The 144,179-nt window shown below is 38.4% G+C and overlaps 1 protein-coding gene across 1 annotated transcript; it reads right to left on the reverse strand.

Moving 5' to 3' along the window:
• Nucleotides 1–5,703: 5,703 nt before the first annotated feature.
• On the reverse strand, nt 5,704–73,950 carry MLIP (muscular LMNA interacting protein). Its single transcript, XM_061989181.1, has 14 exons — nt 73,927–73,950; nt 71,797–71,955; nt 69,444–69,812; nt 62,197–63,825; nt 57,537–57,608; nt 49,989–50,054; nt 49,826–49,909; nt 49,671–49,730; nt 47,864–47,908; nt 42,994–43,038; nt 33,937–34,062; nt 16,388–16,441; nt 7,942–7,976; nt 5,704–5,957 (listed from the first exon to the last, which is right to left on the reverse strand). Exons 1-13 carry the CDS (start codon nt 73,948–73,950, stop codon nt 7,950–7,952), a joined length of 2,760 nt encoding a protein of 919 aa, XP_061845165.1. The 3' UTR covers nt 5,704–5,957; nt 7,942–7,949.
• Between the last annotated feature and the right edge of the window lie 70,229 nt (nt 73,951–144,179).

Below are 144,179 nucleotides of genomic sequence, written 5' to 3' on the forward strand. Positions count from 1 at the left end.
CCATCCCATCAGAAGACCATGGCACCATCCTTTCTCCTGTCTGCTGCAAACAGACTGGGGTCAAGCCTTGCACCCAGACTCAGAGGGAGATTCACACTACTGCTACCTTGTGACAGGAAAATGAAATTACTCTTGGTCAGTTTAAGAAGAAAACAGGATGCCAGATCTCAATTCAGTCATTTTCCAGTAAACACAACTCAATGCATCAGAAAACCCCTGATATTGGTTATTTCCAATTTAAACTCTGCAATGATATAGGCCATCCCTTTCTTTGAACTCAAACAGATATTTAACTGGTGACTTTTTGAACAAAATACATCACTGATTTGTAATAACTGCAATGGCTTGTACTTATTCCTTTTTACTGTTAATGGCTGCAATTCAGTGGAAGTTTTTAAAGCAAAACCACTTCACCAAAAGTGTTAGAACACGTCTCCTCTCTCCAAAGTGCTAACAGCAGAATATAATTCATCCTCCCAAGCTGTGAGTGGCTAGCTCTTAGGTGTGTTTATGCAGAGAAAAGCTGTGGATCAGATTTTCTTGCTGTCACTTTGCTTTCCACGTGCTTGAAGCAGGCACAGGAGTAGGGGTGCTTTCACTCTGGTTGGTAACAGTCTGACAGCTCACTGCTGTGCATTGTTGGTATGGTATCAAGCAGCTCCACATTTAATTCAAACATTTCAAGGCTGTCTACCTCATTTCTTAGGATGCTCATCAGGTTGTATGCAACTTAGAATAAGGGTGGTTTAGGTCTCAAGTTTCATCAGATGCCTGTAGAGTCCTGCCACGGTGCAATTTGCTATATACAGTCTCTCAGAGCAACACATCCAGTTCCTCAGATTTAAATTAACAGATTAAGGGTCAAAGTCAGAAGTAGAGGAAGAGAAACTTTGCCCATGCAAAGAAAGCACATTCCTCACACATACAAGTGCTCAAGAACTCAGAATCAACAACCACAGCTAAATGAAAATTACTTTATAGATATTACATTGTACTAAGTGGTTACTACAGCCTCATAACTCCTTCACCTATCCTACCCCAGCAATTCGCCACACATGCTTCCCACCCGAGCTACATCACTTAGTCAACACCAAGACAACAGGTGCCATCTCATTCTTCTTATTGTCAGCCATACTCCAGCGCTGCCATGAGGTCAGCCCACACCAGACTCAGTTAAGTAAATACATGTGAAGACTAGGGGAATGTGTGCATGACACAGCACAGTATGCATGCAGACACAGAGCTGCAATTGCCCTCTTTAAACAGTGTTTCACTAGGGCTTGCAAAACAATTAATAGCAGTCATTGTGGCTCATATGTGGATAGTAACCTCCCATGAGACACAAACAGGCATGGAAAACTTGACAGTGGTTTCAACATACCATGGGTCACACACCACCTTTGTTATGCTGTCAGTACAGATTATTGTGAACATATGAGCCTATGGGTGGCTGCACATAGCTTCAGAGAGCTTGCCAATTCAAAACTTCTCCAGTTAGAGGTTAAGTAAGAGGGAAACATATTCTACTTCACTGTCAGTAAGAGCTCTCAGAAAGTGGTGTGCTGGTGTTGCATGGCAGATGTACTGGTGCTAATCTTGAATGTGAGGCTCTATCTGATCCCACCAGTGAATGCTGGAACCCCAAGTCTAAACTCTTCTCTTGACCACAGATAGACTGACAAGACCAGAGGCAGAAACAGACTCTCGAATGCTAGAAACCTGAACAAGTTTTCCTTGTGCCTACCGTTAGTCCTACCATCAAGAAGGTTTAGAGGTGCTTCAGATACATATGAAGTCTGGCATTATTGTAATGTCACTAGACATTGTAACGTCACTTCTAGAGAAGCTAGCTTGCAGCAGGCTCTTCCCTTAACTCATAATCTACTTTGGGCCATTTTCTTTGGGATGTATGACTTGACTAGTGTAGAACTAACCTAGTTTATGGTTAGATACTAATCCTTGCATAAGTAAGAGCAGCCTTACAGAGAAATCATCAGCACATTTTTGTTCAGATATCTTTTACTATGTACAAAGAGAAGCTGCAAGAATGATATATACAACTATAGATTGTGAACTGATCTAGGTGACCCTGCTTTTGCAGGGGTTTTGGACTAGATGATCTGTAGAGGTCCTTTCCAACCCCTACCATTCTATGATTCTATTCTATGATTCTATAGTAGGTAGCCACTATTACCATGCTCACCAGCCCCAGCAAGGCAGGCAGTGAGCCTGTGCAGGGTGGGCAAGCATCGGTCAGGTGGGGAAGGACTGGGCTTCTAAATGCTCATAACAGGCTGATCCTCAGTGTTGCTGTTACCACTTTCTGATACTCTTTCTTTAAGAATTTTTTTTAACTTCAGGTATAAATGTTTTCCTTTTGCAACCTTGAGTTGCTACCACTACCTTTTTAACAAAATGTTTCTGTGTTTCGTTTTTCTCATTTTGCACAGCTTTAACTTGTGAACTTCCTGATATTTAAGCATTTTTCTCATTAAAACTGAGTGAAGACCACAAAGTTGTGCCCCAAAAGAGCAAGCTTTGGATCCCAGATAGCTGAGCCCTTGGGTCAAGGGCTGCCCTTAGTCTGATACATCAATTTTCTCAAGTAATGAGTTCTAATCCTTCTTCCCATGGCCCAATCTACGTCACAGATACATTCCTTGTGCTAAGCAAATCTCCTTTCTAATTGCTTGGGCCAACTTTAATGAGTGTTTTTTTGCCAGCCTGAGTTGTAATGTGTAGCAACAACAGAAACATTACAAGCATGCACAGAACAGGGTGAACATTGTGTATCAGACTGCAAGAGAAGATGAGCAAAAATGGGGCCCATAAGCCCCCACTAAACACAATCATTGTGATCCTGACCAGAGTGTACATTTTACCAGTAAAATAATGAATAAAGCATCAGAACATGGACAAAATATATTAAACTATTGAATATGCAGCATCCATTAATTTTATATACTACTGAAAAATCAATCAGTTTTTCATGTTGAGTTTTGTTTTTTGTAATCCCTCTGTAAAGAATATTTTTTCTCATAATATTTTTTCCATTGTTTTCTCAGGATACAAGTCCTAGACTGTAATTGCCAATATACTCTCATTTTTCATTCATAGACAAGCTTTTTGAACAGATAGTTGTGTTTTGGATTTAGTCCTTTTAAACAAAGGAGTTTTCAGTTTCAGAGAGGACATGCAGAAGAAGCTGGGAGGGATCACAAAATTCCAGAATCATAGAATCCCAAGGACTGGGAGGGATCTCAAAAGATCATCTAGTCAAATATCCCTGTCAGAGCAGGATCACCTAGAGGAGGTCACACAGGAACCCATCCAGGTGGGTTTTGAATGTCTCCAGAGAAGGAGACTCCACAACCCATCTGGGCAGCCTGTTCCAGTGCTCCCTCACCCTCACAGTGAAGAAATTCTTCCTTGCATTTTCTTTCCTCTTATATTCCGGCCTGTACCTGTTGCCCTTTGTCCTATCATGGGAAATCAATGAGAACAGTCTGGCTCCATCTTCTTGACATCTTCCCTTTACATATTTGTAGACATTAATAAGATCATCCCTCAGTCTCCTCTTCTCCAAGCTAAAGAGCCCCAGCTCCCTCAGCCTTTCATCATAAGGGAGATGCTCCACTCCACCATCTTTGAGGACCTGCACTGAACTCTCTCCAGCAGCTCCCTGTCCTCCTGCAACTGAGGGGCCCAGAACTGGACACAGTATTCCAGGATCATGGCTAGAACAGCTGACCTGAACTAGCCAAAGACATATTCCATATGATAGAGCATCATCCCCAGTATAAAAACTGGGAGGAGTTGACAGGAAGGGGTAGATTGCTGCTCTGGGATGAGCTGGACATTAGTCAGTTGGTGGTGAACAATTGCATTGTGTATCACTTGTCTTTTTTTAGGTTTTGTTTCCCTCTCTCTTTTTCTTATATTCTTTTTTCCTTACTATTATCATTTTTATTGTTATTATATTTCACTTTAGTTTTTACACTGTCCTCTCAATCCACAAATTGTACCTTTTCTTTTTCCCAATTCTTTCCTCCATCCTCCATGCATGGTGCTTAGTTTTGGCTGGGGTTAAACCGCAACACTCACAAACCCAGAGACCAATAAAACAATTCCTCTTTCACCCTTCTTATAATCCCATTAGTTCTTTCTTGTGCTTTCACCTATTGGCTGCAGTCTGTTACCTGGGCTAATTTAATCCTAAACTATATCATGTGAATAACTCTCTTGGTTAGACATGCTAGATGGGACTTGGGCTTTACAAAAATGAAATTCAAGGGAAAAATAAATTTGGGGTTGGAACAAATTCAGAACAAAACAAATGCTTTGAAAATTGTGCAGGAAAGCTTACTGAGGCTTTTGAGAATCACATAGATCACAACAGTTTAAAATAGGAATTTTTTCTACCTCAGTGCTTTACTAAAAACAAGAAATGTTGTTAGGTCCTTAGTGGATAGACCTATTACATCTTGTACAATATTTCTGACACTGTTGTAGTTATAAATGTGTTTATATGTATGAATTTATACTTATTTTAAAAGTTTTCAACACTTTCTGTTATATTTACCTATACATGTTGATTTCTATCCTCAGGTACTCTTTGGAACTCACTGAAATGTTGTTCTCAGTAGGTTTTTATTCGCTGTCTGGTTAATGGGTATGTTGATCATTAGATGTACACACTGCTAATATATTTTTCCATTCCATTAACAAAACCCCAAACCTTGGATGTCTATCAATGTGTCCATGACATTATAAAGGATGTGTGCGCTCCTATATAAAGGCAAAAATGTTATTTTACCTGTATAGAGAGACTCACTGATCACTGAACTTCCCCTCCAAAGTTCAACACTTTAAATACAGGCCAGATTGAAATTATGTCAGATCCAACAGTACAAGAGGCTGAGTAGCCTGAAGACTATTCCATTTAAAAAGGTTTTAATTCCAATGTTTTAACTGATGATAATGTTTCATAAATTAGTTCATTGCATACATTTTAACGAAAGCAGCAGCAATTCTCATTAAAATATTAATCTTAACCATGACACATAACGGTGTGTCAGGAGGTAACACACCAGGAGAGGACTGTAATGCAAAGGTCCTGAACATATACGTACCTGTGGAATGATTTGCATCAAAGGACCGGGGATCAAGGGATCAGGAAGAAGGCAGTTGATTCATGCGAGCATAGTCAATCAGCTTCTTTAGAGTTTTATAATGCATTTTGGAAGCAGATTGTTTAAGATCCAAATGCAGCCAACACTGTTTAGGAGTAGCACAGGGTCAAAAACCACCAGCATAAATGGAAGAGGAACATGGTGATTCTGCCTGCACTCAGCAGCTGGCATGGACACTGCCTGACTTGGGCTGCAAATATTGCATGTCAGGAAACAATCATTGTGCATGATGATTGCTGTGGGTTCTGACACAAACATGAATAATTCCTGGAGTATTTCACTAAACAGAAATGTCTGTGTGGTGGCAAAATGGGACCAAGGTTAAAAGTGTGGGAGCATTCATTTCCCAAAAATGTCATCATTATTTCCCAGCTATTTGAAATACATAGAGCTAGATTTACTGGAGTAAAAACAAGAATCACAGCAAACATTTCAAAACAAAAATACAGCTTTATTTAATTTCAACATTTATATTCTTTCTGAAGAAAATATGCCATGTTGTATCAGGCATCTCTTAAACCAGCAAGCACTTCAAGAAACAATATTTCAAAAGAGAACACTCTTGTGCATCTCTGGAGTTAATTATGCTAGCCCATAAGATTATTTTTTGAAAGATTATTTGTTATTACTGCTTTGCAATTAGCATACTGGAAGAATTTTTTTTTAAATGGTGTTTTAAATACCATTTTTGCTGTGGATTCCTTCTCAGTATAGAAACAGGCCTCAAAACAGTCTATGGTTTTAGCTCTTGATTCTAGTGCGGGGCTGCAAAAGAAGAGTTTTCACATGAACATAAATTGTTAGAAACACAGATTATTAAACTACATAACATGCACTGAGGTCACTTAATTGTCTTAATTTATCCAACCTGATGATCTATCTGACAAACATAACTCATAGTATCAGAGTAAAAAAGCCCTAAAGACATAGTCAGCCACTTTGTGCTGGAGTTGTGCGAGAAGGTAACAGAAGATAGCTTTGTGAAATACCTGCCTGTCTTTGCATCAGCCTGCAGTAAACTGATTTAGCACATAAATTTTCATGTAGCTGCAACTGTGAAAATTTTAACCTAAATCTCCCTGAAATTTAGGCCCATCTATTTTTCTTCTACTCTCAGAAAGGTTGGAGAATTGACTAATCTCTCTTTATAACAATTCATGATGAAGAAATATAAACATCTGTGCCTCTTCTCTGTCCTTATTTCTTCTAAAAACACTGAAATATTTACATCATTTCTAAATCTCTCATTTGTTTCCCACATGCAGTTCAACTGGTTCTTCACTGATAATAAACAGAGATGAGTATTTATGTTCATCATATTATAAGCATCTCCCTTAGCATGTCCCTGGAATGGCATTTTTCATAACAGGATCATCTCTTCAACTCAGATTCAGTTCATGATCCCCTGTAATCCTCAGGTTCTCTCCTGAAAAACCATTGTCATTCCTTTTCTATATGTACTTTTCGTTTTTCATTGTATTGTTCTTCAATTAATTTTATCAGATTGATTTCAAGCCATTCATCTAATGTAAGTGACCTTTGTTGAATTCCAAGCTGCTTGCAAGTCCACCCAAATAGGCATCATCTGTAAATTTGGTAAGCTTGCTGTCTGTGTGATGGAGTAAATAATTAATAGCAATGTTTTAGAGTGCTAAAGCTAGAAGACAGCATTATGGAAGCCTGTGTGAAAGGTTTTCCCACTTAAATGATTGTTCTCAGAGTCCATTTTTCTAATCAGTTGTCCATCTACCTTATGTGAATTTAATTTAATCTGTATCTGCTTTTCTTCCTTAGGAATATCATGTGGGACTCTGTCAAAGATATGCTGTATCAAACACATCCCCTATATCTGTTTGACGTCAAAGAAGAAAATGAGATCAATTTGATAGGATTTGTTTCTGATATGTCCCTGTGCAAGTCCTCTTATCTCCTTATTGTTCTCTAGGTGCCTACAAATGGATTGTTTAATACTTTCATCCAGTGTCTTGGAAGTGCTCTTAGGGCTGACTTTTCTGTAATTCTTTAGATTCTCCTTTCTCTCTTTGTTTGATATGACATCATATTTGTCTTTCTCCAGTTTTCTGGGAACTTATTCATGCTGCTAGTCACTGCTGTTTAAGAAACTATTTTGGTTAACTATCCTATTGGGCTGTGGGCCCCAAAATTTTAATAGCAACTGAAAGAAACTTTTAGTCATGATTAACCTTTGTGTGTGTGTGTGTTTGAAGACTGAAACAAATTAAAAAAAGGCATTGGACATTTCAGTCTTTTCTGTATCACCTATACACCAACCTCCCTTGTTAAGTACTTCATTATATCTGTTTTCAAATATAGTGCATTGTTCGCAATAGTATTGTTTAATTCTAGCAAATCATTCATTTTAACATCACTATGTGTCTATGCATTCAACTCTAAAGCAATATTCATCTTATTTTAAAGGCATTACTTCACAACATAATTTCAGACATTGCCTCAGTTTCTTCCAACTCTCGGATTACATCCCACTTAAAATTAACTCAATTTTGACTTCATTCTGTGACGCTAAGAAGTGAAATTATTCTGCATCAGCAAGTAAGAGAAAATCATTCACTAAACACAACCAGCTTATTATCCAAGCACTAAATCATGTAGTTAAAGTATCCTATCATCTTTTTAAACAAAAACATACAAATTTATTAAAGTTACATGAAAAAGTAGTTACATATTCAAAATGTAACTGTAATCAAGTAAAAAAATTACTAATACTCACTATCATAGCTAAACAGAACCCTTTTCATTGGCAACCTGTAGAAAAAAAGGGAAATAAAAGTGAAAACAAAGTTGAGAATAAAAACAGCAGTATATTAAGCAAAATATTCTGCAAACTGGTGGACAGTGTAATACAATGCCTTGTCTTCTAAAACATTGATTTTCTGCACTGTTAATTTATAACTATGCCTACTGAACTGAGGATGACTATTCATGCATTGACAAGTTTCAGGACGTGTACTCACATAGTAAATTTCAACAGACAAATCATCATCTTGGCTAAATGCACATTAGAGGACATTTCAGATTCATGTTAGTTTTCCATTTCTTTTTTGGCCACATCCTCTGACAGTAGAGAATGTAGCTAACATTGCTTTCACACGGCATGGATGTTCTTTTCCATCACCTTAGCAAGGCTTTCAACAGTCTTCTACAGTAACCTCCTACCCAAACTGAGGACCAGGGTAGACTGCAGAGTGGATGAATAACTGGCTGGACCACTGGTCTGAAAAGATAGTACTCAACAGTTCAAAGTCTCTGTTTCACGTGGCATTTCAGAGGGATCTGAGTGGTAGGAAGGCCCATATGTTACATGTTCAGGAAGTCAGTAAATGTTACTAACTTGGAAGGGAGGGAGAGACTGATATCATGAGGGTACAGGACAAGGGGTAATGGGATGAAGCTGGAATACAAAAAGTTCCATTTAAATATAAGAAAAAACTATTTTACTGAGAGGGTGATGGAGCAGTGGCACAGGCTGCCCAGGGAGGTTGTGGAGTCTCCTTCCTTGGAGATCTTCAAGACCCACTTGGACACATTCCTATGCAACCTGACTAGACCGTCTCTAAAGGTCCCTTCCAACTCCCATCATGCTACGATTCTGTGATTCTATGACTTTGCAAGAATGGAGGATGGGCTAGCAGGAGATTTGTGAACAAAGGCAAATAATACAAAATCCTGCACTAGTGAGGAGACAAGTGCAGAGGAAGAAGTGAACAACCCCAAGTAATCATATAGCCAGTGACTGGCTGGGTAGCAGTTCTGCAGAGAAGGATCTGCAGTCTGGTTGACACCAATCTGAGCATGAGTCAGTCGACACTTCTTGTGGTGAAGGATAACCTCACACACAGTTGCATTAATTAGAGCATAGCTAACAGGGTGAGGGAAGTTATTACTCTCCTCTGCTGGTTACTAATGAGGCTGTACCTGGAACACAGATTCCATTTTTTAACCTTCCCAATAGAAGAGAGCTGTCAAGAATACAAAAGCAGCCCAATGGAGGCTGTAAGCATTCCTTAAATCTGGGAAAGGCATATGGCATATGAGGGGAGGCTACAAGGCTTGTTTAACCTGAAGAGTAACTTAAGGGATGTCTTTATTGCCTCTCCAGCTATTTAAGTGGAGTTTATAGACAGTTCAGATTTGCATAGTGAAAGTGGGGAAATTTTAACTAGCCATAGTTTTATCATAAGAAAGGTCAAACACTGTAACTAATTTTTATCTGATTATGTGAATATAATTACTTATGCATTACTTAAGTATTGAATAATAAAAAAGTCATCTTCAAACTACAGCTGTGTTCTGACTACCTATTCAGGGCAAGTTCTTTTCCTCTGAAACTATTATGCAGTACTTCCACCATTATTTAAAGGGGAACAAATACAACAGCTGATTTTTAAAACTAAGTAGAATTAGATTAAAATAGTAGTCTAAATGACATAGTGAAATTTCACACTTTCTCTGTACCACATTTACATTACTACCCTACTACATTTACAGTTTTTCTCTTTATAGCATTCACTTTAGAAGTAAAGTCATATAACGTATAAAATGCTTTTTCCTTGTTAATTTCTTTGTTAATGCTTTTTCCATGGTGCTCTTATATGCCCTGTCATGTCACCAAGCTGTAACTGAAATGTTTTACTTAAAACAAGGATATATTACAGAAGCTAGCCAAAAGTATTGCCCAAATATCTGTTGAAAGAGTAAATTTCTTGCTTTACACACAAAGCATTAAAATCTAAAAACTTTAAGCACCGATAAAGCAGAAAGTTAATAGGAAGTATGTCTGCTGATATTTAAAGATTTTCTTTGACAATTTACAAATGTACATTGCTTGCAGCTACCTTCCTATTTGTAAATATCAGAAGACTGCTTAGTGGTCAGTCCTTTAGGAAGTTAAAGAATTTGTCACAGCTAACACCTGAAATTCCTATTCCTTTAGTAAAGTGGTAGTTATTTTTACTTTTAATGCTCATTTGTGGGTCATTAAATTTTAAGTTAAATGAATCTTTGTAATGATATGGAGAGAGCTTAGGGCTGCAGTCCTTGATTCAGTCAAAATAAACTTCAATGTGGTGAGACTATCACTTCAGAGAGGTACTGTTCAATTGGTGCCAAAATATTTTGGAAGATCACAATCAAGTCATAACAGTTCTCATTTTGGTGGTAAGAGACATTAGAAGATTTTCTAACTTGCATTGGAAAGGTTTTTTCGGTATGTTTCCTGTTGCTCTTTGTCTTATTATTATTTCCTGCCTTAATCTTTGTGCTTAGTATCAGTCTGTGCATCATTCCTTATGCGTTGCCTAATGCTCCCTGGTTCATTAGATGATTCATAAACCCTGCAAATCAGCAGTGCTGCAGAAACCACATTGACCTTGCATTCCAGGTGTGGGAAGAGAAGAGATCTTGACTGTGTCACAGGGTAATACATGCATGCCCTGTGGCCTGGCAAACTACAGAGCTGGCAGTGATGCTCTGCCATACTAGTGTATACCAATTCTCCACAGTCTAAAGGATGGGGCTGTAATTTTATGCAAACCTGAAAGTAAAAAATGAATAGAGGATCGGTGATGTGACAGGTGAAGAGCCCACTTTTATGTCTCCAAGGAAAGCACAAAGAACAACATAGTCTTTTGACCTGGAAGAAGGTGCTTGAACAAAGGAATTGACATTGAGTAAGAGCAGCTTCTGAGTAGTTCCCTCTAGTCTCATTATCATAGAATCATAGAATGGTAGGGGTTGGAAAGGACCTCTACAGATCATCTAGTCCAAACCCGCTGCAAAAGCAGGGTCACCTAGATCAGGTTGCACAGGAACATGTCCAGGTGGGTCTTGAAGACCTCCAAGGAAGGAGACTCCACAACCCCTCTGGGCAGCCTGTGCCACTGCTCCATCACCTGAACAGGGAAATAGTTTTTTCTTATATTTAAGTGGAACTTTTATTATATATCTACCATACGCCTGTTCTTGCCTTGACAGGGATCTTCTTACAAGTTGAAAAGATATTGAAAAGATACAAGAGAGCTGGATTGTTACAGAAGACTTCCCTCAGGATATCAGGATAACCTGCAGAAGGCGGCAGAGGGTATCCTGCCCTTGTACCTGCCCATCAGACACAGGGACAGACAGGCCCCTGCTATGAGCACAGACCACTCGCATCCATTCCCACTTCATTCTGATCATGATGTGAAGCAACTTTGAAGGGGGAATTAAAAACTCTGAGATTTTCTTTGTAAATCCAGGGTACAGTTATGGGGTTTTTAACTAGAAGAATATCATTCTGCTCTGATAATGCCATTTCAGTTGGAGCTATTGTCTAACATTAAATCCCTCTCATAAAGTCTTTAGTACAAGGACTCTTTCAATAATGAGTGTCTTTTCATCTTATATGTAGAATCTATCAATGAGTAATACTAATGTTGACCTCTGACCAGAACACTCCTTTAAATAAATAAAGATTAAGAGCAATGTATAACAGAACTTTGGATCTTATTGACATTTTAATAAAATTTCAAATTTCAAAAATTTCTGCTATTAAAGCTCTTTCAAGTGGAGCAGGGCAGATTAACTGTTCATTGTACTAAAACTCTCAGAAATTTGCACAAAAGACAGTCAGTCAAATCCTGAAGTCAACAGAATCAGCTTTTTCTTTTGGGTTTTTTTTTATGAATGTTGACCTTACATATGCTGTTATTATCTCAAATAATTATTTCAGATCTTTCCAGAATAACAAATAAATATGAGAGAAATAGCTGCAGCAAGAGATTCTCTGAATCTAAAGAAATTGTATAATGGACTTGAGATTTTGCAAGTTCATTCATTTATGAAAAAGGGAAATGATGAGTACATACTTTTAGCACCTGTGTGCACTTTCTTTTTGTGGCTATACAGGTGCATACGACCTCTGGTCTTTCTAATGATTCTGACTCACTACCATTCTGAGAACGACTATAACATCATTCACAAATCATAACCTGGGAAAACACTATATTTACTTGAAAGGAAGAAAGTAGTATTGGAAATTGCTAGTATATCTCTTGGTTAGGTTCTAAAGGAGAGTTCTTCAAATCTCCTCCAACTAAAAAGCACTGGTTGTAGAGGAGAATTTTGCAAGGACAATGTCCCTTGTTTGTTTTCCTGCTTTCACAGGGAAGTAATAGATCTGATTTGTTTCATATTGTTACAGAATAAAGATGAGGTTCCATGAAGATTAGAATGTAACTCTTCTGAATACAAAAGTTTGGGAGTTTTTTCCCCCTGTGAATATTTCACTTTGAAGAAAAAAATATTACTAAGCAGAAACTAGTATCACCTTCCTTTCTTCCCCATTCTCATTCTTTCCTAATGATCATTAGGACATTTCACAGAGCATCTGCCTGTCCATTCTTTTTGGAACTGCAGAAATCACATTGACTTTCTCTCACTGTTTCTCTCTCTCAATGTTTCTCTCACTCTTTCAGCTCTAAGAGGAACATTGTAGAAGAAGTGAAGTGTGAGCCTATGTGTAATTTTAGATTATATTGAGGGCAGAGACTATAGGAAAGAGATCTAAGGTTCTTACTCTAAGGTTCTTACTACAACAGTAAGAGTAATGTTTGGCTTACAATTTGACAGAATTATTCCTAATCAGTTCAGAACCAGGTCTTCGCTGATAAAAAAGACATTTTAGTGGAGACTTGTGGGTTATGTAAATTCATAAAGTGTAACTTCAGTAGAAATGGTTCCTAGAGTTAAGATAGGCTCACAAATAGGAAAACACAATACAGGTGTCTGAGAAGATTTTCAAAGCCTTGAAGGATTTAAAAAATCTTCAACCAAGGCCTACCTTGTTTTTTCCACTGCACTAATTGGGCAATCAATATAAAACACAGTTTTGATGAACCAACTGTATAAAAGAGAAAATACTGAAAAGTAGGTGGTTCTTCAGAAATAGTTCAATAGCACATCTCAAAGCCACCACCTTCAAGGCAGCTAAGAGAACGACCCAAATGTTTTAACCTGCTATTAGCTCTCTGTTGCTCTACTGTCTGTATCCAAGATAGCATAAATGTTGATATTCTGAGTATCAGTGCTGTATTCTTCCCATTCTAGAAACAGATCTCAAGGGGAATAGATGCCTTTATTCAGTCCTTCTTGATTGAGAATGAAGAAAGATCTGTATCTCCTCCATGCTCTAAACATAGAAAGACATTGCTCAATCTCAACATGGCCAGTATGGTGTCCCCTGATCACCTCCTCCTTCTAAAAATAAGATTAAAATTTGAGGACAAATATTCAATAACATGCCTTGTACAAGAACTTTGAAAAGTTAGATTTAGAGGACTTTATGTCATTTGTAATAGAGAAAAAAGAAAATGTGTCATCTCTTGACATGATTTCCTGACCAGTTTGTGCTAAGCCTGACAAAATTCTTCCTGCTTTATCTACATGTGGGCTAGAGTCCACCTGTATCGTCGTAGTTACAAAATACACGAGTGACAGGCCCCAGGGAAGCAGCACAAATACTCAGTTTGCTCAGCTGTACCAAATGGTATATGACACTTTTCTTCAACTTTAAAGCTATTTGCCTCAAGCTAATATTATTTTAAGTGCTGAATAACCATCACCCAGTAAGATGTTCATCAAGAGAAATACAAAGAGCACTGATAACAGCCCAGAAAAATCCTCATCTTTCCAATTCATTGTCTTTGGTCTTTATAATTGCAAACACAATTTATTCAGAGATCTTTATTCTACAGATTATGGTAAAAATGTTCCAGTTGTTGGACTACATTTAAGATTTTTAATAAATTGGCTGATAGAAATTCCATTCAGGTGTTTATTTAAAATGCAAGGGAACTTTTAGAAGATAGTGCTATTTATTTTTTCTGCCTTGGAACAGAACAAGTTGGCTTTTAACCAGAGGAATTTTGCACTTTCCTTGTCATTGTCAATTTGGAACATGCTACAACCTCTTGTTCTCAAAAATATCTCAGACATAGTCTGACTTCAATATGTCAGTACAAGATGCTTCATTTTCTGAACTAGTCTTAATAATGCATCAGTTAAATTATGTGTTTTGTTTCTTAAAAGAGTTCTCTTTGAATAGATCTGTCTTTCCATTAGATCTGCAAAGCTCTCAATATGTAAATTATAAAGAAGGATGAGATGGACATCTAGCTGTTTCCTTTCCTTTCTTTTCCTCTATTTTATTTTCAAATACAGGAAAATTAGCTGCATCATCAGAGGCTGCATATATTTTACATATATGCACACACACATATACTTGCATACATTATTATATACACAAACATTTATACAAATACACATCTATATATATATGTTTACATAGGTACATATAAATTATAGGGTGCCTGATACAATACAAACCTCTTTCAACAACAAATTCATCCTCTGAACTGCTCTGTACTTCTCTTCACTCTCTAATGAAATCTCTTTACTTTGTTAATATTTCAGAAACTTTACGGATGAGAGGGAAAAAACAGCCTGAGAAGCTCAGCAAGCTATTTGTTCTCTAACTTCATTTTGGCATCTTGGGGCTTCCTGTGGACAGAACCACAGCAGAAACCATAACATCCTCTTTTGAGACAACCAAGATGTGGCTCCTGGGAGGTAGAGGAAAGGAAATTGATGGTGTAATAACAAGGACAAAGGCCAAAGGCAAGAAAAAAGGAAGAAGGCTGGAAGGCTGTGATGAAGATAAAACCAGATATGAAGTAGCTCAAAGTCCCTGACTCCCTGCACAGAGAGGCTAGGAATGCACACAGAATAAGAGGCTACATTCACATCTCAAATACTCCTGGTGCAGAATAGCAGTCCATTGATCCACTCAGGTGAGATGTCTACCTTTTTTTAAAATTTTCCTCTATTTTTTAATCTTTTTCTTTTCATTGGAAACAAAGATAAACTATGAGGATGCATAGACAGGTTGTCAACAAACTCAGAATTCAGGCAAGCCCTCTTCTTCCAACGTGTGAAGTGCTTGACCTCAAAACTTCTTCAATATTTTTCAAAACAATAAGAAATCTAATCATTTGGTAGCAATTATTGGCAAACATCCATTTCATTTATTAAAATGCTCATTTTTGTGCTTTAAGCAAGCCTAGAATCTAATTCAACATATCAAATTAAAAATAAACTATGTTTTGTAACTGTGTTACGAAGATGTAATTATCATTCCTATCTGTATTGATAATCTCATCAAAAAACTTGTGAAATAATTACAAGCATATGCCTGGTAACCAAAAGTGATCTCAGTAGTAAAAATCTGTTCTTGTGTCAAAAATGTACACATACTGCTATTATTGGTAGTATGTTATGACTTCTTATGTGATTTTCTAAAATAACATTGAAAATAAACTTTAAATAAAGATGTTCTGTTACATTCTAGAGCCTACAGTAAATAATATGATAGTTACTTAAATCATATTTGTTTATTTCAACATTGAGGCTATAATTTAGCTTCATGTTCATGACCTTGTTGGAAAAAAATACTTACTTGTGTCAGCAGGACCTTTTTAAATTTTATATGCTCTGCCTCAAGAGCAAATTGGTTCTGTGTAGAAGATTGTTTCAGTTCCCACTGAATCAGTCATCTAGGGTGGTAACCATTATGATCCTGGAGTTTAGATATGCAAAAATAGTACAGAATGGCCCACTGAATTTAGACTTCAAGATTTGTGTCCTTCTTCTAAGTCAAGTAAAACTGGCTCAGAATTTTGATATTGGATAAACTTATGTTGTTTTGCATTTTCTTGACAGTCCTTTATGAAATTCTCAATAACTAATGATCCTAAATGCTTCTGGTAGTTGTTGTATCTGATATTTAAAACAGAACCTGTACCAATGACTACAAATTCTGGAATGCATTATTTCAGTGGAGCTAATTGCATAATTCAACAAATCCCACCTGCTATAATCCCAACAGAACCTATCAGGAACATGAAATGTAAATGTTAGTGTAACTTCAAATTCACATAAGAAACACAGTCTGTAAAACAATCCTTATTTTTTTCATCATTAATCGATAAGAGTAATTAATGCTTGTCTAGTCCATGCACTGGAAAAATGCAGATTTGAGAGGTCAGAATATGTTTACTTATCAACTAGACACAAGTTAAAAACTAGCATGCAAATGTTTAAACCCATTATCAACTGATTACCTCCTTAGAGCCGAGTGTTTCATTTTCTGGAATAGGCACTATGGGATGACTGGGCTGCCGAACCAAGATGTCACAGGTTGGAGAGAGCATGAGGTTAAAAACAGGAAAAGTAAATTCATTATCAGTTCAATTTCTCTATAAAATATCACTAAAGTTTAATAATGAAAGCCAGTCATGCAAAGGATAGCAATGTAATGATATCCCATTTGTGTTCAACAGGCTTCCTGTTGAACAGGCTCTCATTTGCTACTCCTCATCTGTATGAAAATCTATTTCAAGGCACTGTCTGTTTTCTATTATATCATATTCCGATAATTAAAAGGATGGGGAAGGGATAAATCACTTTCCAATTCGAAAGAGACATCTCAAGTAAGAATCACAGCAAGGGCACCTGCTTTATAAAGCATTTAATATAAGATGATACACATAAAGTTATTTAAAACTGCAACTCTGTGTGTCACTTTGAATATTTGTCTTCTCTAAAGCTCCTCCAAAAGAGCTCTCCTTAATCTTAAATTTTAGACATAAATCATCTAAAAAGTACTGTAATTAGTATGTGCAGAAAAGAGTTTTAGATCTCAGTAATTTTCCAGTGTTTTGAGTATTATATGAATTGCATCTGATGATGAACTTTGATGGATGTGACTCAAGTGAAGAACAGTACTGTTTTCAATATGACTGTAATTAGAACACAGGTAAATAGACAAGCTGGAACTTGTAAAAGCAATGTTAAGATCATAGGCTTGTGAGGTTTTCCTGTACAGTGACACAGAGACATCCTCTTTAAATTGCTGGAAGTATTGAAGTTTGAGTATTTCAGAACTGTATGAAAACAAGACTGGAAGAAGTCTGCTATTTTCAGTGTATCTAAAGCATTACTTTTTTTTTTAATACTTGGATCATAGTAAATAAACAAACGATGTATTGCTTAAAAAATGCTTGCTCTTGCCCTAAGAAAATTGATTTTGAAACTGCTTTTTGAGAAGCAAAACTGATGTGGTCCTATATACAAAGAAGAATGCTGAAGAGGAATATTCTGTAATTGTCTGCAATTACATTATGAAATTTTCATGCATTGAGCTCTCTCTTTGTAAATTTTCCCTGATTCATTTTCAAGGAAGCAGGAATCAACTCTAGAAATAATTGCAGTAGTTACAGAAGCTTTGAAACTTTTTCCCCACCCCCAAAACATTAAGACAAGAGAATAACTTTAGGAAAAATGTTTATTTATTTATTCATTCAGAAAATATAGACAAAGGAATCATTTTAGGCAAAGTAAGGTTAAGGAAGAGGTAAGGAGCCTAGCTCCTCTCCATGGCATCACTCCTTCTGCCTCACTTCAGACTGCACAGCTGCTAAGGCAGCCCCCTAGACCTTATGCCACCCCACTGCTGCAGCACAGCTCTTTACAGGAGACACAGGACTATGTTTAATGGCCTATATGGAAGACAGAAGTCCTTGCAAACTCAACACCCTGCCTCAACCAGGGGTGGGCAATCCTTGGTAATACACAGGTACAATGTTCTAGCAACACCTATGGTATCTTGGCAAGATTGTTGATTGAAATAGACTCTGGAGCTGAGTTGCCCATTGTCTTACCACAGTATCACATCTCTGTATCCAAGACAAAGAAGAGTTAGTCACAAAGAGAAGAGAGAAGGTGTTGATCATTTTCTAATTACTTTGTGATGTGTGAGTAAGCTCCCTGAGAAGAATTGTCCACCACTTGTGCAAGAAAAAATGCTTCCAAATCAGGTAGTGATCCAAGAGCATGAGCTCTCAAGTCCATCCTTAGACATGACAAAAGAAATGACCTTTCTTTTTTTGTCCAAGAAATATGTTTGTCTCCTTTATTTTCATAGTACCCACTTTTAAAACTAAAGAACTAATAGTCTCCATAGATAGGGTAAATTATCTGTATTTTATGGACAGATACTCTTAATATTGATTACTTTGGAGAGGCTTAATTGAAAGAAGACAAGTGAGAGCCAAACAAGGACTTCATTTTTTAAGGGAGGGAGGGGGGAGGGGAATAAAAGTTGATACAGATTCAAGACTTGGAGAAACAATGAACAATATAGAGTTTTCTCTGTTTTCACAAGGCTTCTCTGGCATAAAACCCCTGAAGTTTTGACCTGACATGAAGTATAGTCTTAAGGAGGTCACATATGGCTACACTGTAAAGAACTTTAAGTAGTACTTGTGAATATGGAGCACATAAGCCAAGTGCTGCTTGCTTTTTGCTGAAATAACAATCTTTCAGGTCCCTGAAAGAAGGGCATTGGTTTTTTTTCCCTGGAATTGTACAGGTGTACCTCTGCCAGCTGCAAAGGAGCTGGGTGCCTTGGCCTGGGTGACTTCATTCTAACAAGCTGGAGGTCTGTTCTCTGTATTACTCACATCAAGCATCAATTTAATCTGAAATGTGTCATCCTTACTGTGGAAAAGGTGCTGTATCTGTTCTCACAGAGTTTAACAAAGAATTTACCGAGTCTTGTTCTTTTTTCCTTACAGATATGATTTCTTGAATGCACACTGCACCAACCCCACAAGCAGAATGGATCTGGCTGTCCCAGTGCACTTGTTTTTGCAGTTCTATGGATAAGGACCAGGCTCTTGGAAGGGAGTTCAAATGTCTGCAGAGTTAGATGAGCACTGTAGTCAGGTCTCTCACTATCTGGGCGAGTACTAAAGGAGAGCATTGGCAACGTTGTGTTCTCTGCACAATAATCAGCCCTTGATGTTCAGCGAACACTTAACAGGACAGAGAGCATACCTGATTAAACTCAGCCTTGCACTTGAACTTAGAATTTACATCCATAAGCATAGGGGAAAGAATCTCAGAGTACGGTCTTCTCTCTGCAAAGGCAAGCTACCAACATCAGAGTACCAGATAGGCAACTTAAAAGTACCAGAATGCAAAGTAGGCACAATGAGCTGGGATTAACCCTTCCTTACTAGACATTGTATTATTATCATCCCTCAGAGTCATATAGAAATGTGCCCATGCAATTTGGACTATGTACTATTTACAGGTGTGTTGTCTTCATGTGACCTAATCAAATTCTGTCACCAGCAGTCTTTCACCTCCAGGCCAAAGCAGATGGCATGAAGCTCTGCTTTATTCTCCAGATGTAAGAGGATAACATCTGTTGATGGTGAAATAGGACAATATTGATTTTATGATTTTGATTATTATTTCCTTTTCCAATTACAAAATTCTGCATTACTCTTTCAAGGCTAATTAATAATTCTTAGTTTCTCCAGACGTTACTAAGTTTTCTGGTAATGTGGCATTTTCTATATTATTTCCAAGAACAGTGAAAGAGTAAACTAGACAATCTGCATTTCTGGCTGCAAAAATTGTAGTGAGGAGAGAAGAATATCTTGACAATATACATTTGCAGCATATAAGTTCAAAGGGAAATGACATACTTGGCCAAATTAACCTCATACAAACTCAGTCAAGGCTTAGAAAAGAGGTGATTACACAACATCTTAGTTAAACCTTTGTTCATTTACCTCTGTAGAGTAATCAGCAAGACATATTTGCCTTTAAAAGGTCAGTTAGTTTTTATTGCACTATGAATCACAGCTGTCTGAACTAATATAAAGCTTTCTGAGATGTTCTCAATGTAAGACCTTTTTTATAAATCTAAGTCACTCTCTAGAGGATCTGCAACCTTTGCTAATTGAAGCACAGGTTTAAAATTCTTTGGAACCAATGAGAGATAATGCATGTAAGAAATAAGAAGGTTTCAACTATAGTAATCAGAGAACAATCATGTATACACTATTTTTTCAAACAACTTTGTTAAGTCTTTAGTCCTGTTTGAAAATAAAGTAGGCACTCTACAGTCTTATGGAGAAGAGTTATTCCTTCACAATAGGAAAACTTACTAATTTCTCAGATACTGAAAATGTTGTTTTATACATGCATAATGAGTAAACTTTTTAATAACACAATTGTATAGATTACTCAGAAAATCACATTTTCTGAGAAGAACATGAGATCTGGAGTAGCAATAAATGGTAAAACACCCACAACAGCAGAACAAAGACTATCTTCAAATGAGGGGAGAGAATATATAGATATAATGTAAAGGATAAATTTACAATTACATCTATAGTCTCTCTGTAATGACACAGTATAAAATGAAATTCAAAGATTCAATCAGTTAAGTACTCATCTCTAGTGCACTTTTTGCCTCTATATAAAAGGAAATGTAATGTAAAAATGGTGATCACAAGGATTTATAATGTGCCTTCAGCCAAAAATGCAATAGATCATCCTGACTGACTTACAAACCATTTTTTAACACTACAATAGCTGTGCATTTTTAACTTGAAGACACACTCATAGAGTAAGGCAGTAGAGACACGCTTCCCTTATTCATGTGGATGAGATCTATGTGCTTTGAGTTAGTTCATATAACCCAGATGATGCATATTGATTTCTAGAGTGTTTCATTGGTTGTCTTTTTTTTCATATTTTCATCTGTATTGGAAAGAACATTTAAGAATTTCCAACACCACAAATGTTTGAAATTTCCCTCAGCATATTGCCTGTGAATTATTTATGGACTCACAGATATTGAGTCGTTCAGAAAAGATGATGCTTCCCTACTCCAGGAAGGGTCTCATTGCTCATTAGCTGCTAACAGATGAAAACTTTAACTGCTTACCAGGTGGAAGTGTGAAATGAAATGGATTTCCTTTTCTGACATGAACTTCCCTTCACAAAATTTCTTCCCGGATTAGATAGAAAAATGAATAAGCCTTGTATTCTGTGTAAGGTCTCATGAAACAGAGATCTTTGAAATTAGGTACTTTAAATTCAAACTAAAAACTTTGATTGGATTTTCAACAATATATGTGTGAAACTACCACCTACTATATTACATATTCTGTTTATCATGCAACTGCTGAAATGATAGCCACCATTTAATTAAGAAAAAGAGAAAACTAGTACTATAATTTATATTTTATCATATATAACCTCTTCATCAAAGTTTAGAATACTTTGCCAAAAAGGGAAAGAAAACACTCATGCCATGAAGTTCATAACATCTCTGTAACATAGGTAAATACTGGCTTCTTTAATTTGAGCTCCAAGTACATACTTGGAATTTCACCAAAAACAATTATGTTTTATACATTCTCCTAACATAACTGGAAGTGAAGTTAATTAAGTCTGTATTTCAAAGTACACATTTTATCAATACCTGCAATAAAAGTTAAACAAACTCTAATTTAGGCTCTTCTCAATGATGTCCAATGGTAGGACAAGAGGCAACAGGTACAACCTGGAACATAAGAGGTTCCAAAGAGACACTAGGGAAAACTTCTGCACTGTGAGGGTGATGAAGCACTCGAGCAGGCTGCCCAGATGGGTTGTGGAGTCTCTTTCTCTGGAGACATTCAAAACTCCCTGGACGAGTTCCTGTGTTACCTAAGAGGTCTTACTCTGGAAGAGGGGTAGACTAGATGATCTTTCAAGGTCCCTTCCAATCTTTAGGATTCTGTAATTCTGTTATTCTGTGACTCTAATTGTGCCAATTTGACCTTTTATATGTAGAATTTCTAAAGGATCATCAGTTCACTTTTCTTTAGTACCCTGAAAGAGTTTTTATTGCAATCTAAAATGCAGTAAGAAATTGTCTAGAAACATCTGTATTCCATGAGGGCTACCATATAAATCTCTCTATAGCTCTTGGTTTTTTTGGTATAGTTTCCATGGTTTTTTTTTTCCCTTCAGACTGTATTTTCTCACCATCTTCAATAAAATCTGTACATTTTTTTGTTTCTCTTACAGGTTACCTCCCCATTAAATCTTCTTTGATCTTTTTCATTCAATAGTATATTTCTGGTTTTGCTGTTAATAACAACCTTTACCTCTGAGTAGCTTCTTCTCTTTGCAATGTTGTTTTTGTTTTTATTGCTATGTTACAAGTAAAGGCATATCCCCAGGTTGCAGTTCCCATTTGACCAATCATTGATAGAGGGGGGTTTTTTTAACAGTCTTATTTTCTATAGTTTCAAATTCCCCTAGAAATTGAGTTGTTTCCAGTCTAAACCCAGCCATGGATCAGGATCCTTGCATCAGAAGCCACTTTCTAGCTATGACAAGCTTGCCCCCCACCACCATGGGGCATGTCATAGAATCCCCATCAAAAACTGACAGAGGTATTAGGAGCAGATAGTAGGAGTGTTGTAGTATTTGGATTGTTTTGTTTCCTTTTGTTTTTCTCCTAAGATATGTGTTCACATATAGTCCTGAAGATACAGAAGGCTAAGATAAAAACATCTCAGAAAGGAATTGTTAGCTAGGGTCAGGAATTCTATCATATTTGATACTGTTTTATGTACTAAAAATGTCTGCTTGAAATCCACTGTGCAGAAGACTAGATGCAATCATCCCAGAAAGCCAGACATAAGGCTTATTTAATGTAGAGGTTTCTAATAATGAAGGCAAATTATTTTAAAGCACTTTTTTGTGCTTGAGACTGGTTTAAACTATCCCAGCAGAGACAGTCTGTATAAATGAGAAGGCAGAAAGCAACAGAAGTGGCTGTACACATGTTCCAAGAGGAGAGCTGGACTTCTGTGCACAGCATTCACTGGGAAGCACATTCCAATGTGTAAGTATGGAAGGTACCTGCTGGGGTTTAATCCTACCACGTTCAAAGAAACTTTTGTGTGCATGTTTTCTAAATGAACAGAAGTACACCGAAGAAATACCATGGTCCTACCAACAACAGCTCTTCCTAGTTGAAATAAGACAGTAATGGTCTCAACTGTCTAGCTATCCAGGACAAATGGAGTGACAGTAATCAATTCCTTTTTCTTTTTTTTGTTTCCTTTAGAAGACCCGTGTTTTTCAGGAGAGGGTAGCAGAGTTCTTTCCAGGCAACGCTGGACTTAGAGCATCTCTGCATTAAGGGCCTGATGTTGTGTCTCCCGTTGAGACTAAGCTACCATCATGTTCTGTTGCTAACTGTTTCAAAGAAAGCTATTGATCACCAAGTGACAATCCTTCTAAAGTGCTTTAGGAGGAATGTCTTTCTTTAAAGATGAGCTGAGCAAGACCTCTAGAGGCATTTTCTGCAGGTATTATCAAACCAAGTCCAAAGCAATACAAATGTCATCTACATATGATATAATAGCTCACTAAGCCCAAGCAATAGCAGAAAAGAAGACATGAAGGAGATACAACAATATTAAGCATTAATGTTTTCCCAATGAGAAGGTCTCATTTGTAACACAGCACTAAAGCACTGGCTTCTTTGCCTCCGATTTCTTTTTCCACGCTAAAGGAGTTGTTCTTGATCACAGATAGTAGAAGGTTGATCAACCACCATACACCTACACAAGCACAGCATTTAAATATCAAAGTTCAAAAGAGAGAAACTCTCTTCTAGAAATAAAAGCAACTGGGATGATGTCTGGGAGAAAAGTACTTTTCCATGGCAACCTCAAAAGGCTGCTGCGTTCACAGAATGTCAGTTCCCACTGTGTTACTATTAATCAAATATAAACTCCAATGAGTAGGAGATTGGATGGCAAGGTAAACACCATTGATTTAATATAAAAAGTAATAAATATTCCCTTTAAATATTCTGCTTACCTATGAGCCTGTAGACCTGCAAGTGATTATGAATGGCTGACACTTCCAATGCAACTTTTAGTGAAATATTTGAAGAAAACAGTTTATATAGTGAAGCATTTCAAGAAACCAAACTCAATGACTAGAGTCCAAAGTTGGACATTAAAGAAAACTTGTCCTCTACAAGCTTGGATCCTTACCCTTATAAGTAATGTCTGATCAAGTACAGAAATGGCAATTTTTTAACATTTCTCAGATCTCTTGCAAAAAGACAGTTTCCTACAATCCATTTTCAAGGCTGTGCTGACAAATATTTTACTGACAGGGAGATTTTTAAAAGAGTGTATGTGAATTGTATGCTCAGTCCTTGCTGATGGAAAGAAAAGGCAGTCTTAAAGTCAATAGGGACTGAGAGGCAATCCTTAGCTAAGACTTAATACCTACTCATCCCCCAGCTCTTTACTTGGGCAGGTCCTTTCCTTCTCTCTCAAAATGACAGATCTGTGCTCTAACAGACATTTACATTGATTGTGCTTCCATATGAATCATAGAATCATAGAACAGCCCAGGTAGGAAGGGTCCATACTTTTGCAGGAAAGGCAGCCTAGATGAGATTTTCTAGTATCCTGTCCAAACACATCTTGAAAACCTCCAGTGATGGAGACTCCATCATGTCCTTGGGGAGGTTTATCCAGTGATTGTTCTCACTGTAAAAAAAATATATTGTATAACATGATGAAACCTCTCACATTGCAAGTTGTACTCATTGTCCCTTGTCTTCTCCATGTGGCTCTTTGTGAAGGGAGAGCCTCTGTCCTTCTTGTAGTCAACCTTTAAGGACTACATTACTGTGATATTACCCCCGAGCCTTTCCTTCTTCTGGGAGAAAAGACCCAACTCCTTCATTCTTTCCTCACAGGCAGGTTCTCCAGCCCGTTGTTTTTCTTCTTGCCCCTCATTTGTACTCTCACCAGTCTGTTCACTTTTTTTTTTGAATACGGGGACCAGAAGTGGACACAGTACTCCAGGTGCAGAGCTGTGCTTTTCCACTCTACATAGACCTCTGCTAAATGCTGAAGGGATTTCCAGCAGGAGCACCTTTGGAGTTAACCACAGAACTAAATGTTACCTCAGGCTCTTCATCACTGAAACAGTGGTGCTCAAGACTACTTTCAATGAGCTGAGGAATTTTTTTTATAGTCCTTGTAAATAAGATGAGCAGCACCTGGTGCCTGAGGGACAGAGTGGGGAAGGAGAGGACATGGGAGATGACAAGGCCAATGATAACAGAATTAGCTCACTTGAATGGGAAACATTTTTATTTCAGAAGCAGAGCATGCACAGAGAAAAGAAGAGCCCTCTCTACTCTTCTCCAAACAAGAAGTCAGACACAATACCTTCGTTCCCACTTTCTCGTCTCATCAAAGTTAAAACCACATTATGAAATTACTTGAGGCACAGTTTATGAATTTCAGCACTCTGAATAGTTATAACCTCCAAAACACGCCAAGTCTATCTTTCAACTTCATCTGTGTAATCCCACCAAACATGAAGGTTCAGGTACCTGCTGGAGTTTCAGACAAAAACAACCTGACACTGGGACCAGTCTGCTTAAACAGAACTACAGTGTCCTTCAATAAAATATTTCTGATATAAACAACTGTTATTTTCTTGTATGTCAAGCCAACAAATGAAATGTTACTGGTTTTAGAAGCTCATCATATCTAGTCTTCCTAATATAAGTTAATTCTGTTTTTTCCCATATCCCATGTCCCATTTCTGAGGGAACACTTCTTTGAGGTAATTTTTTAATGAAAGTGGGCATGAAGAGTAGCAACTCTATCCATCGGCACATCTTGTCCATTCTCAATAGTGTATTCACAACATATTTTAAATTATTGCAAGAATTTATGGTGGCAGGTTTGGCCCTCTAATGGAAGACAAAGCAAAATACAAGATACGGCTAGACACCATATAGATAGGGATTGACCACAAGGACGTCCACTATGTGTTTACCAAATGGCTGGAGAGACAGGAAGCAAGTCACAGTGCATATTATCTGTTATCTCAAGGAATGTGAAGTGGAGAGGGATAACTCCAGAGAGGGGTAATTTACAGAGATGATGGTCCAGATTTAGTAGAGAAGGGAAAGAAGTTTCCATGATGTCACAATGCTGTTTATGGAATAGGTCAGTTTAAAATTTCAACAGTTGCACTGTGTTTTCTGCTAGTTCAGTTCCTTATTACATGACAGTAAATTAAAATATTTGTTTTAAAAAATATTAATAGCTCAGGCTTTGGTTGGATCACACAGAAGACAGTGTAATAGGCAAATATCATCAGGTTTTTTATCAACATATATCGACTCAGATGTTAAATATTGATTCTGTGAGTAAGATCAAAACTAATCTGCCTTCGGTTATCAAGAATGTTAACACCATAGATCAAAACAGAAACATTTTAAAAATTGTTTTAAGTGGTTAATATTTACTTCTTGTGTAAATAAACGTCTGTTTGGATTAAACTAGACCAATATTGACATCTGATCATTGTTTCCCAAAGTATTGGGCCACACCTACCCAGAGACTGACATCAGTTCAGAAATACAGTATATTTTACTTAAGGTATTTACTGACACTAACACTAATGCTTTATAACCTTACATCACTCTAACAATTAGATTGCCTCATTTTACATCACCTTATCTTCATTGGCTGAGGCTCTAAAATTCTTGCAAGTACTTTTAAAATTAAAATTATTTTAAGCACTGCAAAAAAAAAAAAAATATAGTAAATTCAGTTATACTGAAAATTCTCCAAAGAGATCTGAAAAGTATATTCCTCTCAACAGTCTTTGTCATTCTCACTAATCTTGATTCAGAAGATCTAATTATCATATTTTTGTGCTAATTGTGGTTAACATCATAGATTCCCATGGATTTCCACTAAGTCCTATGAGATGGAAGAGATACTTTGCTACATTAACTTAAGTAAGGGATGTATTTGGAGAAATACAAGCATTATCATTGCACGGAGTCTTAAGCAAAGTCAGGAGCCTGTTTCACCCACATAACAAGAGAGATGGCAGTGAGAAGTCAACCACATGTCCAAATACATGGACATTTTTTGCTTAAATTGTCACAGCAGGTCAGTAGTAGGGCTTCACCTAAACACAGTCCTCACTATTAGCTCCTTGTGAACATAACTATCCAAAATGCTACTACAGAAGTATTTAAAATTAAATTAAATGATCATTGAAGCTTTTCTTTTATAGAATTCATCACTCTTCAAAGATTTCTGGGCTATGGATGATGTTTCTCAACCCTGGAAAGTTGCAGTCTTAATAGAGAAACAGCATTCAATATGAAAATAAGAATATATAAAATACACATAAAATAAGGAAAAAACACATAACATATAAAAATAAATTTTCCTCACTGATGTGTGAAGCTAACACCTTCATAATAATATCTTTGCTAAAAACTCACAGTAAAAAAGAACCCAAGTTGGAGATCAAATTTATGTTATACAGGAAAATGGATGAAAATAAAGACATGATGTAGCTCTCATATTTACATTGTACAGGAAGAACACGTTAACAGAGAGGTGTGACTGCATTTATCAGTTTGAAAAGCTCACAAAGGTTTCTTGGAATGACAAAAGTTCCTTGAGATAAGACTGTGGATGAAGAAGTCTTGTAATCATAAACATATTACGGGTGGAATGCAAATACACAGACTGGGCTGTCTAAGGATGTCTGCATTCAAGAGAAGAGTTTTGAGTGCAGAATGCTATGGGGGAAAAAAAAAGAGCAGCAACAAACCTTCCTTATTTTGCAACTATTCAGCAACAGTATCTCTGTTTGACAAAACAGCTAACATGATATAGGAAAAGATTACAGTATCTTAATCAAATTCAGACAACTTTGCCCTACCTTATTCATCTTACTATAAAATTTTTTTCATTTCTAGCTTTGCTCTCATTAGCAACACCAAATATCCATTTTCATTATAAAAGTTGGTTTCATCAGTTATATGAACATTTGTTTGTTCATGTGAATGCTCTGCTGTGAACCAGGAAACTTGTCAAAAAATACTTGATCATAAAATGATTGCTGCCTAAACAAACTTGTCAGTCCAGTTTAGTAAAAACTGAAATGGAACACCAGTCCAGTAGATGTAAAAAGATGTGTTTTTTCAGAATGCTTCAAAGACAGAATGGAAGGTTGGGTTTAGTTTTAGGTTTTGTTCATTCTAATAAAATGTAAAATGGTAAATTCTATAAATCCCACAGGACATAATGGCCAATTTCAAACACTATTGACATTGGCTACTAACCTAAAATTATGCTTGTCATCGAATCATGGAATTGTTTTGAAACACCTTTAAGATCATCAGGTCCAACCACTAAAATAATACTGCCAAGCCCACCTCTAAAATATGTCTCTCAGCACGTATGTTTCTAGTCAATGGGGAGAGAAATGTGTTTCCAGGCATTTTTCCACAGTCTGACAGCTGACCAACATACATTCTCTGCAGAGATAATACTTCTTTCCAAAGCAGTCTCAATTTCCAATGTCCCTGAAACTAGTAATTTGTATTCCACCCTGATGCTTCCCCTGATGAGCAAACCATTACATAGTCTAAAGAAACAGCATCTAATGCTTGCAGTTTAGCCTCTTGCATCCCAAATAAAGCACACTATACATCTCTGAGTGGGATTATCTGCTCTGGTATCCAGGTTTGAGCATTTAAAGACAGTTTCTGTATTAAGAGAGAAGGACATGGAAGGGATGCATCTAAGGGATTGAAATAGCATCTTCTATGGACTTCTACAACTGATGCTTTTCTAATATGAAACTGGACCTCTTGAGGTCATGAGAGTTGCTCATGACAGTTGCTCTTCAAAACGGCTTCAATCAAGACATAGGGCTCTGTTTTAACCTTACAAAGCTCATTAGTCAGTCTTGTCATCCACAGACCTTGGACCATAGTAATTTTGTCTAACTTCACTGCTGTTTCAAAGAAAACATAAATGTCCACAAGGATGTGATTCCCTTTGCATTGGTAAGACACAACTGCTTGTCAAGATGACAGATAAATACACTGGAAAATCCAGTATCTCTCTCAGATTACCCTCCCTTCCCTCAGTCCTCAAGAAAAAAAAGAAATAGTCCATTACTTTAATATGGATAAATGCTAAATGAGCATGAAAGAGGAAATAGATATTATTACTTCTTTAGAGAACAAATTGCTCGAATGAAGAGTGGTGGGAGTCCTGTCCTAGCAGGTCTAGAGGAAGCAAGCCCAAATGTTATCTGTGCCAGGAGAAGAAAAAGCAGTAACATCTCCACAGACAATGGAGACACAGGCTGATCTGAGATGCATCTCCCATGGCACCTGCTAGCACTGAATTCTAATTACTCTGATGAATTCTGCCTAGAAGTAAAAAGAATAAAAGCCTGACAAAGCTATTGAATCACACCATACTTGTTGCTCACCTTATTGTACAAAGAGTTGTGGCTGTAAAGGCTATAAGTATTCTCATGAACACCACATCTGATGGCAGATAAGTGGCTGAAAGGTCCAGGGCTAAGACAGTCAGCAAAGGAGACAGATGGAGGATGTAAAGGGGACTTAGTTGGAGTGATCAGTTTAGTTGGATATAAAGAGTGTAAGAGAGCAGTCTCCTATGAAAAAAAAAAAAAAAAAGAAAAGTGAACGGAAACAGATTAATGGATGCAAAAAAAAAAAGCATCTTTGGACAGAAAGCAAAGTGCTTTATCTTGCACCATTTTTACATTTCATGGCACTTGATGATTAACCAGGAAAGATTGCTCTACACTAAGCACTTTCATCAGCATGCGGAAATCTGTTGTAGATGTCCCATTAAACCAGTTATGCTTTGACTGGAGTCCAGTGCATCTCCCTTCAGTAGCTCAACTGATGCCTAAGTGACAGAAAAGGAGAGCCCAGAGGGATCTCGTGTCAGGACAAAATGGCCACATTTTGAGACATTTTTCTGAGAGGGTAGATTGGGAGGAAAATGAAAAATTGTCTGATTAGTACAAAAGAAAGTCTGCCTTATCTATGTACTAGCAGGAGCACTTCAGGCTTTTCAACAAGCCTTTTCAGCTATTTAAGAATTAATTCAGTGAAGGTACATGCAATATGTATTTCACCACTGCAGGTTGTCAGCAGTCATACAAACCAACACGTGTGCTTTTTTGCACATAAAGGATTAAATAAAAAACTTTTTTAAAAACAAGATTTTTTAAAATATTTGGGATAGATTCAAGTAGATATAACTAGCTTTTGGCACAAATCTCAGGCTTAAGTTTTGTCAGGGTTGTTGACGCAATACATCCTGAATTCTCACCTTTTCATCTGGCTGAGTCTAGACCAGAAACTCTCTTGTGCTCTGTGCCTTTTAGCTCAAGACCCAGAAAATTTGTGACAAGAGCTATGATTAGTTCCAGCAGAAGCTAATGACAAAAGACTGAGCCCAGCAGTAGAGAGAGCGGGTGGAAAGAGACAAGGAAGCAGCTGCTCACACCCACCTTGCCTCCAGCTGCTCCTCCTCAAACGCATCGGCCCTACTTCTATTAATGATAAACCTTGGCAAATGGGCATTATAGCTTCATGCCAAGTGTAACTAATAACTCTTTAGTTCATCCTTATCTTGCTCTTCGGTTGCCCAGAATAGTTTTATAATTTTAACAAAGAAGTCTATGTACATTTTTCTTTATAAATATTTGCAACCCTGTGAATTTTCTAACTTTTATAATTAATTCTTTTTAATATTACTATTTTACAAAATGCCCTGTTTTTTACCAGAAAAAACATTCTGTTTCATCAGTTTCAAATAAAAATTTTCATTAAGTCTTAGCATCAGCAATGCTTAAGAGACACACGTACTGCCAGTATGTTTTATGGTGCTTTCTTGAACAAATTGAACCACACTTGCTAAACACTGTCATATTGGAACCTCATAAATACTACACTCTGTCTGTAACAAGTGTTTTATGGAAGAATAGACAGTACTAAAAGTTGTATGTGCCCTCAGGGGAAAAAAAAATAAAAGAAGGCAACATAAACTGAGAAAAAGACAAAATAAAATGTTTTTTTCCCCTGCTTTATAAATTTTATTGGCACACCAGTGTCAATCTATGTACAACGTACCCAGAACACATAAAAAGAGCTATCTGTGAGCTGAGCTACATCCTTCCCAGATAGCAATTGTTGACAATGGTATTAGAAAAAAAAGGAAAAGAAAATGCAGAGAGAGGAAGAGAACAGAAGTATAAGAGTTGAACCTCCCAGCAGAACTGTGGAAAAACTCCAAAGGAAAACATGGAAAATTATTAACAGCATGAGCAGTTTTGCCCTCAGCCACAGTAGATTCCTGCTAAGTTCTTACTTGAGGACAAGTGGACTAGCAGCAACTCTTCCACAGAAAGCAGAAAGTCTAGCTGCTTTTCTCCTAATCTACAGCTCTCATACACCATGAAAGCAGTCAATTTACTGATTTGGGGGTAATATTGGTGGGAACACCTCCTACTTTTTAGAAGCCAGCCACTGTGCAGCTAAAAAATGCTAACTATTGAGAGCAGGTAAAGAAGGGGAATGAGTGTCCTTATAGGCTAACAACCCTGTGGTTAGAGATAACAACCACAATTTTCAAGCTGTTGCCTGGGCACTAAGCCCAGTCCCTCAGGCAGTGCAGCAGCTCTTATAGACACTAAAACCCCTCAGGAGAGTTTCATGGAGGCTGTGAACATTCTTGTGTGGGCATCCAAGTCTCTTCCACTCACAAGGAACTTATATCAGCACCATAAACCTATTCTGAGAGGCAAGAGCTGAAATCATAAACATCTTCAGCACTTTAGCATTTTCTCCAGGTATGGCTGTTATTGTACTACTAATTGATGTATTAGACCACCACCAGAATATTATAGCCGTTTCTCAAACAAACAAAGCTAGTTTCTGTTAAGTCAGTGAGTCCATCTGAGTATGGGTTCTAAGTACTCCCTTTTTCAGAACAAAGAGGTCTTAAGAGAAATCTCGTAAAACAGCAAGTATTTTACAGTAGCCTGAGGTATTTCTTAGGTTAGGATGAAAAATACCAGTTTTTCAGTATTTTAAAGCATATGGCACTGTTCTTTTAAATAAAGGAAACAAAACTGAACATATTCATTGTGAAATTAACTTTTCCATCTATCCAAACCAGTGCACTATTTGTTTAGTTTATTTTATTACATAGCTTTCATATAAAATGACCTTGGCTTTTGTTACAGCAACCACATTTACTCATGAGCTTATTATGTCCTTAATACTTTGATAATATGTACCATAAGTAATTTGTAAAGATGTATTAGTTTTCACAATTAGCTTCAACTGTCAGAAAGCTTCAGGCTATGGCAATAACCTCAGGTTCTTATTTGCCTGAAAATACAGACTTTAGTGATTGCATTGTTCCTTCCTCAGCAAAACTAGACATCAAAATCAGTGCCCAGCCCTGATAAAAGGGAGGATTGAGCTGCCACTGCCTTTGCAGCGAGGCCCTACTGAGGTAGCCTAGAGCTGAAGTTCTCTAGCAGCAGCCCCAGGTCAGCTGTCCTCTTCTTTCATCTCAGGTGAATGGCAGCACAGTGCTATGGTATTAGGAGGTTTTCAGTAAGCGAAAGCATGAAAAACTCACTCTGAAGTCACTTGTAGTTTCTAAAGTCAAATAACCACTGTCAACCTCAAAAGTTTGGAGGCAAATTGCAAATAATCTTTTTTAGTCATATTTTACAGAAACTCTATATTCTGTAGAAACTTACAGAATGAGAAACCTTCAGATGCCACCAGAATGTGTTGCTGGAACCCACTAATGCTACAAATAAATCTTTGTATCCCTGAGAAATGCTGGGATTGCCTTACAATAACTCAGAACTATGGAGAGGAATGGCAATAACTAAAATCTTAAAAAAACTCAGCTATAAAAGGAAGAATAGAGGACTGTCATTGCTAAATTCTCTCTTTAATGTGACTAGAGAGGCATAGAAGTAAAAGTAATTGAATTAGTAAGGTATTTTATTCACATCACGTCTGACGAGGACTATTGGTTTTATTTTACTGCCCTCCAGATGGCAGATTCCAAACATACCGGATAGGTTAATAATAAGCTCCTACAGGGACATTCAGATTATGTATCATAGTTAAGGTTTAATTCACAAAAATGCACACAAACACAGATACACAAGAAAAGGCTGACAGAACTATTTTTCTGGGTTTGTTCTGAGATAACACCTCACACAGGTCAGCAAAGTTCAAGATGTGTTTTTGCAAAATGATCCTACGGCTTTATGTCTGTGGGAAAAGAGCACTTTTGCTGCCCCATGGGCTGCCTGTTAATGCACCTTGTGTGTCTCTTCCACAGAAGAGCTGTCTCCTCGAGCTGTGGAGGGACAGGAATATGAACCTATGGAGCTATGCAGTGGGGAGTAACAGGAAAAATCTTTGGGGCTCCTCTCCAGTCTCCCTTGGAGAGGGAAGAGTGAACCTTGCCCAGCCCTTACTGTCCTCATTTCTCTTAAGACAGGGTTCAGGTCTGAGTCTCAAAAGGAGGAAGTGCTTTCTAGCAGATGTGATCCAGACACCTGCTTGACAGAGGAGAACAGGATTTCCACTTTCTATTGTACAGTGTCTCTTAAAGACATCATAAAAAGGCCCTCTCCTCAACATATAGGTTTTTAGATCAACAAAAAAAAAGGTTCCAGTAGAAAGACTAGCTGCCCATCTCCAGCCTGGAGACTTTTCCAGAAACCAGATGCCACTCAGGGAATCATCTAACCATGCAAAAAAAGAAGAAACCAGGACAAAAAAAAATCTAAGATTATCCCATCATCTTTAAGTAAAATAGCTGAGGCTGTAAAATCCTTCAGAGTGAGAGTTACTCACCTGCTCAATATCTTGATCACTGACTTCTTCAAGGTATTTTTTAAAAGGATTGGGTTGATATGGCTCCTCTTTTTGCTGTGCACTCTTTCCTTTCACCAGCACAGGACGAATGACACCAGGTTTTGTCTTGATCAGAAGAAAAGAGATGGAAGAAAAACACAATTAAATGTTTTATAATTTACAGAATATTGTTAGACAAGTCAATTCCAGTGGGGCTATACTGACTAGATTCTTTTCAATGCCATGAATAATGTATTTCAGCAGCAAAATTATTCAGGTGTCATGCTGCCTGGTCTACTTTTGATACAGGTTATGGATAAAAATGGCAAGAGCTGTTTTTATGCACAGAACTTCATCACTGGCATCTGTTTAGTACTGACATAAAAATAGATGCTGGGCTGTCAGACAATGTTTTGTGAGCTTTGCTGGCTGTTTTTCCTAGCTGTTTAGCTGCATCTTGATAAATCATCAAGTCACACTTCATGCACAGCCAAACATCTTCTTTCACACTGCAAATTCCTTTCTGAACTCTTCAAAACAGTAACTGTGAAACTTGAAAGTAGGGAGTGACTAGTTGGAGAGCAGCTCTGTGGAGAGGGACTCTGGGAGTCCTGGTTGACCACAAGTCAGCAATGTGTGCTCATGGCCAACAAGGCCAATGGCACCTTGGGATGCATTAAGAGTGTGGTCAGTAGGTTGAGGGAGGTTCTACTCCTCCTCTACTCTGCCCTGGAGAGGCCTCATCTGGAGTCCTGAGTCCAGTTCTGGGCTCCTCAGCTCAAGAGGGACAGAGAACTTCTGGAGAGTCCAGTGCAGGGCCACCAAGATGATCAGGGGACTGAAACATCTTTCATATGAGGAAAGGCTGCGGGAACTGGGATTGTTCAGCCTGGAGGAGACTGGGAAGGGGACTTGATTAATACTTACAAGTATTTAAAAGTTAGATGTCAAGATAGGGCAACACTTTTTTCTGCAGTGTCCAGTGACAGGACAAGGGGTAACGGACAAAAGCTGGAACACAAAAAGGTTCCATTTAAATATAAGGAAAAACTATTTCACTGTTCAGGTGAGGGAGCCCTGGCACAGGCTGCCCAGGGAGGGTGTGCAGTCTCCTTCTCTAGAGGTTTTCAAAACCTACCTGGACAAGTTTCTATGTGATCTGATCTAGGTGGACCTGCTTGAGCAGGGCAGTTGGACTAGATGATTTTTAGAGGTCACTTCCAACCCCTACCATTCTGCAATTCTGTGATTCTATGAACATGTGATGCTGTTAACTTACACTCAGGCAGCAATATATTAGAGGGTCTTTCTGGGAAATACCAGTGACTGCATGCTGAATTTTGATAGTACCTTTAAGAGTTCAGTTAGAAAACTACGATTTTAGAGAATTATTCAGTGTGGAAATGTGATATCCTTCATTTTAGACAAATTGGATTATTTAATCAAGAAAATATTCTTGGTTAGCCACCAGCCAATGAAAAAAAATTTATTACTAACCTGTCAATTTAGTACATCTGTGATTTTCAGAATTCTTATAGTAATATCTGACATGATGGATTGTGGCATAAACTCTAAATGGAAGCTAGGGGATAGTTTAAAAATAGACAAGTTGTTTGGTAAGCAAAGAAAAAGAAAAAAAAAAAAGTACATTCACACTGGGATTTGGTAATTCTGAAGTCCTGTAGGGATCTGTGATTGAATTTACACTTTTAAATAAGTCAATTATATTCTTCTTTGATATGGCTATCCCATAGAAAACAGGCGATCTTTGACACAACTGATATAGATTACAACAGGACTGCTACTCCTTCCATGGTTGCAGCCCAGAGGGGCAGCTTGACCAGCTGAGACTACGAAATAGGTACTGTGCAGTGCACTCAAAATGGTGCAGCTGAGATTGCTGGATGTATTATGTGAATTGAGTTATGAATCACCTTAAAATTAGATCGGCAGGCAGCCTGCAAGGACAGGGAAAGAGGGCTGTCCATTGGAATGGAGGGTACAGATGTCCTCACGTGCTTACGCATTTGCCCTGGAAAAGGATAGATCAGTTCCCAGGAGCTGAGTGGAAAGTGGCAGAGGCAGGAGGAGGACAATATGCCTGGGAGAAGCAAGGCCCAGGCAGCAAAATATTTTCCCTTAGCTTTGCTTTTGATTCCCTCTTTCCTTTCCACAGGTTGAAGCCTTTTCATACATCTCATCAAATAAGAAACATATTTTACTGAAAGTAAGAACTAGAATCATAGAATCACGGGATGGCAGGGGTTGGAAGTGACCTCTAAAGATCATATAGTCCAATTCTCCTGTCAAAGCAGGTCCACCTAGATCAAGTCACACAGGAATGCATCCAGATGGGTTTTGAAAACCTCCAGAGAAGGAGACTCCACACCCTCTCTGGGCAGCCTGTGCCAGGGCTCCCTCACTTGAACAGGAAAGAAGTTTTTCCTTGTGTTTAAATGGAATTTTTTGTGTTCCAGCTTCAACCCATTACCCCTTGTCGTGTTGCTAGTTACAACAGAAAAAAGTAATGCCTCAACCTCCTGACACCATGTAGATATTTGTAAATATTAATAAGATCTCCCTAGTCTCCTCCAGGCTGAACAGCCCCAGTTCCCACAGCCTTTCCTCATAAGGAAGATGTTTCAGTCTCCTGATCATATTGATGGCCCTGCACTGGACTCTCTCCAGAAGTTCTCTGTCCCTCTTGAGCTGAGGAGCCCAGAACTGGACACAGGACTGCAGATGAGGCCTCACCAGGAGAAGCAGAACCACTCTCGGCCTGCTGGCCACACTTTTCTCAATGCATCCCAAGATGTGATTGGCCTTGTGGGCCATGAGGGCACATTGCTGGCTCAGCAATGAGCCAACTAAGCCGTGATGTGATATTAACTCCTTTAAAAGAGTAATGACTGCATTAAAAACTTGAAGTTTTTCTTTAAGAAGGTCAACTTAGGGAAAGATACACTGCTTATTTACTGAACTTAGAATTCATGACTGTTGCTTTGTAGGATTCACCATAAAGTAATTATTTTCCTCTCCAGGATTTCTGATTAGAGTTTGTAAAAGTGAGATATTCCTGGCATTAAACACAGAGATAAATAAAAAAATAAAAAGAAATGTGCAGTTGTTATTATGTTATTGTTATGCAGACAGAGCATCTGTGGCCTTTTAACACTCCTCCACACCACGTAATCATGCAATTAAAAGCCCATTGAGGTACCCAAAATCATCAAGGGTAAGCTATTCTCCTTATGTAGGAAACCACTTCCAAAAGCACATTGTAGAAAGGCTGTTAAGGAAGTGTTTTCTAAACAACATCATACACTGAAGTACTGATTGAGTCATATGTTTATATCTGACTCTGCTGCCAGAGTGGCAGATATCAACCAATGATCAGAATTTGAAATACTTTATTAGTTCCCTAATAGACTATATAAGATCTTTGATCCAAAACCAAAATCCTGAATTTTTTCTTTGATAGCAGGTGGCACAAGCAATTCTGCTGAGATACAAGCTAAGAAAAGCATTGGTCTTCCTACCATGACACTGAAAAATGGTAAAGGCTGTTATGGTAGCAATGGACTGCTGTCATATGACTATAGCCCTATTATACAGGGCCAAGACACAGACTAGAGCTGATCCATAATTTATTGTTCTAATTCAGTGCCAGGGTGCTCCCTGACATTGTTTTGGCCCAGATCAGCAAGTACATAGAGAGAAATAGGAGGAAAGGCTGGGCCAAGGTGCCTCTTGATAGGGAGTATGGACATGGCCATCCTTGAGAGACAGAAGATATTTTGGCTGTGTGAATATGAGTCTTGTATGATATTTGCCTCAAAAGTCAAAAGACTTAACTTCTCATCAGCATGTGCATGGCCCATGTTCAGGATGTGCAACTCTCTCTCTTTTTTTTTCTCCAGGTTTATTATTGACAATGTGTCTCCCTGACCTCTTTTTGGAACCAGTGATCCCAGTTGCAACTCCATTCCTCTCAGCAGAAGTTTAAAGTCCTCCTGAGTTTATGCCTCTTTCTCCTATTGGAGTCATTATTACTTCCTCTTATCCAGAGTATTCAGAAATCCCCAAAGTATTTAGGGCCAGACACTTCCTTGATAATTAACAAGCACTGCAGTCACTCTTTGCTTTGTTTTGAGTCACTACACAGATATTAAGTCATTCTGGATACATGGACAGCTTTCCTGTAAGAATGTTGTCTCTTAATATTTCATAAGGAATTGTCTTTTTAATATGTTTTCAGTGCAGTGCTGTTTTGTTTAAGCCTGCCTCTGAGACAACCAGACAAATGATTAAAAGAAGCATGACATTGGCAGATAAAAATACACAATAAAACACGAGAGTTAGCCTTGGGATAAAAGAGTTAGCTGCCCTTTTCCTTTCCTTTCATTTCCTTTCTGCTCTGAGTCCATTAGACATCACTCGACAAATACCAAGCACCAAGTCTTGTGTTTGCCTGCATGGCCTTTATATCGAACCTTTCTGTACAAATAGTCTCTTGCAGTCTTTGAAGTCTTTTGCTTCAAATGGGATAACCAAAGGATTCTCTCATGGAGTGGAACCATTCCCAATCCTTCCCAACAAACTCATTAGTTTTGGGGAAACAGATCCTGAGGCAGATGGGAAACATATGCAATGCAGCAGACCCGAGCCAGTGCATTCATCTTCTGCCAACACTGAGAAGCCAAAATCACCTGAGGATATCTGAACTGTTTAAAACTCCTGCTTTCAAATAGTGAGGACCTGGCTCCCTTGTCATGAAGGAGTACTACAGTTTTCACTGTCACCAAAGAGATTTCTTTATCCTAACAATACAAACATAGATGGTTTGTCTAGTTGAACTGTGAAACACCTTAAAATATTCCCTTTCTATTTTTTCTGCTGTTAGTCTTCAAAAAGGGAAATATGTTATTGAACATATTTTTTTATTTTTATTTTCCCTTGTAGAAGCCTTACACTTGCCAAAATGTAATAAAACATTCCAGGCAGTGTATCAGTCTGACATGAATTTCTCCTTTAGTAGATTTGAAGGTGTGAAGGCATGTGGTTAAAGTTATTGCCCCTTCCTTCAGCTAAATAATAAATGGCTCACATCACTGAAAAGCTGAGGAAGGAAGGAAAATTATTTTCTCCACTTCCATGCTGAAGGAGCAGTAAGACTTGCATCAGAACACATAGAACAAGGTCAGTCACCTATTTGAAATTCAAGTCAATTTTATTTTTATTCATAACAAAATATTTGCATTTCAAGAAACAGATGCTTAATACTACACCATATTTTGATTTCCAGTGACTCTGTGCTAAGCTAAGTCAGAACTAAAATCAACAGATTTAGTCCTTTTCCATTCTGTTCACAGTACAGGGATGAGTCTTTTCCTCAACAGCTGGACCACAGTAAACATAGTGTGAAGAAGGCACTGATGCTCCTCTTCTGGGACCAGCAAAGGAACAAGCTTGGAAGTTTGGGACTGGAAAAGAGAACAGGTTTGCTCAGGTGCTGCTCTCTGTCCAGGTTGTTGCAGCATAAAGGCAAACCCTTAGCACTGATGCTGCTCACTGTTTCCCTCCGCTTCCTTCCCTTTCATTGGGAAACTCTTAGCACATTTAAGTTCCTTTCACTCACATTTTCCTTTGGTATATCACGAATTTCTGTTATTTCCTAATTTGTTGTGTGAGGGCTCTATGGACCACTCCTCAGTATAATTTGGCCTTTTCAAGCAATTGCTAGGGGACAGCCCATGAGACAGAGTACTAGAAGGTAAAGAGGTCCAAGATAGTTGTTTTATTTTCAGGGATCACTTTCTCCAAGCTCCAGGTAGGAAATCAAGCAAGCGAGCCAGGACACCCTCATGGTTAAACAGGGAACTCTTGGGCAAACTCAAGTGGAAGAAGAGAATCTATAGATCATGGAAGGAAGGGATGGCCACTTGGGATGAGTATAAGTATAAGAACGTTGTAAGAGGAAGCAACTAGGAAACTAAAGCATTGTTGGAGTTGTGTCTTGCAAGGGAGGTCAAGGACAATGAGAAGGGCATCTTCAAATACATTATGGACAAAAGTAACACTAGAGGCAATGCAGGCTCACTGATGAATGAGGCAGGTGTCCTAGTGACAGGATACAGAGAAGGCAGTTAATGAATGCCATCTTTGCCACTCTCTATACTAATGGAGACTGTCCTCAGGAGACCCAGATTCTAGAGGAAGTCAGGTTAAAGGAGGAATTTTGTTTAGTTGATGAGGACTGGGTTAAGGATCAATTGAGCAATCAGGATGTACAGAAATCCATGGGCCCCAATGGGATGCACCTGCTGATGCTGAGGGAGCTGGCAGAAGTCATTGCTAGACCACTCTCCATCATCTTCAGTAAGTCATAGAGAGCAGGAGAGGTGCCTGAGGGCTGGAGGAAAGCAAAGATCACTCCAGCCTTCAAAAAGGGCAAGAAGGAGGACCTGGGTAACTACACACTGGTCAGTCTCATCTCCATGCCTAGAAATACGATGGAACAACTTATCATGGGTGCTGTCTCCAGGCATTTAAAAGGCAAGAGAGTCATTAGGAGCAGTCAACATGGTTTTACCAAAGTGAAGCCATGTTTGATGAACCTGATAGCCTTCTATGAAGATATAAAAAAAAACAAAAACAAAAAAAGATACACGAAGAAGAGGAAACCATGGCTGAAAATTAGTTCTCTTTCAGCTTTCCTCAAAGTGACGGAGGTTCTCACACCGGCAAAGAAACAATTTGGAGGAACTATCCTGAGTACAATGACAATAAGATAGATTTGAGAACAAATCAATAAAATGAATAAATAAAGTGCAAGGAATAAATAAAGTTGTAAAGCAATTCCAGTGTGGAAATTGCCACACTATGAACTGTGGTATTTAACTTACTCATTGAGACATAACCAGCACCAGCAGAATGAAAAATGGCAACTATGAGGTAGGTTTTACTACAGGATCCTGAAGGGGATGAAGAATCATAAATCACTGCACATGGCATTTCAAACTGTGCAAAGTAGTAGGAACAAATTACACTAAAAAACAGAATTAGTATATATTTTGATAAATAAAAGGGAATGGCTTTTGAAAGGGCACTAACGCCTGATAATTTTTTTATGGTTATTTTAAAGAGCTGGTGATGCAGGAAAGCTGGCTGAAATGGTAGATGTAGGTTCTGAGAATCAACAGACCATCTTATGTGAGGCTCGGTATTTTGGTTTCATTCCCATCGAGTCCCTAAATGCACGAGCAAAGATAATGAAATGAGGCTGCATCACAGAGCAAAAAGTCCAGTGGAAGTGCAGTCATGCTGCAAGTAGACTTCCAAATGCTTTAGTGAAGGTCTTTCAGCAGAGCCTGCAAAGGAAATGAAACTGCTGTGAAGTAAAAGAGAATATTTCTATGGACCAGTTAAAAGATAAGAAGCAAAAGGCTGGAGTAAATGTTTAAATTTCACAGTGGAGAGAAGTCACAAATAGAGTTCCTCAGAGATGTGCTCTGGAATCTGGGCTTTGAATTATGGATGTACGTCGGCTAGAAAAGAGTGGCTACTGAGGTGACAAAGCATGCTGGTAACACTGAATTATTCAGAAGAGTAAAAACAAAATACCAGTGCAAAGAGCTGCAGAGAGATCTCACTATACTGAGTGAATGAATGACAAAAAGGTGGATGAAATTTAACTGAATTCAACATTGATACATTTTACAGGGGGAATCAGAACTATATTCTAAACTTACACATGCAGTTTAGAATGTTTAAACAGTGTTAGTTTAACTAGTTAGCTCAAAAACTAGTTCTTAAAATTCAGAAAACATGTTTTGGGTTTATTGTATACAGTTCTATGCAAACATTGGCACACTGCTCAAGAGAAATAAGATTAACTAAATAAATTACTAGGAATTGTTAACAAAGGAATAGAAATATTAGTAAAGAACCTTATCATGTCATCACATAAAAAATGAAACACTGTGTTTAGAGACAAAGAGTAGTTTGGGGGTTTAGTTTCCCATTGTCAAAAAAAAAATCAGAAAAATATATAGAAAAAGGCAACAAGGATCATCATAGATATGGGACAGTTTCTATACTTGTCAAAGTGTGACTAAGCAATTTTTACTTTTCTGTATGAAGAAGAGGTGACTGATGCAGTATTATGGTTAATACCTAGAAAAATCACTAGCGTAATTTAGAAAGTAAAAAAAGAAATTCTTTGATATTTCAGTTTAAAAAGTGAAGTCAAGCACTAGGTTTAACACAAATAAATAAAGTATTATTTCACACAACCCATAGTTAAGAAGTGAACTCTATTGCTACAGAGTGTTTTAGAGACCAAAGTATAAGAAGATTCAAAAAGTAACTGGAAAAAATATGAAAGAAGAAGTGGTCAAAGATTACTAAATAGAATAAATTCATTCACAATGTCCCTAAAATTCCCTTAGCTGAGATACAATCAGGAAAATGTCTCATTCACATCTCATTTTTTCTCTAAGCATTCATTACTGGTCACTGTCACTTGGACAAGTTTCGTGACCTTTCTTCTAATTCTTCTTCAGAAAGTTTGTCTCTAGCAGGACTAAATTGAGATCAAAGCAAAAATGAATAGCCAATGTATCGTCTCCCTTTATTTGTTTTTTCCCTTGCTTTTCACTAATTAAGCCACCTTTCATTTAAACGAGCATGTAATAAAAGAATAGATGTCAGAACATTGCTGGATATAAACAAAATTGTATAAGTGGAATATTTAAAAGAGTCCAAGAACCAGCAGAAGACCCTATAGTTGTTATACACCTCCAGATTCAGCAAGACTCTCTGGTTTGTGATTTGGTCCATGGGTTTACAAATAGCGTTGAGTTTTACAGTTAACTAAAACAGGTATGTGCTCAGTACAGAAGAAAGCAATGCAGTTCCATAGAAGCAATAGAGCTTTGTAGGAGAACATTGTTTGTAGCTTCTTTTAAAGGACAAAGAAAGTAAATAGTAATTACTTTAGATTTTGTGCTTGTGCAAATTTTGAAAAATAACATATCACAGCTGTGCAATACATACCAGCTGACTCTCTGTTACCATAGGTACAGATTTGTAAAGGTTGGCCTGCAAAAAAGGTAAATACACACAGTGTTACATACAATATCATAGTGACTATAGTAATGACAGATGTAAAAACCATGGACAACAGTATGTTTAGGTACAGATGTCAAAATACTGTCATTTTAAGTTTCTTTTTTGGTATAATAAAATATGATTGTTTGTTTTCAAAATTTTAGTGACACTTTTTTTCCTAAATGCAATGAAATTTTGTTTTTTCATCTCAATCTAATCCCAAAACATAAATTTTGACATTCCTTAGCCTGTTGGTTACTTTTCAGCATCAATGTCATTAACACTATCAATTGTACTGGGAGGTCAGTCCACTGTCTCATCCTTCTCACTTTACGTTATGAAAACCAGAACAATCCTACTCAAGCATTTCTCTTTTTTTCCTGACTATATCTTGAACAGTAGAAGCCTTGTTTTGCAGATCAAGAGTAAATGTGATGAATGCAAAATATTTTTGTATGTATGCGAAATAGTCATATGCCACATGTTTATTCGCCTGTGCTGTTGAGAAATTCAGAATTTCTGGTGCATTGATCTTTCAATCAATTCTTTGAAGCTCTGCATAAGTTCCAGAGGATAATACAGTGCTTCTGTACAGGTAATATGCCCTTCCTTGATGTAAGTGTGATCTGGAGGCCTTGAAACTCTAAAACATGAATATCTACAAGATATTTGAAAAACATGAATATCTACAAGATATTCATCTAAAACATGGTTATCTACAAGGAGTAGATAACCATGGCTAGATGTTATAGCTGCAGCAGCAAAGAAGTCAGTGCCCTTATAGATTACAGCCTTCTCTAGAAGGACCATTACAAAAGGATTTTTATCAACTTAACTATATATTACTCTCACCATTTCAAGCAGAAAAGCAATTCCAGTCCCATTGAAGAGGGAAGAACATGTTTTTCCTTTGCACCCCTGTGACAAAGACTATGCAGAGATTTGGCCACAAAACTCTGGGTATAGTCTCCCAAGTGCTAAATAGAGATGATTAATCATTTCCCAAACCTGTTGGCTCTACTTCTCCATTGACAGTGAAAACAACATCACCATGAGTCATGGCAGAGGATTGTGCTCCTCAATGAAAGCACTCATGTATCTAAACTCAGTCACTGGTGGAGGAAACCTTCCCACCCACACAGTGCCATTTGTGATTTAGCACTAAATCTACAAGAAGAGTATCTTCTGCCTTTGGCAGAGTAAACTAGAGTTTTTACTAGTGGTTACTTACATACTAGGGAGACTCTTTCTTGTCATTAACCAAATGCAATGACCAATATCATTCTGAGCTTAAAGACATCAAAGGACTTCAGAATGATCTACAGATACAAGTGGGCTGGAATTAAATTCTCTCACTTCAGTGGTACAAATTTAGAGTAAATCTCACTTCAAAGGGGTTACCTGAAATGTCTATAGTGTCTATAAGACCTGAAATATCTGTGTGCATTTTTAGCTGCTTCATATTCTCTCATTTTTTTACTTAAATGTCATGTCTACATCTATTATTTTTTTAATACAACTGTGAAGAAGAGATGCACTATTATAAAATGGTAATTGAGATCAAAGTCTATACAGTTGAAAAATATGTTATATGACAATTGCAGTATTTATTGCATGAGAAGACAAAAAGTAATTGAGGTCAAGGCAAATCTATGTCATATTAATTGTTAAATTGCAAGCTACTTCAACATTTTTGTATGATCTACTCCATACAACCTACTGAAGTAATTAGTAATGTTATCATGTGTGCATAGATATATACTTATATTTGTGTGTGTTTATAAATAATACTTGAATATGACTACATATTTTCCTATCCCTGACTCATAAATTAAAGCTTTTCATTTTGCTAAAAACACTCTCAAAGCAACATTTTGACAAGTGTCTCAATATCAGACGTCATGCATACAAAAAGATTTTTTTAATTGTATTGCTAAATTACCATTCTAATTCTCTCTGGTAAAATTAACTCAGTTGCACAAACAAAAAGCCTACTTCTAAAAGAAAAAAAAAATGAATTGCCAAAACAAAGGCTATCTGAAAATTGTTACTCTGAGACAGTTCTTCATGATACATCACACACCTCCTGGGGGAATTCACAAATTGGTATTATGATAACACCTGTACAACACCCAGCTCCTGGTTTCTACTGAATATTCTCTTAGATTGGCTCAAAATAGGCATTTTGTTTCAACTTAGACTTCTTGCATTAAGAAATGTTGCACCCTGGACTACATCTCCTCTAGTCCACAGAAGTCATCACACACACAACCTCAGGAAAAGGTCCTTTACAGTTAATAGTTAGCACACACCGTGCTTGGTCCACACCAACTACCACTCTTCCAGACATCACAGTCCAGCATGGAGTGTGCTGCTCTTCTTGGGGTCAAGAAAATCGCCTAACTTGGTCTTCGCCTTGAAGACCAGAGGATAAGCTTGCATCTGGATCAGGAGCTGGGACAGAAATAGCTTTTGCACGTCCTACCAAGGAGGCAGAGCAAGAGAGGAGAAAGAATTACGACTTACAAAATATGTAAAGGGCGAGTGTCAGAAGGATGGTCCCAGACTTTTCTCAATGATGTCCAATGATAGGACAAGGGGCAATGAGTACAAATTGGATTATAAGACGTTGCAAAGAAACATTGGGAAAAACTTCTTCACTGTGAGGGTGTGAGAGAGCACTGGAACAGGCTGCCCAGATGGGTTGTGGAGTTTCCTTCTCTGGGAACATTCAAAACTCATCAGGACTAGTTCCTGTGTGACCTACTCTAGGTCGTCCTGCTCTGGCCTGAAGGTGATCTTTCAAGGTCCTTTCCAACCCTTAAAATTCTGTGATTCTGTGATATGGGGGCTCTTAGGGACACATGGCCATTCCTTAGGAGGTTCTGCTGCTGAGTGATGTCATAGTCCAGGAGAAGATCTTGGTCTTTTAACATAGTTATCTGATCTGGTTTCTGATAAACACAAATTTCAGCATGCATGAACAATTTATAGGAAAGGTTAGCCTACCCATAGTATTTTGCATTATTCACAAACATATTTTTAATATTGATTTGTTTCAATTGTCTAGAAAATTCCAGAGGAGACTGAGAAGGAAGAGTTTGTTGGGTGATTTTTTTTTATGGCAGCAGAGAAAATCTAACAGTATCCCAAAGACTCTGTGGGGAGGTGGCGTAGAAGCAGAATGTGCCTGAAGTTCTGCTGTGATGGAAGAGACCTACACTGGAGGAGTTTGTGAGGAGCTTCAACCCTTGGGAAGGGCTCACACCAGAAAGGTTTGTTAGGGACTGTATCCTGTGGGAGGCACCTCATGTTGGAGCAGGGGAAGAATGTGAGGAGTCCTTCTCCTCTGAGGAGAAAGGAGCAGTAGAGAACATTTGTGAGGTACTGTCCACAACCCCCATTCCTTGTCCCTGTGCTGCTGGTGGAGGAGAAGGTAGAGATACTGGGAGCAGGGACCTGAGCCTGAGAAAAGCAGAGAGGTAAGGGAAGAAGATCTTAAAGGGCTGGTTGTATTTTCCTCATCATCCTGCTCTGGTTTTGGTGTTGGGGTTTCTTTTGTCTATTCTGTTTCTATTTGGTGGATTAAACTGACCTATTTTCTTCCTTAAGTCAAGTAGTTGAGCCTGTTTTGCCCAGAACCATAAGTGGTGAGCAAGCCCTCCCTGCTCCTGTCTTGATCCACAAGACCCTTGGTTACCTTTTCTCCTCCAATCTCACTGGAGCCACTACCTTCCCATCACAAGGAATGGGATGAATAAGGACATATGTAGTGTTCATTGCCAGCTGGCCTTAAATCATGACAGTACATAAGTTGGATGCCTGAAGTCAGCGGCAGATTTGGGAACTGGAGATCTGGAACGGGTTGGTATTAAATATGTTCTATTCTCACAGACTACCGCTGAAACACAGGAGTTCTTTTCATTAAAAAGATCTTTTCGAATATACTTTCTAATTAGTTTGAGCCAGCACAATCTGTCAAGTAAAAATCACAGTATGCAATAAAGTATGCATAACATCACATTCAAGAAGCAAAATGGAATTGATCCATCAAGCTTTGTGCTGGCATAAAACTTAGAAGCCTCTATTGCTTTGCCAGCACTGCTTTGACTTGAGGTTCAATAGAAATGCTGAATGATGAATAGCAAGCAGAGATTACTCACCACATGACTAGACAAGTTATAAGCAAAATATGGAACCTGCAGTAACTGTGTGAGTTAATAAGAATTAAAATGCTAATGGGGTTTAATGTTTCAATAATTTATTTGATGACTCAATACAGAGATTTTCTTTACATGTTGGAATGTGTGTATATGTGGCAAATCAGCTTCTATTCATCTAAGGCTAAACTGTAGCTTTTCAGATAGCTCCGTACCTTGGAAGGAAAAGTTTGGATCAACTTCAAATTCTGATAGATAAGAACCAAAGCAAGTCCCTCACAGTGCAGGCTGAGTCCAAACAAATAATCCCTTCAGGACCCATAACAGTCTGTTTGCCAAACAGCTGAGCTCTTGCAAACAATAACAAAGAAGCGTGTGCATAAATTAATTTTAACATCATATTCACGCAGATAAAATTATCGTTAGACACCACACTGAGGAGATTGTAACCATGTTGCATTCACAGCAGTGGGAAGACATTTCAAGTCTCAATTGATAGTGCTCTAATGTACCCGCTTCCCTGTACTAGAGACAGCTCCTCACGTCATGAGTAATGTCTGTGTCTACTACATACAGACTCATCTAGTACGGTAGCAAGATTAGACAAATTATACACTTCTGTATGCAAAATAAAGAGTAATTATAAAGGTACTTACATATCTCGTTTCTCGACCAGCTGCTCTCTGCAGTGTTGTTGACACCTTATACAAAATAAATAATTATCTTAAGAGCAAAGAGTTAATCTGAGGAGTAACTCAGAGATATTTTCATCATTGGGACAAGTTTTTTACCGCTCAAATTCAAGAAAGATTCATTTTTCCATAAATAGCCATGAGATATATGAGAGCACATATGTTAAAGTTTTCCTTTAGATGCCTATTGTGGAAAATATTTTATTTTTGCTGTTCAAAAACTTTGATCCCACTCTATTCCAGTTGGCCTTTCCATTATGTCTGAGAACTCCCATAACAAAATACTTGTTAGTAGATAGCCACAGGTGTGGTTGCTTCATGAAATTTAAGTTGCATTTGCTCACAAAAAAAACCCTGAAATACTATCTTTCCATGTTGTCATCTGCCAGAACTTGCTTTCCTTTGACTAATCCATTCTATATCTAAGGCATTTACTTATAACATATACTGCCTTTTCTTTCCTGTCTATGACTGTCTTTTACCCTCTTATTCTGAGGTCTCACAATGTTTATCTTGGTCTCTATGCTCAACCCTGTTAAACTCACCTTTTGCCTCATTTGGTTTCATGACTGATAACAGATGCCTTCCATTTGGTTAGGGCTCAGTTCTCAATTGCCCAAGGAAGCAGGTTTTGGATGCTATACTTCAAAAGTCTAACAGCATTGTAGAATTTTAACCACTTCAAATTCAGTGTAGACAATGGAAAACATTTCCTCATTTGTCTCTGATTGCTTTTTCAGATATTATTCTATTTCCACCTTTCAGATGCCTGAAGCCTGATTCACCACTGTGTGCTAGTTGACAGAAGTAATTTGAAAAATGAAAATTAAATTTGAAGTGTATATTGAATGTAGCTGTTCAGGAATGCTGTTTTTTACATGATGGACTGGACATTTTGCAGGATATTTTGAATGCATTAACTTTTTTATTTGCTCTTCTACCAAAAATCCTTCTCCTTCTGTTTCCAGCTGGATTTCTGACATTTTCACTTTCCTATAGCTAGTAATACCAACTTAAATTTACCTAGAACAAATTGAATACAGGACCTTCTTCCCTTGGTTATTCATTGTTCTGAACACAGAAAGCACAGCAATGTAATGTACTGTAATGTAATGTAATGTACTGTAACCAGAGGTTTAATACCAGTATAAAAAGTTACTCAATGTCTCATTACCTATTTCTGAGTTATCCAGGGTTACTGGATGTAGCAGACATTCCCCTCCTGTGAGGGGCCAGAGTCAAAAGAAAATCAATACTTAAGGAACAAGTCTACATATTCCTTTAATTACCCCATTTTTAAAAACCAATAACAAAAAAAATGTTTTCAGTCACTGAAGCTAGAAACATTGGCTCCTCTGTAGTAAGGACCCATAGATGGGATGAAATCTGGCAGATGGACAGAAACCCTGCAATATGGGAGGCAAAGTATGAAGGAATCCTTTCTTGTGAATCCTAGCCTCTGAAACATTAATAAACAGCTTCTCTTTTATGATATAACTCCTTCTGACTTCAGGAAAATATCTTGCAACAAAGTCTGCAGGGCTACAGTTCTGTCCTTCTATGTCTTTCAAATCATAGAATCATAGAATCACAGAATGGTAGAGGTTGGAATCATGTAGTCCAACCCCCTGCCAAAGCAGGTCCACCTAGATCAGGTCAGACGATTCTACTGATGTGTCCTACCCAAAGCTTTCTGTTACTTTACTGTTGTGACTTTTTTAATTATTATTTTTTGTCTACCTGGGAAGAGTATTTGGGCTTATTCACCTACCTTGCCAACATCTGACTCTGTACTCATCTGCAGGAAACTTGGAGAAGATTCACATCGGCGCTGGAAAATGATTTGCAACAGAGAACAGACTTATTAATGACAAGAGACAAAAGGAAAGGAAGACAAAAAGTCAATCCCACATACTGATGGGTTACCATAGTCAACGGGTCCTGAAGCACTTGATCAATGACAGCACACAGCTCTTCGGTTTGTTGCCTGAGCTGGGCAGGAGAGCACATCTGAAAAAGGAAAATACATCATTCATTTAATCTTTGGATTTTGTTTTCAATTACAGGTTTGAAAGAGATCTAACATTACCTCTGAATGAGTGTCCAAAGCAGTCCCTTCAGTCACACTAACAGTCCTGGTTGGCTCTTCTAATGCCTGCAATACAAAAGTTTTCAGTGTGATACTGAGTTCAGAATTTTTAAATCAAGCAAACATACTTTTTTTGCAATATTGTGTTTCCCGATGTGGCACTTTTCATTTTACCATGGAAAGGTGGAAAAAGAAGAAATTACAGGTTCTTCAGGTTAACAGCTTCTGATTCTGAATTGAGTGTGGAGGTAGAGATGCAGAGAACAAGAGAGATAGGTGAATTGTCTCTACTTTTAGCAGAAATTATCAGTTTAAATTGCCTTAGGGACCTGCAGGGTTTTTGGATTTTTTGTTTAGCACATTAGATTTTTCTGAAATTTTGTTTGCTAGTTTGTTGTAAAAAGTAAATGATAATTGAGGTGGGGGAAGAGTATTCCTGTAAAACACTTCCATGCACATGGGATTCTGTGAGAACAGACTGATCTCAGTGAGGTATCAGGGCTGCCAGTCACAGAAGATTTATATGAATCTGGCAGGAAAATGGCAGAATATTTTGAAAAAAAAAGAACATAAACACATACATAAGTAATTATTTTTTATTTAAATGTTGTTGAATATTGTATTTTTTTCTCTCTATGTACAGCTACTGGCTGCACACATCTATGTATGTAGAACTGAAAAGTTAATGACAACTTACTCTTAATATTATTTTAATACCATCTACAAATGATTCTGTACAAAAATACATTTACAGAACTCTCTGTCTTCTATCAGAGTACAGGGAGAAAAAATGAAGAGTAATCATTTTTTCCCTCCTCTCCTGCTTTAGACAAACCTATTAGCCTTATGCTAGAAAAAAAGCAAGAGAATTATTGGTTTTTTACGTACAGAAATCAGTGTAATCTTTACCCAAGACAGAAATTGACAAGATAAATAGTTTTTTTATCTCTGCTATCTCATCAATGTTATCCAGCTAAATTCTAAGATCAACAAACAATCCTGTAGAAGAGGAGGGCTCAGATAAAGAGGGCTCAGTATTACACTCAAGCACTGTGTCCTCGATCAGTTTCACTTAAGATCACATCCTCCTGGTAAACATAAAACGAAGTGATAAAATTAAGTAGACAAGCCATTCCAGTATCCACTGGGCCAGAAATGCAAAAGTAATCTGTTATAGAGAGGTGATGAGTCTGAATGCGAGTTAGGAAAAAACCAACAAATTTTAATCAGTCATGGATTCAGAACAGAAAAATTGCTAAGCTTCTCAAAAACACCCAAGAAATCAGTAAGATCATGAATATAGTAATGTAATTGTTAAGAAAAAAATACATGTTTCGGTTTTGTATTCATTTCACCAGAGCAGTGGGAGAGGGCAAACACAAGCAAGGACAAGAAACCAGTCAGAAGATACAGAGAACTCTGTCTAGAGGAACTACAGCCACATTCACAAGTGTCTGTTCAAGACAAGACTCAGGATAATTTAACTACTGAACATTCATCAGTTCTAGTAGAAATTGAGTACCCAAATATCTTTGTATTTTGAAGCCTTCATTGATTAAAGGTGAGCACCAAGGCCTGTACACTTCACAGTCCCCCTGAGATACAGCCATCATGCAGGTGCCATGCTGGAGAATGCTGCAATGATCTTCTCCCCTTCTGAACCTTTGGGAAAGGAAAATTTTAATCTTCAAAGTGATCCATCTAATCTCTTTCACTGGTGGGGTTCTTGGGGGGGTTGTTTTGTTGTTTTTTGGGTTTTTTTTAACAGCCCAAGTCTTCCAGAGGTGAGAAGAAACAAAGAGAACTAGATTTTAGGCAGGTGCCTCATCACTTCTACAAATAAAAAAAGTTCTGGTTAATCTGTTGCTAGCTTTTCAAAATGCAACTCAATTTTTTTCCCAGCAATTCCTTTTTTATATATATACATTATGTATGGAGAAAAATGTGAGATTAAAATAGTACAGCTAGCATTTCTGAACTTATTATTGGAGATATCATATGATAATATTATGATTAATTTAAAGCATTAGTGCTATCTGTTGATACTGTTGACTAGTACTATCAACAGTATTCAATCTTCACTTTCTATAATGATGGTTTAATAATATCAAAGGTGGAATATTCTCATTTAGGCCTTTAATTTTTATTAGATATGGAAAACAATAGTGAGATTACAATTTAAAAGGATAGTGCAGTTTAGAGAATGAAAAGGCAATTCTGACAGGATTGAAATGTCCAGACGAAATAACCAGTTGCTGAATCACTAATTTTTTCCCTGCAAAGGGCAGTTTTAGGGATGTGACACATATGTCCCATTGATATCAGTGATAGCTACAACCCTTCCCTCCTCTTTCCCCTAAGTTATTTGATTTTTAAAGCTGTATCAAAGCTGAAAGGATACTGGTAAACCATCTGAACAGCATCATCAATGTTTTGGTAGAAGAATGAAAGCTTTTGTCAAGACACAGAAAATATATAACATTGTTTCATCCATCAGTGAACCACATCAATAGCAGGAGAAAATAAGAAGATTGTAACTTGGATCTGACACAGCTTCCTTCTGACTGTAATGTGAAAACTCTGGCTGAGTAAAAGCCAAGAAGTTTCCTCTTTTATTTCTCTTGCATATTTTTCCTATCAATATATTTCTTTAAGTCTTTAGCATATGCAAAAAAAAAAAAAATCCTCTGTCACAGAATTTCACATAGAATGAATTTCTATAACTTATTCCTTAAAGATCCTTGCAGATGATACTGAGAAGACTTGACTACTTTTTATCTTATAAAATAATTAATACTAACGTCTCCAAGACCCTTGAAAGAAAGAGGGAGCTTATAGCCTTCCCCTGCATTGGCAGACTTGGTTATTATTACAGGTAAGCTAAATCCTTTATCACTCTATGAATGCAGAAATTATTTCCATTCTTTCTTTCCTGAAGTCTTGAGAAGCATTTTGACATGAACATATAATCTGAATGCAAGAAATTCACCTACTAAGTGCACACCAGAAGTATTTGGGGTAAACTAAAATCTTTTTTTTTTTAATCAAAATATGCTCAACAATGCATTGTTAGAAATGCTTTCTAGGACCAGAAATGTCCTGGCATGCTTGACAACAGCCAATTGTCCAACAGTTAGATCTACCATCTAAGAGTGGGAAAATAATGTCTTGTGACTTGATTCTTCATTTGCCGTGATTACTCACTATACCAATTGATGTCTGATAATACATCAGAAAAAAGTTCCCTCAAGGCAAGAATTTAAAGTTGGATCTCCAATACAGCAGATCACCGTCTTATTTCCTGACTTGCATTTCTTTATTTTAATTAAAAAAACCCACAATGAACCACTCTGGGTCTTTTCTTCTTTTTTCCCTCCACAGTAAGAATATATTACACTGCTGGCAGTCTGCTGTGTAGGTAAGGGGATGCAGGTACTAAGTCTTTGTAGTTTTCCTAGAAGTGTAATAAATGGGAAGACTGTTTCAGACTCTCTTGAATTTAGCCAAATTGTATTGTGACAAGAGAAAATATGAAGAACAGACATAAACAATAAAATCAATAATCTAAAATCTTTACTCTTTAAGACAGATTCTCCTTCCCATTCCACCAGACAACTTTGGGTGGGGAAGGGGGGAGGGCAGGGTGGGTGCAGGTGGCAGGGAGTGAGCAAGCAGCTGGCTGCAGTTAAATCCCAATAGGAATTTTAACCCAAATAGCATGCAGAAGAGATGTGTTTCTGGACAAACACAATAAATCCAAATTTTCCTGCATAGATCTTGCTGTAGACCAAAGACCACTGAATTGAGAAGGCTTTTTTTTGGTTTGTTATTCCAAGGCATCCAAAAGTTTCAAGGTTACACCTCAAATACTGCATAATTCTGAAGCTGAAGTAGGATCCGGTTTAAGAGACTGTTTATTTAAAATTAAGAATTGTTGTCATCACTATCTATTTTGACTAAAAGTTATTTTTGTAGGGATTTTAGATGCATTACTTTAAAACACTCTCAGCTTAGGGACTGAATTTTGAAATAGAATGTGGTCACATCTATATAACTGTAGAAATATACATGACTGAGGGTCAGTAGAGAGGTGACTCACCGACTCAACATTAATAAGGCCAGAAGAAACCACAGTGATCACCTAGTCTGACCTTTTCTTTAAACCACATAGCTGCCTGGAATTACAGTATGAAGTACCAGAAAAGTGTCTTGTCTTGATTTTTCAATTTCTGTGATAAAGAGCCCATTTCAGACTGTGTAATCCTTTTCTAATGGTTAATTAATTTTTTCTGTTAAACTTCTGTCTTACATCTGCATTAAACTTGCCCAGCTTCCTCTTCTAGCCAGTGGATCCTATAATCTGTGAGGCTGAAGAGCTCATTATCACAGTCTGTGGACCTGCCTCATTGCTAAGAATGTGTGGCTATGATGGCACCACTGACTGACCATAGTTACCACCACCTCACTATCGACATCTCTGCTTTCCTTACTCAGGCATTGCGAAGTTGTGCCCTTGCTTGCGAGGACACTATCTTGCCAGTCTTGCTGTCACTCAGCTCCTGGTTCACCTTCCCTGTAGCACAGCCCACTTTTGGTGGTCCCCAATACAGTCTGATCATTTTGAGTCCCTTAAAAATAAGTTTTTGCTCTTCTGGCTGTGATGGAAGTTACAACACAGTCTTCCAAGAGATATCCTGGAGTAAGGCTTTTTCTGAACAGAGTACAGGTGATGTGAGGAACACAAGTTTGCACAAACAGCTGGAAAGCATGCCAGTTATGAGATTTGATGAGATTAAACCACTTCTGGGGTTGCCAAAGTATACACATCATAGTCAATAAGCCATTCCTCTCTGCTAATGAGCACAGGTTCAAGTAACTTCATAAGAAGAAGTTGAAAAATACTGGCTGAAATCAAAGCATCCACACAGGTGTAAGAGTAAAAAAAGTTACCAGAGAAAGGAAGTTAGACACAGAAGACAATTTAGAGGCAGAGGAAGCATTGCACCTACTTCATTATCAAATATCAAGTATAATTCATACTACACATTAATTGTCACCCACATCACAGTTCTGACTAATTTTATTTTTCATAACCACTTCAATTAAGTAATATAATTACAGTAAAAAAAAAGAATGTGCATTTCCAGTTTAATCATTTATGAAACCACTTTTTTGGCACTTTAGGCAAATAATGTGTTCCTAATCATTCATAGAATCATAGAATCATAGAATGGTAGGGGTTGGAAGGGACCTTTAGAGATCATCTAGTCCAACCCCCCTGCCAGAGCAGAAGCAGGTTCACCTAGATCAGGTCGCATAGGAACATGTCCAGGTGGGTCTTGAAGATCTCCAAGGAAGGAGACTCCATAACCCCTCTGGGCAGCCTGTGCCAGGGCTCCCTCACCCTCACAGCGAAACAGTTTTTTCTTATGTTTAAGTGGAACTTTTTGTGTTCCAGCTTCATCCCATTACTCCTTGATTGTTACTATCTACTATAAGAAAAGAGGGATGTCCCAACCTCCTGACACCCACCCTTTAGATATTTACAAATGTTAATAAGATCAGCCCTCAATCTCCTCTTCTCCAGACTAAACAGCCCCAGTTCCCACAGTCTTTCCTTGTATGAAAGATGTTCCAGTCCCCTGATCATCGTGGTGGCCCTGTGCTGGACTCTCTCCAGCACTTCCCTGTCCCTCTTGAGCTGAGGAGCCCAGAACTGGACATGGGACTCCAGATGAGGCCTCACCAGGGCAGAGGGGTAGAAGAACCTCCCTCGACCTGCTGGCCACACTCTTCTTGATGCATCCCAGGATGCCATTGGCCAACTCAGTAACATTTGTGCCTTGCAGGTATTACATGCCTTCCTCCTTTGCTTAAAAAAAAAAAAACACTGGAAAACTTATTTTCCATATAGCCATTATCTTAATAAAACATCACTTATGTTGTTAAATACTTATTGTCTCAAATCTCTCTCTTCAATTCAGTGCATAAAGTTTATTCCCTATAAAGGAAGCAACGTAATTATTGTCATTGAGGTGCAATATCGCATGAGTTTCTTCCCAGTTCCCTCAATAATATTTTTGAGAATGCTTGAATATAGGTACTATAGGGCCTGTGTGTGGCATGTGATTCACATGACTCTTCATGCTTTATAAAAGAGCCATAATCCAAATGCATATCAGCTAACACAACAGGACTACCTTAGGAGCACTACAATTAGCCACTGGTATGGATCAATAGAGGATTATTGTCCACAATTCCCAAGATGAGAGAAAGTATGTTGTCAGGTCATGCTGAAAGATATTGTTTACAAAGTAAATCAGTCAAGAGCTGATCCTGAAGGCAAATCCTGTAGAAGAAAATTGATTCCTTATTAGTTTTACACGACTGTGCTTTCGCTATTAAAGGTTACTATAACGCAGCGGATAACCAAAAGTCTGTATTAAACACAGATATCTTTTGAATCGTTACTTTTCTACAGATACCAGCATTAGACTGTACAATTCAGTTTTATGTATTGGGAATAAGAAGCACATAGCTTGTGAGTCAATGCTCCAGAGAGCGTCAGCAATACCATCAAAAGAATTCCTTCTCTTCAGAAATAATGTGGTCAGATGACTGACATTAAACCACTAGTTCACATCAGGAACATGCTCTCAAAGAGATTACCCTGCTCAAAGTCACCTATCTGGCTTGATTTTAGAGTAGTGCAGTCTTAGAGTGCACAAACTGGGTGCCTTTTACATTAAGTCAACCTTGAAGTGACACTTCAGGAGTCCACCAAATTCTTCCAGCTGCGAATACGCAAACTGCACAAATACAGCTCTCGCAAAGTACATTCTGTAGTGATGTAGGATCCAATGCATCAGCTCTTCTCCTCCACAGAATCTTTTCTATTGGACCTCATTGCATGCTAGTGCAGACATAGCCCTTGTTAGTACATTCAAGATTTAAAGAATGAAAGAATCAGGTTTTATGCAAATAATCATCTTCCCTTACAGAAAAGGATTGTTATCCCAAACTATGTAATAGGAACAGATCCCCGTCCCATGCTAATTGCTGAAGTGCTCAGAGAAGTTGTTTGGGAGAATGGTAGTTAAGAGAGACCAGAGAAATGAGCCAGGACCATTCTCGCAGTTTAACAATATAGTCAAATTTGCATATCTTGGGATGTTAAATTTACTAGTATAAGCACAGATATTGAACAATCATTAATTGACCGAGACCTACTGATTAGTAGGCCCTAGAACAGTAGTGTTTCAGACATTTTCCAGTAACAAAACAAACTGAGATGTTGCCATAAATGGCAATTCCTTTAGGGCACTTTTTTTTACAGAAAATTTAGTTGCAGAAATTCAGATTCATGAAAGCTTTGATCTTCAATGGAAAGTGTTTGACCCTGAAAAATAGTTAGAATTATAATCCTGAGAAATTAGTCCCAGAGCTTATATATTACCATGTCCCCCACAGAAATGTCAGAATATGTACATAAAGTTGAATGATCTTAAACATACAATGCAATTCCCATGTCTTTGAGCAAACACTAACCTTCTGTTCCATAAGTAATGTGTTTGTAGGGATTGCTGCAAATGCCTTGTAGCTTGTCTTGATCTTGTATTGCTAAAAGGGCAAATCAGAAAGCAGGAAGAGAAATAAAACATGGAAGAGGGAGACGGAGAGAGAGAGAAGAGAGGGGAAAGGTATAACAGAATGAAAGATGATTCCAAATTGTCCTGCAGACAAGTTGCAACAATGCTGTGCTTAGGTATTACCTAGGAAAGCTATTTCTCAGAGAAAACCTGGTGCATCTGTTAAGATTTTAAAGGACTGCAATTCCTTTCCCTTTTTGAATTGAAGTAAGATGAAGTGAATTCCCTGTACCAGTTTATAACTTCCAAAGTGATTTGGACCATTCTTGAGACTGCTATCCTTAGATGAATATCAGGAGAGGCTGTGAGGCTATTTTTTCCAAGTCTGTCTGTGATTTTCTGTGATAATGCACAGCTACTTCCGCCAGTACATGCACCTCAACAACTGCTGCTGTGCTGTGTGATCCCAGACAACAGAGTCAGAGGGATTTCTGTGATTTGCTTTAATCAGACTGACTAGGATCCTTAAATGCTGAATTACTTGTGTGAGTGAATGGATCATTTAAGTTATGGCCACCGTTTTCCATCTCCTGAACAAGTAACTTTACCAGCAAAACAAGTATTTAAAAATAAGGACAGCAACTCTCACGCTCTAACAAAGCATACAGAACTGGCAATTTAAAACATACAAAATGCATGTGTTTAGGTACAAGAATTCTAAGATCAGATTAAAAAAAATCTTTTCAAATTGTTTCTATTTTACATTATAATAGTTTGCTCAGTTATTTTTAACTCTTTAGAAACCATACTTTCTACATTTTCTCTGTAATTATGGAGCTTGAATTCAGTAATTTTTAAGTGATATAGGAGATTCTTTTATACTTAGAAGAGTTTAAGACCTAGAATTCTTAATCATATGACTGCTGGAGTTTATTTTTTTAAAGAATTACATAGGAATTCACTACATTTTAAGTTATTGATTGATTATTTCTGTTATAGTCACCCGGAAATAAAGCTTCTTGTTAATCAGTTCAGGGTTTTTTAATGTACTGATATATGCAACCATACATACTGCTGACAATGAGATAACAGACTGAGCAGCACACTGTACTTTTTGTTATTCTTTTGTTACTTTTTTCTTTTCTTTCTATCTAATAAAAATCTTGATAAGAGGAGAGGGGCAAAATTTTCATTCAGATAAGAGAAACTTGTATCATTCTTGAATGTCTCTTGAAATATTGTAGGATACCACCTTTTGAATGAAGACTGACAGACATCCAATAAGTCAATAATCTAGGTGGACCTGCTTTGGCAAGGGGGTTGGACTAGATGATCTCTAAAGGTCCCTTCCAACCCCTACCATTCTGTGATTAATAATCATATTGAGTGAATAGTGTGACAGAACAGATGAATGCAATTGCCAAAACTGCCCTTTTTTAATTTTTATTTTTGTCAGAGGGTAGTAATTCATATCAGATTTAGTGATTTTAATTTGGATGCCTACCATTTAGGTACTTCAGTCAAAACTAATGCCTTTTTTAATTGTGGCATTTCTACAGGATAATTAATCTAATCCCAAAATAGATACCTAGAAAGGTAAAATAAAGTCATCCTGTAAATACATCATATTCTCCCCATCAGCTATAGTAGAATAGTCCAAACTGTGTTTGGATATCTTTCATTTCAAATGTCAAAAGTCACATGAGTTGAATCCTGTCCTTTGAACATTTAGACAGCAACACTCTACTATAAATGGCTGAAGGTTCATATATATATTTATGTATATACAAAATTGATATGCAGATAAGACATAAAATACTGCTTACTGAATTAAGATGGAAGACTAACATTCCAAATGTTAAAATGGGCATATCCACAAAATATATGCTTGTTTGCTTATAACTGATATTTAATCAAGAAAGTTAAATAATCGAACATGAAAATCAAGTGGAACATTTAATAGGCTTTTACCTATCATGAGATGGGCGTCATATATGAGAATACTCAGACCACTTTGAATTTAGTTGCGTGGTTATGTGAAATAAACAAAGACATACCAGACTATTGAAATGTGAAAGTTTCTATGTTGCTTTAATGTGCTTTATCACTTCCAGATACTACAGAACCTGTGAGCAATGTGCTGTTGTCACCAAGTCTGATATGAGTAGAAAGCCTTTAATTTGGTTTCTTTTCTATATGAATATGTTTCTAGACACATTAGTTCACATTACTTAAAATTGTTCTTCAATAATCTGGTTCATAGGAGTCTAGCAGTATTTTAAACAGCCCTAGACATTTAGGTCTGCTGGCCTGCATCATGGTCTAGTCAGAGGCAAAATAACTCCAATGCCAAACCTTGGGCAAGTATCAGCCTGGGGAGTTTTGGGAGTTATATGTCTATAGGCATAGACATATAAAAGCTCTCCATTAAAGTATACTTTTTCATAATTACTTTTCTATCATACTAATGAAAGTTTTAAGTGAATACTGGAAAGTGCATCTAATGTTGAAATTCTGATTTAGTAAGTGTTGCTTCAACAGTAGTTGAAGAAACATTAAGGTTGCAAAATTATACATGCCAAAGTCAGGCACTTCTAGATCCTGTGCTTTTCCCTTGATATTTACTTAGAGCATTCATACATGCAAAAATTTTGTCATGCATCAACAGTCTTCGGAAGGAGCAACTTGCTTTTTATGTAGAGCTGAAGTTGAGCTAATTGGTACTAAAGAGACCTAAATTCTGCTTAAAATGTCAATGTTGCCTCTCCTCAATCTCTTCCTTTTCTTCTCTGCAAATACACTGATATTTGAGGCTGGACAGTCTGGTACCATTAACACATCGGCAAAGGTCATTGAGCTATTCCATAAACTAGGTATGGAAATAAATGAGAGCAGAAGGAAATGGAGGTGTTGAATGCACACTATTATTAACTGTAAATGAAGTCTCAGACTCACACTTTAAACCCACAAGAGACCTTTCCTGCACTGAACACCCAGCTGCATTTGATTTAGAGATTTCAGATCTTTCACGTCCCCAGGGGAGCCAGTTTTGTCTGCATTATTAAAAATTGCACTAGACTAATGGTCCAAGTCTATTAAACTGGTGGACTCTCTCCTAATCTCCATGGGATGGTAAGGCAGTTTCAAAAGTCGCACCATATTGCATGATAAAGCACAATTAGCAGGAAAAAGGACAGTAGGGAAGACAGAAATAGTGTAATAATCTCTGTAAATGTAAACCCAGGTAATAGCTCTGTATGGCAAGCAGAAAATTTCCTTAGGGCCAGAGACTCTTACAATGCTCATTGCACTCACTAGAGGAAACTCCTGCAATCTGCAGGCTGAGTCGTGCCTTCCAGTTTTCTCTTGGAGGCTTTTTTTCATGGAATTTCTGCAATTTCATTTCTCTTTTTGTTTCATTAAGTAATATTGACAGGGTGTAAAGACACTGTACAGCTGTTCTTGCCACAATGATTCTTCTTGGGTTGTTTGATTTTTAAAAGAACCATGCATGACAATTACTAGTTTCTGCTGATTTAAACCTCTCAGTTTCAATTAACATTTTCCAAGCAGTGCAAGTCACCCCTGCCATGGACAAGCTGTTAGGAACACATCTGACACAACTTGATCTGGCAGACCAAGTTGTAATTTTGTGTTGTGAACAAATAAATCAATAAACTATGATAGCCTTTCAGTGATGGGCAGAGCTCAGATGTCAGCAAGCGGAGGCACATAGAAAACACAGAGTGCAGAGATAAGGTAAAAGAGGTCAGAAAGCCTTCTGCAACTCTGATGTCTTCTGCCAACTGCTGTTCCTTTTTTCGTAGCAGTTCCTTTTGCTTTTAATCTACCTGCTGCATGTTTTTCAATCACTTTTCCTTTAGTTCCCTTTCCCATTCTTTGGATTTAAGTCTAAAGTCCGACTGGTTCCCAAGCCCTCCTGCAGCAATCGCCATCATTCCTTATTTTCACTCTGCTGGGTCTCCCCTGTCTTTGGGTAGATGACAAACAGCAGGAGTGTGGCTGATCTGTTGAGTGTGAGACTTTCATATTTGCAGTAGCTCATGTTGTAGGAAGCTTGGCTTTCCCCTCCCCACCATCTTCTGTCTGACACAACAAGATCAGATAAGTACCAAATAAAGGGAAGAAGCAAGAGGTCATCCTTGTCTTTCCTTCTCTGGCTCTTGGCCACACAGACAATGTTCAGGCTGAGCTCAGACGCGCTCAGATTTACATTAGTATGGGACGTATAGAATATGTTTTATAATTGATTTTTGACACAACAATGTTCTAGGGGAGCTTCAAAAAGGAGTGCACCAACTGTGTCTTAGAGACTCGGGACACAAATCCATCTTCAATAGGATCTCCTCCCAGTTGTGACTAAAGTACTTTGTTTTTATGCTAAAAGACTCTTACAGCATCTTCCCCACGAAATAGAACATGTTGCTAGCAATTTGATATGATAGGATTTAGTCTTCACTATCAATATAAAAACCTGTTCCTTTAACCTTTTTTCCACAGCTCATTTATTTTACTGGCATTGTGCAACACAGATGTTGGGGTTTTTTTTCCCTACAGGGACAAAGAACTGTTAGAAAATAAGCATGCACCTAGAGTACCTTGGATTTGATGTTTTCACGTTCAGGAGGCAGGGAAAAGGACTGTGGTGAGGTCAGCTCTCTGGGTCTTGATGGGACTGTGCCTGGTAACTTGTCTGAGACTGGAGATCTGCACTTTAACACCGGTGAGGTGTCAGATTGCTCAGGTCTTGGAGAGGAGGAATTAGACCTATAATTTCTGTGCCGCAATGAAGAATAAAGCTGCAGTGGATGGGAATTAATACTACCAGTTTGTGGAACTGGTGGGATAGAATGAGGCCATGAGAGAGACCATTGCTTTGAGACATCTGGAGAGGTAGGAGAGGACACATTCATCTCTTGAACAGATATTTGAGATGAATCTGATTTAGATCTATAAGCTGAATGCAAAATACTTGGGGAAGGAGATGAGTGCTTTTCTCGGGTGAGGGGGGGTATGTCACTAAGATTAGTGGAAGAAAGCAGAGGATAGGATTGGCAGGTAAAGATAGGTGAGTAAGTGTGTACTCTCTGAGACTTCTGAGGTGGCTGGGACCTGGAGGCACCACACAAAAGCATTTCTGGAGAAGGAGACATAGGATGTGCAAGGGAAGAGGGTGCTGGGGCAGACAGAGGAGGCAGTGTAGACTGAAAACCTGAAGAGGCAACTGATTTTCTATGGGAGGAGACAGGGGGTGATAGAGGACTTTGGGAGTCTGGAGAAAGCATTCTGTCTGGAAGGTGTTTTTTCGGAGAAAGGGATCTCGCCCGAGGAGTGAGGTGAGGTTTGGAGTGTAAAGGCAGATGCCGAGAAGATCCTGAAAACCAAAATTCCTCTCTGCTGAGAGAATCTGGCCTTATAGGAGTGCTTGAAATGGATTTCTTGGGGGTTGAGGGAGTTGTTTGGGACTTTTGATCTATTGCAAGTGTTGAGGAACCAAGGGAACTAGGAGAAAATGTGGGACAAGAAGAAGGAGAAAGTGGTCTTCTCTGAGAAGAGCCTGATCTCAAAATAGCAGTTAAGAAGGTCAGTCTGGTTGGCAAAGGGGATTTGTCTCCTGACTTTGCTAAATTTCCTCGAGATGACATTTGTGTGCAAGGCTCATTCATACTACATATGGTTGAAGAGGAGCCATAATGAGAGGGTGGAGACAAAGGTTTAGGGCTAGGTGATAGTGAATGTGCTATTATATATACAGGGACAGGAGATAATGCATTCAATTTTTTGGAAGTACTGGAGGATAAAGACTGCTCTGAAGATCCTTGAATTTCAGCTGAACATGAAGGATTGGGTGAAGGACTTGAGCTCTTTGCTGGAACAGAAGTTTTGGTGAAGTCTCCTGTTTTGCAAACACAGCTAGGGGTATAGGGACTCAGTGTTTGCAAATTATCATGCAACCGAGGAGTGGAGTAACAACTGTCTGATGCAGAACAGGATATTTTAGACATAAGGTGAGGTGAAGTAGGGGGAGCAGACTGAAAGCAGAGAGATGAATCTTGCTTAGAAAACCCAGTTGCTGACTGCCAGTTGTTACGGGAGTCTTCCAGCGAAGAGGCTTGGTTCAGGTTAACCGTGGCATCACAGACTACTTTCTGATTAGTTGGAGAAATTAAGTGGTCAGCACGTGGTTTAGAGGAAAGATGATCAGAGATGGAAAGAGTAGAAAATAACTGGAGAAAAAAGAAAAACAGAAATGTTAGTACAGGTGGAAACTTTGGAATTGTTAAGCACCCCATACTTCAGTCCCGTGGTCATGCATATAGTCTTTCCATGAATACTGCTCTGTGGGTTAAAAGTATAGGGTTGACTTAAACTCAGCTTGAAAGATAAGGCTCTCAGGGGAGGTGACTGAGTGCAGACAAATTATGTGTTACCTTATGAGGCCTCAGTTTTGTTAACATAAACAAGGTTCCAGGTATTTTCATTTTAGGTAAAATCCAAGACAGTTGAGCCATCGGTGTCTAGAATTACATGATGCCATTCGCATTGTATAAACACAACAAAAAGTGAGAAAATTGCAATATTGTCCCATCTCACTTTACCAGTTCAGTGGAAAGCAGCCTTTCTGTAAATGAGATTCAAGTCAAGTACTCATTTTCTTATTCAGTAAACAACACCTTCTGCAGCACTGTGATATCAGGACAAGAAATTTGCTCAGAACTACTTAAATCAGACCTCCAGTTTGTTTTTCATTTTTCTCATCATTCACAGAGCAGTGCATTTGACAGTTTGCAGGCATATAAGAGTCCTTATCCGCTTCTCCATGGTCTTACAATACACTAATAGAACAGTAATGAGCTCTTTCATGAGTGCTTTTTTTCTTAGGTTATTCTAATTAGGATTTGTCGAAACTAATTAGAGCATACAAGTATATTATCAACCTTTTATACAGTTTTATGCTTCTATAGAAAGAAATTCTCTTGAAATCTTCCGAGTTATTATAACACTGAAATGAAAAACTGAGGTATATACAGTATGAATAAAACATATCAGTATGAAATAGTGAGCTAAGTGAACTGTTAAACCAAAAGGCTACAAATTATCACCTAAATTTTGACTGAGCAATTTGAAAGCAGCGAAATTGACTCTAATCCCTAAAAACTTCGTAAGAACACCTTTTTATCTGCTGTTTGATACCCTGGAAAGATTAGAATTCCATAAAAAACGATTGTACCATTCAGTTTCTACATACATGACTTGCACATGGCTATGGCTCAGTTTATGAATGATACTTTTATAACACAAATGTCTTCTCATAAAAGGACTTAGTATGATGATGCTTATGATTATTATCATGATGTAAAACAGTACTGACACATCACAAAACAAAAATAAAAAACAAATAGAACAATTTTCAAGTCAGAACACATGCTAGAAGAACTTGTGACAGAAGAGCAAGACTTAGAGGCTTTTAAGAGCTAAACTATACCTAAAATGCTAAATATGGGCTAAACATGCACTTCATAACAATATTAGCCCTTATATCATAAAATAAGTGAGCTCTTCCTGCTAAAAGATAACTTATAAATAGCAAGCCCTGTAAACGGAAAACATTTTCTGTTTAAGACACATTCAGAAAAGTCAGGAGAATGTCTTGAGTTACAGAAATAAACACCAACTGTCAGAATGCCTTTACAACCACTCTAACTTTCCCTTATTTTATATATGTTAATCTGCTACATTTTGAAGTGGGGAGACAATGGACATATACAAGACAAATATTAGAGTATAAAAATTAATATCTATCATATCATTTTACCATACATTCTATTGGATTAAGAAATTATGACTCTTGTTAAAAAGCTACTAATTAAGAATAAGAAAAAATACTAGAAATTAAGAATAATTTACCAATACTTAACCATTATGAAAGTTATATTAAATATGTGATGAAACATAAAATTATTTACCAACTTAAGAAGCAGCATGGTAATACATCTGATAATTTGGATCAGCCTCCTGAATTTAATAATGAGTTCTGAAAGTTGATCAACTATCAAAACAAAATGAAGTCTCTATATTTCAAAATAAAATAGATAAATTTCTCTTACAAAAACAATGGATTAATAGAAATGAGGAACAATTATGAAACTCCATAATGAAAGAGCAGGATGTGCAATGACTTCTAATTAGTTAAAAGTTGATAAGAAAGATTTATAAGCAGCTAGGAAAATGTTCATGGTAGCAGATGATAAATATGTTCCTGCAAGTATGATAAAGACATTTTGCAGTAGTTTTCCAGTTTGAGCACCACTTAACATTTATGTGCTGAGCTAATTAAGCCGTTACTCAAGTCTTCAGAAAAGATTTTGCTATTATATTACAGTGTTAACTATGTCTACAAATGATCACCCTTTTATTTACAGGATCAGAGAATCATAATTGGTTAGAAGTGACTTCTTGAGGTCATTCAAAACCTGCCTGGACAAGTTCCTGTGTGACCTGGTCTAAGTAGTCCTGCTCTGGCAGGGTTGTTGGACTGGATAATCCTTCGAAGTCCCTTCCAACTCTTAAGATTCTGGGATTCTGTGACCTAATCCAGCTTCCTATTCAAAACAGGGTTCCCACCAACACGAGTAGGTCAGTTGTGGCCGTGTTTCACCAAGTCTCTAAAGCCCTAACAGGGATGGCTCCAGTACCCCAGGCAACCTGTGTCTCTTGAATTTGGAGGTGAGTGACCAACAAACATGAGCATGGTTTCACAGATGTGGCCTCACCAGTGTCAGTAGGTAAGACATAGTAACTTCCCTCCATTAGTGGAATTTATTTTGCCTTTTTTATCTGTTCAGTTTCTCTACTGGTTTAAAATAATTCTGTAACTGTACTGGATTAGTGCAGAGGATGTCAGTGACCAAAGGAGATTTGTGTTCCTTTGGTCTGTGATTCAACTGCAAGCCTTTTTCTTTTCTCAGGAACACCTCAGATATGTATTTTCCAAAAATGTACAAAGTTGCAATAGGTGAAAAGGTTGCCTTAGCATAAAGGAAACAAGGAACTTGAAAGAGTTCTTGATGTCTCATAGATGAAGACCCCAGCAAATATCAAGGAGGTCATAGTCTTAGCATTGAGCCTTGCCCTGGAGACTTAAATGTCAGAGCTGAGCTGGACAGAAGGCAAATGTTCTTTCTGGTGAGATCATATTGTTTTAGGAGGGTACAAAAAAATGTTGTTACTTACACCAGCAAGGCCCTTAAAGATGTGCTGATCAGTAAGGGAAAGGGAGTGTGACAAACTAAGAGTCTAAAAGTCAAAAATCACATTTAAGAGAAGATATTGCTCCATGTAGACCTGGTCCTGAGGCCAGTTATCCATGCTTTGATCTCAGTAGAATTTTATTATTAGGAACAAATAAAATAAATTCCCTACCAAACCTGCACCCTGAGGACCATAAAGTCAGAGAGAAGCACTGGAGACTGTGGAAAGCTTGAAAAAATCTCTAGAGACAGCACAGTAAATCAGACTGTTAACTGAGACCGAATTAATATAGATGTAATTGAGAACAATTTGGTTTCTCCCAACAAGGAAGGTGCATTCTTTCTTGCCTCACCATGACAGGAATCTTGACTGATTTGTCTAGAAAATCCAAACTGGATGACATGCATTGGACAGAGGAATGTCATGTGATTCTAGCTAGAAAAGCCCTCTGGCTACTGATCTCTCCCAGTAAGTCAAGAAGTTTCTCCAAGCTGGCATTCAGGGGAGCAGATATCACCCTTATCCCAAAGGGTAGGAGTCAGTCTGTCTCTCTCTTACATGGCTAGATTCTACTAAACAAACAGCAAACTATCACCAAACTATCACCAAAACCTTCTAAATATGACCAGAAAAACAGATTTTTTTTTAAACTGATTATTTTTTCCATATTTTGAATGTAGTGTGGCATTTTCCAATGTCAATTACAGTCTTTGCACCTCAAAAATCAACAAAGGCTTCCTTTTTTATTTTCAAATGTTCTTCTGTTTTTCTTTGCTTTAAACAGTTAGAAATTAAACTTTAGCAGTCCTCTGGTTCAGTTAGACTGATTCCCTGCACAACACAATAGTCATCAATGCTAGTCCCTGTTTTTCTCACCTCTACTTATAATATTATGTTTATTTGAAAGCATATGTAATAATTCTTCAGTAGTACATGATACTAGTATTATAATCCAAAAACTGGCAAGGTAGCCCTTATATGGAATCCTTTGTACAAAGGAAATCTACCAACAGATAAATAATGCATCTATTTAATCTTTGCCTAGTTTTCCTTCATTTCTGAACTGGTGATACTTCATTAGATAGTAAGACAGAGCAATGCCTGAGGAAACTCCAAACATTCTCTTCTTACAAAACAATAGAGAAAGCTAGAGATATTTAGATAATGAAGACTGAGGAAGTACTTACAGTCTAAAAACTTGTGACTTCAGAATAATGATGAGACATGCCTTACATTACACTCTAACTCTCTCCATGTTCAGGTGAATAATTAGTAAAGCTAGATTTTCATTCTGTGCAATCTGTAATTTCTGTTACTTCACCAGGCAAATCCCTGTTTACCTGTAAAGTCATCAAGAGCTTAAGAAAGCTACACCACATGAATTTTCCTCTATAGTCTCACAAAAAATATACCTAATTTTTGTGGCAGCTTTTAAAGAAGCCACCAAAGTAAACCTGGCAGAATCTGCATACTGAACATTGCTAAAGTAAATTTCTATTTCCCTAGGACAATTATTCTTTTACAGGCTATCTCCTCTTCATAGATTTATCTATTCCTTTACACCTTTCTCAGGTAAAATTCTCACTGATTTCACTGGGAGTTTCTCAGAAGAAATGAATATTTCATAATGCTATGAATCCCACGCCAGAGTGGGTTTCTTAATCACAATTTCCTCAATCAAAAACAGACATTAAATTTTATGAAAAAATTAGTATCACAAGTATTTCAACACACGATAGGAAGTCCCATTCATTTTCAGAGACAAAATAGCATGATTCATTTTTATTTATGTTTTAAGTATTGATGAAGAATTGCCTTTCAACTGATGGAAACCCTGCTGAGTTCAAAGGAAATGTCCAAATTTATTCCATGTGAAAAGGATGTTGCTACTGGTAGTTTTCCACTGCATATACAGCCTCGAAAACTACCAGTGCTCTTTCCAAATGGGAGACATTAACGCTTCATGCAGTAAATCAGATGGATGCACTTTGAAAACTAAATTTTGCAAAGATCCTTTCTTGAATTCTCCCAGTAACAATTTACAATTTTAATAAATTGGTGAATGTGTCCTATTAAGATCAATGTAAGACAGACTGTTCATCTTCATTAATTCCTTACACCTGTACAAAGTCAGTGCAAACTAACAACCAAATAACAGTGTTTTTTATAACTTCTTTCTGTAGCATAAAGGGCTGCAGTAGGTACTGAGAAAAAAAGACACCTAGGCCTGGGAAGTCTGATGTTACTAATTCAAAGATCTACACACTCCATTGATTTCAGTGGCCTTAGCCAATTTAGACTAGCTAGAAATCTAACACCTTTTGATTAATTTGCTGTCATGATGAGCTGCTCTTAAAGGAAAGAACAATAGATCTGCACTACCTGCTCCATCTACTCACCATAGTCATAGAGAGAGACAGAAAGGCAGAAGGGATGAGACAAATCCTTAGAGTCCCAACATTACAGGAACAGCTAACAAAAATTCTGATTAAAGAAAAAAATTGCCTAAGCTACTTTATGAATTTATTCTGCGTTTATATCCTGAAAGCTTTGGAAAGCAAAAGCTAGCTCTAGAGTTTAAAGAGCAGGTTACCTGATGTTTTTGCAGATCAGCAGTGCTGTGGGAAAGCACAGCACCTGTACCATGCCCATCACCAGGAGCTTTCCCTGCCCCAGTGCCAGGGGAAACATGGGGCATAGCCAGCAGCTGAGCACTGATGGGACCATAGCCATTGGAAGGCCGATGAACGTTGTTAGAAGCAGTGGCCACTTCATCTTCATCACCCGAGTCCGTAATCAGGATAAACTCAGCCTTAAAAAGGTCATTCTCCTGCATTTCTCCTTTGCTTGAGTTACACCTCAGGGACTGGAAAGCCTTTTGTGTGCTGTCTGTATAGACAGTGGACACACAGTCTTGCCTGGCTTCTCTCTTTAAGGATAGCTCATCACAGGCGGTGTTAGACTGCAAAAGATACAAGGGAATTTATCTCAATTAGCTGCATTTTATCTGTGTTCCCAAAAAAGTGAAGGAATTTTGATCTGCAGCAGCAGCTAGCACTGTGCTACCAAAAGTGCAGAGGGCAAATGAAGAATTTGGATGTGGGATTTGCAGCAGAAGCCAGGTCCCAAAAGGCCCTCCCCAAACCAGCCCTCTGGCCCATGCTGCAGGGGCTGCCTTCCCAGCTACTGGCAGAGCAACAGGGGACTCAGAGCCTGGAGCTGGGGCTGTCAGGGGAACCTAGAAGGAGGGTGCAGTCAAGCCGAATGAGCTGTCAGACCAGACTATGCTAGCCACGATGGGAAGGCATCCCTATGGCGGGATCCACGGGAGCAGACAATGCTCCTCAGAGGAGTCGGATCAACAAATCTGGGACAAAACCTATACATATTAATGAAGAGACAAAGGCCTTTAAGACAAGGCTTTCTCTGAAGAGTGCAGACAAAGAATCTGAGGTCAGAGAGCTTTGCTGTATGTTCAAGCTTCTCAGCAAAGGCCACAATTGTTTGTGTTTTCTGCAATTTCCACTTCCAGTATGTAACTTCGCAGGCACTCTTCAGAGAAAGGGAATAGTGCAAGCTGGATGTACAACACACATATCACTGAATCATTCACTATTGGAACTACTATGATAAATCATATTTCTCTTGAAGGAGTAATCAGATAAAATAACAGAAATATTGTATAATGCAAGAGAAAGACAGTAGATGGGGCTCATATTTGAACCTAGCTTGAGGAATACAGTAATTACAAATTTCCACTTCACTTGCAGCTCCACGAGTTCCTGGATCTCAGTTCATTAAATAAAAAATTGGACCATAAAGGGAGATATCACCAGTATGAGTTTAGAGGTGTTATTTTCTCTACCTGACTTTGGTCAGTTTTTTTTAAATATTGTTCAAGTGCTACACATTTTAGAAAAGGGAATAATCACTGCTATAAAGGCCTTAGTACTGCATCATCTTCCAGGAAAATTTTCTCTGCCTACAGAGAAATACAAGGAGTCAGATGTCAAGAAGACCTGATTCCGCTTTACTCAGGATGTTACTTACAGCAGAACCAATATTGACTGGCTGTAAATGAGTTAAATATTCTGAGGATAATATTCCAGTGCATATCTCTCCAAATGTGTTCATCTTCTGCCCAGACCTAATGCTTTTTCAGATATATAGGGCAGTGAAAACGCTGGAGCATATTCAAGTCAGAGTGCTGTGAACTCCTGTGAAAAGCTTATTATGTAGAAGAGCACCTAGAGCTGCAGCCCCAGCAATGTCCCAGAGAAGGAGCTGTTACACAAGACCAGAATCATCATAAGCATTAATATTAACCTGAGGTTTGCAGTTGCCTTTCAGGCAGCATGGAATAAAATGAATGTCGTGGAATAGGAAAGGAAGAACAAAAACTGTGGACTGGCTAAAGGAAAGAGTACTAGGAACGTTGTGCTGCTGACTTCATCACAGGAAACCACGGGGACAAGCTTGCAGAAACAAAAGCAAGCTTCCACTTCAATGAGTTACTACACAGCTATGTAAAGAGATTGGCACGTTCACTGGAAACCACAGCACTGGCATTTTTCAGGATCCAGTGACCAACTCTTCATTGATTCCCACGTGATAACCTTTTTCACACACTACCCTTGCTCCTGTGAAGATCAGGGAGGAATCTCCCCTCGTCTGCCAAGACTATATCCTCGTATGACTGACAGGACAGTATCAAGATGTGCAAGTGTTTCCTTGCAATATAAATTCTGCCAAAGGCAAAACAGGCTGTGGAACAGACATCAACCTTCTCTTGCACAACACGTCTGCATCTCTGGTAGGCTTGCTAATTAAAACCAAGCACATGCCAAGAAACAGTTCAAGGGAAAGAGCTTCAGTTCAGTGATTCTCAGGATAAAATTTTCTATATCTTTCAAAAGAGTGGAAAAAATAGTGCAAAAAAATTCTACCTTATTTATAATTTCTTGATTGGTCAGATCCTTTGGTTCCTCTGGAATTGTTACTAGGAACTGAGAAACATCCACAACCTCAAAATGAGTTGGAAGTCGCCCAATAGATGGTACAAATGTGAAGGTCAATGGTTTGGTTCCAGATTCTTGAGAAATGACCTACAAAAAACATAGTTAGTTCAACTTTTTTATCCAAATACAGATTGTTTTCATCAGAGTTGAAATAACATGAATTAATTAAACTACATCATTTACAAGTCTTTTATTAACTATACCAGTCACTGGGGAGGTCATTGTGTATTAAGATCTTTTTAAACAAAATACTGTCTTGATTATACCCACCAATATCTCATATATTGTAGTGATGTGGTACAGTAGACAGGAGAAAATTTGTGTGATAACTTGTTATTCTTTCCATTTTCCATACCAGAATCAGACAACTGTATTCAATTCATTTCAAGGTAGTTTTCATCTTTGTTTAGCTCCAATTTAGTAGAACAACAATGTAATTATACCACTGTATCTGTACATATTATAGCCCCTACAGTATTTGCATAACAGCTTAAAACAAATTGGAAAATCCTTTGCTCTGAAAAAAAAAGCAAAACATGTTTATGTTTCCTAACACAAATGCAGAAAATTCTGAAGATCTGGGATAAATTCTGCTCCAAGAGAAGGATCTTTTCCCATTTTTTTTGAGCCATTCAGCCACATACACCAACTAATTGTATGCTTATTTTTCCCTCCGCACCTTGCATTCTCACTGGAATTGTGCATGTAGGGCCTGAAGGCACTAAAGAGAAGAGAGACTATGAGCTAAGTATTCAATTTTATCACAGTTCTCTCCCATCACTTCCATTTCTTTCACAGGAGATACTGGGCAGGAAACAGAAATCCACACAGCTGTAAAATTTTCAGTTGCTTTGCCAGATATAAGGGAGGGGAACTGCAAAGGCCTTGTCAGGGTAAACAGAGGGAACTGCATCCTAAACCATTCAACCTGATATGTCAACCTTTCCACTACTTGGTTATGTAAAAAGTCCTTCACTCTTCAATACTATGGAATGTACAGCGTTTCCCTTGGTTTATCATCTGATTTAAAGTTTACGACAGTTAATTGTGTTTTCAATTAATTCCAATATGCAGAGCCTTGAACTGTATTGAATCACATAGTAAAACAAGAATATTGCTTTGGCTCTCTTTTTTGGATTGCTTGTTTAAAGTGAAACAAATTGGAGAGTTATGGCTCTCATTATGCTTCTTCCTAATTTGCATCCATAAGCAAGTAACAATTACAGAACAGAGTGGAATTATGGAATACATTCACATGAGTCAATCTTTTCATGGCTGGAATATTAACAACAATAGACACAGAATTCCAGTTTATAAAAAATAAATATCTAAAAAATATTAGTTACTTCTATCGACAGCTCTCTTCTGGAGGGCTTGGACAAAATAGGAGCAGGTTATTATACAAACACTGCCAACTGCCTTTTTCTCTACAATTTAGGAGAACTCTGCTCTCTCAGACACCCAGAATAAATTTCTATGTGTACACCTTAAATTCTGAAAGAATAAGATGTTTTTATATTTGAAAGTAAAAAATCTGAATAAATGGTAGGCATCTCAGTTCTGAGATCAGGCCTTTATTTTCACAAACTCTCATGAGTAGGTCTCGTTACGCTTCAGGCTTGTTACCCAGTTAAGGTGTGCATTGCAAGGGTGCAAGGACAAAATGGTGTCCTGCTTTCCACCCATCTCCACTTCATACAAGTGGCCAAGCACCAGAGTAGATGATCCATGGCCTGAATCAGTAGCAAAAGATTGAGAAATGCTCCATGACACTAGGAGCTCTGGATGTTACATGAGGAAGAAACAACATAACTCTCATTCTTTCAAGCAGCCAGGCTACCTAAGTCGGATCATTGCTTCTCAGAAACATATTTTTAAAATATTAATAGGTGGCATATTAAACAGTCCTTGCTCCTGATACAAATCCAGAGAGTAACATCACTGCACAAGGACATACTCACTAGCAAGCAGCTGTCAGTCCTGACAGCGCAGACATGGATGGGGATTCCAGCTGAGCACCTGTTGCACACAAATGTGCTCTTCAAGGAGCAGGATTACCTGCAAACAGGCAGGAGCACCCATCACGATAGCAGTGATTTCTGTACAGCTCACACTATCCATTACAGTCTTACAGAGAACCTGAGTCTCCAATGAATTCTGCTGTAGATGGCCTTTGCTTTCCTGCAGATCAGTAGCTGTGCTTTCATTTTCTAGTTAGGAAATGCAGTTAGAGGCTCTGGCTACCTCAGTCACCCTTGTGACTAACATTTTCCCCTTGTACCTCACCCTCTTGTCATGTTCTTGTTTGACACTTCAGAGCAGCTGTTCTGTATGAGTGGGTTTATTGGAACATAAAATATTCCTTAAAGTGGGAAAAGGAAGAAAGATAAAAAGTATGCACAAGAAAAAGGAGGAAAGAGAAAAAGTGTGCGAATAGCAAGATCATATAGAATCATAGAATGGTAAGGGTTGGAAGATCCCTTCCAACCCCCTGCCAAAGCAGGTCCACCTAGATCAGGTCACACAGGAACGTGTCCAGATGGGTTTTGAAGACCTCATACAAACAGATTTCTAGAAAATTCCAATCAAGTATAGCAGCATTGCCAAACACATAGTACTCTTTCTGCATATTTGTAATGAGGGATTTTTTTAAAAAAAGTATTAAAAAACCCCACAACAAAAAAAGCACCAAGTTATGAAGCTCCAGACTATTGCCTAGTAATGTGGAGATCTTGTCAGCGCCTAATTCTGTACCATGTGTTGCTCTGCACTTCCAAACTCATTGCTTAAGTAGAAAAATTAAAGAATGAATGAAGAAAACTTTGTTATATTTAGCCTAAATACCTTGTAGAATTAACCAACAAAATTGCCTGAAACTTAAAACTAAGAGTGGAAAACACATATAAAGATGTGCAAGCTAGAACATTTTTTGGTGTTGAAGGTGCCATTAAAGTATGACATTATTTCTACTCCTCTAGCATATTTCGGTTTTCCTGGACTTTAGAAAATATAAACCACCAAATTAAATCAGTGTATTTCAGAATGTTTTAAGTTGCCAGATACATGTAAGACAGTGTTCAGGAATGTGCTCCTCTCAGATTCACTCATAGCAAGTGAGAAACATGAACTTCTAGTAGGCAAAACTGGCCATGAAACCTAGGTTACATCACAGAAACCTGGACAATGAGCAAGTATCACAAGACTGGTCAGAAAATACAAACATTTCCACTAGGGAAAACAAAAGAGGAAAAGCATTGCTTGAAAATATCATTTGAGTCATTGTTTTGTTTTACAGATTTCAAAAAATAAGTACAAATACTTTGACATTTTAAAATTGAAATTTTAATTGGACAAAGTGAAGCAAAGAGAACCATTGTTTACTTTTCCTTTGTTTTTTAAGGTGGATAAAATATATTTGCACCTTTTTCATATATTTACCTCGTTTACTATATCTCTTCTATCCTTGATCTATATCTGTTTCTATCCTTGAAGAACTGAAAGAAATTTACAGGCTCGGTTCTCAGCATCTAATTACATCCATTAATAGCCACTCTGACATGTAGAGGTAAATAATAAATAACCTTAAAATTCAAATACGTATAAAAGTATATATACAACTTTCTTGCAGGTTATCATCTTGTCTCCTTAAGCAGTAGTGACAGAAGAAGAAATTCTAGGCCATACATTCCCTGCTGCTTTAATTCATGGGACTTGACAGTTACAGAGGCAGAAAAATACCAGATGTGACATCTATTCAAGTTAATACTAATGAATTCTAGTCTATATAATTACCTTTATGCATAATGAAATAAATGATTGTTTTTAATTGCATCCCTTCATATTACTTGGTTCTTTGTAGAATATAAATTGTAGAGTTTAATATAAGTAACATTTGAGTATTCATTGGGAGCTATAGGTTGCTCCATAGAACATTGCAGAATAGCTTCAAAAGGAGAAAATTATTCTAGATTCCTTTCATGGCTTCCTATAACGTCAATTTACAAACAGGTTCATTGTATAATTAATACCATCAATTAACAACTGCCCAGGGCAGAGTAATATAAAAGGTATTAATTGTTGTTTTCATTACCACAGCTTCTGCAGTACTTACTTGTGGAGCACATTTTTATTGTCTTGGTTACCTTATGAGGACAAACGAACACTTCCATTTAATCTCTCACATGCTCTATATGCATTCAGCATGTCACCTATTTTGTAATTTAAATTGAGGCCCATTGTCAGTGATTGCTTCCCAGGATTTCCTTCTGGAATACCGATTGCTAAAATGAAATTGAATATGCTGGTTCACATTACCACTTCTTCCACTGATTTGCTAATACAGCTCATTTCTCTAATGAAACAACATGCTGATAAAACCTCACCTGTGGAATATCAAGTACTTCCTTTTGAGGCTGTTTATTTATTTGTTTAAAGGACATAAAAGGAAATATATGCATAAATTATAGCAAAATAGCAAGTGTGTGCATCATGACACATAAACATTTTGACTGAAGTACTGTTTTGGTCAGAGCACAAACTCACATGCCCACAATTCCTGTGTGATAAATATAGCTCTAACAGACAGAGAGAGCACAGCTAACACCACTCACCCAACTGGGGAGAGGGGCCATCTGAAAACAGCCCAGATTGTGTAACCTCTCTTTAAATTCCTTTTTACTGTTCAGACTAAAGTCAAACTATAAAGAGACATTGTCTCCTCTTTGAGCCAAAGGCTAGTCTACTACAGACTATCAGTCAATGAGATGTAAGAATCTTCAGCATGTCTTCATATCCTGACTTATTATAGCAATCACAGTAACCTAATACGGATTAGCTGATTATTGTGCAATATGAGCTCTGGCTTATCTAAAACCTTTTACAAACAGCAGCAGATGATCATCTGAACACCAACTATATGTTTGCAAAACTCGGGGGGAAAAGCTACATCCACTCAAAAAATCAAGGATGAAATTACAGCCCAGTGGAAGTTTGTGCCAAAATTCACACCAACGGCTGGGATCCAGGACCTTCCCCAAGTCCTGTGACATAGAAGCCCACTGTATCACCTTCACAAATCACTTCTGCTTCTTTCAACATATCAGCACATGCTAAAAGGCACACACAGACAAATAAATGTTGAAAATTAATGTGTGTAAAGCACTAGAAAGAGCAATTTAATAATAGTATAAAATGGTAATGCTATTCAAAATGCAAAAGCTCATTCAGCTGAAGTGTGTCTTTTCAATAATAATTTTAATTAGCTCTTCAGCCCAGCAGACTTTATACAACTGTAATTGCTCTTCTGTACTGGTCTACACATATGCAGCTAAGCATGGTGAAAAGTAAGTAAAGACAGCCTTTATTTTCCTCCTTTGCGAAGGGGGAATAAAATACCTTTCCCCATATGTTCAATTGATTTAATTAAATGCAGTTTGATTAAATGGTCATAAAACATTGGACTCTAAGGTGATCTGGGTTTCTAAATCATATTTTAGGGTCACTGACACCCTTAAAGCTTTTATTTGCCTAGGCTTCCTAGGAAGCATCATCTTCCAAGCTAAAAACACTTCATTTGTAACATCCCAAGCTGCTATAGTCTATCACTGATACAAAAACTGCCAGCTAGGCAGTCCTACCCCCGGATTGCATCCAACTATTCCCTCAATAGGTAATCACTATTTTCTTCTGTCTGTCCTGCATTCATTTTATCATGTTGATCAATTAGAAATGATCCAGGAATATTGCTGCTGATTTTGCACAGGTTTTTTTTGTAGTATGGCCAGTCTCATCATCTGGTCTTGCATAAAAGACAATCAAGGACTGGTAAAAGTAGACTGAAAAAATTGAAGGCTGAACATTTTTAAAAGCCCAAACTGGTATTGTCTAGCCTGCACAGAGTCTGCTTATCAAATACATTAGCAGTCAGAAGACTCCCTGGGAAACATGAGACTTAAGACCAAGTCCAAGGCTGGTAGATACATAAAAATACCTGCACCTAAACTTAGGTCCTTACAAAGTCATAAGACTTAAGAGTTTGTATGTAGAGTATCTGTGCTAGTGTCTACACAGAGACTTTTGCATGCACTGAAATACATAATATATGCTTATATAGTGTCATGATACTTCTGCCCAAAGTTAAAGCTGCAGATTGCTTAGTCACATTAGTATAACAGCAGCAAGGCACAATTGCTCTCAGTTTTCCAGTCCTTTTTTGAACATCTCCATCTCAATTATTCAGCCAAAAAAAAGAAAATTTTCCTATATTTATTCTTTTTCCTGTAAAAGTTTTTTGAGAGTTCAGCCCCGCCAGAGAGTCCCAGAATGCTGCTGTCTCATTAATGTCTATGACACAACTTCCCTCGTTTTCTTTTCTTAAAAGCTGCACTTATCCATAAGCAGGTGGTTTTCAGATCAAGCACTTGGAATAGAAATAAATGCATTTTTACATCCATTAGAGCTGAGAGATTGGTACTGTGGGATGAGGTAGCAAATGTTTTTTTGCTGTAACATGCACCAGCTGTTTGCTCTTTGTTTTTTTTGAATCTAAATGGTAAGGGTCAAAGGATTTTCAGCCAGACCAGCTGCCTCCCAAGGGAGTTGAGGCTCACCTGGTAAGGTTTCCCTAGCAAATCACTGACTACTGCCAGTCCTGCCCTCACCACTGCAGAAGGATCAAGCCCACATGGTACTGACACCACAGATGAGCACCTCATCAGTCCTTCTTTCAAAGATGCATTGCAAAGCAAGCTTAGCAACACACCAGTGACAGTGTTACAAGAAATACCTTTCTGGAGCAGGTCATGCCAGGTATCACACCTGTGACTATACATGTCTCTGTGTGTATCTTGTGATGAACCATTATTTTTGTACAGTGAACTAACTATTGAGAACTGCAGAAAAAGGATATGTATGTGCTAATAAACCATACATCATGTTATCAGGAAAGCAAATCTTGAAGGTTGTTGGAGAAACAAGGGGTTTTTAACAAATGCCTCCAAAAATATAAGCACAAGATAATAGCAGAAGTCTTGAAAGTGTAAGTACAGAATAAGGACCCTAGGGCTACAAGCACATATCATTAACAATCAATTATAACTCACTACAGGAATGCAATCATTGTGCTGATATTAAGGACAGCAGAGGAAGTGAAGAAACAGCATCTAACAAATGCAAAACATATCAAACATGGTAGAATTAATTATAACATAGAGTTTGCTGTCCAATGAAACAAGAACAAGTGAACTGTTAGCAAACACATAAAAGTAAACCGACTGCAGTTGGGTAGCTGTTAGTTTGTGCATGAGTGTATGAGAGACCTGCATGAGTAACTAAATGCATCATATGAAAAGTTATCCTCTGTTGATAAGAAAAGCCTCATTCTTTGAATCATAGAATCATAGAATGGTAGGGGTTGGAAGAGACCTTTAGAGACCACCTAGTCCAACCCCCCTGCAGAAGCACGTTCACCTAGATCAGGTCACATAGCAACATGTCCAGGCAGGTCTTGAAGACCTCCAAGGAAGGAGACAATAATGACAATAGCTTGTCTAATAAAAAGTGTTCTCATAAATATTGGTTGTGATGACTGCCTCCTACAATTTGAATCCCTGTTAGGAAAAAGGGAATTAACAACATTATAGCTCTGTGATTAGACTGTTAATATTTCATTTATATTACCTACAAAGTTTTGCAACTCTGTGTATGTTTCTGTAGCTCATCTGATTTGCACAAGGTATTTGCTCTTGTACACCATCCTTGAGTCATAGAGGTGATTTGGACACAGAAAATCAGGTCAAACATTTCCCACCCATGCAACTTTTCTGCTCATTTTTTAAGAACTGCCTTCCTGCTTTCTTTACAGACAACTGAAGGAGGACTGGTACAGCCTTATTTTAGCAGCTGAGTTTTGCAGGTGTGTTTAAGCCAGTCCGGTTGTGTATGAAATCCTTCGTGCACTCTGATGAGGATGTGTTGGATGTCAGGGCTCTCAGTGCTTTACTGCAAACCTACTGTCAGCAAGGGCATTTTAGCAATGTGTCAGCATATACAACAACACTGCCAGTATCTCCATGTTTCCTCAGGTATAACTAGCTCAGGTAAACATTTCAACATAGAGCATCCAACTCTCATCCAAGTTTGACAGCAAGAAATGAACAACCATGGCCCTTTATTCTACCATCACCTAGTATTGCAGTACTTAATCTAAAAAAATTATCTCCAAGTGTGAAAGACCACAGGTTCAGGCTCAAATTCATTATCACCTCCAGCACTTTCAGCAAGGAAAAACACTTCTTTTCAGGAGCGGTTACAGGACTATTTCAAACACTGGGAAGTCTCTCCCATCCTTTCATCTTCAGGTGACTTCAGCTATCTCTGAGTGGCTTAAATGTGCTTGTTCTTCCTGCCTCAGGTTAATAGTTCACATCATCCATCACCTGCTGCCTCGGGTACAAACAACCAGCTCCATCTGCTTTCACTGAAACCCCATAAAGCAAAGAGATGCTGTTACTCATGCACATCCTGTAGGTAGTGTATGTATATGCTCATCAATGACAACTGTCTCCTCATTCCTTTTGACTATTTCTGCTTCCCTAAAAATTTCCTTTTCCTCTAATTTGTCTGCTATCAGCTAAATAATGTTAAAAGTACATTTACAGATTTTAATCGCTTTTTAGGTTAGTTTTTAAAAAATATTGACCCAGCGTAGTTTAATGGAAAAGTAGCTTTTCATTTAAAAATAATTGATATGACAGGAGGAAAGAAAAGATTGATGAGATTTGCTCTTGGCACCGCAGATTTTATGAAGTTGTCTCCTGCATTTGGGTGATGATGATTATTATGATTAATAATTATTGTTATTATTTTGGGTTTATTTATTTTAAATCTCTGAAGTATGACATTTTCAACAGATACCTTCTTTCCCAAGCTGCTGCATCTTGTGTCTGGGTATTTTTCTTGCTAAGGATCTATATTTTTGAAGCAAGGATTCAAAGGTTACAGAGGAATAAATAGAGCTATACAGCTGCAGTTTTCAAAGGCTGTGCAACTGACACCTGCATATCAATGACAGATAATAGCACATCTTCCACATTTTCAAGATATCTCACTAATTGATCACAAATACTCTCAAATATTATTTTCAAGATCCAAAAAGCTATCTGGCACTGGGATTTATCAGGTTTTTTGATCAATTGGAAAAAAAGTATTAAAAACATGCTTTCATAGATTTAATGAAGTGGAAATTAAAACCTTAGACTTTATCAGCTCTTATATGACCAGACTGAATACTTCTAGTCTAGCTACTCTCATTTTTTTTCTAGTGATATTCCAGAAGACAGCAAAGAAAGTTCTATAATATTAGATAAACCAGATCCTTCAGCTCCTTTCCTTAAGGAAGAGAACAGAGGTACAATATTGATGGTACACTAGAGATACACAGAGTATTGTGGAGTTATCAGGCACTAGATTCTCAGCTTTTAAACCTACCATAGGAGACAGTTGGTATTCTAATCATTAAGAAATGGATTATTTCATCCTGTATAATCAGAAATAGCTTCCTATCAGAAGCCACACCATTCTTTACAATTAACTCTGTAAGAGATTTAACAAATAATCAATACAAGCCCGTCTACAAGCATTCTTACCTGTTCTCTGCTAATAAAACTCAGTCAGCTGACGATTCACATGCCTCTTTCCCCAGGCTTCTCTAGAGCACAGTTGGAATATATGTGAAAAATGAACATAAAAAAGCTGTGAAGAAATGTGTATGATAAAACTGAAGAAGAGGTCCTATTTTCCCCTTCTCAGCAAAGATTTTCAGATGGCCTTTTAATGAGCTATTTTCTGAGTAGGTCTGTGTGGGCCCAGAAGAATGCTGGCTACAAAGAGTAATTATTCTGGCACTCAGCTACTAACAAACAAAAAGGTAAAGCTGAATGGCTGTTGGCTGCTTCTGCACATTCACAGAAAAGCATGATAAACTTAGGATCTCATTTTCTTCTCTTGTGCTAATTATTAAAAAGCAGTTGTCTTTAAACATTTAACTTGAGATTTCCCAGATGTCAAAGATACTATGTGCTTAACAGTGCCAGGGTTATTTTCATGCAACTTTGTCTATTTGGAAGAACAGCTACACTTGTTTCAATTCAGTAATTTTCTTTTTTCCAACAAAAGCGTTTGTGTGAAGTATTGTCATTTTACAAACTTCACTTTGTCTCATGAAAAAAAATACATTTTGAGTTTTGCACTCTAGCATAATCATTCAGCCAAATACAGTCAAGTATCATTCTTCAGATATTTTAGAGTGTAGGAGAAAGAATAGGAGCAAATTTTCCACAGCAGACTGTACATTTAGTACCAAGAACAAGCATGATTTCTTTAGCCAACAAACCCGGGCCGCCTGCAAACTGAAATCTATACATTACCTCAGGCTTCCTGTGGAGCCCTGAGTGAGTACCTATAATCATGTCTATACTAAAACATTCTGACAGTCATGGGTAACTGCAACTTCTTCACCATATATTCCCAGATATCCTGCATCCACGTGATAGAATTTGACTAGTTTTGGTGCAGGTAACATGTGGAGTTAACACATCAGTCTTAACTTAGGACAATTCTCACCTCTCAAACTCCTGTACTTAGGGATGACGTATGGCATCTACCAAAGTTTCCATGAGAGTCCAGACGAGCAGCTCTTCATAACTAAGGCCATAACTAAGGCCATCCCGTTCACACAACCATCTTTACCTAAGTCAAGTTCTGGTTTTGCCCTGAAGGTAATATTCCTGTCAGAATAGAGATATAAATGATGTTGTTTACTTTAGCAATCAAGTTTTCCTTCTTGCTAGCCTTATGGTCCTGGTCTTATATTTCAGTGTCAATTAACACATTGACTGACCAGTGATTCTTTCCTTCCTCTTTCTGTGTTATCCTTACTAATCTCTTATCACCCATATTTCTCTTGGTCACTCTCCATTTCCTGTTTGCAATCTTCAACATCTGAAGCAGATTTCTATGAAAGTGAGAACACACAGTGTACTTAGGTTTGGCTTCATGACCAAGTATGCTACTTATGTCAGACTTCTTTGGAAGACTCTTCCAAATTTAAGCAAAACCCTGTTAATGTTACAAACAACACTTCAGACTTTCAGCTGAAAATGTGTAAGTAACACTATCTCTATAGATGCTATGAACTAACTGAAAGGATCATAGTATTAGAAAAAGAGCAGACAACTTAATTTTAACAAACAAAAATCTACCTGTTGCCATTTACTTCCTACCAAGATTTTTCTTCGGAAGTTCTCAGTGTAAAAATATGGGTGACAATGCAATGGAAAACATGTTTGCATATAGTAACAAAGAATGCAGATTCAGTATTTAATTCCTACGTACTTGTAATTTCACGTGTCATTTTCATTCTAAGCAATTGCAGGAAGGCATACATGTATAAACAGTAGATCTAAAGAAGCAAATGTGTTAGTATATTGCCAAAAGTACAATTTCAGAGATTTTATAAACATTTTTATCACCTTAAAATATTTCAAAGCCCCTATGTCCTGTAATAGCCTAAAAAAAGTTTGGTATAATGAAGCTTGACTTTGATAGTAATTCCAATATATTCCATATATATCTTTAAACCATGGAGAACTGGTTACCCTGAAGTTGTGCATTAAGTGACATAACCAATATAGAATCATAGAATGGTAGGGGTTGGAAGGGACCTTTAGAGATCATCTAGTCCAACACCCCTGCAGAAGCAGGTTCACCTAGATCAGGTCGCATAGGAACGTGTCCAGGTGGGTCTTGAAGACCTCCAAGGAAGGAGACTCCACAACCCCTCTGGGCAGCCTGTGCCAGGGCTCCCTCACCTGAACTGTGAAATAGTTTTTTCTTATATTTAAGTGGAACTTTTTGTGTTCCAGCTTCATCCCATTACCCCTTGTCCTGTTGCTAGCTACTGTAGAAAAAAGGGATGTCCCAACCTCCAGACACCCACCTTTTAAATATTTATAAATGTTAGTAAGATCTCCCCTCAATCTCCTTTTCTCCAGACTAAACAGCCCCAGTTCCCGCAGCCTTTCCTCCTATGAAAGATGCTCCAGTCCCCTGATCATCTTGGTGGTCCTGTGCTTGACTCTCCCCAGCAGTTCTCTGTCTCTCTGGAGCTGAGGAGCCCAGAACTGGACACAGGACTCCAGATGAGGCCTCACCAGAGCACAGTAGCGGGGGAGAAGAACCTCCCTTGACATGCTGGCCACACTCTTCTTGATGCATCCCAGGATGCCATTGGCCTTCTTGGCCACGAGGGCACATTGCTGTCTCATGTGCAGTTTATTATCAAGACTCCTAGGTCTCTCTCTGCAGAGCTGCTCTTCAGCAGTTAGACCCCCACCCTGTACTGGTGCATGGGGTTGTTCCTTCCCAGTTGCAGGACGCTGCACTTGTCCTTGTTGAATCTCATGAGGTTCCTCTCTGCCCAACTCTCAAGCTGGTCGAGATCCTGCTGAATGGCAGCACAGCCTCTGGGGTATCCCAGTTTGGTGTCATCAGCCAACTTGCTGAGGGTACACTTTGTCCCGTCATCCAGGTCGTTGATGAAGATGTTGAAGATAAGCCAAATTTACCTGTCCTCCTGACTGGTGGTTTAGCACTTGGATTCTCTTAAGAGTGTTCTTAAGTCAAGGTTATTTTGTGCTCTGTTTTTTATTAGCTGAAGCCATATACCCTCTGCTTCAAACTATACATTTTATGTCACACAATTCTATAGCCTTTCAAAAAGACCTTTGCTCCTTTTGCCTTAGTAGCAGATGACTCTGCAGTCTCCTAAGAGTAGAGCTACCAGATACAGGGAGAACATTGCTTGGTGACTGCAATGTTCTAAAATGTCTGGATTGAAGACAGTCCTGCAAGACTTCAGAAGAAACTTTAAACATTTTTCATTTCAGAAGAAACTTTTTAAAATCACTTTGGATCATTTTTTGCTGAAAGTTACTTGAAACAAGTCAGTTTTTACCTGAGAACTGGGAAAATGGATGCCATTTCTGAACTTGTTCTTAGCTTTGAAAAAGGAAGAAATTTATCTTGGATGTCAATTGAATCTTATTTATGTCATTGCTCGTAATAGAGCAGCACTATTTATCATCATGCTCTCCATTATAACAATACACATTATTCCAAATGAAACGCAATTCTGAGTTAGACTCAACTATAAAACTCTGAAAATAATATTATATATGCATAATTTGCTACCAACAGAGGTTGGTTTCTGTTTTTCATCCATCTCCTAAAAAACCTGTTTCAGGTGGAAATGACTACTGCAATTTAAATTATTTAAATTAAAACGTTAATATAAAAATAAAAATGTTAAGGTATTTCAATTATCAATTTGTTGTTTTGACATATTAGTTAAAGTTTTAAATTCCATGAGAAGGCATCATTAAATAAGACATCAAATATATATCCTTCTTTTAAATTCAACAGGAAAGATCCTAACATGCATAAGCTACATTTTCACACAGTGTTTTGACAAGTTAGAAGATTTATAGATAATAAACAGATTTGGACTTAATAAAACTCCTTCTTATACTTCAGCAAATAACTCAAGGATTCTTTATCCTAGAGATTTAAGTCCTATGAGCAATATTAGGAAATCGTAAGTATTTTTAATAAAGCACTCACAATTGCATTCATGTAATTTTATTTATGAGTGCATCATAGTAAAGCTTCAAGTTTATTTAAAACTATCTTAACAGTTTTTAAGAACAGGGCATTGCTCTACTATTTCTGTCAAATTCAGTCTTTTTCATGGTGTTAGATTTTACGTTCCTACTGACTAGAGCTGTTTCTAGTCAGCTCTAAATTATTAGGAGCTCAGTCTTGCCAACATTATCCAGCTGAGGTTTTGATTACAGCACTGACACAGGACAACAGGAGAGCTAGACACTCAAGAAAAGCACAAGGGAGATGTGCCCACAGGATCTGTCCTCTCTTCTGAAATGCTCATTCTCTGACTTAAAGGGAAGTGTAACAACACGCATCTTACAAAAGAAAAAAATATTTACCCCATTCAGGACATGTCTTACAGCCTCAGTCTCTGATTTTGCATCAGCCCTGCCTATTAGGCATTATTTGTTAATTAGCCAGAAGTTGGCATGGAGAAAAGAGTTTGAAAGTTAAGGAAATTTAACAAATTATTTTTTGAAGTGACTCAAAAGCCCTCTTGTACCAAGTACTTATTTTCCTTTGCTTCCCAGAAAAGATCCTTGTATGAAATTACCAGATATACTAGTAGCTGGTAAAATTTCATTCAGTTAAAAGATTGCCTTTGACTTCAATAGAAGTCAAACACTGTTTGTTGTATGTAGTATTGCCTCAGATTACCCTACATTGCCCTTATACAGAGGAAATCTCATCTCCTTCGCAGTTTTGAAGTGGACTAGTTTTTCATTTAAATATTTTCTTCCACATAAAAAAGTCAGTTTGCTTGAAACAAATCTTTTAACAGAATCTATTTGCTCTTACTCACTTTTCCTCTGGAAGGTTCCTTGAATTCACAATGGACTGTCCAGTGGAAACATCAGAAGAGAGAGAAAGAACAGCTTTTGAATATGCCTCTCTTTGAAGGACAAGATGGAAATTTAGCACTGATGAATGCCCTAGCTATCAGGCTATGTTCAGATGTCTCTTTCTCAGATGTGTTTTTCAGCATAAACTTGGAAAGATGTCTTCCTCCATTAACATCAGAAAATATACTGCCAAAAGTTGAAACTTTCCTTCAGACAAAGTTTTTCTTAGCTAGAAATGTCAAACCCAGTCATTGAATGGTGATATGACCTCTCAGGGTCATGGAAATAAAAAATCATGAAACTAAGGTCTTGAGTAGACGGTTTGAGGAGTGAGCAAGGAGCTTCAGGCTGCTTTAAAGTATGCTTTTTGTTCTGCGTCAATTGCTGGCACCTGCCTTCCACCAGTGAGCAGCCAAGACCCACTGTAGTACCTGAAACTCACAAACAAGCTAGTGGGCTGCAGATGAAGGGTCTAGACTGAAGGGTTGTCATCAGCCCTTATTCTTCTTCCAAAACAATACATTCGAAGAACACAGTCACAGATAGGTTTAAAGTAATTGGCAGGCATTTTTGTTTGGCTTCTTACTGATGACAAACACAAGATTTAAGGCTGCACTGTCTCGTAGCTGTTCTTTGCAGAATTCAACAGCAAAAAAAGCTTATATTGGAGATTTCTGCTACAAAAACAAAATCAGGTCTGCTTCAGAGCTCCCTATCTCCTGCATAGGGCACAAACTATTTTTTATTCATTACACTTTCCTTCTGGTTTAATAGAACCTCAAACATTCATTAGAGCATTCAAGTACAAGAGGCTTTTGGCATCCTTTCTGCAGAAAATATGTGTCTGTCTCTGTGTGTGTGTGTGTGTGTCTGTAAAATGAAAAACAGGAGAATGCTAAGTGGGTGGAGATGTGTCAAATATTTGGGATTTGCTTTTGCAAATAGCAGTGTCAGCAGACTATATACTTGTCGTCATAAAATAGAATAGGCCATTCTCACATGAAACTCTAGAGTTTGTAATGGTTACCTGGGAAAAAAATAGGTTTTGAGACAATTTTTATGAAGTTTTTGAGAGCATGTAAAAAAAAAAGTACCACGATACATTTGCACCTGCCTACTTAAAAATATATTTCATTCCATGAAGAGCAATTAAAGGCATGATCCCACAAGAATTATGCTGTATAGCATAAAAGATCAAATTCTAGATGATCAACTTTTTCCAGCCCCCATAATTACCCAAGTGGCACACTTCAGAAGTTGCTTTCTCATCCAGCCTCGGCTTATCTCTCCTAAACCATGTGTGCATAACTGTGGGTCTATTTTAAAATGTTATCATCTGTCAGTGGAGGTACAGATAGTGAACCAATCACCTATGGGCTGTAGTTGCTGTAACTGCAAAACAAAAATATGTGGGGCTTATTTAACTAGCCTACTATTACTTCTTCCCTGGGCAGTGTGAGAATGAGTCTCCACTTCCAAGGGATAACTCCTTTGAATGTATTAATCTATCACTTGCATTTGTGTGACTTCTCATATCTGGTAAAACAAGCCTGAAACATCATGGAAAACCCTTTTGCAGGATTTCTCAGCAGCATTGAATTCTGCATTACTTGTAATATATTTATCTTGTTTTTGCTGTTTGGCATCACTTTAAAAAGATCAGTATACATATACACACTTAGAAAGTGTATTTGGGATAAGAATTTTTATGCACTGTATCCCTCATAGCAACTGGTTTGCAAAATAAACTCTCTCATTCTACTTATGTAGTAGCAAAGAGCCACCAAATGTCAGTGTCTTGTTAGTTTTTGCCATCCAATATAAAAGATTTTCAAGAACTCAAGTAAATTCTGTTCAGAATTGAGAATGTTTTCTTATATTCTTAGAATTTTCTGAGGAAACTGAGTCATTTAAGAAAAGGGAGGAAAAAAAGCCTGTAATAAAGACACTTAGGAAAAAAAACATGTTAAAATACCAACAAAAACTAATTTAGAATGAAGTTGAATGGATGAATTCATTTAAAAATACACTGAAATTCTTAAAAAACATCCATGCAAATAATTTGTATTTAAGACAATGTAGAATGAGATAAGGACTAGCTGATCATCAGGACACAGGAATGAAAGGACAATTTAAATCCCCTACTGTGGCCCTGTGAATATTCAATTTGTTAAACAACATGAAAGACTTCCAGTAGGAAAAACTCATTCACATACTCTATGCCTAATGATAAGATATTGTAGTTCTCCTGCAAGTGAAGACATCTGAGTTCAACTCATAATGCTTGCTCCTTTCTCTTTTTTTTTTTTGGTTAAAGCTACCAGCCACAGCCTGAGACAGGACACTGGACAAGATGGGACTCTGGCTGATCCAGCATGGTATCTTCAATAATTTAATTCTCATAAGAAACTGATACCTAGTTTAGAGGCCTAAATCTGGAAAGAGTCACAGCTGAGAATGCTGAACAAGGCAAGCTGCTTCCCTGTGGCCCATCAGACATTTACCACTTTTAAGGGCCATGGATTTAGACCCTTTTCTACAGCTGGCTTTTCCTGATGGCTCTCTGAGGCAGCTCCCTAACATGACTTTGGGATGACAACTTTCTTGGGTCATTATCACAGATAGTTCCCAGTGATCCCTTCTCAAACTTCTGAGCGTCAGAGACCTGAGCCAGTCTGGGTCAGCAGCCATGCAAAGCTGAAGCTAATTGTGTAACACTTCATTTAATTTAATAAGTACAGCACAGTTCCATTGTAACCAAATGACTCACCCTCAACACCAAAGTGGTTCCCATACAGATGGCACAAAGCACAGTGGGAGGCATTTGCACCTTTTCCTTTAAACATGGCACCACAAGCTATCAAGCTTGCAGCACTACCTAGGGATAACAAGAGACCCCAAGGCACCTGAAGTTTAATACTGCAAAGGTAACACTAGACTAAGAGCCATTGTAGTTCCAGCTCACAGGTCCAAGCAAACATCATTCACTTTTCACAAAATATCTTTTCTGTTCAAATTTCTTACACACATTGACTGTTTATGCTTACTTTATCTTACTTTATGGATCCATAGTATCCACATAGTGCAAATAAGATTAAAATCTATGGCCCAGTGTATTCCACTGAGATCTAAAGTGGTAAGTCATCATGGACTCGTGAAAGCTAAACTTTCACAGCTCAGTTTCCCACCATTTGCTCTGAGTCCATGTCAGTTATATTACCTTCAAATTTCTGTAGTTTGGAAGGCTATGTAGTTTGCCAAGTAGGATTTTTCAGAATATCCCTGTTAAATCAGCCTATTATTTTCATACCAGTCATATACATTCAGTGAATCACTGAATCACAGAATCTCAAGGGTTGGAAGGGACCTCGAAAGGTCATCTAGTCCAACCCCCCTGCCAGAGCAGGACCACCAAGAGTAGGTCACACAAGAACTCATCCAGGTCAGTTTTGAGTGTCCCCAGAGAAGGAGACTCCACAACCCATCTGAGCAGCCTGTGCCAGTACCCCATCACCCTCAGAGTGAAGAAATTCTTCCTTGTATTTCTTTGGAACCTCTTATGTTATAGCTTATACCCATTGCCAGTCGTCCTATCACTGGATATCACAGAGAAGAGCCTGGCTCCATCCTCCTGACACCCACCCTTTACATATTTGTAAATGTTAATGAGGTCACCCCTCAGTCTCCTCTTCTCCAAGCTAAAGAGCCCCAGCTCCCTCAGCCTTTCATCATAAGGGAGATGCTCCACTCCCTTAATCATCTTAGCAACCTCCAGTTAGTTTTAAATTGCAATGGAATGATTAGCACATTTAAAACATATATCAGTCATTACACAATAATAACACAATCCCATTTTCAATCGAAAATGTATATTTTTCCAGATATTTGTTTTTTATGGAAACAAAATGGGTTTGTACCCTTTGAAAGAGAAATAAACCTTGGATGACATTGAATCTCTTTCCAGCATCTTGAGTTGCTGGCAATGAAATTAATTGTATACCAGTCTCTTGCACTAAAATGTTGCCTATAGGTATTTCACATCCAAACCAATAAATACTATTTCTACCATAAAAAAATTAAAAGGAAAAAAAAAAACAGATTATTGCCTTGTGAAGGAGATGTTAAGGGCAATGCTAACAAGTTAACTGAAGCAATATACAATAATCATAGGCTTGTCAAGGCATATGTCATGAAGAAGTCAAAGTGATATGTATGTTAATACCTACCACATTTATTATAGCATCAAGTCAGAGTCCTAGTTCAATGTTTTGAGTAGTTGATGATAAAAGCAATGCTAGTAATAGCAGTATCACTTATCAAGATGTGTTAATGTCAGCTTACTTCTGTCACTGTCAACAGCTAAAATGTATAGTGATAATGCACTACATATGCTATCCACCTCTCTGCCAGCATCAGCCTAACATGTCAAATCTTTCTAGAAAACACTAATCAGCATGCACTGCTACAGAAAGCTGAGATACCAAGGCTAACTTAAGAAGCTGATGAATAAATAATAAACCTTCAAGCACTACAACCAAAAAAAAAGATTCCTTCAAATGTAGATGTTATGGAAGAGTGACAAGTACTGTAGTTAGAGATTCAAATTGATTTCACATTAGGAAAATACTTCAGCTTTGTGGTACCACATATAGCACCTATTAATATGATAATTGTAGTATAATAACAATATTAGATTATCTACACAAAACCTTGAAATCATTTATAATAATTAAAGAAGTCCAGAAGAAACATGCAAGAGACATATTGGACTTTGTCAATAAAGAAGACAAAACCTCCTCCTTTCATACCATCATTTTAGCCTAACTCCTGTTTCCCAGAGGTGATATCTTTCATAACATAAAATATCACTTAAAGAAAACCTTCATATGGATGACAGCAGCTTTTCTGTGCCAAAGTATTACTTCAGAAAAGACCAGTCCCTAAATCTCTAACAACTTGGAAGCAGTCCTTGGTATCTCATCTCTACTTAAACAAGCTCCAGTGACCATTGCCTACAATGGTGGTAGTAGATGCTCACATCATAGTCACTAACCAGCATGTTCCTGTGTCACTCAGAGAGAAGACTGTCAATGTAGCAACAATCTGAGGTGGAGAGATGTGGGATAGATATGCTGGAAACAGAGGTGTTGCTGAGATTTTTGCTACTGATTTCAGTGAAGAAAGAATATGTCCTTGAATTTTGTCCAAAGTACTTTAATGTGAGTATTTATGCAAGGCCAAATAGACATCTTTTGTTCTTGCTTTCTCTGAAAGAAAGCATAGGGTGCATTTGGGTTGTGTTCTGTCCTATGACTTCTCCCTACTTAGTTACTAGTTTTCCTATTAAATTATTGTGGGATCTTCTAATGGAAACCTAGTCAAATCCTGGTCAAGATCCTCACATCGTGAGACAGAAGATTACTCTGTAAACAAGGCTAGACATTATTACTGTGCTAATTTCAGAAATACATGTAAAATATGTGTTATAGCCTGTTCTTTACACAAGTCTCCAGAAAAACAACCTTCTTTAACTATTATTTTTGGCATGAATATCCATCTCCTTAAGTAAGGACATATGATAGGTCCTAAAATATATGAAGAATCACTGATAAAGATGTTAACAGTGCTCCATCACTCTCATAGTGAAGAAGATTTTCCTTACATTTCTTTGGAACTTCTTATGTTCTAGTTTGTATTCATTGCCCCTTGTCCTATCATTGGACACCATAGAGAGAAACCTGACTCCATCCTCCTGACACCCACCCTTAAACATTAATGAGATCACCCCTCAATCTCCTCTTCTCCAAGCTGAAGAGCCCCAGCTCCCTCAGCTTTTCATCATAAGGGAGATGCTCCACTTCCTTCTTCATCTTGGTGGCCCTGCACTGGACTCTCTCCAGCAGTTCACTGTCATTCTTGAACTGAGAGGTCCAGAACTGGACACAATATTCCAGATTCTCACAAGGGCAGAGTAGAGGGGGAGGAGAGTAGGTGTCTCAACCTACTGCCCACAGCCCTTCTAATACACCCCAGGATGCCATTGGCCTTCTTGGCCACGAGGGCACACTGCTAGCTTATGCTTATCCTGCTTCCACCATGACCCCCAGGTCCCTTTCTCCTGCACTACTAAGGGTTCATTCCCCAACCTGTACTGGTACATGGGGTTATTCTTTCCCAGATGCAAGACTCTACACTTGCTCTTGTTGAATTTGATTAGATTTCTCCCTCCCCAACTCTCCAGCCTGTCCAGGTCTCTTTGCATGGCAGCACAGCCTCTGGTGTGTCAGCCACTCCCCGCAGTTTAGTATCATCAGCAAACTTGCTGACAGTGCCCTCTGTTTCTTCATCAAGGTCATTAACTTGATAAAGTTGATAAAGTTGATGCTTTAAAGAGATGAAATGCAGCCAACTTGCAAGATACTTTCTCCGTGCTGTCTGAAATCAGAAGCAGCATGTCTTGTCGTGACTGGAAGTGCACTATAAATATTATAGATTGGCAGATGTATTGATTTGTCAAATTCTAGAATGGCTACTTAACCACTAAAAAAACTAACTTACTAAGTTTGTATTAATAAATTACATCATTAGTCTTTGTGTTAAGTACCATCTAAGATCAGGTTTTATATTTACAATGATTAGCATAAGGTTAATCTCCCTCAGTCAACTGTAACTTTATTAAAATACACTGAGAGCCTTTGAGCTTACTGTATGCAATACTGAAAAAGCAACTGCATTTTTCTGCCTATTACAGAAGTAAAGTTTTTTTTATTACAGTCAGACAAGTTAATTCCTAGTGATACAGAATACCAACAACATAAAGGCAATAACCTCAGGGATCTGTCTATCCATTGTCTACAACCAGAATAAATTTCACTTATATATATATGTAAATAGAGATGAATAGAGATCTACACCTTGTTGAAACCTTAAATCTCTGAAAAAATTTCCAGAAATCTTGATCCATGCAATAATTGGAGTAATGAAATAAAACCTGAAATTAAACTAAATAGCCTAAAAAACTGACAAATGACATGACACTGAGAAAAGGAATGCTAATAATATTGTGCTTTTTTATTCAGTCCCCGTGATTTGTAAGCAAATCCTAAACTATACACCTACCATGACAAAAATGTAAGCAGCTAAAATTGTGCAGCTGGACAAAATGACTCCTATGGCTTCAGGAAATATCTGAAGAGGAATTCATGAAAAAAGGTAAAACTCATCTAAGGGAAGATTAAGAGTCTGTGGGCTGTTTCTTCGGCTGGTGTGAACTGGTAACACTTCTTGTATCACCCTGTGGCTTCACAGGTCTACACCAGAGAACCAGTGAAAAGACAAAAAAGAAACCCAACAAAAAAAAAAACAGAGCAGGAAATTATTTCAGCTGGATATCAGGAAACATTTCCCAGTGACATCTAATAGTCTATGAAAGAATCCCCCAGGACAGTAAAGCAAATTCTGTGCCAGACTTCAGAGATTAGGCTCAAAAAGGTATTTCTTATCTCAAGTATTAATCAATTTATAGTAAGGACTATTATTTATTTCTTACAATGCTTTACTTCACCAGATACTATATTTTTAAATACCTTCTTTATTTAGCATCCAATTCATATCCTCCATAAGGTATTTATAATTTGTTTGATTTGACAAGTATTTGCGATGCTCAAGTATTCTTTCCGTTACACCAGGGATGAGGAAAGCAATATAGAGATGGTTACAGTACTAAACATGAAGGCAAGTGTTAATAAAGGCAGTTGTTTTTCCTTTTAAAATAAGCTTTGTGAATGAAGTCAGCCTGAAGAAACTTAAACCCATGTATTGCCCAAAGCAAGAGGCCATTCTTACAAGGAGTAATGCTGTTCCCTCTTCTAGATGCTTTATATTCAGAAAATATTTAGCATTTATGATTGCTTTTTGTCCATGGACAGTTAGGACACATTCTTAATATAGGGTGGGATTTGTGTTTGTGGGATGCATTTTAAAATGTGTTGAAACAAATTGTTCAACGACTGGGTCTCCAGGATGCTGTAGTCCCTGCACCCACCAGTCCCACTCCAATAGGTTGTCTTCTGAAAGGAGACAATGACTTTTCCTTTCCCTTCCCCAGTTAAAAAGAAATGGCCACCCTGTGCATAGTGGGCTTAGATAAAACCCATAGGATCAGAGGACTTGTCAAAATAGCTCCTGCTTTCTGAATTGGTGATAGGGCTATGGTTTCAGACAGGTATCAAAATAGCCAAAGTCATTGAAGCTGAAATTGGTGTGCTTGCAAAATTTTATTATGTTTATAGTTGCCCCCGACTTGAAGGGAACTAAAAATGAAGCTGTCTCAGTTAAAGGTTTTGTCAGTTAGAAAATAAGATAAATGCTAGTACGTCCTTACCCTAACCCAGCTATTCTCAGCACTCTACAGAGCAAGGTACCAAGTAGCAGAAAGCCTACCCTGCCAGCCCAAGCTATACAGTAGCACTTGGTGTCATTTTCATTTTATCTCTCTCTGAAAGCATTCCCAGGAGATTTTGTACGCCTATGAATCTCCTCTCAAAATATGATGGCCAAGTTCATTAGTCTATGTGTCTGTCTACAGAAGAAATTCTCAAACACAGCCACCAAAGACCATATGGGCAGCTGTCCTTTTCTCTTACAGGCTGGCTTTAACTCTTAAAACTGATATGGCTGTGGATTTACTGCTGTGGTTTGTGTCCTCTCCTTTCCTAAGTATTTTTTAATGCTTACGTGACTCTTGCCTCCACTCATTTAATGTGGAAATTAGTTTGATCACCAGAGGCAAGGATTTGAATGCAGAGGCTCTGCCTGGGAGAGACCACGTTGGGAAGACCTTCAGCACTCTGAGAAGTCATGTACCCCAACAGTGCCTTTGACATCTCTGCAGGGCACAGGGTTGTCTACCACTGACATTAGGAAAGCTTTGAGACTTTAATCCCAACTGTCCCTTTAGTTTGCCAGTAGTGCACATCATACTAAGCCATATGTTCATACAGGATCAGACTGAGAAGGCAGACGAAAATGAAGATATCCTTCCAACATTTCCCTTTAGGTCTGTGGATTGAGTAAATGTGGATATCTTTTTACAAAGGCAGAGTAGGGGTAAGGGGAAGAAGAAGACAGCCAGTTTCATGGTCTCATGCACATCTGGGGCCAAGTGGCAATACAGAACTTTCTAGAGAGCCTGTAATAACTCCCTATCAGCTTTCAGTAAACATTTCTACCTCAATCTACTTAACTTCAGGCAACTGCTCAGTTGAACCAGCTTATAGAATTATAGAACCATTTTGGCTGGAAAAGACTTTTAAGATCATCAAGTCCAACCACTAACTCAGCACTGCCAAGCCCATCACTAAACCGTGTCCCTCAACATCTCATCTACACGTCTTTTAAATATCTCCAGCAACAGTGATCCTAGCACATCCCTGGGTAACCTTTTTAACAACTCTGGTAGTGAAAAAATTCTTCCTAACATCCAGACTAAACCTCCCTTGGCAGAACTTCGGCCCCTTTTCTCTTGTCTTACCATCCATTACTTGGGAGAAGAGACTGACCCCACCTCGCTACAACCTCCTTTCAGGTAGTTGTAGACAGGGGTCATGTCTTCCTTCAGTCTATTCTTGTCCAAGCTAGGCAACCCCAGTTCCTCAGCCACTCCTCATAAGATTTGTTCTCCAGATCCTTCACCAGCTTCACTGTCTGTCTCTGGACATACTCCAGCACTTCAATGTCCTTCTTGCAGTGAGGGGCCCAGAACTGGACACAGTATTCAAGATGCAGCCTCACCAGTGCTGAATACAGGAGCACAACCACTTCCCTGGTCCTGCTGGCCACACTATTTCTAATATGAGCCAGGATGCCATTGGCTTTCTTGGCCATGTGGGCCTACTGCTGGCTCATGTTCAGATGGTTGTCAATTAATGCCTCCAGGTCTTTTTCCAAAAGACAGCTTTCCAGCCACTCTTGCTCAAGCCTGTAGTATTGCAAAGGTTTGTTGTGGCCCAAGTGCAGGATCCAGCACTTGGCCTTATTGAACCTCATACCATTGGCCTCAGCCCATCTCTCCAGCCTGTCCAGGTCCCTCTGAAGATCGTTCCTGTCCTCAAGCAGATCTACACTCCCAACCAGCTTTGTATCATCTCCAGACTTACTGAGGGTGCACTCAGTCCTCTCATCTAGATCATTGATAAAGATGTTAAACAGACAGACCCTAGCACTGAGCCCTGGGGAACACCACTGCTGACTGGCTGCCAAATGGATTTAACTCCCTCCACCATGACTCTTTGGGCCTGGCCATCAAGGCAGTTTTCCAACCAACAAAGAGTACACCTGTCCAAGCCATGGGCAGACGGTTTCTCCAGGAGAATGTTGTGGGAAACAGTGTCAAACTTGATTTGCAGAGCCTGTAGTCCACCAGGCAACACGACTGAGAGAAGCAGCAGCTCCTTTCCTAAAACTCTCCTGCCCTTCTCATTGAACTTGCAGGCACAGCTCTCCTCCAGACTGAGTCCTTGTCTGTAGGTGATGTGTTTTGTCTCCTTAGTGCAACTGTCCAGCTTTTTGCCCTTTCTCATGAAACGCAGATTTTTCCCCAAAAAATTGTTTCATCTGCATGAAACAGTCTACCAAAACAAAAATACTGCAAATTAATCCTGATTTCATCCCAATACGTATAAATCACAAAATCAGATGAATTCTAGTCCAGGTCCAACGAAGCAGAGTACCTGGTTAAGTTACACAACTACTAAATTTGTACTATGGATGATATTTTTTATAAATCTCATGGATTTTATTCCTGTCTCTGTCTCCATGTGGTCTTAGGCAAGTGGCACTTCAGCCACTTTGGTGATGCAGGACAACATGGCTATGTGCATCAATAAAGTCCATCAGATGAAATGTAACTCAGTTCCTCTCCTTTCCTACAAAGGAATGTCCTTGGTTCTTTATTTGTAGATGGTGTCCTTTGTGAAGTTATTTTTGTTTAAATGAGAAAAGCTACTCTCTGTAAAGACTTTATGTTGAAAGACACTTTTTTCTAGATCTTAGTTGTTCTGCATTATGATTTTCTAACAGAGATAGAAAACCAAATGAGAAAAATCAACTGCCTCCTCTGTTTCTGCAGTTCCAGTAATTGCAAGAATCATGCTAAGTTCCTACATAATTTTACTGCTTCAATTAATATTCAACAGAGTATATATACTATGAAGCTAAGCAAAATGCAAGCAATAAGAGTAGAACATTTCCACATATTTCTGTCCCTCAATTTCATGAGAAAGGAGAAAAGTTGTCTGCAGCCCAAGTGAAGCTTTCACTGATTCTTTGAATGAAGGTGGACTGACTGATACATCTGTTCAACATCAAAAACAACTGAGCAATGAATTAAATAATGTGGAAGGCAATACAATAGTATCACAATAATCCAAAAAGCAAAAGTTACTTAAATTACAGTTTCATGTACAAATAGTTTAGGAAGTGTAAGTACTTACCACATCTACATTTGAGTTTGTTCAAGGCTCCATTATTATCCTGCACCTAGGGAGGAACAACTCCATGCACCAGTACAGGCTGGGGATTGGCCTGCTGAAGAGCAGCTCTGAAGAGAGAGACCTGGGAGAGCTGGTTAATAATAAACTAACCATGAGCCAGCAATGTGCCCTCATGGCCAAGAAGGCCAATGGCATCCTGGGATGCATCAAGAAGAGTGCGGCCAGCAGGTCTAGGGAGGTTGTTCCCCCCCTCTATTCTGCCCTGGTGAGGCCTCATCTGGAGTACTGTGTCCAGTTCTGGGCACCTCAAGAGGGACAGAGAACTTCTGGACACAGTCCAGCACAGGGCCACCAAGATGATCAGGGGACTGGAACATCTTTCATATGAGGAAAGGCTGTGGGAACTGGGGCTGTTTAGTCTATAGAAGAGGAGACTGAGGGGGAAACTCATTTATATTTACAAGTATATAAATGGTGGGTGTCAGTTGGTTGGGGCATCCCTTTTTTCTGTCTTACCTAGCAACTGGACAAGGGGTAATGAAAGAAGCTGGAACACAAAAAGTTCCATCTAAACATAAGAAAAAACTATTTTACTGTTCAGATGAGGGAGCCCTGGCACACGCTGCCCAGAGGTGTTGTGGAGTCTCCTTCCTTGGTGTTCTTCAAGACCCACCTGGACACGTTCCTATGCGACCTGATCTAGGTGGAGCTGCTTCTGCAGGAGAGTTGGACTAGATGATCTCTAAAGGTCCCTTCCAACCCCTACCATTCTATGATTCTATGAAATGCAACTGTCTGAACTCAGGAGAGATGAACTGCAATCTATTCACTTGCCACATTAACTAAAAGAAGAATTTCTAAATTTTAGGGAAGATCAGGTAACTAAAACAAGATCAAACTAAATTAGTATGAGAAAAAGAATTGTGACTTGGTGCTGACTCTCATCTCTTGGATTACTCCTGAAGACTATTAAGTAGAACATTGAGATCTACTGTTGGTCTCAAACACCTAGAGCTTGACTTCCACATCTAAAGTTCATAGCATAAGTCTTAAATAAACTTCAAATGGTAGTTTGAAACTCTGATAGTTTCTTTATTATTTCTGTATTGAATTCTCATACTGGCACCTGAAAGTTCTGTGGGAAGGAATGCTGAAATGTCAGAACGGCCAAGAAATGGGCATGAATGTCTTTTTTGTTTGCTCTGAAGAAAGGGTAGCACGAGAATGCCAGAAAGCACCACCAGAAACTAAATGTCATTTTTTGTTAGTTACAGAAACTGCCAAAACAGGATAAATCAAGTGATAGAGGTTCTCAAATGCTTACTTATTCAGTCAAGCATGGTTTGTGTCCTTGGATCAATTTTTTCCTCCTATCGTTTCACTTGAAAACAGTTCAAATACAATTTCCAATTACACACTGGAATCAAGCACTATGGATTTGGCATCAGGATCAGGAAAGACTTTACATCAAAAGGGCAACATCAATAGCTAGGCAGTATGTTTGTGACAATGTGTGGTATGGCAGCAACAGATTCCTAAGCCGCCAGGGAGATCAAATTTTTGGAATGGATTTGAGATGGCAAGCTCTCAGCTAAAGGCACACCACACAGGCACTTGAAAGCTGCGGCTCGCTATCTCCTGGGTGCAGGGGCCAACTCTCCTCTTCCCCCAGCCCTGGGATCATCTGTTATTCTCCAGTCCACTTCATATCCACACCAGGTGCTTGTGAGGATAACATTTACCCGTCACTTTGCTTTAGGTAAAGAACCAAAGTGGTTTTTTCACTTTGTCTTGCTTTTTAGTGTTCTCTTTTCCTCTCTTTTGCTAGCTGCCAAACATAAACAAGACAACATTAATCAAAATGTTCTAGGTGACCTTTTAAGAGACACTGTGATGGGAACCCTCTTTACAGTCCAAATTAAACGCTTACATCACCCCAGGAATGGACTCTCTTGAGATTGTAGGCAATTTCACAAAAAAAATTATGGACACAGTATGATGTCAGGAATTGAAGAAAAAAAAAGTTTTAAGAATAGTTAATTGGATGAAATTTCCTTGCCATTTCTTTCTCTGCTGCAGAAGCACCTTAGCTGGTGTCCAAAGGGTCTAGCTATCACCTGCCCAAAGGGTGTCCAAGGAAGGACAGCAAGTAAAATACACTTTTTCAGCTTATTCTCTGGTTTATGACTTCCTAAAGCACAACTGTTTCCCAGGGTTATGCATATTCTTTCTTTCCTAGTGAATGACCTCACTAAGAGATACTTATCTGACCAAATGCAAAGATATCCAGAACAGAAATCTACATCTGAGTTGTGCTCCCTGTAAATGCAATGGAGAGAAATTGATAATTCTGAGACACAGTTCATCCTACTCAAAGGTAAATTTCTAATATGGATCAGATTGATCATGTTCTACAGTTCCTGTGGGGTTTTTTATTTTTTAATTGACTGTAAAAGAAACTCAGATGGGTTTCTCACTCAGATGTACATTATGGACATCTAAAGGAGAGGATATGAATCCTGTTTAAGCAGGATTTATTGAACCATTCATGCACTAGGTTCCCTGTAAATATGAGCCAGTGGTAACTAGGGCAAGACTTTGCTTCCTGCAATATTGTACAGAAAAGCACGTATGTACAAAGGTCAGTTTTCACTACAATATCATGGATTCTTGGTGCAAAACTCAAATTGCCATTAGGCACCACATGAGTTTACTACACAATCAAAACTGATTGGTTTTCATATAACGTGTACTTACATTATTAAACTCACTGCCTCAGGAATTTCCCAACTCCAAAGAGAAAAACAGTTCAAAAACCAGGAAAATACATCCATGGTGAACAGATCTATCCATTTACACTAAAACCAGGATGACTAGGAAGATGCAGGAATACCTGTCTTTTTCCCCACACCTTTTTTCCTTAGGCATGAACTGCAAGCAACAGTCAGGGGCAGGAGATCAGGACAGATGGACTTCCAATTAAGTCAGTATGTCCACTCCTAGTTTCTGACCTACAATTGTCAATAATTTTCTTATGGTGGTGAGACAAGTAAGCACTACTATAACCCTGCTTCAGACACACCATTTTTTCCTAGGATTAACAAATTCAGGTTAAGACTCAGTTTTACACAAGGAAACACACCCAAAGCACAAGCCACCACTCATTTGCTCTTGCAATCCTACTTTGAAACATTTGTGCTTGGTTCTGTTCTCTATTCCTGATATATTACTTCAGTACAGCTATTCACTGGTGAAAACAGTTAGTGTAGGAGCCAAACACCTACTTGACATTATCCATTCTGCTTGTCATCAGTATGACTCATCAGCAGTAGTCTCATCTTCCATCTTTTTGGGAAGGTTGAAAAATTGCTAAGAATAGCAGCAGAACTTGACTGTAGAGTCTTTTTTTCTGGGGAAATCAAATCTTAGATTATGACTAATACTGCTAATGAAATTTTTTCCTCCATCATGTTATGGGAGAACACAAATGATAAGAGAGATAAGGCTGCTTTATGTAATGCTTCTTTCTACTGCATTGTACCTGTCTCTTCATTTCAAGGTAGTGAAATACCAAACCATTACACAAAACCATCTCCTGAAGACCTTGAAACAATTTTTCCAAAGAATCAGACACATGGTGATTTCCGAATAATAATCTGGGGCTAAGTGGTGAGATATCATTCAAATACGAAATAGCACATAAAACATGACCTGTTTGTTGAATATATTGTTAAAAATATTTGTTCCCCATCACATTCCACATGCCACACCCCCTTTTCTTTTAAATTAACCATGAGGTTAACTACTGTATTTCAGCAGTGACTTGCTATGCATAACCAAATCTGAACTCATATGACAGGCTGAAATGGACACATTCAGATCTGGAGAAAAAAAAAATAAAAAAGAAAATAAAAATAATAGAATCATAGAATGTAGGGTTGGAAGGGACCTTTAGAGATCATCTAGTCCAACTCCCTGCAGAAGCAGGTTAGTACAAGAACCCTAAAAATATTTTTCACCAGCTATTTATAATTCCATTCATCCCATACTAATCCAGAAAGGAATGAATTACTATTATCTTCCAGTACACTCAGTGTAAATTAATTACTTCAAAACTAGGTGAAGTAGACCCCTCAAAAAAGGGAATGTTCAAATGCTGCTAAAACCAGGAAACAGTTACAGTACCTTAGAAGAAAAACCTTTCAAAAAACCCTAGAGTTCCCAGTTTGGGTTTGGGGTGTTTTTGCCCAAAATTTTGCCTGTGTGTACTGCAGCCAAGCCTGTGTAGCGAGCACTAGGAGCAGGGTCTATTTCAATATGCAAGCTGGCAAGGGGCGAACCTGTGTTCAGTAGTGGTAAGCTTCAAAACAGTGCGAGCACTTTTTCTAATGGCAAATACAGTCAACACTCACGTTCATCTCTGCATTAGCAGCCAATCACACAGTGCTCATGACAATCATTGCCATGGAGTTATCAAATTTTTCAACTGCAAACTCTGATCCCTAAGGAGATTAAATCGCAGAAGCAATCCAAACAAAATCAGCAGAGTACTTCTAATGAAGTGTGTGCACAGACCCGCACAAAGTCATAGCCCCAAGTACTTATCAGACAGGAATTGAGATGGCAACCAGATGCCAAAAAAACAAGCAATATGTCAGAAATGAAAGACTAACACCAATCAGTCTGTTGTTGCCATTAGTGACGGAAGACCATTGAAAGGAAAACAAAGGAACCAATATCTAACTTTGTGAGATCCCCAAACAACCAGGGCAATTGAACAATGTTATTTATGTTATCTGAAATTACTCCAGGCTTCTTGACACTGAAAAAGCAAAGTTATCTCTAGACTCAGATAAAATACCAACCACAGGACTGAAGAGCACTAAAAAGCTGTGAAAGGACAGTTCTTGTTATTATGTCTAAAGCTCCCGTCAGGTTGGAGCACAGCAGCTGCCTCACGTGCCTGTCATGCAGAGAACTGGAGTGACATAAATCCTGTAAACACTTCAGAAGACATGGGAGAACAAGAGGTCAGCAAAAAATGTCACATACTGCCTAGTGCTGATGGGTGAGAAAGCAACCACAGCACTGAAAGAACGGCAGCAAAGAAGGATTGTCTGGGGATGCTAGAGAGATATTAACCATGGAAAAAATAATAGCAACATAAACCAAGCAAAGAGCTGAAGCATTCTCACTTGAAGATATGATGGAAAGTATCACTCCTAGATTCCTAAGTAGAACTATATCTTCTAGTTATATGGCCATCCTGGGATATGAAAGGCTTCTTTGTACATTTGATCCATTTATATGGATCAACATAAGATCATTTGTGTAAGACTGAGTAACAAGTGCAGTCAAGTGTTTTATATAAAAGTGCTGGAGGGAAAGGAGGGTAACCATGTTTAGAGTTTAGCTAGGCTTAGGTATAAAATTCAATGGCAAAACTTGTTTGTATAGAAAGAAAAGTTATCTCTGATATCTGTATCAACCCACATGGAAAGCTGTACTAATCAAGCCAGCTAGCAAATGCAACAGCAAGGTGGTTTTGGTCTCCTCACTGAATTCCTTTATCCTGTAATATATGAAAAAGAGCATAACTAAAGGTTTTCTTGGAAGTTTTATAAGTCTTTAATAGGGAATTAACAGATGTTGGGATAGTCACTTCATCAATGTGAAAGGTTGTTATAAACACATTAGCAGAAGGGTTTTCTCCTGTTAAGTCATGCTTATAAGCTACTTACAGGTGTTATGGCAAGTGATCTGTGAATTCTACATAATTATTTGCCAAAAGTGTGAGGAAACTTAATATTAGGTGTAAATGATGAAGTATTAGATGGATCAATAAAATGCACCTATTCACTTCACACATACCCATTAATAAAAGAACAGGCTGCAAAATGTTCAGCCCATCACATCTGCTATTTTTTGTTCTCTTTCCCTGTTCCCACATTTCTTGAACTTTTTTTGTTCACACTTATCTATTTAATTCTCACTCCCATTATTTTGTGGTGGTTTTACTTCGTTTTTCAATACCAATTATATTTTTTTTTTCCCTTTTCTATCATTTCTCCCATTTCTGACTCCTCTTACTTTTTTCCCATCTCATGATTTTCATGACTCCCTACCCTCTCCTGTTTTACTATCAGCTTTCTTCCAAAGTCTTTGATGTGCTCATCACAACTACATCTGAAACCTGCAGTGCAGTACTAGAAAAACTTTGTGGTGCACAATACTTTCCTTGGGAGTTCAAATGGATTAACTGAGCTACTAACACTGCAATTTTCACATTTTGCAGCAGCACTGATGAATGCAAAAGGCCCCCCAGGCTCATCCCACTTTTTGCTTTACCAGTACTTTTCCCTACAGCCTTGATTTCACTGACCTATGCAGTGAAGCAGCAAAATTATTTAAGTCTCATTGCTTCTGGAAATAACTAAGTGCTGAAGCTTCCACCAAAACCAATTTAACAATTCAAAGCAGCACTTATGCCTCAAAAGTGATTCTACATTCAAGTTTTCAATCCCTACTCCTCCTATTTCGATCTCCAGCCCTTTTCAGCATCTGCAAACCACATTTGCCTGACTTTGGGGACTAAAATGTCCTTAGGTACCCATACTATTATTGGTACTTGTCCAAAGGTGCTACTGCCTTGGCTCAGCTCAACATCAAGGTGATCACACCCACTTATTATGAATCAGGTATCACAGAACCATGTCTCCTGATAGGCAACATGGACTGTTCAGCAAAAAGAGAGATGCCATGCTCTGAAAGCAGGCACCATGGAGCAAACCCAGCCACCAGAGGCATTTCTGAGGGTGCAGCACGGCTGCTCAGCTGGAGGAGGGCAGAGCAGGTTGAAACATTGCACTGAGGGACCAAAAATGTAAACTTTATAGGTGAGAATATAATGAAACAAATTTAAAAAGTAACAAGCTATTCCAAATAACTTTAACAGAGAAGTAAAGGGTTGCTCTGGGTCTATTTTTAAATGCTAAAAAGTAACTTTCCATTTTGGGGGGTTAATAGCTCCAAATACCCCGAGTACTCACCATGCCACATAGTATCTAGCTAGTCACTTCAGTCATTTACTAAATGACTGATATTAACACACAGTTAACGGATATAGATGTTCTTTCTGATGGTTTATCTCTAGGCCAGATGTGTTCATTCTTTGCAGTAAAGGCAACAGCAAAGAAAACATTTTAAAATTATGATACAATTACAGCTTTAAGATTTCATTAAAACGGCTTTAAAATGTACCTTATTTTCCAGTGCAAAAATACACAAATTGTAATTTATGGCAATTAACTTTCTGTTTAGGAAATTTACATATTTAAAATTACACACATTTAGAGAACTATTTATGGAATTCAAGAATATAAAAAGAACTTAAGATGTTTAGTCATGACTTAAAGGGAGGAAAATGAGCTGTTTACAGTCTTCTGAAAATTGTTTCAAGATCATATGAAATAGTTCTTTCCCATATATTCAATAGCATTTTAGAATTAACATCTGAACACGACTTGAAAGATATTTACAAATCATTCCAGTGAAGAATTTCGTGTGCCATAGCATGTGCAGTGTGTTCCGGAGAAAGAGTAGTCATCGGTTATGTGTTTATTTCTCACCTTGAGCTAAGAGGCTCTAATGTAGATTATTCATGGATGAAATTGCAACATACATCACATAAAATTACAATATTACTAATACTAATGGAGACACAAAGATTATTAATACTTAGTAAATGATTTAGAGCCTCCAAAACAACCATTTCGAATCCTGAATATTATCTGACTCATCTTTATTAAGCTAGAGCGCTATGGTCACTCTCTCAGTTTCCATCACCCCCGTCCTCACCGCCTACCCCCACCCTACCTTCCCAAGAGGAAAAAAAAATGGCTGGAACAGATCACAGAATGGCAGGATTCTTTCAGAGGAAGGCAAAGCCATACTCCAAACATGACTGAATCTCTTCTTTTGAGAGTAAATGCTGGTGCACTGAACTCAGGAACACCTATTAATGCCTAAAAATGCCTTTAGGTTTTGCGTCAAAAGTGAAAGTTAGTTTACGAAACAACTTATCAGGTCCCTTCAAAGTTTCTGCTGCAAACACTGTCCCATACCTGCACAGTCAAATGCAAAAATACTGTTCTTCATGATTTAGCATATGTTCTGCTGTAGATCAGTATTTCAGATATGTCATACAGAGTACCACTTTACCTAACACAGTCTGTATGTAAGAAGACATACATACGTAAGTAATAACAGATTTACTAGAAAAATACCATCTGCTCACACAGACATTGATTAAAATGGTTTATCTGGTTTTGAAGGGACTCAATATTTTGAGTGTCAATGACTAGCCCTCTAAATCACTTATATGTAGTGAATATTTGATAAATCTGGGACTACATATATAAGCTGCTGGATACCCATTTAGAAAATGTATCCTTTCACCTTAAAGATACAATAGCTACAATATAAGAATATATCTCTGCACTTACAAAGGAAGACAAGCAACTATCAAACTGAATTCCTACTATCCTGACATAGCTCAGTGAGATATCGGTAACTATTTATATTTTATGCAAAAGCCATTATTTCAAAGATAATTCCACTACAGGTACAAATTGTTCTTGTTTAAGAAGTCTGAAAGAAGACAACTGAAATATTTAAACCTTCTCTTGTATCATTAATGAACATCTAAACCTGTATGATTTCATATGAGAAACAGCAATAAAAACAGAACCCAGGAACAAATGGCAATGTGATAGTGTACAATTTCATAGTCAGATAATGTTTTACAAAATGTCTACAGTACATAACAGAAATAAGAGGATACAAGTAATTTTGGTTTAAGAGTATTTCCTATCAAGAAAGTTATGCACAAAACCAGAAAGAGATTCTTTCAGAATACTAGGGCCAATGTTTCAAATGAATTTTCAAAAGTATGTAATATTGTTGTATCATAGTAAATTCTGAAAATCAATACCAGTACATGTCGAAGCACATCCTGATACTGCAATGCTTCATCTCACACCCCTCTGAAGCCTGCAGAAATCATGCAAAAAAAAGTTCCATTGGAAAAAGAGGGATGAAATACTAGGGTTTATTTTTATTGTATTGTATCATTGTGCGTAACTGCTCCTTTGTTCTGATCAAATCATATTGTACACATACATTGCACATCATATTGTACATCATATTGATCACATATATTGCATGTAGGGAAATGGTCTAGAGGTCAATAGGGATGGGACAAAGGTTGGACTCAACAATCTTAAAGGTCTCTTCCAGCCAGAACGGTTCTGTGATTCTATGATTGTATATTTTGATGTAGCTGAAGGTGGCGATTCCTAAGCATAAATACCATTTGTAAAGAAGGAAATAACCCATGATCCTGTTTTTGACATTTATATCATAATATGAATATAATATGCTCAGATAATCCTAATTTCCAAACTTTAAAGGACTTTTTTCAGATGTAGATTCTTAGAAGTCATAAATATTGGAGACCGTGAAAACGCCAGGCAATCCATCACATGACGCAGCACTGCGTCATCACAAGTCAGTGACAAGGTTAGCAACCTTGGAGCCCCTCAGCTCTGACTTTTGCTTCTGGGGAGGAACTGAAGACTGATTTCATTACAAGACAAATTAATGGTTGTAATCCCTCAACACATACACTTTATTTCACAGAAAAAACCCACCAAAACCACAACACTATAAACCAGAATATCTTGCTGTTAAAAGAAAAACCAAACCATTCTTGTCAGATTTGTCTACTCTTCTGACAAATAAACCACTAACAGTTTCTTGAGAACTTTTTTTAATATGCAAGTATCAGTGCCAGTTCATCTAATAGGTTATAAATAACAACTATAATGAAAGCTGCTGTTTGACATTAGTGAAACCATTATCCACTAAAGAAAAACGGAGAGAGAGACAAGTCATGTCCTTTTCTCTGATGGTTTTCCAAATGCAAATACTTTGGTTTTCTATTGGTGTCTCAGACTGAAAGAGAGACCACAGTTTTGGCTCAGGAACTTTGCTAAGAATTACCATCTCTTTGATTATCACTCAGTTCACAGAATGACACAGAATCATAGAATCTTAAGGTTTCAGTTGATATTTGACTTTTACTTGGGTGTATTTCAAGATGTTTTTACCAAAGGATATTAACTGACTTAATTCTTGCCTGAGGCTGAAAAATTTAATGATTTTTTTTCTAGCATGTTTGTTATATAAAATTGTCACCAATAGCTGCATTTGTAAGAAGTAGTAAAACAGTGATAAATGTGCTGCCAGTAACTTTCTAAGAGATGTATGAAACCACTATGAAAACAATTTAAAACCTATGCAATGGGGAATAAAATGTTGATGGCTCTTTCAAAAATCTTCAATTTTAAGTGGTCCAAGTGAATTCAATTGATTTATTTCACAGAATTTAAAAGCACAGTATTTAAAAAATACCTATAATTTTCCCATGTTTGATTTCCAAATTTTCTTCATGCTCAAGATAAGAAACATGAGACAGTAAAGACAGAATGGTAATGATTCCATTTCTATCTTGTAGAGACAAATGTGAAATTGTTTTTTGGATTTCTGTAAATATATCTGTTCTGAAGTATGAATACATTAATTTGTGTACAATTCAGGATACTTAAAAGCTTTGGCCTGTGGCTTTCCACTTTTTGGAATCCTTAGCAAACTAAAAGATCTCGAGGAAAAGTAATTTTTCAACTAAATTCAGTAAATCTGCTTTTTCCTCAAAAAATTCATCTTCATTGGATCAGTCTACATTTAATAATATTTTTAAGCTTATAAACATAGTAAAAATTCCACTATTTGGCAGCATGTCCTACACATCATCATCAGTCCTTTGGAAAAAGTTAGCAGTTAACTCTCAACTATGAAGTATTTAATGCAGAAATGTGTGACCATCACATTCAATTAAGATCAATCTCATCTTAAAACAACATCACCAAGTCGATAATCCTGCTGACAGGATGACCACTGCCAAAATATAAGACATATTTTTTGCTATTGGATGAGACATTGATAGTTCAGTTACCTATTTCATAATAAACATTGAGAAAATCAGGTGTGAAGAAAAATTTCTGGTGAAAACACAGAACCATTGTGGATAGCTGCAGGGATGCATTACAGTAACTGCCCTGCCTTTGCACACAAGAATGTGCTCTCTGATGTCTTTCCATTTGGACTGTCACAGCATTTGACTCTTAGAAGGGCAGGGAATGCTGCAGAGTACCTACTACAGTACTTAACTGTTTATGTAGTGAGTTGACAAGCCAGCACACTTCTATGCTGCCATAGATAGAAGACTCTCTGCAGAGTTGCAGCTCTGCTCCCTTGATACAACAGAATTTAGTCAATTAGTATAGTGCTCACCTCTAAAGGCAAAACAACAGGAATCAAAGGGTTTGGATGATCCTAGAAACATTAAGGAGTACCAGGCATTGCTCTGTTTTCCACCCTGTTAGGAAGATGGTAGGTACCCCCCAGCATCTCATTGCTTGCCTGCAGTACAAACCAATTCCACATAGTTTTGTTCTTTCAACCCACCTTTGCTAATGTCAGGGCAGCAGGCTACTTATTTTAGAAGTTAATATAAGCCAGCCTGCTCTCCCTTCTTCTCATCCAATGGAATCTTCTAGTCAAGGAGGTGAAAAAAACTCAAACATCACTGTACAGAGACTTTATGTGCAATTTAGAGTTCCTTTAATACTCAACAGCACATTATATGCCTATGTTTTCTATAAAAAGAGTCAGAAAAAGTAACCACTGCCTTCCTTGGGAGAGATTTTTATAAAATGCCCTGATAAAATGAATACATTTGCGTTTTGGAGAAATATCAATGAAGTTGTCACACCACTGTTGCCACAAAACCAGTCTTGTTTCAAAGTCAAGCAGATAAACAGATGCTATTTCAATCGTTATCCTCTGAAAGCCTTTGTTTTTTTTCTGGATGTTAGTGCTTAAGGTGTTTAGACTCAATGTCTAAAATGCATTTAGGAAATTTATTTTGCAAAGTAATCATTAATTATCATTCATTTAAATAGAAGCTAATGGTATATCCAGGGACAGCAATACAGGCAAAACATATTGAAATGTTATGTACTTTGTTATTGATATAAAGCAAACATGTTATTGCTGGTCTGTCTGTTGCCCTCAAAGTCTAAGTCCGTTTAATGTCCACTTTCTCTTTTTCATTAATGATTTCTTTACTTGCATTCTGTTCATTGTCAAGAAGCTCTCTTTCCAAGAATTAATATCAAAGTGACATATTTAATATCACTGCTGTATTATTGAGTGCTTTTGGAATTCAAAGAATAGTGAATTGAAAGCAGTAGGTTTATAATGCAAGAATGAGGTCTGAATGACAAGCATAGTCTCACTGTGTATCCGTGTTAAATGTCTTGCAGATAGAAAAAGCTGTTAGCGTGTTTTGTAGCAAACATAGTGATCAAAGAATGAAAATCAAAACACTAAAATCAAAGAATGAAAGAATGTTGTTTGGAAGAAACCTTCAGAGGTCATCTACTCCAGAATTCAGCTCAATGTAAGAATATTGCCAAAGAAAGGTAAAGTCAGACATGGCTTCATATAGTTGAACTCTTAAAATTTCCCAGGATGGATAGTCCATAAATTCCCTGGTTGTTCCAGTGTTGCCCTAAACTTCTAACAAAGAACTTTTCATAGTGTCTGACATGAATTTCAGTGTTAGCAGCAATGGGCAGTGAACCTCTTCCCAAGTATCACTCGTAACTCACTCCCACATTCCTGAGGAAGACCTTTTCAAAATGCATCATTTTTCTCAGTAATGGTCTCTATATCCAGCCTTATTTCTAGAACTGGTCTCTTGCCCATTCTACCTCTCAAACTACATGTGAGCATCACTCACATAAGTATTGAACCAATCCCGCACTACAGATCAATCTTTCAATTTAACTGAATTCAAGACAGTTCTGGTGCCAAGAAACATTTTGCATAACTGTTTAAATTAATCAGCAGGGGTTGTCTCTCCATGATAATACTCCTTTCTTTGCTACCTCCCCCTAAAATCATTTGAATTACCCTGCATGACTTTGTTGCAGCAGTTGCTCCAGCTGACACAGGGGCTCTTATCTTTCATCACCTCAAAAAGTTAAAATATGCAATTGCTACTTGTTCCTTAAAAGCCTCTTAACCATCACATTCAAGTCCCTGCAGGAATCTGCTGCCCTACTTTTCTGAACCTCCACATGAGATTGCATGTTAATGTTCCATGTAACCCCCGGTCAAAACTACACTAATGACATCTGTCCAAGATAGTTCTTTTCCCACTGATGTAACCAAAACCTGCCTCAAGCATTCCAGCAGCACCTCAATTTGACTGGTGTTAGGTTAAAGAAAAGGTGAGGCTTTAACAAAAGCTTTGACAAAAGCTCTCTCAGTAAGGTGAGAGCTAAGTGACAGGATTAGAAAGGAGGGCAGAGCAGGATTCAGCACTTCCCGCTTGCTTTGGTCCTGTTTAATGTCACATCAACAGCACTAAAAATATGCCTGCTACTTGTAGCCTCCAAGTTTATTCCTTGCTCCTCATGATGACTTGCTGGAGTAATCCATGCCTCCACATAGCTAGGCAGGAATGCCTCAACTCTAGGTACACAAGAGGAAATATTGATTGTCTAGCTGGGGTGCTGTTTCAGTCATCTTCTTATACCTGCACAGCAAGATGTGATTGCCTTCATGCTAGGATCTTACCAGATTCTTGTTGTAGCCTCTACGTAGCCTCAGCTCTGATCTTCAGGTCTCAGGGACATTTAAACGTGTCTCCTATGACCAACCCTTTTAGTCGAGGCTGCTGTAATTTGCAACAGTAGCACGAAATGCCTTAAGTGTGACATTACGGTTGCATGTCATGCAGTTGAACTTAGCTGCATGACAGAAGCTCCCAGAGGAGCTCACAGGCAACCTCCAGAGCAAGAAACAAAGCTTTCCTCTTAGATAAACACAAATCATTCAAATGCATACACACATAAAACCTTCCCTGACTCTACAGAATGTATGTGTGCTTATCTAGTGTCTTATGCTATGCTAAGGGTGAGCATGATGCTCATACTCCAGTACTGAATTATCAAACTGAGGAACGGATTCAGGCAGATAATGTATTTTTAGGAGTTTCTTTTCTGGGTAGATATGTTCTTACAGAAGATAGAAATAGAAAAGTCAAGGTGTACAGTAAACCAGTTAAGAAAGATTTAAACAACAAAATCTCTTTTTACTTCTCACCTTTATTCTCTCGACTGCACCACATAAGTCACCAGCCTAGCAGCCACCAGTCTTTTCTCTATTAGGGGTGAGAAGAGGCAAAAAGGATGAGGGGTTTGTACCTGGAAAATATACTCCATATATGTGCCACTGACATTCTCACAGAGCATAACCTGCTGAATATCCTGCACTCTGGGCCATAGGCTGGACACCTACAAGCACCCAGGCCCTGTGCTGTACATGCACCAGATGCCTTCTGCACCAGGAAATGACCAACCTGCTCCTCTTGCTGACTCCAATGCAAGTTGCTTTGCTTGAGCAGCAAGCATGTCCCTCTCATTTCAACCTTTCCAGCCCTCTTCCCACACCTTCTGCATTGGATCGGGGAGGGCATTTGCTTGCGGACAGTAAGAGGGGAGGCTCACAGGCTGGTGTCTCACACAGGCACACACATGAGTCCTCACCAACACCATGGGCAGACACAGCTCTTCTGTTGTTACTCAGCCACAGAGATTTCTGTGGTTGCCATTTCTTGTGGTTGTCGAGGTGTTTGGTGGTACTGCAGCCACCAATGTTGACTCAGTTGCCTGCTCTGAGTACCACAGCTGCTACCGGTGGCAAACTTCAAGAAACGGTCTATCTTCTCCAAGAAGTCTTTGCTTCCCACACTTCCTAGCAAGAGGACCTGATCTTGACAGGATTCTTTCTGATGCTCCCAGTGTACAAAGAGTAATTTCTGTTTCACTTGGGCGGGCTTGATCCAAACTGCCTCACTCTGTATGAGATGTGTCTATGTATTGTTTGTGAAAAGCAAATGGTAATCCTCTGAATGAAGTGCTGCAGCTCATTTTTATGGAGTCCATTCTCACATCCAGAAAATAACCTTAGTGCTATTTCAAACAGTGCACAGCATTCTTTCTGGTTCATATATGCATTTGGTTTCATTTATTTTCTCTATATGAATGTTCTTTTTATTAATGTAACAAGAAAGTGCAAACTAAAGTATGAAGATGGAGTGTTCCCTGTTAAACATACCAATGTAAATGTTCTTTTAAATGTAATACTTCATGTGCTGTATTTTCATGGGGAGAGAAGAGGTCAAATAGGAAAGAGACAGGCATGAAATCTAATTAAAATCATTCCAAATAATAGAGGCAATACGCATTAATGGAGGAAGGATTCAAAATGTAAACAGACTATTACAAGCTGAGCCATCATTTCAATAGGGAAACTCTAGAATTACTCTGTCCTTCTGAGCTATGCTAAAATCAAAACTACGAAAAGGAAAATTGGCTCCATCTGCTTAGCCCAATCTATTTTATAGTGACTCATTCTATTTTCCTATTACAAAATGCGCCCTCCATTATCTTCCATTTCCACAGCCAGCTCCACACAAAGATTCTCTTCAGGATTCTATCTTCCTCCAGGAAGCAAGGATGAGAATTCTTTAGTAATAAATTTCATAAATATTAAGTGGAATAGCCTGAAGTGGTAGAGAAGTTCATAGTATTTATCTCATCCACAGTAACCAGTGAACATAAAGGTCCAGTTCCACTGAATAAAACTGTCTGTGAGGTTGTCCTCTACACAGATTATACTTTGAGCATGGATTGGTCTCTATTTAATTGACACATTGCAATCAGAGTATTTTGTGGATGATAAAGACTTTGTCTTTTGGAAAATAGGTAGAAATAATTGTAACTAAGTATACAAAACCAAGACATGTCTTACTCACAAGATCATAGAACTATGACTCTGTAGAAATAACCAAGAAGTGGTGGGATAACTCACATGGCTATAATGTTGTAATGGATAGACACAGGCTCTTCAGAAAGCCAGTTAAGGAAGACAAGGAGCAGAGGATCTCTCTGTGTGAAGCAGGAGCTCGAATGTGGGGAGGTTGGACAACAGGGCTGGGTGAGTGCTTATGGGTTGGCATCAGAGGGGTCAGTGAGGGTGACATCATGGTGTGATTGGGCTACAGACAGCTACAGGCATCATACTTGGGGTGAGGAAGTGGGCAACGCTCCTCACAACAATTTTTTTAAACAACTTAAGGAAGGACCTGGATCATAGGCACTGTTCTTGTGGGAGGTTTTAGCTTCCCTGACACCTGCTGGAGAAAAAAATAGCAGGACACAAGCAATTCAGAGGATTTCTGGAGGGTGTCAAGGACATTTTCTTGATATATACAGTTGAGGGGCTAATCAGCTTGTTCTAGTATTCAGAAATAAGGAAGAAGTGGCTGGCAATGTGATATTTGGAGGCAGACTTGTTTGTAGTGACAAGGAAAGAGTGAAGTTTAAGATCTGGGTGAGGGACTGAGAAAGAGCACAGGCCCTGGGCTTTCAGAGAGCTGACTTCGGCTTATCCAGGAACTTGGAAGCAGCTCAGCAACACCAGCAGCTTGGCAAAGGCTATCGTGTCTGTGAAAATAACCCATTCAACATGCAAGACTGTCCATGCTGATATTCAGGAAGACAAACAGACTTATCAGGATATAAGCATGGCTAAACAAGGAGCTTGTAACTGAGCTGCAGCTCAAAGAGGCAGCATAGAGGGTGGAAACAGTTATTGGATAAGGCTGGAGTGACTCAGTGATGTCTTTGCCTCAGCCTTCACAAACAAAGTCTTCCACAACTCTGTGCTTAGCAGAGGTCAGGGAGGAAGAGAGCAACAAGCAGCAGATGAGGATCAGGGCAGGGAGGAGTTAACTAAATGTATACCTGTCTGTGTGAAGATGACTGGGGACAGTGCCTGGATTTAACAAGGGGGAAATCATACCTGACCAACCGGATTGTCTTCTATGATAAAGTAAGTGGATTTGTGAATGAGAGTAAGGGACATCATTTACCCTGACTTGCCTCCAATACTGTCTCCCACAATATTTTTATATCTGTGCTAGGACATGACGGCCCAGGTGACAGACAAGTATATGACTAAAATGATAGCTGGACAACTAGGCCCAGATGCTCATAGTTAATGCTTTGTACTCTTCTTGGAGGACAGCATCAAGTGGAGAGCTGCAAGGCTCTGTCCTGAGACCTGTGCTGTTTAACATCCTTATCAGTGATCCAGAGGAGGTGATGCAGGGCATGCATCAGGTTTGCAGATAACTGTGGGGAAGAGTCCTGCCCAGGAAAGGGCTGCCATTCAGAGGGGCTAAAATGAGCTAAAGAAATGTGCTAAAGGAAGCATTATGGACCTGGGAAGGGAGGGACCTCATCCAGGTCAGGGCCTGACTGCCTGGGGAACAGGTCTGCTGAGGAGGCCCTGGGGGTCCCAGCATGCAACAAGTTCAGCCTGAGGCAGCAGTGAGCCCTGGCAGTCAGGATGGCCAAAAGCATCCTTGCAGTGGAGCATGACCAGTGGAATAAGGGAAGGAATTATCCTTCTTTACTCAGCACTCACTAGATTACATCTAGAATAGAGCATCGCATTTTGGGCCCTCTGTCAGAACATTTTGAAAGGTTGAAACAAGTTTAGTGGAAATCATCAAGATGGTCAGAGCTGGAGCAATTGTTCTGTGAGGAGAGGCTAGGAGAGCTGGGCTTATTCCATCTGCAGAAGAGATAGCTCCAGGGCATCCTAATAGCAGCACCAGTCCATATGGGAAGTTACTGAAGAGCTGGAGATAGGTCTTTATAAAGAAAGGCATGGCAAAAGGAAAGAAAAATGAACAAAAATAAAACCAAGAGACTTTTACTTGATAAGAGGAGAAACATTTTGCCCCATGAAGAGATCCCAGAAGTGATGGAGGTTGCCTAGAAGCTGTGCAGTCTCCATCCTTGCAGGTTTTCAAGATCAAATTGGCTAAAGTCCTGAGAAGCCTGGTCTGCACACACAGTCACTATAAGCAGGAAGTTGGACTACAGACCTCCTGGGCTGCCTTTGTACCCGAGTATTCCTATGCTCCTATGAAATATACAGTAAAAAATAAAGTATCATCCAGTTATACATAGAAAAGGATAGGATGATATGTTTAGGTTTATAGGATATAATATTGAAAATGGATGCCTTGTGGTGCCTATAATATGACATTGTTTATGTATTTGTCATACTGAAGTTAAATATGTGAACAGACATCACCAATAACATGTACAAACAGTATTTGTAGCACAGATTGACACTGCTCCCATGCAGTGGTTGAATATTGACCTGACCTGCATGTAACAAAGTGAAAAGGGCAGAATCAATAGAGGCCCAGGAGGTACAAAACTAGGGAAAAAATGTGGGAGCAAAGTGAAATCCATCTAGCAATCAGAAAGAAGGGCATTAAGACTAAACAGGCAGAGACAGAGACAGGTGGGATGCAAAGGAGGTTAGGGCTCAGCTGGAAGGGAATAGGGAAAGGGGTGGGAGGATGGGCATGGGGACACAGCATTCCTCCACCGTCAGCAAAGCATTGTGAAACCCACCAAGCCAGGGTCTCCTCTCTGCCCCTTGCTGAGCACCTGCAGGGATGTGACCTGCTGCTGCTAACGGGGACTCTCTTGGCTTCATGTCTTAGGAGGATTCAGTTTTGAAAGCATTGATCAGCAGGTGACCTGGTGCAGGTGTTAATGTGGCTTCCATCAGTGGAGTCCCTGTTTGCTCCACTTTGTCATTCTTAAAACTAGTAAACAATGCACACAAAGAAAATCTTCAGAAGATCATGGAGCAAATGAAGCATTCTGCATTTTGGAAAAGTCTCACTTATGGTTGCCTGCTCAATACTTAGTGCATCAGGATGCAGTCTGCAATTAGATAATCAGTATTTCTTATTACATTGCTACATATGCTTTTCATTTTGAAGAGTTTTCCTTATATGTTATGTATTAACCACAAATTCAAATTGAGGTCATTGACTAAAGTATTAATCCATTAATGAGAAAATAAACAAGTCAAACACTAGATAATATTCATATTATAACTCTCTACTGAAGCTTTAGCAATGCTCTTTTGGATATTACTCTTTAGATAAACATTTCTTTTTGTAAAAAAATACAAGGTACTTTGGGGACAGGTTATTAAGTCCAGTTTCAGCATTTCCCCTGTTTCGTACCCAAAGCGCCTTGCCTCAGTGTAGCTGTATTTTAAACTATTAACACACAAGCTTGCCAAGTCTCACTTAACTGAAGCTAGTAGAGGCAAACACGAATAAACACTGGTAAACATTGGCCCACCATGAAACCAAACCAACGCACCACCACTCCTATTTAAGGTAAGTGCTGAAAGGATTCAGTGCTAATTTGTTTCTCAACAGAAGTGGTGGTCACCTTTCCTCATAGCTTTGGAAAGCCACGAATACATTGCTCTTTTTGTGATATCAAGAAAGTAACCCTGTTAATGCAGGGCAGATTATAAATTGCATTTCAAACCTACACTAATGAGGAATAAGCTGTGTTTTGACTGGCTTATCTTTCTCTCAATAATTTGTTTTGATCACACCTCCTTTTCAGTAAGCTCCAGACAAACTCCAGGCAAACTATTTCTTCTGCCATTTACTTATCTAAAGTTACAGAAAATAATGTACAAAGACATGAAACAGTCCCTCAAGAAAAATCCAAGAAAACCACAGACTATTAGCTATCAGTCTGGGTTACAATAGCAAACCAACGTTGGACTAGATTTCAGTTTTTGCAGTTCACATGCACACAAAACATATTTATATATTTCCATAATTTCCACAGAAATGTACCATCACTATTTAAGATACATGAATGAAGTTTTCATCTTAAGGTCAATGCTTAAAGGAAGCTGGGAAATACTCCTACGAAGTACAACAGATGGTTTGCCTTTCTTATCATTAAATTAAAAAAAATAAAATCAACATTTCTCAACACGTCTTACCGTTTGCTTTTCCTCTAAAGCCTCTCGTCCTGAGACTTTTCTTTCACGTTTTCCTAGCTCCATTTCCCTGGGAAAAAAACCCTCAAACACCCTAGTATCCTGAGTAGAAGTGATTTAACCTGGCTACATGTTAGATATCCCTGTACTTCAGGGAGAGAGAAATATCAGGCAGTGCTGTGGTGATTTCTGGTCAGCGCGTGTTTCCATTTATAGTCGTCGAAAATCCACAAATAGAAGCGTGAAGAGAGGGCAGGCAGCTGCCTTTGATAACAATAAACGCTAGTTTAGTATCACAGCAAATTTTTCAGGAGGGACTTTGGTTACTGGCCCCATTCACTTCACTCTACTCCAAAAGCTAAGTCTAAAAAATTCCTTAAAAATGAATATCTATGTCTCAGCAGCACTAACTTCTGTTCAAAGAGACTGTTAAGCAAGTAAAGTGACAAATTTGATTAGTTGGGATCACATGTTGTTATATAGCAGCAGAAAGCATATAGAACAGTATTTTTAAATGGTGCTTTGGCATGACTTTAGATCTTTCTTTGTTCAGTGTTTGGAACTGACTTATCCCGATACCTACTCATGCACAGTGTATTCTCCTTTTCTAATATCAGAACACGACATCTTGGATTTTTGAAATGTAGAAAGAATTGCAAAACCTTCAGCAGGCACTGTGAGCACCCCTAAATGCAAGAAGTGACTGGTGAGCGTCTAAAATGGAGCTAATACCCATCCAGAGAGTGATTGGGAGTCTGTTAGTTGAGTGTAGAAGAGTAACCTGACTCTGGTTCAGAGCGATAAAGTCAGGAGGCCAATATTAGAAACTGCAGTACTGGGGGAACCTCTCGGCCACTCTGTTGCAGATGCCAAGGTTTATAACACACCCTCTGGTTGCCACATCAACTGGTCTCACATGTTATCTCAAAAGTGATTCACACACAAGGCTGGTTCTGTATGTACCAGCAAGGGAAGGGGAAGCACGACGACAGTGTCACACAGAAAATGTTTGCTACTGCTAAACAAGAATGTGCTCTCAGGTCAATCTGTGGTTCATTAATAAATGCATAGCCCTTTGTAAAGCAAACAGTTCAAGTATCTCACTAAATCCCTAGTAAGGAAAGCACACACACTTTCCCCCTCATCTTCTCAACACATTGGCAAAAGAAAACTCTTCTAAGATAGATAGATAGATAGATAGATAGAGAAAGAGAGAGAGAGACAAAGAGACTGAGAGATAGATAGATAGATAGATAGATAGAGATAACTATGAAATCCTTTTTCATATATCATTTTTCAATTGTCTTTGTGGAAATGACAGCCAAAACTAGGCATACTCCTTTCTACTCTGCTTGTTTCTTGATTGATGCCATACTTGCATGACCTTTAGAACCTTGGATAGGAAGAAAAGGCAGACAAAAAGTAGTTCTCACACAACAGTCTATATAGTTTAGATAAGTGAAGCTGACAAAAACGAAAACCCCTTAGAGTGTTCCTATTACAAAACATTCTTCAGGATAAAGAAGTTGCTCCAGTGAAAATTATTTTTCTTTATTTCCCCTTTTACCTTTGTTTTCAGAAGTGCAAGGCAGCCAGCAAATGTGTCAAGGCAAACACAAAGAACCAATCAAATCTCACAAGGGCTGCTGTAGTAGAGGAAATAAACCCAAGCTTGATGTTACAAGGAACAAGATTAAGCAACATAATATCCCAGCTGAAAGTTGTAGTTCTCCACTCTTCAGTAGGAAGGCAAAAAGTATTAAGTTCATATCTCTAAAATCCTTTCTGTGAAGCTGAAACTTATCCCTGTGGTAAGGAACTTGGATAAGGCCTTTGCATCACTTAATGTCCTCAAAGGTGGTCTTCAGTGGGATCCAAATAGCAGCTTAAACTACATTGCTGCTTACATTACCCACCACTCCTGCAGCCCAGGTGAAAGACATGAAGCATCTCCACTCCCATTAACCCGTCCATCTGCAGTGGTTTCAAACCACAGACGAGGACTGGAGTATCTCGGGTGAGCTTGTCTGGCTGCATGTGCTCAGTGCTCCCCCCAGCTCCCCCTAATTGGTGTCTGGGATTATCCTGACTGCCAGTAGGCTCCTGGGTGGCAACTCCCAGGGGCGCCACTCTGTCCTCGTGCAGGGGAATGGATACTTGTGTGGGTCAAAGAGCAGGCTGCCAGTGCTGCAGCAAATCAGCAATATAGGACTCGAGAAATATCTAAGTCCACACAGCCTTACACCAGCATTAGCAGATTTTGTCTGGTGTCTGTGCTGTGTCTAACACAGCATTCAAACTAACACTAAAAAATAATTCTTCATAGTTATGCTCTCTACTTCCAGAGTCTTATGTTTTCATGTGTCAGTTCAACCATGTGAAAGTCAAAGGCAATCACTACAGTAAGACTCAAGGAAGTATGACACGACTTTACTCATAATAATTCCAGCAAAAGGTGCTGATGAGAGCATGCAGTTTTACAAGTGGGTTTCCCATTAACATTCTTGTAAAGGTGTCAAATAGCAGTCACAAGGAAAGAAATAACTATCCCCCTTCCACTGTGTGGCTGCTACACACTGAACAGGAGATTCCATTTAAACAGAAAAAAAAAAGTGAAAATTAAAATACTAGGATAGGTAAGGACCTAATTGCTCCATTTCTTGTGAAAGGGAGTTTGTATTCTGGTGCATCATCCTGCTGACTGTACAAGTGCTTGCTAAGGAGTTGGAGCAGACTGCATTGGAGATGGGAAGAGGGGCAAAAAGCCGAGAACGCAACAGAATACGACACCAACCTTCAGGCCATTACATTGAAAGTGGGGAGCACAAGAAAAACTGGATGCAAGACTCTTCTGTAGCCTGAATGATAACATATAAGGATCCTGGAGATGGCGTAGAAAGGCTGACATCACCTTGTTAGCTACCACACCTTGGTCAGCATGACATTTCAACACTAAATCTGAGGAAAGGCCATGACCCTAATCGTATGAGAATTTGGTTTCTTATTATTACAGGAGTACGTTTCTTACTTCTACATGGAAATAACGGTTGTTCTAGGGCAAAGAGTTTCTAAAACACTGTTAGTAACCGTATATTTCCTGTTTTACTTTGCAAGGGAAAACTTTGTAAACAGATGCTAAGTAAAAAGCGTGTTCTAGACATTGCCTGAATTACTGTGCTATTTTCAATTACTTCTTTGTATTATAGTCACTGCTCTCTTGACACCTGTTTTTCTTCTCAGAGCAGGACCTAACAAGAGGCCAAGAGACAAAGTTGATAGGGGAGGGAGGGATTGGGTTTTTTTGTATGAGGCAAGCCCTGAATATCAAAACAGCAGTATTGTGTAAACAAGCCATTTTAAGCAGATGTATTTTCTGTGCTCACTTGATCTGCAGTTCGTGGAGAAGGAAGCATTTGATTACCATGACGTTTGTGTGCCTTTCGCAGCCTGTGTTTTCACTCATGCAGCTACAGCAGTTCTTTTACTTTGAACATTTTCATTTTCAGCTTGACTAGGCTGTCAGTCAGGGCCACGAGCCAATGACTTTATCACACATCACACATCTGCACCACTTTTTTTTTTAAACTAGTTGGTTTTATTTGCTCAGCATCAGACACATCATAAGCACTCAACAGCCAGAACTATTCATTCCGTCCCCGATGTGCTCGATCATATTATACTCAGTTGAAAGCCACCTGCTTAAGCCACATATACCAGTTAAAAAACTCAAGACTAATACAGAAATCACAGCTACAGTGACTTTTACAGGTCTGACGTGGAGTTTCTGTCCCATACTTAAAACAAGTCAAAAAGAAAAAAACAAGCACAAAACTCAGTAGGCTCCCTCACTACTTATCCCTTACCAATCTAGCAGAAGCCACAAGCTAAGTTTTCCACATGATTTCTGATGCCCACCCTTTTCTCAGCCCCAGCACGTTACTCCAGCACATCCAGCCAAGGTCACATACACATGCCTGAAAACATCAGGACCTCATCAGCCTTCCTAGATGGTATTTCATGGCATGTTCCCTCCAGAAATGAAGAGCACAATGGAGCTGCCGGGACTCTATATGGAACAGGCTTACCTTCTGGGCAGCTGGGAGCCAAGGGCGGGAAGCTGATCCTTAGGGGAGTTGGGTACACATTCCTGCCGTGGCACCCAGCAGCTGCTGCCGTCGCTCCCTGGTCCACCCTGCCGGCTCTGCAAACACTCACAGGAGGCAGCAGGCGTGGAAAAGGAGAAACATCACAGGCACGGTGAGGCTCTGCTTTGCATGTGTGAGGAAGCAGATCCCTACAGGGAGCAGGAGGCTGCTTGACAAATTTTCACCAAAGGGGCAAGTTTGAATGCGTCTGAGGATAAAAGCAAGGAAGGTTATTTCAACTTTACAATAAATCGATTCTGAAGGCTTTGAGCCTTCTCTGACACAGCAGTCCATGGAAGCTGTAAGCGCTTTCTTCTCTTCATGGATCTTTTTAAGTCAGTTGTCTTAAAGTGGACTATGCTTGTGTTGGCAAGGTCCTACATCCTCTGTCCTCCAGGAGTACAGAGGTGAAACAATTGACCTCTTTTCTGCTGGACATCCATTGTTTCAGCTATACACACATGATGTGCCTGAGTATTACTGCTATATCCCAGCAAACCAAATAATTTGGGGCTGTAAAATATATTTCAATAGATGCATTATAAAAAAAGAAATCTTCTCATATTCAGTGGTACTGTTTGCCTTGCCTTCCTCCACAATGATGGATGTGGCAAAGATGAGATGTGGCTAATGAAATACATTAGAAAGGAATCAACTACATTCTTTTTAGAAAAAAGTCAAATAATCAATTTCTTTTTTAGAAAAGAATCAAGTAATCCTTTTGGGTGACAGAGCACTGGAATGGGCTGCCCTTTGGAGACTTTCAAAACCTACCTGGATGAGTTTCTGTGTGACCTACTGTAGGTGGTCCTGCTCTGGCAGGGGAGTTGGACTGGATGATCTTTCGAGGTCCCTTCTAACACTTCAGATTCTGTGATTCTTTGCTGTCTTTAACTGATGCAGCAGCTGAGAACAGGGAGAAGCCAGCTCCTCACAGAAGACAAGCCACCGCTCTGTAGTCAGGCAGCAGACTTTTTCTAGCCACCTCCCAGGTCAGCAGGAAGCCAAAGCACAGGATATGAGCTGTCATTAATACACCAACTCCCATCAAGTCTTCAGTCTCTGCCCACTCTTATCAAACACCAAACCTCAAAAGAGACATTACTCAGTGCTGATAAGAACACAAGCATCTGGCCTCTACCTCCACCTCTCTTTTTCAGGACAAAAGTGAAACGTAATCACCTGCTCCAGCATAGTTTTGCTTAACTGATGCCTGAATAAATGCGTAGCAGATACTTTGATTAATATAATGTGTACAGTTGCATGTCCATTTATGAAACTATTTGGGTTCATTAGTCAAAGTCTGTTCAATTTTTTCCATAGTGTTACCACTCTAAGCTTATATCCACAGCAAAATTCTCTGCACTGCAATATGAAATTTGCCTTGAAAACAAGTTCAATTGGAAAGAGCCAAGTGTTTAATAGTTATCTGAATGCTGACAGCATTTGGTTAAGAGCATATAATTTTGATAGCAAATGTTTTGACTTCCAAGAGGTAATGACGAATCTAAAATACACACCTGTGCATGAGGAGGAAAAAGAATGAAAATACAGAGTTCTTAATAGAACTTTATTTCACTAGCTCTCAACTACATCTTCTTCTGGTGCGCAGGGATGGTTTATAAGAGCAGACTGAGTTTACTTTTTCTGCAGTCTAGTAAGAGATAATAAGCCAACAACGAACCATATGTTACTAGCTGGGTTGCCAAAGTTGCTGACTTCTGAGTTTGATCACAGTTTTGCGATAAGTGTTAATTAAACATTAAGTCACAGTGGAAGAATGCTATTTATTTTGGAGGAAGAACAGGGATAGGAAGAAAATATTGGTAAATATCATTTCATTTTTTGATATCAATGAAGCTAATTCAAATTGCAATGTTTATACACATAATATGGCCATGGCAGATTGTAAAGTAATGTTAATTTTGCAAATGAATGAAAAATTGTTTAATATTCCTGTTGCTGATAAATCATCTGCAGTTAAAATGCTGATGTACAAGATAACAAAAAAAAGCACAGCAGATGCAGCTGAGAGTCAAGAGAAATCTTCATATCATAGTGTTATTGCAAATGTATTTTTTTCAACATAAAATATCCCTTTCATTGGTAGGAGATACTGTTCTAACTGTGAAAGACACACTCTCCTGGGAACTGCCTAATTCCCGAAAAGCCAGCTACCAGCTTTCATTCAAGCAATATCCGAATAATCACCTGAGAAATCTTTCAGAATGGGAATGAAAGATGAGGATTTACTAGGTCAGTGAGTTGTGCTATATTATATTTACAGGAAAAGAAACTGCATAAAAAACCATGATCCCAGTCTAGCTTAGTTAAGGCAGCACCATGGAACCCCAAATAAAGATCAATCCCCAAATGTTCTTCCTAAGTACCTCAAAATGCATTATAAGCCTGAATAGCAGTAAAAAGAATTAAGGGATTGAACAGTGTTGTAAAAGAACATTTGCTCTTAAATGCTTACCTCAAATACACATATAGAGAAACATATATATACACGCATAAAACACTGGCATATTGCAGTAAGGTAAATTTAAGGTGTCCTGCCTACATGCAAGTCAAAAGAAGAAATAAAAAGAGACTCAGACAGTTCCTCAAGTGTAATAAATTACTTCTCAGTTCACTCTCAGATGTATAATCACCTAAGATGCCTCCCGCATAAGATGCCTCTTGTATTTAGATTTAATAAAATGTAACTCACTGGTCCTGTTCAAATCTGATATACATTTGCATTACTCATATCTGGAGAAACTATTATACTAGAATGAGGTATAGAATTCCAATGGAAGTAACATTTCTCTGTGGGGAAAAACACAGAACAATTTAAAAGACAGAAAAGGATGTTTTTATTAACATAGAAAACAATATTAAAGGGACAATTCAAAGGAACCTGGGGGTAGACAAAAGGGTGAGCTATATAGACAAAACATGGACACAGGATTTTTTTAAAAACCCCAAATTGTACAATTGCTTCCAGTGTGTTTCCAAATGGGTAAAGTACCTTCTGAATAAAAACCACCTGCTCTTTTCACCATTGCATTCAGGTCCCACGCCTGTGCAAGTGGCTATTGAAACACATGGTGACATTCACATAACCTCACTCAGTGCATTTTGTTTCAAGTGCACGAGTTCTGGCCAAAGGAAAGTTCAAGGCAAATAAATACAAACACAGCTTCAGCTCCCTCAGCAAAAATCCACCCTCTGTGTAATGGTTTTCCCTACAAATAAGGCATAGCGGTTCAAGTACTACATAAAACTTAATAGAACAATGGGAAAGAAAACCACCCGTGAAGTCCTTCCAGAAATGTACTTTATTAGGGAGGATAGAAAGCACTGTTGAGGCAGTCCGAATAGGCATGGCCTTCTGCGCTGTCGGGCTCCTCGGGCTCAAAGTCATCTGGGTCTGGGGGCAATTGGTCGGTATCTTCATCGGAAGTGGAAGGGCGCGTGAGGATTATCCGAGGTATCTTCAGCAAGGTGCGAAAGATTTCAGAGAAAAAGAGTCAGATCAAGAGAAGGAAAGTGTTTAAAAGTGAGACTTTATAGGTACAGGGGAAGCAAGTGGTGAGAAAAACATACGAGAGATGTAACACTGCAGGGCTCACTGACAGATCAACTGTTCTATGCCAAAAATTGCACTGATAATTAAAGCACAATTGAGGTTAATTGCCTTTTCCTCTCATCAGCTCATTTCAACAAAATCTTCCATAGGAAAAAAGGTAAAAACATCTTTAAAAGATAAAGACAATATGAAAAGTACACATGTACTTTTATTTAACTTTGTTATTCTTTAGATTCATGCATCTAGAAGCAGAAAAGGATGAAAGACCATAAGGCATATTATTAGTTTTTGGAAAAAAAAAAAGTATATTTTGGCTTTTTTACTGTCAAAATATATTTAAGGGAAACTGTAAGACAAAATATCAACATGTAAATGTGTTAACAAATATGCAAACATGGATTCGATCACATTGGCTTTTTGGCTAAGAACTTTGTGTTGTTTGAGAACCGTATTGTAACGTTTTAACGTTAATTTACATGCTGTAACTGAGAAAAGAGAAGAATGTCAGATGCTTCTGTAGAGCCAAAGAATGTATCAGTAATGGATTGGATGAATGAATGGATTATTACAAATTTAAATCAAAGTAATCCTACTTTTTCCTAGTTTTCAAAAAGAAGTTTAACGTAATGAAAACAGATACAACAGTGATATAACAGTAAGTTGATATCTCTAATGAGAAGGTCATATCGTAACACACAATTAATAAAACATCCATCGTATCAGTAGCCTGAAAATTTTTTAAGAAAGGTAGTATTTCTTATCAGTTGCTTTCTTGCATTCCTTCACACCTTAAAAGACTGTTTCATATTGAAAACACACAATTCAATCACTTATATATATATGACCTACTTTAAGTGGTCCTGCTCTGGCAGGGGGGTTGGACTAGATGATCTTTCGAGGTCCCTTCCAACCCTCAAGATTCCATGATTTCCTTCCTGTACATCGTTTGACTTAGAAAATGACACGAGCACACAGATGCTCTGAGGCTGCTCAAGCTAGTCAGCCAGAAGGTTTCTGCATTGAACTAAAATTAATTACTCCTCCTCCTCCACCAACATTAGTTTCAGCTCCACTGAGTACTGGGGGGCCTGGCACTGCCCTGGCTCACAGGTAGGCCACTACCCGTACATACCAAAAAGTAGGTGTCAGTGCAGAGTTGAATTTCACCCATGATAGCTAATTTTAAAGCCAGATATAAATTTTGTTACGTTCCCTGGAGTACTGAATGCCCAATTATCTCCTTTTTTTTTTTTTTCTCCTCCCTTTTTCATAGCCTAACGACATATTTCTGGAAGCTTTAAATAGCCTATATAGATTCTAAGTACCAGCCAAGCTAACAGCTCCTGGGAAGATTTGCTTCCATCATGCACACCTGACAAGCATCTATAAGCTTTCAACACACTGGATGTTTCTCTTGGCTTTGGTCACTGCTGAAAGATGTTTCTTTCTTAACAATAGTCAGCTGCTTTGTGCTACAGCAAATGCACATCCTATATGCACAAATGGAATGCCACATCATAAATCCAGATTCTGCCACCTCAAACACTAGTGTGGAGGTCTCTGCCCCATCTGAAGTTATCTGCAAAAATATCCAGGACCAGGCTTTGCATTTCATTTCAAGGTCCCTTCCAAACCTTACGATTCTGTGATTGGATTGAGCTGTTTGTTCAAAGCTCAGTGAAGACCTTTATGTACTGTGCCACACAAAAATGGACATGTGGCCATTTCCCCAAGAGCAACCATGCAAGTATGAAGGAAGAGTTGTCTGTACTTCCCTTTCCTTTTGAAGAGCAGTCCTTGGCCATTTTGAATATCAGTTATTGAAATGTTCTTTTATCAGCATGGTTTCTACTTTCTAGTAATCCCAATTCCAGCAAGGAATCGAAACAAATTCTCTAAAAATGCTTTCTTCAAATGACTTCATGACTTTGGAGCCTGATTCTTGTACACTATCTTTCAAATATTATGATGTGACTGGATCATACTATGACAAAGTGAATTTTATTTATGAAACAGAAAATAGAAAAAAATTATTCTAGCTGTTTGTGAGGCATAAACATTTAAACTAACAACATGAAGTTCTTGTAGGGGATTCCACTTCACCACCACCCCCAAATACACACATACGGAGTCTTGATTTGACATACAGGTCCTTTGCAGATTTTTTTATCTCCTTAATTTGGAGACTATTATTAATTTAAATTGCCACAAAAAAATTGGTCCTTCTTTTTTTCCTTTTAAAAATAATTGTCTACATCTAAAAGAAACATAAATCTGAGGTTGTAACAGTATTGCCAGAGGAACAAATCCCACGGGATGCTCAGGTAAAGATATGATTAATCATTTGAAACAGGTTATTATTTTCCTTTACTCCCCATAAATTATATTTTTTGTAAACTTCATAAAGGACATGTCCTGTACCAAAGCTATCGTGGAATTTTTTTTCACTACCTTGTTTACACCTTTCTTACACTTTCTCCACATAAAGACTTCAGACCTTAAAGTAATTCACTAAAGAAATCATTTTTGTTTAAAGCAGATATAAATCAGGCACTCTGATTTAATGGAATTGCCATCCTCCATTGAAGGTTGGAGTCCTTCAACTGAAGCACAGACTCCAGCTGCCTGTGCACTGCAAGAAGCAGTAAAACAAACCCATCTAAATAACCTGGGGCAATTCAGCTGCGGTGTTGGTTGCAAAAAGTCTTTCATATTGAAATAGGAGAGGAATATACTCCCAAAGAGCTATGATGCTTCAGCTGAAAGGATCTTCATAAAGCATGATAAATGAGACATCCTGTCAATAGGTTAACAACCAATAATTTTTAATTTCCAGTTGTGCACGTGTGCTTTCCTTTTCCACTTCTAATAAAAATATTTGTCCAAAAGGTTGCAGAACAGTCCAGAGGACAGTCCATTATGTCCTTTTATAACCTTTTCAAAACCAAAATCAAACAGAACAAACCCCATCATCTTTTTTCTCTTTTGCAAGCCTTCCCCTGACCTCTCCCCTCACACATCCTTACTCCACACTCCAATCTTAGCAGAAGAAGAAAGCTCTTAAGGCAAGAGTCATGGCTAAAGCCAGAGCTTCACACGAAAGGCATAACCGTCAGTGACAGGGCAAAGCATGGCTGAGAGCAAGGCCAGCTGTCAGGGAGAAAGGCTACTAACCAGAAGGTAGTATGACACGTGAAAAACCCAAGTTTGAAAGAATAGGGGGCAGGGGAAAAGGATTTTGATTGGCCTTTTGGAAGAAAAACAGACATGCTTTTAACTCTAGTTCATACAGATCACTTTCTAAAGAAAACATTCTCCAGCTAGAAAATACCTCTAATAGGGAAGCCTGCCTAGTTCAACTCTGTATATCTAAGTCGTGTATATATTTTTGAAGTTTGACTTCACTGTTGATCTTCACTGACATCAGTGCTAAGGCTGGTACCCTTCAGCTGGTGGAAAGAGGAAGATAATCTACCCAGCTAGGAGCATTTCCAAGAGTTTGCAAAAACCTCATGAATACTGTTAGGATTCCATGCTTAATTTCCCTTTTTTTGTCACCACTGGTGATGATGGTAAGTACTTCAGACTTGAACAACAGGAAATTCAGACTTCTCACTAAAGAACGAAAGCATGCCTTTGCTAGATGCAAAAGGCTGCATTTGATAATGACTGTGTTCACAGAAGAAACTAAATCAAATTTAAAATGAAGAAGGACATTTAGTCACGTCTAAAAGAAAATGTTACACAGCAAGATTTTTAAACAGTATTTTTTAAAAGAAGATGACAAAAAGCAATCAACAAAAACAGCAGAGAAAGGGCTGATCAGCTGCTGCACGGTTCAAACCAGCACAGGCTGACTTTTTAAATCAAAGCGATGTGATGTTTTGCTCCCAAGGTCAGAAAAAATGGATAAAAGCAATCTTGTCCCCAAAAGAAAATGTACAAGAAATACAAGTTAAAGAGAGAGAAAGAGATCTAATTGATTGCTTGTGAATGTATTACCCACAAGTAAACTTTCTATTAGGCAGAAGCGAGTAAGGCAGCCAGGGTGCCACGGGGAAGTCGGCTGGGGAAAAGGGGGAACGACAAAAACACTTCAAGCACAGATGTATGAAACCCTATGAATTTGCAAACCCTGTCTCAATATTCAACACAGCTTGCATTTTATAGAATGTGATCAGAAACATTTTAACTGGTACTTGTTTTATGATGCACCCTCAACACTGCTGATCTTGGAAATCCCTGGCTGCATCCCTTTCCCTGGCACAGAATCACAGAATAGTTGGGGTTGGAAAGGACCTCTAGAGATTCTCTAGTCTAGCCCCCCCTGCTAAAGCATCAGGTCACACAGGAATGTGTCCAGGTGGGTTTTGAAAACTTTTAGAGAAAGAGACTCCACATTCTCCCTGGGCAGCATGGGACAGAGCTCCCTCACCCTCATAGGAAAGAAGTTTCTACTCATGTTCAAGGGAAATTTCTTGTGTTCCAAATTGTGCCTGCTATCCCTTGACCTGTCACCCGGCACCACAGGAGAAAGACTGACCCCATCAGGTCCCACTTCAGTCTTCTCCAGCCTAAAGAGCCCCAGGTCTCCCAGCCTTTCCTCATCAGAGAGATGTTCCAGTTCCCTAATCCCATTACAGTGCTACTTCACTGCCTGCAGCCAAACTCCAGGAACTGTGAAGTCAGACGGAGAAAGAGGTGTAAATCTCTCCCACACCCTGGGGAAGATAAATCTCTGGTCAGGTGTGGGTGAAGCATCTCATTACACTGGGCAACAAAAGACCTCTGCAGAAGGAAAGCTGGGTGGCCCATGTTGCTGCCCTCAGGAAGCATTCAGCTTGCAACAGCACCAATTGTAGCTTGAGGTTAGGAGAAGGCAGCACATGATCCAGGCTTGGTGCAGCCACACTGCACTTGAGCACTGTCAAAGACTTGTGCCTGAGCTTTGACACCATGTTTTTGAATGTGCTGCCTTGGTTTTGCATGCAGCAGACCAGTGAGAGCTCTGAGTATGTGCTATCCCACCAGCCTGCCCCTCTTCCCTGAGCTTGTCGCTCTTCCCACACTGTGCCTGGTGATCTAATTCAGAGTGTGATTTCCTGGAAACTCGACACACCAGACATGTACCACTCCAGAGTCTTTCTCCTAAAATTTCCTTTGTGGGAATTTTTTAGAAATTGGTATCTTTTAGAGGCCGGGTTTAAAATTGTGTGTTTTCTCTACTTCTTACTAGGATAGAAAGAAAACATCCTTAATGTTTTTATCAAGAGGAAGTGGGCTTAAGTTGTGCCAGGGGAGGTTTAGAGTGGAGAGGAAAACTCTTTCACAGAATGGGCTATTAAACACTGGCACAGGCTGCCCAGGGCTGTGATGGAGTCACCATCCCTGGAGATATATAAAATGACACACGGATGAGGTGCTGAGGGACATGGTTTAGTGACGGGCTGGGCAGCGTAAGGTTAGTGGTCAGACTTGATGATCTTAAAGGTCTTTTCCAACTGAAATGATTCTATGATTCTACAACTGGTCACAAAAGGCTTTTATATGATCCAAATTACTTATGAAAATTGTTCTTGCTCTATTTCTTTCATCTTCTAATGTACCACTGGATATTGACTTCCCTGACACTGGAACCTGATACATAGATTTTCATTTAAGTGCTCTTTGTGTAGTCACTTGGGGCCTGATGCTACAGAAACAATGAAGAAAATGTATTGCTTTGATCACATCAGGAGACTGAAAAGGTACTGTCCTCCTAAGCAGGGCTACCCACAGCCCAAGTAACCATTCCTTTGACTCTGAAAAAAGCTTATGACCACTGTAAAAGGCAGGAATTGTACCTGAACATCTGTAGAAATTCAGTACAGCCTCTTCCACTGCTAAATTCCACAGAGTACATGAGAACACCCTTTACAGGGGGAGATATTGATCACTTGTGTGTTTGTTCAAATATTTATCCTCTTTTATTCTCAACTAGTAGACTACATACTACAGCACGGTTCCAGATGCCTTGCTTGAGCCTACTTGTCTCTTTCATATATTTTTGCTAATATTGTCTGCAGGGCTTACATTGTATACCATATGATAGGTTTAATTTGTAGATTTTTTTCTTTGACTTTGAGGTATTTGAATATGGTATCTTGAAAGATGAATTCATGACTTTTCTTTTTTAAAGGTTCTTCCTACTTACCATTGTTAATTACATGCTCTGAAAAATCCAAGAATTTAAAGTTTGAAGTGAGTCAATTCTGACCAAGTCCTGTGAGAAAACTACTTAAAAGGAAGAGATGAAAAAGGAAATGCTGTGCAAGCAGAAGCATTTGTTTGGAGCAGGAACTTAATCCCAAATTCACAAAACAAGTTCCCTATCCGCTCCACTATAGAGGTAAATACAGTGTCTATACCACATGCCTTTTATCTTTCACCCTGACTCAGAAATACTCAGTTACTATGATAAAAGAGGAATCAAACTAGCAGATGAAATGGAGAAGGAGATCACATGGCAGACGGGTGCTTACACTCTGCTGAAGCTGAGAGGATCAGCATAGGGCTAGCTAAGCTGACAGGGCTTCATGTGGGCTGCTGCGCAAGCCTGTACAATCCTGCACAAGAGGCAAGGCAGTGAGGAGTCAGAGTCCTGGCTTACTTTCTCAGAATACAAAAAAATTAACAATATAAAAAACACCAACACCCTTACCTGGTAAGATTAAGAGTCAGGAAAAAGTTTTGGAGAAGAGATAAAGCTGCTCTTCATAATAAACTTGAAGACTGAAATATTAGGTCATATGGTGTTACGGGAACTGGTCAATCAAACACTGTGAGCAAAGTCTTTACTGTTTGAAAGAAGCTTCAGAAGAAATTGGTCTTTGATGGTGATAGGGACATGCTGAATCCCACTAGTTGTCTTCCCTGGTTTTGCTTTTAAAATTGAAAAATAAGACAATGACTACAGAAACAAGAACTAGGTTTGACACTTAGGATTTCTGATGATTTGTAACTGGTATAAGTACATCAAAACCATTTCCCGAAAAGTCTGTATCACCTGGAAATGAAGATCTGCTGTGATTCTCATCTTTGTAAGATTTTCTCTACATTTATATGTCTCTGTGTATATGTATCACAGAATAGTAGGGTTGGAAGGGACCTTTAGAGATTATCTAGTCCAGCTCCCATGATGTTTCTCACAACTTCCATCTAAACAATGTCGTGGAAAACCACATATTGTGGGAGATAGAGAATCTACATATTGTGGGAGCACAGCATATGCTTATTCACTTTCTGCAGGCAAAGGAGCATTTCACTTTGATATACATTACAGATTCTAGTACTCCAAAGTTGTTCATTTTCTCACAAATATTTAGGAATATTTTGGAAACCCTGTATTTTAATAGAACAATCAAAACATCTGGCTTTTTTAGCTTCAATAAGTTTATCAGATTTTCCTAATACTGTAACTTTTTTTACACAATTCCTTTTAATTGATAACTCTTACTTTAAATTTCCTTGAAAATCTTGATATAAGTGTATTTGTATACTTGGCCAAAGGCGTACAAAGATACACAAGGAAAGAAAATAATATGGTAAGAATTAAAGTGAAATATTGGATTAAAATACTTAGGATATTTTATATTAACCACAAAGCATCTAATATCCTTATGATGTTGATTCCAAAATCAGATCAAAGATGACATGATAATGCACATCATGAAGTGAGAGGAGATGCTGAAACCTGTCAACATTCTCCATTTAGACACACAAAATTCATTTAGAATTTCAGTCAGAGCTTGAATGAAAATATTTTCAATAGAGAAAGATTGTGCAGAATTAGTTCTGTGTTTGAGAAGATGACTAGGAAATAAGGGCAAAAAGCAGAAAAATAAAGAACTGGAAAAAAAGACTCCAGAATCCAAGTTAAAGTTCTTTCTGTTAAAGTCAACATGGGGCAGTATTGGAATGTTTGTATCCCTAGCTTTTTTTTTTCTCCCTCCTTGTAGTTAGACAAGTATTATTGTATACACAGCCTGCATCTAGATAGCTGTATCAGCTGTGGTTCTAATCTGTTATATTTTGATGCACATCTTTACATAGATTACCATTTTAAAATCTGAAGATGCAGTTTAAGTTCAATTAAAATATTTTCATTTTGACATATACACATTGAAGTAAAATAAACAATTTCCCTATTTTAGGTGCAATTAGCATAACTGAGACAAGCCTATAAAATACTATATCTAAAAAAGTAATTGTAATTGAAGTTTTGGGGCTTCTACATTTCAAAAAAAATACTCAATCATAATTAAAACCAAGTGCAACTCTCATTTTTCCTTTGCAAAACAATGACTCAGACTGAAATAACTTTTTGTTGTTTATTAAACTAGTTACTGGTCATTCACACTCTCAGAAAATCTTCACCCTGGGACAAAGGGTTTTAAATTCATTTTGGCTGAATGAGTTCACAATTCAAATGAGCCTTTTAGAAGAAGTTAAGAGCAACCAGGCAGATGGAGAACAGAGAGGAAACCTGAATCTGGCAGGAGCCTCTCCCTTTGTAATGTCAGGGCATCAGGCTGAGTGACAGCAAGAGATGGCCAGAAGGATTTGGCTAGCAAGTAAGAGACAAATACTGTAACAGATAGCATATGCAAAGAGGATGTTTATTAAAATGCAAGAAAAATAAATAGATGAAGACAGTCTCTGCTGGAGGGAAGGAAGCAGTGATGACATGGAAGAGAGGCAGAATGAAGACAAGTACCATCCAACAGATAATTCAGCTTTTGCAGGAAGAATAATAGAAGTCTTTGACTTCTTTTGCCACCAAGTTTCTCTCCTTCCCTCCCTTAATGTAGATGTACACATTTTAGCTTGAAACCTAGACAGAAATACAGAGGAAACAAACCTTCCCAGATTCCTAGCAAAGATTCTGCATTAAGGTCCTACTGCCATCTGCTTACCTGAACATGCAAAGCACGTCCTCCACAAGAATCCAGATTGTAAATATTTTTCAGATAAGACAGTTACTGAGGAACAAGAGGAACTTCACAGTAAACCCAAAGTGAGAGAAGATGAAATCTTGACTATGATGACTAGGATGAAATCCTGAGTCATCAAGATACTCCTCAAAAGCCAATAATCCCTAAGACTGATGAGCTGCAGTGGGTTAAAGGCAATAACATATACAACTTGCTACAGCACAAAGATTTTATTTAAAAAAAGAAACAAAACCAGAAATACAAATGTTTCTTCATGAAAGAATCTGAACATTGGCTATTTTTGAAACTTGAAACATATTCAGCCAGTTAATTCCTTCTAGGTACCATGCTCTAAGGTAAGTGTTTTGGTCTAATCTGCTTCTTCTGTCCCTTGCAACTGAAGAACTTTAAAGGGAGGCACTATTTTTCCAAGAGATAACTTAAAAAAAGATCATTCCCTCTTTTTAGCTGAAAACACTAAAAGTCAGACACTACTGCAACAGATCCAGGCCACTAGCAATGGATGAATTAACATTTACAACAGTGGTTCCTCTAACAGGAAGCCTCGAGCTTCCTGTGGGTTAAGACCATAAGAAATAGCTACCAAGTAGAGCTGGACAAACAAAAAACCGATGGAAATATTTCCAAATGGAAAATAAAACTGATTTCACAAGATGATGTTGGAGACCAGAGGCCTCAAAATGAGTTTCTTTAAGCAGATGAATAGAAAACCTTTGTTAGTCCATAGGCAAAAGCTGCAGTTCAATCCTTCTTAAATAGTAATCCTCATAGGAAACCAGAGGAAATCAGATTTGCGTGGCCTTTTAGCTTATTTTTCAGTCAACTAATAGATCATGTTATTTTTTTAAAATGTGAATGGTTAATAAAAACTGAATAGAGTCTTTGATTATAGTCTCTTATGCAAATGATGAACTTTCTTTTTTTGCCATTAGCTGGGTTGTGAATGGTATTTCTAGGAAAAGATTTAAAAAAGGCTGTAAGAAGAGGAATCAAACAAATTATTCCTCTGGCATTTGCTGTAGGAGAAACAGTTGCTGCTTCCTGGTATTTTAGGCTTAATACAAGTAGGATGTTTTTTGACCTTAATTGTTCAGCTACCTTGATCTTTTTGCATCTTCCTAATAAAGCAATCATTTCAGGCATGCAAGCAGATGACTGTAATTGGGGTAGGTCTTCAAGGAGTTGAATTTTTGGTAAAGTTGACAAAAGTGGATCAGATTCCTCAAAGCCACCCTGCAGGCTCAGTCAGTCCTTCTGTGTCATGTGTGGTAGGCTTAATCTCATCTGACATCAGTCACCTAAAATATGGGCATGCAGTCTTAGCCTGTCACACAAGTTCCCCCTCAAGTCAAAAGATAAAAACTGGTCACATCCAGGTAGTAGCTCAACCTCTCTCCTCCTGAAAGAGGCACCCTGGATATGCTGTTCCTTCCTTTAGCTAGAGAGGGAGTCCAAACAACAGAGTAAACACTTAAGATGGAGGGAAGAGACATCACCCTTAAAGCCTCCCAAACAGAGTGCTTCAAAAGCTCTGGTCTGCTGTTGCTTATCCAGAAAACACATACCGGTTGCAGACACAGCCAAGTAAAAGCATGGTGAGGTCACTGATCTTTGGTATGTGTTCTCCTCTTACACAGCCAGTCACAAGTTCTGTGCCAGTCTTTACCATCTTTACTAGCATTACTGACAGACAACATAAAGTACTTAGCTAAGAATGATTTAGCTCCGAGGCCATCTTACTTACTGTTATGATGTGATTTACTGTTGGGAAGGGGCTGCCCTTGGATGAAGCTTCAGTAGGACTAGCATCAAGGGCATCTGGTTGTGAAACGTGGGATGCCTTTAAAAACAAAGCAGCAGAAACAAATATTTTTATTCTGAACACTGTTCAAGAAGGGCATTTCCCTTCCTCTCAGGTTCATTTACAAGTGCTTGGCTCTATCATTACATATGGTTGTACAACAGAAGAAAATAGGAGACTGAGGAAGGATCTTATTAATATTTACAAATATCTAAATGGTGGGTGTCAAGATGTTGGAGGTCCTATGTGACTTCATATAGGTGGACCTGTTTCTGCAGGGGGGTTGGACTAGATCTCTAAAGGTCCCTTCCAACCCCTACCATGCCATGATTCTATGAAAATAAAACTGTAGTTCTTGCCATTTCACATTTTTGAGGAATGCATTGTATATTTGAAGTGTTGAAATGGTCCGTTCAAGAATAAGTATTCGTAATACATAGTATCAAGAGAAAAAACATAGTTATCTGTACTCCTATTAGTTCTGTAGTCAAAACATTAGGATTCCTATAGCACACCTGCATGCATTAATTACACCTTATCTCCCACACATACAAAAAGCAGAGATCTTTTTTCTGCATTGTTTAAATAGATGAATGATTCTGCCATCTTGTGGGAGTCAGAGAAATAATAAGTCTTTGTAGGTTAATAACAGCAGGACAGAACAGTGTGGAACACAAATGCTTTCTCTTTTTTTATTTGTCATTTGTCATTCACTAAATGAACAGACATTAGCATATTTCAGGTAGCCTCCAAAATTAAAATGTCATGGAGGAACCTGAGCCAAATGGTTGATTTTTTAAGATAGTGACTTTACCAGAAACTTTGCTTAGAAGTTAAAAGTGAATCAACTAAAAATTCTGACTTTTCCCTGATGACCTGACAATGTGAAATACATTAAGAATTGTTTAAATTCTTGTTAAATTCCTATGCAACCTGATCTAGGTGAACCTGCTTCTGCAGGGGGGTTGGACTAGATGATCTCTAAAGGTCCCTTCCAACCCCTACCATTCTATGATTCTATGAAATTCTGTCACGTTTGTTAAAATACAAAAACTAGATAAGAATAATCTTTTCATAAAAGAAAATGATAAAGCTCTTCAGAGTCTTACCATTAATTAACCTTTTAAAAGATGTTAAACTAACTTCCATATGTGGATTGTGGAACAAAATCCTCTAAGTCTATAGAGAGGACTTATAGCATAGCTTTTCAAAATGATTAGATTAATTTATCATTAATTTGCCTTTGTCTGATACAGGCTGTATCCTTATTCCTAGCAATTTAATAGACATACAATGTTGCTTGCGCTATCCTACCTGAATTCAACAAGGAGTATGGTGGAGTAAAAACAATTATTTTAAGCAAGTAGAAATGACAGTTTAAGAGAACAAGAGCTGAAAAAAATTACGGAGCAGTTTTCATCTCAAAATAATTTTGCAAAGGCTCTTCTCCCACTCTACATTTCTCAGAAGGTGGAAACCACAGAGTAGGTCAAAAATACATATCACAAAACTGTAAGCAATCTCCACTACTTCTGGGAACCTCTGAAGCTCAAGAGTGTTATCATCCGCTAGGAAAGATGAAGCTTGAGCTGGAGCAGCCCAAGAGACATATTTATCATTTGGCACTGTAAGCCTCCACCAGGTGAGTTACTTTGAACTGTTGTCTCCCAGTCAAAAATTACCTCAGAGAAACAAGCTCATCTAGTTTATATTTCTTTGTAATAACTGCAATGAACTCACCTAGTAAATCTAATACAATATTGTAAGAAAGCTTCTAGAACCAAGTACAACTGCATTTGTGTTTACATAACTGCTTACTAAGACCATTATTTTCTTCTACAAATCAGTCATTTAAGTGAATAATACTTTTGTTAAGCACTTGGAACACAAAGATCTCAAAATCAGAACATAATAAGAAAGAATATAACAATGTAATGTCATTAGAATTTATTTATAATGTAGTTTCTAAAAAGCCAAGGCAAGGCTACATCTGTATCTCAAATTCCTCAATTCTGAGTGATTTATTTAAAGGTAACAACAAGAGAACACACTCCACATTGACAAACAAGACATCTACCTCTGCCATTCTGCCTCCTGCTTGCACGTCAGCTAAGTCTGCTGGACCATCTTTCGGCAGCCGAGCAAACACGATCCCCTGGCAACACAAAAGACAGCTTTCAGATCCAACAGGGTTTCTCAGGTTGCTCTTAGATGCAAGAAGAAAACAGGAAGTAATTAATTTTCAAGACTTCTTGTTCTGCTGCCTCTATTAAAATAAAAACTAAATTGTCTTAGCACATTAGCAAGAAAAAATAAACTCTCCATGGCTGACATATAGAACAATGAACAAAAGCCATTAATTGTTTACACTGTGCCATGGGGGACAGACTGGGAGACAAAGATTTATTTAAATAACTATTCAATGAGAAGATGTGAGAAATACTTCTCTCAAAACAAGTTAGCTCCTGGGAATGAGCAAATGGGATGAGACAGTCAGGTGGATTGTCAAGAGAGTGACCTCAATTTGAGACAAAAGTGGAAATTAGCCAACAGTTTTTCAGTCATCAAGTTGCCTTTGGAAAATCATTTCTTTGCATCAGGTTTTCTCTCCAAAATCATCCCTCCAGGAGCTTCGCCATCAAAATCTACTGCCAGCTTCTACTTTGGGAAGTTAACCATGTTTACCCATGTTAGCTTTACTATGAAAACAGCAATGTTTCACTGAAGACAACCTCAGAAAGAAAATAACAAAATACAATACCCTCAAAGAACTGTTCATTGGTTTCTTTCTAATGATTACTAGATAGATTTTGAGTATTGAAATGCACCTCATCATTGTCTTTACATGGAGATGAGCCCTTTCCACCAGCAATGCTAATACCAAGACTCCCCATCTGACTGCACACAGTAATGGTTATCTGGAAAAGAATTATAATGGATAAGTGGCCTGATTAATCAAAAACATTGTCTATTAATTAGACAAGCAATGAAAATCTACCTCCCACTCTGAACATCAGCAGATTTGCCCCTATAGAGCTCAGCTCAGAGAAAAATAGTGCTATACTTTAACACTGGCTCATAAAAACTACTGATTTGCTGAGCATTCACGATGATAATAAAGCCAGTACACAGGAAAACTGCAAACTAAATGATTTTTTATAAGTTTATGAAAAACCTTTGCTTTGGAACTCATCTACAGTCTGATTTGCTTACTCTCAACTCTTTTGAGAACACATAACTGAATTTGAGTACGATTACAGTAATTTTCTTTAAGCACGCTTTCTGTACGTATCTGTTAGCTCTGCCAAAAAGATTTTACAGTTCTTTAACCATTGACTTAAAAGTAAAAATATCAGAAAGCTTTTTTAAAAGCAGCATAAATTGTAATCTATCATCTAGTCTATTCTCCACCTGCTGGTATCAGCAAAAAGTTAGTACAACACCTTGGACAATTGTTTGAATGTACAGAATTCACAAAAAAAGGCCAAAATCAATTATTTTCAAGTTCCAAGACAGTTTATGTTCAAGAATATTTCCCTCTAGTTGTGGGTGTGGTTTTTTTTTTTTTTAATTTAGTACATAGTATAAATAGTAATTAAAATGCACAATAATTTACTAACTGCTAAAACAATCACCTTACATTTAAAGAACATCTTGCCATAGAGTGTAATGGAACCTGAATGCAAATTGGATTTCACCTTATCACCTTAACAAAATGCTCTTATTTTGATTGATTTGCTTCATTTCTTTAAGATACTTGAGGCTTCAATAACTTGTTATGTTTTACAAGAGTATTTTGCCAGAGCTGCATTCCAAAATTAAACAAACATATGTCATTACTCTTGCCTGTCTAAGGTACTCATCTGAAATTCTTAATTCCAAAAAAGGTAGGACAATACTCTCTCAATCAAACAAAAACCACCCTGTCAAATGTTGCCTAGACTTAGCATTACCTGCACGCTTAAGCTTTCACAAGCCCATGACTACCAGCAGCACTTTGGTGACAGGTCCCTGCACAGGAGCCACACCAGGCACGCTGCCTTTCCTGGCACTACATTCCACAGACCCAGGGATGCAGCACAATTCTGGATCTCCTGCCCCACGAGCAGTCAGCAGAGGTGAGATCTGTACTGGGCCACCCCTGGGAGCCAATCCATAAAGCACATTTCCTCCTCATGTGCTCCAAAGCATGCCAAGATGGAAGAGATTTCTTGAGTTGAGAGTATAGCTTTCTCCATAAACTAGCTCAAATCTTGCAATTCTCGCTGCTAAAATTTCACTTGAATGTGCTCAACCCTTTTCACAGGACCAAAGCTTTACCATACCATGAAGTAAAAGCCATGCCACTGTCCCTAAACCATCGACTAAGTGAAGACTTAGCTGAGTGCCTGTCTGCACACACTCTTGACTTCACCTTATAACATCAAAGACTGATATATTAAATTAGACATTACTGAATGGCTACAAAGTAATTGTTCGGGTTTGGTTTGTTTGGGTTTATTTTAATGAAAAAGCCAGTGGGAGCGAGGTCAAACCTCAGCTTAAACTCTGCAAAAGGTAAGTCTCATGATAACTACCATGCACTGTCCACCTTTCTTAGCATCTTCTACAAACTGCCTTGCACAAGAAATGGACTTCCCCTCAGACAGCTGGGCTTACACAGGGAGCCCATCAGCAAGCCCAGCCCATGCAGCAGCTCAATACCTTCAGCGGGGGCTGCGGTGCATCCACCACCCTCGATTCCTCCAGGCTGCGGCTGCTCTCGCAGGGGAAGCTGCCCGCTGCCCCGACGGGTGCCTGCACCTTAGTGTTAGTCCCCAGAAGAGTCTTCCCCTTCATTGCCAGCTTATGCTTTTCTTGAAGAGCTGTTCTGGTATTTCTTTGATCTCTCACGCTATCATTGGTATCAAAAAGGCTGCCAGAAAACTTGGAAATAGGTTCCTGGGGGTTAAAGATAAAAAAGGTAAACACAGCTACAGCAAGGAGAATAGCTGCCTGATATCCAGATCCTACCTGTGGTAAATTGGCTTTGTTCCTCTCTATCATATTGCTGTATATTAGGATTTGTTTCACTGAAGAAAAAGCTGAACCTTTAAAGCAAATGTACAAGTACCTTTCTTTTGCCATTATTTCTCTGGGTACAGTTTTCCCTCCACAGGGGGTGGAAAGTATGGTAACAAAGGGAGGAGTGAGATGCATACAGCCTTTCTCTGCGTCCCGCAGCACATATGAGCACATAAAACACCCATATACCCAACTGAATCCTCCAGTGCCCTATGAAAAGGGTGGAGCATGTGAAGGAGACTATTTTGGGCAGCCTCTGGCAGCTCAGTAGCACTGAATTTGCTGTCCCAGGGCAAGGAATCACACACATGAGACAAAGGAAAGGACTTTCCATACAGAAAATAAAACATTTCTCACATTCCTTATGGCTCACATTCTATTTTGGGGAGCATAAGTGGGAGAGGGAAGGCAGTCCTCCTCCTTGCACCTATATCTCTATGTTTGATTAAGTAATTGGATTGATTTTATTTAGCAGTAAATGGCAGTGAGTGGAGTCCTCCACACTCAGTGATTCAGAGGTCTGATGGAAGTGGAGCCCCAAAGGTTAGGCACCTTGAAGTCCGTTTTGAAGTCTAGGCTGTACCTACTTTTGGAACATCTTTCATATGAGGAAAGGCTGTGGAAACTGGGGCTGTTTAGTCTGGAGAACAGGAGATTGAGGGGTGATCTTATTAACATTTATAAATATCTAAAGGGTGAGTGTCAGGAGGTTGGGACATCCCTTTTTTTCTATAGTAGCTAGCAACAGAACAAGGAAAAAACTATTTCACTGTTCAGGTGACGGAGCAGTGGCACAGGCTGCCCAGGGGGGTTGTGGAATCTCCTTCCTTGGAGGTCTTCAAGACCCACCTGGACATGTTCCTATGCGACCTGATCTAGGTGAACCTGCTTCTGCAGGGGGGGTGGACTAGACGATCTCTAAAGTCCCTTCCAACTCCTACCATGCTATGATTCTATAATTCTATGATACTCAGAGATGCAGTAATGAACTGACAATGTCACCCTATGCTTAGCTAAAGCAAAAGGGCTTGAAAAAAGAAATACACGATTAAAACACATCCAGTGAACAATTACAGCTTTAGGTAAGTTTGACTGCAAAACATGATGTTTTCCAGTTATCAGTTATGCTTGGCAAAGTAGTTAAATGAAATTCAACCATGACGGCTGAATTCAGCTCACATCTTATAGATGTTTTATTTCTGTTTAGCTTATTTTTGCCCCTTAATTTGATGGGTAAGGTTGAATCAGATCTTCATATTACCATAATCCTTGCATCTTCTGTTAGCAATAAAATGATACAGCAAACAAAGTCAAGGCCCTTGAAGATAAATACTATAAATGTCTTAAGAAGACTGAAAGCTTAATACCAGAAATAAAAAGCAGTGGCATTACCATGAATAGCTGTGCAGAAACCCCACTGGATAGTTGATTTTTCAAGCTATATCAGAGCTTTCTCCCAATTGCTTTTTGGTTGGGATTGAAAGGTGCATTGCCAACCCCAGGGAGAACAAAGATAGCATGATTGCTTCCTATTTTCACTTAAAAGGGAATTCATTCAGTTTTCTCTAACATGAACCATTCACTATCTTTCTTCTCTTGAGAGATATTCCACTTAAGTGGCACCACACTGACCAACTCAGACTCATCAGCAGTGCTGGGGAAAAAGGGCAAGAGCAAGAGTTGGGAGTGGGTACTGAAGAGGGGGCACGCCAGCAGTAGTCAGGGGCTAGGAAGGGAGCAGAGGTCCTGCTTGAGAAGCTGGTGGCCCCATTCCTCCCTCAACTCTTGACAAACAGCTGGTGGAAAGACTGGTGAGCAATGTCCTGAAAGGGAAAGACTGTAGGAGTAAAATCACAATCCCTTCTCCCAGGCTATGATGGAGAAAACAGCCAAGCTGCAAGGTGACAGACACCTGGTGGGCACAGGCTAGGGAAACTACAGGATCCAGCATTTCCAGGCATCAGCAAACTGGAAGAACACTACTCAAAGCTAAACATGCAGTGGAGTAGAACTGCAACCTCACTTTTCTATTATCCAGTCCTTGGGAGGATGTTGAGCTTCAGGCACTGCTAACTACCTGATTACCTGAAAGAGCCGGGGGATGTCAGTAACTGGGGATGTTGGTAGGAGTAAAATAAAAAGCTCATGCATCTCATCATTGCTCAGGTTACCTTTCTTAACCTGCAAGTTCTGCTGTGCTCTGCTCTTGGGGGTTGGGTGGATTGTTTCATTATTAGCAAGGTAAAAAAATAAAACACTGAACATGACTTTCTACTCCCAGTTCAGTCTCCCACCAAGCCCAAGTGATCGGCAGCATAGCACTGCCAGGATTCTTGACAGACACACATTGTTCCTCCTGACTTTCAGGAGACTACCTACATCATCAGGATCCTCCAGTTCCTCCGCTTCTTGTTCAGGACTGATCCTTCCTTCCCTCCATTTTCCATTAGTAGAGCTGAATTTATACAAGTTACCACCATGAAAACTTTCCTTTCCTTTCAATGAGGCCCAGCGAGAGCCCTGGGAGCTCCAGTTACGGCCACTGTACAGTTTAGGAGACTTGGGAAGCCAC

Source organism: Colius striatus, chromosome 2 (assembly GCF_028858725.1).
Source record: "Colius striatus isolate bColStr4 chromosome 2, bColStr4.1.hap1, whole genome shotgun sequence".
In the NCBI taxonomy this organism is placed as follows: Eukaryota; Metazoa; Chordata; class Aves; order Coliiformes; family Coliidae; genus Colius; species Colius striatus.

Excerpts from the sequence above, each read along its gene's own strand:
- MLIP (XM_061989181.1), bottom strand. The coding sequence starts at position 73,950 with ATGGGTGCTCCTGCCTGTTTGCAG. Across the intron at positions 69,813-71,796 it reads ATCAAGAAATTATAAATAAG|TCTAACACCGCCTGTGATGA; the intron begins GTAGAATTTTTT and ends TATCTTTTGCAG. Across the intron at positions 57,609-62,196 it reads GTGAAAACATCAAATCCAAG|CAATACAAGATCAAGACAAG; the intron begins GTACTCTAGGTG and ends TTGCCCTTTTAG.